This window comes from Melozone crissalis, unplaced genomic scaffold (assembly GCF_028551555.1).
Source record: "Melozone crissalis strain CALT ecotype California unplaced genomic scaffold, PUWL_Pcris_2 ptg000221l_1, whole genome shotgun sequence".
NCBI classification, from domain to species: Eukaryota; Metazoa; Chordata; class Aves; order Passeriformes; family Passerellidae; genus Melozone; species Melozone crissalis.
Window position 1 is genome coordinate 2,166 of NW_026535984.1, and position 143,603 is coordinate 145,768.

At 43.6% G+C, this 143,603-nt stretch overlaps 1 protein-coding gene across 1 annotated transcript; it reads left to right on the forward strand.

Moving 5' to 3' along the window:
- Window positions 1-25,975: 25,975 nt before the first annotated feature.
- Window positions 25,976-83,800, forward strand: LOC128949304 (inositol polyphosphate 4-phosphatase type II-like; the record flags this gene model as incomplete). Its single annotated transcript, XM_054294146.1, has 14 exons — window positions 25,976-26,040; window positions 41,256-41,386; window positions 44,424-44,528; window positions 47,760-47,868; window positions 53,398-53,575; window positions 58,282-58,494; window positions 63,169-63,313; window positions 71,389-71,560; window positions 72,431-72,555; window positions 73,471-73,588; window positions 75,276-75,416; window positions 77,967-78,064; window positions 81,713-81,825; window positions 83,651-83,800. Coding segments are annotated over exons 1-14 (1,806 nt in total), but the record flags the coding sequence as incomplete, so codon positions are not given.
- Window positions 83,801-143,603: the final 59,803 nt, after the last annotated feature.

Sequence of the window (143,603 nt, forward strand, 5' to 3'; positions counted from 1 at the left end):
TCATGATGCTGACATTTCCAGCTGCTGCTTCTTAATGTTGTCTTTGGAAGAACCAAGTTTCTGTGATTATATGTTATGGATAACTGGTATGGTATTTTTAAGTAGAAACTGAAGTTAGGAGTAAAATGGGTTCTGTCATTTGGAAGAACTTGGAAGAGACATGTGCCAAAAAGTAGTCCTTCAGCAGCTGTGTGCCTTTTCCCAAGGCTTCTACCAGCTATGTTCACAAATGAAACTTAAAAAGAGGGAATGGTAATTTTTTTAAATGAAGGCATTTATTTGCATGAGTTTCCTTTTTATGTCCATAAAATAAAAAAGAGTAACCAACTTAACTTTTGTTTCATATGCCAGTGGTAAAACGTCATAATGACTTACATGAAAAGGAAACTTCTGCAGCAAACTTTATTATCAAATTCTTGGTAGTGAAGAATGGAAAGGAGTAGAAGTTTGGCCTACCAGCAAATAGAAGTTTCTGATCATGGGAGTCCAGGAATCCTGGAAGGATGCTTATGACATGTGATCCATCCTGGTGCTGTCCAGGTTGAGGTGTTAAATACCAGCTTTCCTCAGCAGGGCTTTGTAGATCACTGTGTTCAGCTCACTGTTAGGCAGGAAAAGCAATTCTCTCTTCCAGGAGAGAAATATCTCAGGAGAAAATACGCCTGGGTTGGCACATGGCTTTTGAAGAAAAGAAGGGTCTGGGTGCTGAGTGCTGTGCAGTCTGACTTCCCTCTGACAGAGGCTGAAAATGTCATTCTTTGTCCTGTTGTGAGTCATGGTGAGGAATTAAGGGAAGTGCTGCCTCAGGAAGGACGTGTTTCACTGTGGCAGCATGGAAGGAATTGCTGTGTGCTAAGGACAAAGATGCCAGGTAGAAAATAAATTAACAGTTGAATTAAATTGGGGTAGGGGAAACAAAAACTACCATGACAGAAACGAGAGGACAGGTGGAGCAGAGAATTGATGTCCTGGCTCCAGCATCTTAGGTCCTCCATTCTGCAGGACAAAGGCATTTAGTTTTACATAGACATGGATGGCTTTTATGAGATGAATATTGACCAGAAAATGGCTTCCATAAATGTCTAGCTTTTGAGCTTGCTATTTCACACAATCAACCTTCCTGCAGAGGTCTGCAAGTCTGTCACTCTTGTGTTTGCAAAACGTTCTTCATGGGCTTCATTCAAGGGCTCTTGGTTTATTCTTACATGCACAAGGGAAAAGGGAAGTATTGTTAACTCAGACCAACCTTGAGAATTCTTGGCGTTTTTGAGGACCTTCACATGCCCTGAAACTGTCCCTCTCAAGGTATTTGCAATTGTGGATTGCTCAAAGGTTTGTGGTAGAGAGTGGTACATAAATCACTGCCTTTCTGTGCCATGAGATTTGTGTGGAAGGAGGAGAATTTTAAGCTGCAGTCTTTAAATCACACCTGTCATGCACACTTTGTTAATCCTAACATAATCTTGAGCTGAAGCCTCACATGAAATTTAGATCAGTGCTGGGCCTTCCTTTTAAAAGAATGCTCAGCTATTATTTTTAAATGTGTGCTTTCAAGTCCAAGCATGTTTTAGTTTTTGCAGGGAATGATTACTGAAGATCATTAATGTGGGTTTTATTCCACTCTGATCTTTTCAAAACCAAAAGATAGACTTCAATAAAGAGCATTTTATTAATGGCTCTCTGATGAGGTCTGTGCTGATAGCTTTGGAGTTAAGGTTCTTGCAGCAGTATTAAATTAGGTATTATTTCAAGATCTTTAGTGCTTAAAGCTGAGCAGAGTGACTTAATGAAATCACAGACTGCAACAAAAAGAAATTATTCTCGTTTAGGCCATGTCTATTGAAGGTGCATAAATAAACAATTGGTATACTTTGGTTTAACTGCCCATTTTCGTTCTTGTACATCTGAATAAAGATGGTTTTTAATGGTGCTAATATTTATGTGCAAATAGAGGAAATTGTAGCGAATTCTAGGAGATGTGTATGGAAATACTTATTGTGATTTTGCTGGTGTTTGGTTCTTTTTAAAGTTAAATTATTAGCTTCTTAGATTTTAAAAATATTTTTTTGATTTGCTAGCCAAAATATTGAAAAGCATTTTGAGCCTTTTTATTCTTTCCTTTGTGAAATAAGCTAGAAGTGACAAAATTAATTTTGGCCAACTTTATGGAAGTTTTAAAGATGGAGAGAAGACTCAGGATTAATTTCAAAATAATTCTGATGATACTGGTACTGTACAAAATAATGACTAAGTTGGGGCATATATGTGAGAATGGGATTTTTCTGTCTTCAGAAAGATGTGATAAACTTTTATATGGGGTGTTTCAAATGATGTGTGTGAAACAGACACTGTCTGTCTCCCTTTAAGGTTAGACTCTCTACTCATCTCCAGTGTTCATTGACCTCATTACATCCTCATGTTTTGTTTGTCATTTTTCAGTGTGGCTGTTGCTGTTGTGGATGAGGACTTGGACTCTTTATTTGTGGTATGACAAATAAAAGTCATAAATCTGTGTGTAGGAGGTGTTTTGGGTTGTGTTTTTGGGGTTGTATTTTTGGGGTTTGATTCTGAATTAACTTGGACAATTCAGCTGCTGGATATGGCTTTTTTAACATTGGAAATTGAATGGGTTTTATTAGAAAACTGGGCACGTGACCCTTGGCATTCATGCTAGCTTAGTTAATATCTTGAAATGTTTCCTGGAATTAATTAGATAAAAATGAATGCATTTTTATCTAATGGAGTTTTGTCTTGCTTTTGATTTTTGTCAGAAGGACCCATCTGTAAGATGGTTGAGTTGGAGGACTCCTTTTGGAGGGCTTTTCCAACACTGATGATTCTATGATTCCACCATAATAGTAATATTGGATGCAATGTGGGTCTGCAATAATTTACGGAGAATTTATGGCATGAGTTGTGCGATGTTCTGTGAATACAACATTATTTCACATATAAGCTCTTCCTTGTTGCATATATCTTTTTCCCTTTTAGTTGAGTTGTGGAAGGGGAAGCCTTTAAACATTAATTTTCCAGAACTACCATTATCCTGCCAGCACATGGGATGCTGTGCTATTGGGGATGCTATATCACCAGCTGTCCTCAGGCTGAGGAGGTTACCATATTTTCACATGTAAAGTTACTGTTCATATCATCCATCATGTGTTAAAATGGTTTTCTTTTACAAATAATGACTCCCTTTGTCAGGGAAGGAGGTTCTGCTCCATGTGGAAGGAGTGAAGCTGCTCTGTACTTGGCTGAATTATGATACCTACAACTTGTGGCCTGTGGCCTTATGATACATGAGGCCACCAACACATTTTTGGAAGCACAGACTATGTGGTTTATTAAACGGATAGAATCTCTCACTGTTTTTCAGAAGTCCCTCCTCAAGATGTTGCATTATCTGTAGTGACCCATTTCAAGTTATGTAAATTTAGATTTGTCTACGGCAAAATGTATCTGTTCCTTTCACTTTATTTAGAGAGAAATCAACTCTGTCATCTAATTTAGATTACATAAAATCCTTGCTGTGGAAATGTGCACGTGCTTTTTTCAACCCCTATTCTTGCGGTATGATGGAGAAAACACAGAAATTTTCAGAAGCACGAGCTTTCTTTAGTTCCTGAAGGAACCTTGGGCCAAGAAAAAAGTGCCTGTTTCCATCTTACATCAGCTTGTCTGATAACAGATCCTATCTTTCCCAGAAAACAATGTCATGCTGAATTTCCAAATAAGAAGATGCAATATAAAAAGGAAGAAAGAATCTGTAAGTAATTTCTAGAAATAGAAGTGTGGTGGTCAAATTTCAGACCTAAGCAGCTTTGCCAACAATATTGTTCCTAATAGATCCTTTTATTTGCAGAAAAAGCATCACTGAAACAGTTCCCCAAAAAAAGGCCACTTTTCAGGTTCTGAAAAAACTCTTATTTTGTTTTTTCTAAGCAGTGAAAATATTGAAATATATTTGGCTCTCTGAGCCTTAGCATCTTTCTGCATTAATTCTGAAAGAGGCAAAATGATTGCTTAAAAACATACACCTAATGTCTTTATTCACACCTTGTGCTTCGTAAGAATCAGAGTTTAATTACTTATCTCAGGCAGCTGTGACTATGAACTTTCCTGAGCCTGCTTATCAGTCTGAAAGTAGGGAGCTCATTTCTTACCTGGTTTTAAGTAACATCTCTGCAAGAGCTTGATCATGCTTGCAGAAGAGGATTACCATGTCTTGCAGATTGCAGTTGTGCTTTAAAAAAAGTAGAATTGACGCTGTAGAGGAGGGAAAGGGTTTATCTTTGTGTGGCAGTCAGGCACAATGACGCACACTCTGGTGAGGAAAGCTGCTCTTCCTGTGAAATGGTTTGGAGAGCAAAATCACGTGTGTTTAATGGGGATGTAGCCATGAATACAGTATCACTGATGGGAAAATGAACTTCTCTTCACACAAACCTGTGTCTGGTACAGGAGAGAGAAGGTGCTGTGTGAAAACTGCTTTTTACCTTCGCTTGTAGGCACAAAGTTTCTTTTGGGTTGCTGCATAGTGAAATAGTCCCACAGAGATACTTGTTCCCAGTGATACCTCCTCCTTCCTTTAAAACAGAAACTAATTTAGATTGTGGGACAGATGACACATTTGTCTGGAAACTTCTTCCAAAGCCAGCAGTGAATTTATTTGATAAATAAATAAATAAAACTCCTTTCAGTTTCTCATCTCAGAAGACAGGGAGCAAAGGGCAGAGCACTAGCAAAAACTATTTAAAGATAGCTGATCAGGAGGTTATGGGTTTTAGTGTTTGTGTACTTAAGAATTTAATTCTTGCTATGCAGGTTTAACTGTTTTAACCCAAGAAAAAATGCTTTCTCAAATGAAAAAAAAAAATTGTACATTTTTTCTTTTTAGATAGCTTTAGAAATGTTTATATTTGGGTAGTTGGGAGTGTTTATATTTGGATAGCTGGCAACATTTATTTTCCCAGGATCTTCTGGAGGCTCTTTAGAGAAAATTCCTTGCTCCCCTCGAGCGCGGATTGTTAGAAATGTGGACGGAGCATGTGGGAGCCCTGGACAGAGCAGTAATTCTCATGAATTCTCATGCTGCAGTTCCACAGGCTGGAAGGGACATTCACTATGGAAGTGCAGCTATAATCTTGCTAGAACAGACTTTTGTGAATAAATAGATCCTGTCTATGAAGGCAAAAAAAACCAGAGCTTGTAGGAAGCCCCGAATATTTTCCTACTCCCTCTCATCTGTCTAAAATACACCTTCTGCCACAGTAAATCTGATGAGCAATTTTACCCCTAATTCTGTAAAGGAGAAGTGAAATCCTATCCATTAGGTAATGCTAGCACCAGACCTCAGCCTCAGCTGTTTTTTAAACATTATCACAAACTGTCAGGAGAAGAAAAGAAAAATCCTTCTTGGCAAATATAATTTTCTTTGCTTTTGTGGATGTTTGTGCGAGAGTCCTTCAGCTTCTATGTGTTAGAGAAAAGTTTGGTGTGTGCAGAAATTTCCCTTAGTTCTCCTAAAAAAAAAGCGTTTGCCAGCTGGAACAATGCAAACAGGATGAAATAAAGTAGACTCTCAGTACATGCCTCTGTGCTTTTCTAATAACATGAAGTTTTTTGGGTGAACAAAGACTTAATACATCAGAAACAAATGGTGTGAAGGAAAAAAAAAGGTAAATTAGTTGTTCAAAGTGTGACATAGGACTGGAGCAGATGATGTGATTTGGGGAATGCAGAGCTTATGGTATGACAGTGTACTGGAAAAGATTGGCTTATTATCCTAACAAAATGAAGTACAAGAGGGCATATGATTCCTTTCTCATTGATTCATCAGGAGACCAGTATGAGGAACAGAAAAGAATTACTTATCTAAGACACCATGTTGGCAGAAGAGCAAAGGAGTATAAACTTGCCATGAATAATGATGGGCTGTAGATTAGGAAAGGACTCTGAGCTATCATTGCAATCCTGTGTTTTGAATGACCTTCCAGTCAGAAGAGAGGCAGAGGAAATAGGAAATTAAAATAATTTCAATGTGTAGTTAGAAAGTGTTCACTTTAGAATCTAAAAATTTATGTTAAAAAGTTACCATAAAACATGGAGTGGGGGATAAAATCTTCACTGTTTTTTGGGGGTGATCTTAAAACCACTGTTTGCTTCTATATTTGGTTAGTTTGGTACCTCACATGAAAATAACTCTTTCAAAATATTGAACTCAAGGCCCCCAGCTGGAAATGCACTTAGGTCTTCTTGGCAGAGGGATAATACAAGCTCCTCAAGGGAACTTTGGAGGTTCATGGACTGCTCCAGCAAGTTAAATTCTGAGTTCTTCATTTCAGCTTCTGCCATGAGTCAGAAGACAGGGGTATTTTGTGTGGAGTCTTGAAGGGTCTGGACTTGTTTAAGGCAGCAAGACTTTTTTTCTGTGTTTAATATGTGAATAATCTTTTGTCACTTGAGTAGATGTTGCAATCTGGTAAGGAACTGGAACACTTGGATATACCTCTAAAAAATGAATAAAATCAATCTTGTTTCTTGTAACTGGTTCGTCAGTGGAAATGGCATCATGCTTAATTTATACTAAGATTTCTTACTGCAGCTTCTATGGTAATAGATGCAAATTATGAAACGTGGACTTTAGCATATTCAAAAAAGGCTGTTTATTCAGTAAATCAAAATATAGGATTTCAGTTTATTTTGTCAGATATTCACAGTCAAATTTTAAATTTTGCTGAAGTTTTTAGGCAGAAGATCATGTTCTGGAAATTTTGTTATGCCATTGAGCTCATCTGATCACTCCAGTAATACTTGCTTTAATTCATGTTGTCTGCCATACACTGAAGCGAGGTGGAGCTGACCTGAGTGTTCATCAGACAACTGTAGGAGCTTTTTACCAGCTTGGGCTTGCATCCTCTCAAGTTTCCTATTTCCTTCATCGCACTAGAGTGAGTATTTTTTGGGATATAATTTGTCAGAACATCTGGATTTCTTTGGCTGCCATTAGCTGCTGCCTTGTTTGGACTGTGGAGTCTGTCTCGGGGATTTTTGAATAGTGCCATTGCAGTGACTAGGCTGAGGTGTTTGGATCTGGGAACACAGGTCCCCATTGCCTGCTCCATGTAAATGAAGAGCCAGAAGAGCTTAGGAATGCTCCAGCTTTAGCTTGCTGACAGAAGCCAGAATTTGCTTTTTGTGAATTTTATTTCACAGTGGAAGAAAGCTGGAAAGAGGAGGCACCACAAGCACTTTGAAGGGTATTTTTACTCTTCAAATTTTGCAGATTGTTCCCAGCATAAAACAGACTTCAACAGGTTCATTCCTGGGAATTATTATGGGGAGGAGGCAAGGCTAACTGGCTGATTGTAACAGCTACAGACTTAAATGTGATTTTCTGCTCTATTTCATTAAAATTATAACTGACCAAATGCTTAGAATATTCAGTACCTATTAAGACTTTAGAAGGCTACTTTGCATCATTGGGCTTTGTTCAAAAAAGCCTGAAAAATGGCAGAAAAAGCCTGTGGCTCATTAGCTTGCTACCAGTGGTCATGGATTGCAAAAATTCAACTGCTTAAAAAAACCCCAGTGGGTCTGTGCCAGTCAGCACTCATCACTGTGGGGCACTGGGATGCCTGAGTGTCCCTGTCACAGTTATACACGTTTTTCTTTGTCACTTTTTATCTGTGGCATAACCTTACGTGACAAAGCTTTCTCTGCAGAAAAAATGCTGTTTCAAATTGGTTAAAAAAATTGAATCCAGTCTCACGCTGTGTGCTGTGTTAAGAAGGTAAATAAACTCTTCCTTCCTTCCATTTTTTTCGTTGCATACACTAAAAACATATTAAAATTATTTAGATTTATGTTAAACTCAGTCTTTGCTTGGGGGATCTCGTGATTCTTCTCTCGTGCCATATCAGTTGCTATACAGCAAGTGATAGGGGCATACATATTTTCCCTACTATCTGTAGTAGGAAATATATATATATATATATATATACACACACAGGCACATATATATATATATATATATATATATATAAATATTTTGTAAGTTTAAACTAATTAATATATAATAAAAATCATGCAGTTATTATGCAATGTTGCAGTAATTTGATAAATCTTATATTCCCTTTATTAGTTTTCATCTTTAATGAAGTTTTAACATTTATTAGTTTCGCTGCCTATCAGGTTTTCCATTGGAACTGTAGAATCCCACAATACCACGTGCATGTCCATTTTGAAAAGATTTTCTCTTTTGTTTTATATGGACTGTAGGAAAAACTGATTGGTTTTGTGGCAGAACCCCATAACAGTTTTGGCATTTTAGGCTCACCCAGCACAAACACACGAAGCTGCAATTTGTTTGACTGGGAAATTCCAGGGAGTCATAACTCCTGGACTCTGATGTGTTTGGCATTGAAAACTAACTCTACTCTTGTGCATCTTTCACTTGCACGAACCTTCATCACACTGCCCTTTTCCCAGTGGGTTCACAGGCCTCCACTGTGGTGTAAAAAGGTAACTGTGTTGTTCTACACACAAAATTACAGGAATGGATAGATGCCAAAACCTTTGCTGCATTTAGTCCAGGTCACAAGCTGTGTTTCTTGTGTGCCTTTGTGATCTCTTTGTGTCACAAAGGTAAAGCAGTAGTGGTGCTATTCCCTGCAGGCATGGGCTTACCCCGGTTGTGAATGACCTCCCCACTCAGAGGTTTGCATTTTGCACAGGAAAACCTAGAGAGAGTAATGGGAAAACTGAAATTCTAACAGAGTAGTGGAGGTTTGGGAATAAAATCTGACTTTCTGTTTGCTTTTAGATTTTATAGTTGTTCTGGATGGGGCCAGAGGGGAAAAGTTGATTTATGACGTGGTTTTAAAAAGTGTGGCAGTTTGTTTAATCAAGAAATGCGCTGGGAGGATATTTGACCTGTCAAATCCTCTGTATTTATCTCCCATTTTTTCTCTTCCATTTTGTGGACTGGGACTAAAACTGACTCGTTTCTTATGTTTTATAAGTTTTTATGAGCTGACCTGATGTTTATAATGAGGCCTGTGTGAACACCCCATAATGATACCCCAGTAATTGCAGCATTCAGAGAGTTTGTTCGGGAACTCAACCAACAGACAGCCTGATAGTGTTCAGCCTGTACCACCCATGTATGTATTTACATACACATATGTGGCTTCTCTTTTGATAAATGTCAAATAGTAAAACTGCTTCCGAAATTGCAGATATTTGCACACACTTGGATCAAGGCACTAGATTTAATTTCAAACAAAATATACTTTGGGAAGAAGAGAGGTACGGTCTAATGTACAGTCTAATTTAAAGGGGTTAAAACCCAATGAAAACAAATAAACATAGCTGAACCAAAAAGTATTGCAAAATGCAGCAGAAGTTTTTTCTGTATTTTAAGTCCATTTGAAATTCAGGAATATGCTTTTATTATATGGAAGACTCTAGGTTAGTCAGGTGTTGACATCCCTTTCTGCTCCTGTGTTGGGTCAGAAAAGCTGAAATATGTTCTCCTGAATTGATATTTTATCCAGCAAAAGAAGGAATTAATATTCTTTGATTCTAAATTAATGTTGAATTTCCTTGATTTCAGTATGTGTAAAAGAAACATTAGCTTTCTCTTGCTGTGAAATACAACGTAGTCTCATATAAAAACGCATACACTGTTAAAAATATGAACTGCTGTTGGGTTACAAATACGTAAGTAAATTATGAAAAGGAGTGTTAATTCTTACATTATTAGTTTATTTCTCTTGAATAAATAGCCATAATAATAATTAGAAAATATAAATACCTCAGTTGTTGGGCCAGATGTCACTTCTTTGAGGCTGGCACATAGAGCAGCTTTTTAGCATCTTAAAATGACACAGCATTTTTGGTTTGGTGTTGATACTCCATCTTTCTTTTAAGAAACAGATTGCTCTAAGTTATTTCCTCAGCTTCAAAAGGGAAAGATGGGTATCACCAACAAGAAAATGCCAGTAATTTCATTTTCATTCAGGGCGTGAAGCATTTAAAGGTTAATTTTAGATAAAAATATCATGATTGAACATTTTATACTAGCTTTCTGTAGATTTCCAAATGCTTTGGAGTTGCTAATGTATTAGTGTGGAAAATTGAAATGTAAAATTGCATCCATATGAGGACTCCCACAGATTTCTAAAGTATGCTGTCCCTTAATAAATTAATTATAGCATTTTTTTTACTATCTCCAGGCTTTTGTGGAAAAATCAAAGTTCTCACTGTAGGAAATCAAGGGATAAGAGCTGGCTGAGAAAAGCTGTGGTTCTGCTTTGTCAAGTCTTTGTGGTAGCCTTTATATTGGTGCTTTATAACAACATGTATTTAGAATAACAAACAGACAATTAAATTATCTTTACATTAAAGGAGTGTTTCTTTTTGTGCACTAAGTTGCAGCTAGAATAGAAGAATTGAGGGTCACTTTTGAGGGCATGGGAAAAAAAATGAGTCTTTTGCAGAGAGATTTACAGAAGGAGTTTGATTATTTCTTGCCTTTTTTTCCCCTCCCTTCTCTCAGGTCCACACCAGTGTCCTACCTGACCACAAGGAACCAAGAGCAGATGTTGGGGTAAGAAATCATTTTCAGTAATTGATTTTTTTTTTTTCCATCTCATTGGAAGGCACTAACACTCAGTGCTCAACAGGAGCTGAAAAGCTTTTTTAATAGCGAAAGTTTTTGGTGGAATGAATAAAATAATCAAGGCAGGAGTGGCAGTCTCATGGATTGAAGTCATCCCATTCACATCTTTTTGAAAACCTCTTTCAACTGAAGCTATCCTGAGACCAGCATAACCCTGTAAAGTCCTTGCTAATATCAAGCAAGCAGTCTGGATGGGAAGTCATTTTCTGAGAGGGCTAAAACCTCATGGATAATATGGGCCCCTGGTGGGAGTGGGAAAGGTTGGTCCTGCTCGAGCTGAGTAGAAGAACAAAGTTCACCTGGTGCAGGTGTCAGATCTGTCTGCAAATATGGAAAATGCCTGGAGGCTTCAATTTTTTAGCCTAAGGGTTTGACTTTTCTGCCTTACAAGGGCTTCCTTGGCATGGTTTTCAAGACTTCAGCTAGTGTTTGAAAAACCTGTAGCTTGGCAGCAAGTTCAATCTTAGTGAAATAATCAGTGTGTTTTAGCTTTCCATATAGCTATTATAGAGACTTTTCTCTTTGGCTAGTTGAGATTATTCATCAAACTACTCAAGGCGAGTGTCTTTAGATTTGTGTCTGGAACACTAGCAAAATTCCGAAGGAGCATTACTCTGCGATTAGGATTACAGCACAAATTTTGTTCTAAAGCCTACTTTTCAAGCCTTTCCAAGTCATGTGGGCAAAGTTAAATTGGTTTGTAGACTGCCAGTTCAGGCTCCAGGGTGGACTATTGGTATCTGAATCAGTATAGAAAAAGTATTCTCCAGTTTGATATTAGACCCCTTGAACATTAGCATAACTCTCTTAATTTGGGTCATGGGATCATTTGAAATTTTATTTGATTTTGCACATAGCTCTGTGCTGTCAAGCAAAGAATTTCTTTTTTTCTAAATAAGCATATGAATATGAAACAGAGAACTAAGTAGAACATTTTAAGCCGATAAAATCATTCACCTTTAATTTCATGACACAGAAGAAGTAGATCTGATGCTCAGACATGTTTAGTGGGTACAATGACCAAAGCTCTTTGGCTTTATGAGAGAGCAGTGTAGTTGTCTCTTGGCCCTGGTCACTTGAGGATTCTGACTTAGGATTCTTAAATATATTTATGGTTCTATTTTGCTGCAGAAAGAAGCCCCAGGTGACCAAACCTTATATCAGTTTCATTCCAAATAGCCCTCTTCCCCTTTCCAAGCAGTCAGGTTTCAAATACAAACACTCAAATGTCATGAAATGCCAGAATAAAGGCTGCTGTGGAGAGACAGTGCTGTGGAATGCGTTCTTGCAGCATGGAGAAGGATATGCTCTTGGAAGAAGATGAATAATCTGGGCTAAGTGTGTGTGACCACAGAGTTTTAGTGTGGAAACACTCTCACACTGACTCATCCAAAGGAAGACAGAACCACCTGTGTGTTCACTCCAGCAAGGCTGTGCATCACCATGTGTTGCACCTGGATGTCTTTTTTTGTAGAAGTGCCTTTAATTTTGGCATTGAAAACTAACTGTGCTCTTTGCTTGTGTGGCTGTGTTATTTTTCTTCCTTTCTTCCTGTTCATCGCTTCCCAAATTCAATGTTTTTCCAGCCTGCCCTAGACACTCGTGTCCTTGTTCCATTGCTGCTTACATGCTGCTTAGGAAATCTAAGGCTGTGCCATTTATGGGAACAAGCCTTACCTCATGACTCAGTTTATTGAACTGCAGACATGCAGTTTGCAGTTTACTAACTGCACTGTGGGTGCTTGCCCAATTTCAGAGTTGGTGTTTGAACTGTACGTTGTGTATGGAAGAAAACTTATCTTAGTGTAAAGCTTTATTGTTTGCATTCAAGCACACAACATCCTGCTGGCTTTCCTGAAAGAAAGCAGGCTGAAGGTTTGTTTTTTTTTTTACCAGAGAAGTAACTCTTCTCAGCAGTGACAAATTCTTTTCTGTTTTCCTTGAAGAGAACATTGCTCTCTGTAGGCAGCCTCTGTTGACTCAGAGCAACTTGATTCTTCTTTCATTTGTATAGCCAAGAATGTATATAATTTAGCCTGGAATTCTAATTTGCCATTCCAACAGTAAACTTAGTGTTATGTAAGAAAAACCAAACTTTGTGCCCTTCTTATTTTTTTTTGCTAAAAATTAAACATAATGTCATGATCTTCTTACAATTTATTTAGAGCAAGTGATGTTGTGTTGTACATTTGAAAGATAAATTGGTAGAAGATGGCTGTTAGTTTCTTGCCCATTGTTCCCAAGGCAAGAATACTACTGCTGGCCAAATTGACAAAATGGGATCTCAGCAGGATATGAGCAGAGGTTAAAAAATAGCCCAAGTGCAAGAGAAGATTTAACCCTTTTTCCTCTTTGTACTTTGTTATGCGTGAAGAGTGATTTTTATAGAAGAAAAAGATACAGTGGTGTAGCCTAATTTAACTTTAGGCATTCTAGTTACATTACCACATTTCTCTGCAATTTTAATGCAGTAAATAAGTTCACCTTACAATGGAAATAGAGGAAAACACTACTTAAAACATTGCCAAGAACTAGAGAAATAAAACATTTCTATTAATAAACTTGTGCTGAACTCAATTTAAGAATGCCTTCCTAGCACATACATTCATATTTTGAATACGTGGATGGTAGTGCCAATGGCTTGAGGAAAAACCATAACAAGAACAACTTTGGTATAACACTGAAAACTTAGCACTTCTTGTAATCCAGAAATTAGAAAAATAGGAAGGAACAGATGCAAAATGCAAATACTGGTACTGAATGAAAATCTTCCTGTGGCTGTACATCTTACAACCTGTTATTTTGTCAGGTTGTTAGACTGTTCTTAATGGAAATGAGAAAGGTTCCTGCCCATAAAACCAAAGTTTTTAACAGTTTACTGATAATCATGCTGCACAAAAAAAATTCTAGAGGATTAAGTATCAAACTGTTATATTGAAATGCAATATTTTTCTTTGTAGCAAAGAAAGATTTTCAAGTGTGTGAGCAAAAGAAATAACAAAAATGAATGAATATGTTATCTTTTCTTTCTGCTTTGATTTGTAGCGAAGCTTCCTGGGCTGTGCAACTTTTAGAGTGGGTGATCTGGTAAAGTCAAAGGAGCAGCAGTTGACCCTCACCCTCAGGTAAGTGTTGTAAATCAGGGTTTTTCTAAGTACTAACCTTTGGCATTTCTCATCCAAAGAATGGCAGCAGAGATAGGGAAGGGTCTGCAGCACGAGTCGAACAAGGAATGGCTGAGGGAGCTGGCATGTTCATCCTGCAGAAAAGGAGGCTCAGCCAGACCCTGTCACCCTCCACAGTTAACTGAAAGGCCATGTTGAGAAATGCAGGTTGGTCTCTTCTCCCAAGAGGTAGCAAGTGAGCTTCCCATGTGCCAGATTAGAAAAGGTCATTTTATACCATGATAACCTATGGAAGAATTGTAGAGAACTTGGCATAGGGAATATTCATTCAAAGTTTCCTTTAGAAAGGAGCATAAAATTGTCAGTTTTGTTTGGTGTGTGTGGTTTAAAGAATTAGCAGTGTACAGGTTTTTTTAGGCACGTTTAAAGAAGGTGGTCCTAATTATTGAAGGTGTCTCCCACATGAAAATGCTTGTGGTCTCCTGAACTCGTTGTATGCAGCTACACTGAGACTGCAGGGGGTGTGATACAGAACTCTAATCAGTGACAGGGTACAGACCTAGGTTGATGAACTCCAGCTTAGTGATCGTAAGAATCTGTTCTTACAGGAATTCAAGTTGTCTTCAGCTCTTTGGGATAAATTTGGTTTCCGTAACTGACATATTGAAAATTTGATCTGGAAGATTGTCTCCAACAGGTGGCACAGTAATTGACAGAACGGAAAGCTTCGGTTTCAGAGTAAATATTTTGTATCTCAGCCATCCAATTTGTAAGCAAAAAGTTAAGATGGAAAACTCATAAGAAATAGATGAAAAAATTGGTTTTCATTAATATTTTTAGTCTTGGTTGCCCTCTTTGTTCAGCTAACACTAAAATACAAATGTACCAATGAAATTTAATTTGCAGACACATTAAATGGTAGGGTTTAGTCAGTTGGATATTTTTTAAGAAAAACATCCTAACCTTTCAAAAGTGGGTTTGTTTTCTGGTTATGACTATTGGGCAGCAGAATGTCAGTAGAAATGATCCACATTTCTTTGATGGCAATTTAACCAGAGCAGTCTACTTATTTAAGCTTGCTTTCCTCTAATTACCCTGCAATATTAGTACCTCTCAGGAGGATAGAGGATATATCAAGGGACTTGTCAGAGCAATAAATTCTATTTAATTCTTGTTGATATTCTTTGGATAGGAGTTTATCAGGGCATGCCTGTGATTGAGATACTCCTTTGTTAGATTTAAAGTAGAGATTTAAGGACCCAGAAATAGCTCTGTGGTGTGCCCTGTAAAGATTGGTGTAATTATAGAATCTGCTTAATTTTTAACTGAGTTTTGTTTTTCTTTTCCTTTTTTTTAGTTATGTTTTTCCTTTATCTTTCTGAGGTACAATGGAACAATATAAAAGTGTTTTCAAAGGAGCATTCTTGTGTTTTTCTGTTATTTTGTGGAGAGCTGGCTTGTGTCTACAAATTCTTACTGCTGACACACAGTGCTCTACTTCTCTGTTTTCCTACCATTGTGCCCTAATAGTGATTAGGGACACAAGTTACAAAACCTCTGCAAAAGAAGTTTTTATTTTGATTGTCCTTTCTTCTCCATAAAGGTGTCCTAAACTGGTGGCTGAGTGTTTCTGGTAGATCTATGCAGTAATCATCAAAACACAAAAAGATTGATTTGCAGAATTACTTCAGTGTACACAACAGGTGTTGGGAGAGGAATTTAGTTATTAGAGATTTGGGATTGCAGTTTTCAATATGGAATTTATAAGAAGAGAGAGGTTTTCTATAGACTTGCATGTTTCATTTTGCAGTGATAACGCAATGTCACTTGCTTCCAGCTTTCTCATACAGTTGTGATGATGAATGGCAAAAAATGGGCTGTTGAATGCAACAGAAGTATTTTTCAGTAGGAGAATGTTTCTTAATATTGAGTGTATGATACAGTGTGTCTGATGAAAAAAATAAAATCACACTTTTTTTTTTCCTTTCTAAATAAGAGCTAGGTATACTGGTTGCTAATTTAGCAATAAAAGCTGATTTTTTTTATTTTTTTTTTTTTAGAAGATTGGAGGCAAATGCCTGCTGTTCTCAGTCCATCTTGTTCACTTACTTTTCCATCACTAGCTTGTTACCTTTTTTCTCCCTGGATGCCTTGGTCAGCATTTTATGGCCAGAAGGAGTAAGGTGGGCACAGATTCCTGCTGCTCGTGGTGTTACTGGCTATCTCCTTCCCTCACATTTGGGGGAACTAATACTGACCTGGGGATCCTTAAGGACCTGGGATAGTAGAGAAATCTGTTTCAAATGCAGGTGCTCTGCTGACAGGTATCAGATGAGTGCTGATCCTTGTCCCAGGGTGCCAAAAAATATCAGCAATTTTCCATCTCCATAAGCCAGGTGGGTTTTGTCCCGTGTATGGGCTTCTTATGTTGATGCTGAGTTTATTCTCTTGGCCAGATTCCCCATCCCAACTCGCCCTAAGCAGGTTGTCAAGGTGCAGTCCTTTGTTTTGTGGGGATGTGTCTCCTCACTCATGACTGAAAGCAATTTGGTGCAGGGACCGTCTTCACTGCACCGTGTGAGTGCAGAGTGCCCTTCTCAGCTTTATTAAACTACAGCAAATAAGCTGATCTCATTCTAATGCATTGTGAAGTATCCTAAAACCAATTGATTCCTTATCTGGTGCTGTGTTGAACAGTGTGTCTGTGTGAGACTTTTTACATCTCTACAAGCAAAGGACATGAGGTGTATACATAATGTGTGTGTGTGCTCAATACTGTTAGTGCAAAGTAAAATTATGCAGGGTTTTATCCTACTAAGGTATGATCACTAAGCTTTTTTTTTTTTTTCCCACTCCGTCACTTCTGTTTCTCTTTTTAAATTTTCTTTCAAATGAAATTTTAATCTCATGGTATTGCTGGAAAGTTTGAAATGCGTGTTTTCAAGTAGCTGAAGACTCTCAAGCACTGCTGGTGTTTTAAAATCAGTCTGACAGTTTTACCCTGGGCATTTACAGAGCTCTTTGTTGATTTGTATGCCTGTAGCATTCAAAAGAAACTTTGGGTTTGGGATTTGTTGATTTTGTTGTTGTTGCCTTTTTCGTTAAAATGTGTCTTCGTATTTCTGTGTGGGAAGATAAGAACTGGAGAAAGGAGTGCAACTACAGTGCAACAAGTCCCACTGTTTAGTTTTATTGTGTTGCATTACCTTCTCTTACAGGTAACACCTGTAACAGATTGTAGTATTAAATATGTATTAGACCAGAACAGGAGTGATTTTGAGAAGAAAATAATAATAAAAAAATATATAAAAGTGGAATTATATCAATCACTGTTTTTAAACCCATACAAAATACATATTGCTCCTTGTGCAGGCAAACAGTGCAATGCTCGCTATCATACTGAGGCCAAACTTTTAATAATAGCACCAAGGGAAATATTTAGGATTCTAAAGAACAGGAGACAAGGATGAGAAAGTGTAGTTAGCATTTCCATTTTACTGGAGCAACAGGCCCTGTTGGTTTGGATCAGTTCATTTGCTTGGCACTTTGATCGGAACACCTTAAGCTCCTGAAAAATTGTCAGTCTCATAACCACACACTTTGGCTTCTAAAGATATGTGATTTGCTGACATCTGCTGTATTCCCTTTCTGCTGGGGATGCTGCAGTGCATTTGTTGACAGAGCCTAGTTTGGGTGCTGGTTTGACACAAGAAGGAGCAGTCAAGCCACACGGCTGTAGCAACTCCAGGGAAAGTTCTTCATTCAGAAGGCCCTTTCAATATTATTATGTATTTCTGCTCATAATTTGGGCACTGAACCCTTACTGCTTTTCTTCTGGATACTTCTTAAATTAATACAGGCTTCTTCAATTGCAAAAATATCTGGAACTGGTTCATTTTTAATAGTCTCTTTATTGTCAGTAATTAATTTGGCTTAGAGCAGATGAAGTTTTACACATGTAAAATATGAAGAATTATGTTTATTTTGCAAGGTTTTATAGAAGACCAGATTTGTGTAGTTGCAAGATGAGTGTATTCTACTGAGTGCATAGTAAAGCCTAATGGTTTTCAAGGAAGATAATTATTTAATTTGAAAGCTTGGGGGTAACTATTTTTTGAGACTTTACTGTACGAGCTGAACTTGTTTAATGGGTCCCTTCCAACTCAGCATATTCAATAATTCTGTGGTTTAATGATTTTATGACATTGAAGTTTTCTATGTATTCTTTTTTCTTGATTCATCACTCTTCATTTCCACTGCTCAGAAAAGACACAGTATTGCCCCACACGTATTTGTTTTGATTCTCCTTCCTCGCTGTGTTTTTGTAATTGTGCTGAACTTATTCTCGTCATTTCCTTTTTGCCTATTTTTGCTTGGTGCCTTTTGTTACCCTTTCCTCATTATTATGAAACTATCAGTTACTCTTCTTTCCTTCCTTTAAAAAAAAAAAATCTAGCTGTTCAGAAGAAGTCAGGGAGATAAACTTGGTGCTGTGCTGCCAGTGAAAGCTGAAAAAGCATTTGGTATCTTTCAGGAGTTTAAATCCTTGTTTCTTCCTAAAGGAAGTCAGCAATGCTCTTCCCTCGGTGATGTACATCTTAATTATTTGTTTTTGATTAATTGAAAGTAAACTATTTATGGGGATGATAATGAAGGAATTCACCTGTAACTATACTACCATTCCCATATAGTTCAAGAAATGGGATGGATTCTGAATAATTTCTCTGTGGAGGGATTACAAAGGGAAACGTGATATTCAGATTAGCTTCACTGTTTTGGTTTTGCAGGGATTCTGTTAATACACTCTGTCCTTTCTTTGCAGATTGTTAGGAAACAAAGCCATGTACTCTGCATTGGGATTGCAGATCCTAAGTGGAATATTGGTGCAGTGTTACAGCCCTTTATCCAATGGTCCACAAAGAGGATAAGGTCTAGAATGAGAACCTGGCAGTGTTCATGGATTCATGCACCATTCATAGCACTTACCTGTCCTCAGTGTTGTGATGAGAGCTTTCATTGTCCTGAAGAAGTTGCCTCATTGTTGTTAACATTTGGTTTGTGATGGTAAATAGCCAGCTCAGTAGCGGTGGCTGCACTTTACAGAATGGAGAGGGCACTAAATATTTACTGATGTTATTCTAATTGAAAGGATTTGATGCTGCAAGTGACCCGGTGTCATGGGTTGGTTTTTTTCCCAGGACATCTGATGGTGGAAAGACAGTTGGTACCATTGAAGTCAATCTTATGAAGATGGGAGAGCTGGATGAGGGGGAAACAGACCACATCACAGCAGATGCTCAGGATCAAAAGGTAGAAACTCAGTTTATTGCACAAAGTTAATTAGAATGATCTGTTGTACCAGATGTCTAAAATACTAATTACCAAATTGGGTTAAGAACTTAAAACAAAATTTGTGGCGCAAGTGCTGTGTAAACTTATCTCCCTCATCCAAAAAAACCAAATTCATGAAGATGTACAGAGTAATATCCTAACCTGAGTTTCCTAGGCCCTCTCCTTCTTGAAGAAAAAAATAGCTTATTTTTATCTCAACTGAATATATTTGATCACTTCTGATAAAAACTGTCCAGAGAGATGCCATAAATACAGCTTCTTTTTTCCTTGGACAGCTGGTCTGGTTTCTGCCCTTGAAGTCCTGTTTATGTTGATTTTTATGTGCAATCTGTGCCCACAATACTGAGAAGCTGGAAGAATGACAGACAGGCAAAGCAAAGAAGAGGTAAATTCCCTTGCAAAGGGGCAGGTTCATCTGCATTAAATGGGAGCACACAATTTTTGCAGCCAGAATACAACAGTTCACTGCTTAACACTGTGGTGTATCCTGTTCTTCCTGAATAAAAGGAAATATTGCTACAGGGAATGCAGGATTTTTTTGTTTGGAAGTTACATATAAAACTATTTTTTGAGCAGAGGACATTATTTTCAGTATCTTTTCTGCATAGCAAAATCAGTCTGAGGGTAAATTTCACACTTTTTTTTCACTGCTTATCTCAGAGAACTTCAATGCCTTAGATGAGTGTGACCAGTTCCAAAAAAGCAACAAATGCTGTGAAATCTTCCTGACTTTGACCCGTAAAACTTGCACAATATAGGCAACATGAGCTGTTTTTTTCAGCCTTCTCTTTTATTTGGCTTTTCTTCCACTGCAGAATGTGGAATGAGACTCCTTGCAGTTATTGGAGATGTAGTTACTGAGCTCTGTTGGGCCTGGGGGACACAGAAGGCTTTAATAGCAGCTTTCTAGGGGTTTCTAATACTTGTAAAGAGAGACCAGACTCATGACCAATGTATGGTCTTTAAAGGAGTCCTTGGTTTGTACAAATCAGTGGCAACACAGTCTTGGATTATATGTTGATAGTGAGGATGCAATTGTGAGAATGGTGAGTCATTGAATTAATAAAAAATAAATAAGTTTTGAACTGGTGAATCACAAAATCTGAGCACATTTTAAGGACTTTTTTGTGCTTCCTGCTTTTCCCTTGTTTAAAAATTAATGAAGGGTTTTCTTGCACTGTGCATGTGAAAACTGCTTTGTCTAAAGAAACCTCTTCGAAAGTATGGAACTTGTCAAAAATGGTTTTAAACTAAAGTGCCTTATTTTTATAGTAAAACGTATTAAGCTAAACTATTACTATCTCTCAACATTTCTGCCATAATACTGGTAGGAAACATTTCTGTTTTGTTATGGAACAGCTGATCATATTTTTTTCATTTTCTTGGCTATAATTCTGATTGTGTTTCAGTATCTTGGAACAGAAATATAAAGAAAAATGTAAATTCTAAGTAAGACTTTGGAAGTTTGTATTATTATCACTCATGGTTTTCAGCCTACCTTTTATAAACTGCCATGGATTTATCTCAGACCCCCTGAATGTGTCACATCTGTATTGTATTTTTTTGCAGTGTGCATTGGTTCGTGAGTGTACAGCCACTGAGGGCATAAGTGGGAAGGACAACCTGCCTTCCTTAAATGCAGGTAAGAATTCCAATATCTGTAAGAGACAGCTCTTGCAACTCCACCTCTGGTCCTGTAGAAATCACACAGATTCGTGGCAGAGCTCATCAATGTCTCTTCAAATGCTGCACAGATGTTCAAGTTCAATATTTTAGTGTTTTATACATGTTTGGCATTATCATTTCACGGAGAAGTTTGAATAAGTGTGTGTCAATTGCGCTTTCTGAAGCAGTGCTGAAATCTCCATCTCCTGCATCTTTACTGTTCAGTGATTTTCAGTGACTAAAAATCACTGTCAGTGACTTCCATGGGCATGGAATTACCATCATTAGTTTCTGTTGTGTCATTGCACGGCATTCTGTAAAATAATTCTGCATTATTTGTAAGTGAATACCCAGGACAATCAATCTCTCTCATTCATAACTGGTGAAGTGGCAGTTTCAGATTGATCTGGAAACTGTCTGTCCTAGAATGAAGGGAGCTGTTGGCAAGGCATTCTCAATTCTAGGCCAGCTTGGGCTTGAGTGCATGGTGTTAAACTAGATCTGTTTTTCTTTCATTATCTGAGGAGTATTACATGCTGATGTGCTGTGCCATAAAACCTTTATTAGCCCGAGTTTATGAATCTCCATTACTCGGCAATAACAATGTCACAAATAAGTTATATGGGTCATCTAAAACCACAGCACTGTCAAGAATTCTGTGTTTGCTACATACCGTTGAGGAGGAATGTTACCAAACTTTTACAACTTTTTAAAATCTTTCTTGAAACTTTTTAATCTGATTTCTCTGATAGGGCAGACTTTCTGAATCTGCTTTGCAGTCTGAAGGAAGCCCTAAAAACTGCCAAAAATTAAGTTCTTCCATATGTGTGTGAATATTGCATTTTTTTTCTGTGAGTTGTTGAGATTAGATCAGAATCAGAAAAAATATGTTCTAGAGAAATACCATTTATTTTCATCAATTCAAAGTGAGAAAGATGTTAATTGAGAATTTCTGAATGTGCCGGAGCTACATCCGGCTCCAGAAATTCCTGAACTGGAAATAGCTGGAGGCATGGAGGGTATCCTGTGTCTCCAGGTGTGTATTTATGGCTTTTCTTGGGCACAAGATACAGAGGCCAGGTGAAGGATTTCATCTAGCCCAGTGCAGTTCTTTGGTTGTGATTCTGTATGTCATCCAGATTAGTGAGACTTGAAGAAATGACATTTCTGCCAGAGAACGATGCTGATTCACAACAGATTGTTTTCTGTTTGTTGCCTCCCTTGTATAGGTCTGATTGGGGTTTTTTGTTGACTTCTTTTGTATAGGAAAATGCTGTAGGTTGTGAATATGTTTTGTTGGAACTTCCAAGGTAGATGTCAGTTTTAGGAATATTGAAGTCTCGATCAATTTGTCAAGAATATTTCCATGTGATTCTACAGTGTATCTAGGCAGCGTTTTCACATTTGTTATTGTCATATACAAACACAATATAAAACCAAAGCCCACCCAACACTACTCAGGTTTATAAAGTCAAACACACCTTGAAGAGCTTTTTTTTTTTTTTTTTTGTCATTTTTTGGGTTGTCAGGCTTTTTTTAAAGAATTGAGGGGAAAGAGGTGCATATGCAAGAAATGACAGCATGCAGGCTATTGGGAAGAGTTTGCACTCACAGGAAGTTTTTCTCAGATAAATAATTAGTCTTCAGTCTGTTTCCTGTATTTGTGACTTTCTCTTCTCGTGCAGCATCACCTCCACTTTCCTGCTGACATGCTGTGCTCATACAGAACTGCCCCCAGAACAGTATGTTTTCCATATACATTCATATTTAGTTCACGTGTATGCTGCTGTAAAGCTTTCTGGTATTTTCTTGTTGTTTATCAGGCCTTCAAAATGATGAAACTGAAAAAAAAAGCTGCCTCTGTGAATCCTTAAGCTTGTAGGCATAGAAGCATGCTGGCATTCTTGTGAAATTTAAATCCTAGGATAGGGAACTCTCAGCCCTCCAGTGAGTTATGAGATGCTTGTTGAGCGAGTGGGAATAAGCAGTGTGTTTCAGAGCCTTATCACTATTGCTTCTATACCTCCAGAGACTGAATTTACGTCTCAAAATTCAGTTACTTATTTATAATGCTGGAGAGTTTGCCAGTTGTTTACATGTAAACAAATTGCATTCTAAATTAAAAAAGAAAGATAAGAAAAGTAATTGAAATTAAGCAAAATTAGGAAAGCTTTAATTATTATTCCTGAGGTAATACACATCATATTCCTATGCTACAAAGAAAGATATAAATAGGAACACTGTTAGCAAATTAATATATGGCAAAGATATGCTTTGATCTGTGTTCAATAGGGAATGAAAATAAAACCAGAGTATTCAATCTTTTATTATTTTTATTGTACTTTCAGGGGAAGCAATGTGAAGGATATTGCATGGAATAAAAAGCACAGAGGTTCTTCATATTAAAAATGACAATGTCCAAAAATATTCATGGGTAAATATATGGCATTGGCTTTCAGGCTTGATGCTGTGGAGAAAAGCTTTTAAAACAGAGTTTTCTCTTTTTTAACCACTGCAGTTCATGTGGATTTTGGGTTTTCTTCAATGCCTCTCATGATCACTGTCTGAGTACAGCAAGGATTATCTTTATGAAACTTCCACTCATTTTAATCACTACTTTTTATGAAAACCAATTCTAGTCTCACCCTTCTTATTGTACATGCCCTCTAGAATTTGGTTCTAGACAACTTGTTACAGGTAGAAATTAATTATTGTTGCAGTTGGAGGGGAAGATACTTCTGAGATTTTTATGGAGTTGCATGCCTTCAGTAGTTCTGTTTATAAGGAAAAAACATCAAGTACTTATGCAGCTTTTATTGGCCTTAAATCTTAAGCTTTAGCAATACTGCATATTGGGATTATTTGGGAAAAATGCCCAGGCTTTTTTTGACTTTGTAAATGAAATTTTCTTCTTAAACCCATGGATTTGACCATTTAAAAAACTTACAACACACTTGAGATTATCCCCATCTGAAAATTCAGACCTGAATCAAAGACCTGAAGATGAAGCCAGTACCGGGAGAGGAGTTTAATAATTCTAGCCACAATAAAAGTCACAACTTTGAATCCATATTTTTAGTGTTCTTTGTCCCTTGGTGCAGTTGTGATGGGTTTTCTGGGCTTTGTTTTACTTTGTGATGGTGGCAACATTGGGGAGATGGGAGGAAAGAGATTTTTCAGATACATATTTGCATTAGGTTCTCACAGATTAATGTGCATTTTTCAGTGTAGTCGATTCTGAGTGTGAATTTAAGGGCTGCTCTTGGAAAAAATCCCTTGATAAACTCCTTAGGAAGTAGATATAAAAAGGTAAAATAAAGAATCTTTTGTGTCAGGGGCATCATCATTTAAAATGTCCAGGTAATATGCTGATCGGGGGGCACAACAGAAAAAACAGTACCAACTCAAAATTATCATCTGGTTTGGCAGTTTTCTGTTTAAGGCCAGACTTGAATTAGCCCTTGAATTAGCCCTTAGTTTCCTGAGGTTTGAACATTGAGATATTTTGGGTATTGATAGTAAAGAAAAATTGCTCTTTTTAATATGTCAGAGAAATTAAGCATCTCTTTCGCTTATTTCACAATACTGAGTGAAAATTTAGTTTTTGAAAGTAAAATCACTAAGAACTAAAGGCAAAATTACTCTAAAAAGGCTCATAAAATGACAATAAAATGGCAAGAAGTGCTTATAATGTACTGTAATTAAGAAATAGTTGGCTTCTGATTGTAAAGGCGTAAATTATAACATCTGTATTGTCTCACCCTTCCCAAGAGATTGAAAATAGAATAAAAGTTTTTTAAGACTCGGTTGCTCCATCTCTGGATCAGAAAAGGGCATAATCCAACAACAGTTTTTCATCCAAGATTGCTGATGAAAGACATCTCAGTGGAGTGATGGGAATATAGAGCAGTGCGACCACTTAAACATTGCTCCTTTCTTCGGGTTGCAAGCAGTGGGTTTATTATCAGTGTATTTAAATCTCTGGTCTTCTTTTAGGCCTTTCCTAAAGGATATTTGTTAAAAATCCTGATTGCTTAGATAGACAAGGCAGTTTGGGTACCTTTTATTTTTAATTCTCTATAAATCAGACTACATAAACATTAATGGTGTCTGTGAAATGTCTGTTAGTAGCTGTCACTGTTAGTAGCTGTCACTCATTCCAAGTCAAGATATTGTGGATGTGTGTGTTAAATGGCAATCATTTGTCTCCAAGTAAACTTACCAAACTAGTGAAACAGAACTTTTTCTTCCTCAGCTTTTCCCCTTTTTGATCTTTCTGGAAAATAAGAGCGGGGTAAAAAAAGAAAATAAAAAGATGGAAAGGAGAGAGTAGATTGTATGGCATCGTTTTAAGATCTGAATGGAAATGTAGCCAACACGTGAAAACTGTAAAATAAAAAATGTGATGGGTTTTAAGCATAATCTTCCAAAATACAAAGAAATGTGATTTTCTTATGTCACATTGCAATAGTGATCTGAAAACTGTGTGTGTAACATATCGACAGGGCTGTTATATTTATTTCTATGTAGTGGCAGTGTCTTGACCCCATCAAAGTTCCAGGTAACTCTAATATGTTCAAGTTTCCTTTAATGCAGAAGCACACCTCCAATTTGCATTAATGATTTGTGTGTGCATGTCCAGGGGAAGATGCAGCTGAACCCTGAGTCCTGTGCAATTTATTGGAATTGTGAGTGGTGCTGGCAAGCTGTGGTGGTGGCTGTACTGAGTTCATTGTTCATTTGTGCTCTCTGGTTTTCCTAACTTCAGCTGAAATGCAAGAAAAGAGAGTCTGATTGACATTCTCACTACTTTGAAGACCTAAATTCAAAAGTTAGCTACTCTGCTGGTAAAATGCGATTTATTGATGTACTAGTAATACTTTGCCCTCCACATGCTGGTATAAAAATGAAATAGATATTAAATGTTTTTAGTGGAATTTTAATGATACTAAAATTAATTTTGTAAGCTAGGGGGAAATAATATAATAATTATGCAGGTTATTGTCATAAATGTTTGGACTCATATAAGCACATGAAAGCAATGATATTATTTTTGCTCTTTGCAGTGTTGAGAAACCCTGTTTGTAAGTTGTATAGATTCCCTACTTCTGACAACAAGTGGATGCGGATCCGGGAGCAGATGGCTGAGACCACCCTCTCCTTCCACGTTCCTAAAGAACTAATAAATCTGCACATAAAGGAGGACATGAGAAGGTAAGGAAGAGGCAGCAATATAAATTATATTTTTCTGACTTTGAATCATGCAGACGAGGAGCTAAAATATATTTATTTGTAGTATGAAATGGGCACTTTTATAGCTGCTAAGAATTTACAGCTGTAACTGAACAGAATTGATTGCTCAATAGGACTCCAGTGACCTCATAAGTTCTGAGCAATGAACTGTGCTAAAGTGCAGTCATGGCTTTAAACCTGTTAGCACCACCGTTTGATTAACAATTTAAATATTCTGGAACATTAGCATTTTATAAAGGATCAGAAAATGACAGGGGGCTGAGCAACATTGTGCTGTGTTTGGCTATGTGTCTGGGTAGAGTTAATAACATAGACAAACATTATGCCATGAAAAATGACAAGTTTATAGTGAATAAAGGAGCAATGAGGATAAAATGGACATTCCTTTAGCTAATCTAAATTAGTTGGCATAAGAAAAGGATTCCAAAGTAATGTTTGTTTGAAACCCTAACGTTTGGCCTCATAACCCAGAGAGATATCTGAGAATCATAACAATGTGTATGGCCTGGAGAAAAAGGAGAATAGAGAACACAGGTGTCCCAAAAGCCTTTGAATGTCCAATTTGCCATTGCAGTGATTAAAATGGAGCCTGTCCTTGAACCCTTGTAAGCTGTGCTGATAAAATTTGGGGAAACATCTTTTTAAGTAACCCAGGGCTACCCTGAAGACAGTGCCTCCTTCTTCTTCCAGCGATAATGGATGATGTAGAAGATATTGCCTCCTTCCTCATGCAAGTTACTTAACACATAGATGGGCAGCTGGTCTCATGTGTAAGAGTGATGCTGGGACCCAGTGCTGCATTCCAAAGCCATCCTGTGCGCTTTGAGGCAATTCCTTCCTGTTGTGTCACATCCCAAAACAACCTGTTGTGGCTGTTTGTTCTGCAGTATCAAGCTTCTTTTCCTTTTTTTATTTACCCCATCTGTTGCTTCCCTGTGATGTTTATATGCCAATAGAACAGCATGTGGGAGGCTGGAATCTTGATTTTAATAAAGTCACTGGACTGATACATCCTTATGCATGGTGATGATGGGTTATAAAATTCCTATGAATTGTTATAATAGTTTATTTTATTCATTTAGTACTGTGTTTAGGCATTTATGGCCTCATTTTGTTTGAGAATACTTATGTGCAAGGTTTTTGCAGTAAGCAATAAAAATAGATTATACTGAGTCTCACAGTTCATGCACTTCCCATATTTTCATTTGCCTCATGGGTAAGTGCCTTTTAAATGTTAGAGGATTACTTGAACCACTTTTACTACTTCTGCATTATTCTCTCCAAAGGCATAATACAAGTAATAGCCCTTGTTGTTGTATCATATTATAGAATTCACCTCCCTGGACAAACTCCTAGTAAGAATTCACCATGGTGGGGTTTTCTCTTCACCAAAATAAAGATTTGAAAAAGAAACAGAAGTAACAGTGGCACAAAGATTGAGATAAGTGCCTCTGATTTTCCTGACTGCCGGTGTGGTTGAGCTGTTCAAGCCTAGTTGAAAGTGTGGGTGTGAAAGAAAGAGACCAAGTGATTGATGCAGTCTGGAGGAGGAGATAAGACTAACCAAAATGAGCAACACTATGTAGAATACCAGCAGATGGTGGGAACAGGAGCATCTGTGTCATCTACCATCATATAAGAGTGTGGGTTGGAGCTTCTGCTTTGTCTGGCCTTTCTTTTTCAAGAAAAGCAATTGTGGAGATGTGTGTTCTTGTGGAGTCCTTACACTTGTAGTCTAGTAGAACGTGTGAGGAGGATGCTGCTATATTCGGTGTGGGCTCAAGTATTCTTCTCTGTGTCTTTTCCCCTCTGTTAGTATAAAAGGATAAATATTTCTGTCTCAGAAGCCACTTATCATACTCAGCCTGTTTCATTTTTTTTATTGTGGCTTCAATATAGTCAGGCCTGAAGCAATTACCTATAAAAATGTGCCAGTAAGTGTTAATGCTATTCAGTATTCATTAAAAATTGTAGTTTAAATTCCCTTTTCTCGCCATCTTGAGATTGATTGTCTCTTGATAAAACTTCAGTGTTCATTGTTAACCAAACCCTTTCATTTATTGACATGATGCTTTGAAATTTGTAACTTCTAACAGTATTTGACTTTATTTTAACTTTAAGGGAAAGAATTTAAAGCAGGAATGGAAGCAAAATGATCTTAAAGTAGGAAGGGAGAAACAAGTTAAATTTAGCTTATAATTGTCTACACTTTTGTATAATAAAAAGTGTAGTGGATAGAAATTTAAAAGGAACTTAAAGTTTTCATCTCTTAGGAACCATATAAAATCGTATCATGGCTTTGCAAACCCCAGTCTATTCTCCTCACATGCATAGGAAAAGAGGCTTTAAAATAATTTTAAATGTATTTGTTGCCATTTTTGGGGTGGGTAGTTTGCTCATGGGGTTCTGGTGGGGTTTCTTTTGTCTCTTTTTTCTGCTTTGTTTTCTCTTTTTCTGTTTCTAAACAACTGTTCAGGGCATGCAAAGGTAAGCACAACTCACATTGAAGTTTTTAGTTGCCTGTCGGGTCAGGCTCACCAAAACTTGAAATAATTTTGGGAAATTCTGTAAGGAGAAAAAAATTGCAACTGTTTTCAAGAGAGTCTAAAATGAGATTATTAGTAGAGAAAGAAAAACATGCCTTTTTTTTTTCTTTTTTTTTTCTTTTTTTTTTCTTATTGACTCCTCCGTAATAATTATTTGCCTGGTTTGGAAACAACAGAGTGAAAAAGCTATGAGTATTTTATTTCTGGAGGGAATGTTATATTGTTTGTCTGGAGTTTATTGCCTATATATCACAGAAGCATATCTTGTAGCAAAGAAAAATGAGAGTAATTTTATCTGATTCTGTTCTTTAAAAAAAAAAAAAAAATTGAAGTGGTTATCCATACATTTTAAAGTGAACTTTGTTAGGAAGAATAATTCCTGTGCTCCTTTCCTTAGAAGCTTCTAAACTTCATTATGTATGAATGATTGAGTCATATCCCAAAGCTATAGTTTATATTTACTCCAAAGCTCCTGTTTGATAAATATTCAGAATTTTTAAGCTGTTACAATATTACAGAAGTTTTGCAAATATAATCTGCAGAAATGTCCCCTCTTGTTTTGAATCCTGCTAAGCTCTTTGCTTCTGATGTGTCGTAGTGTGTTTTTAAGTTTCTTGTTTTGTTCCCCCATTTTAGGTATTATTCTCCCCCTGTTCTTTGTAAGATGGTTCTTCCCCCTCCAGTTTTCCCGCCACAGAGTCTTTGGCAGTTATGTTACCACGGTTACCCCTGCCCCCCTTATTTGTCAATCTCCCAAGTTACATAACTGCTCCTCCCTTATCCCACCATATAAGTAAAGTTTTCCTCCTCCCTGGGCCCAGTCAATCACCCCCCACTCCTCCCTGCTTTCGAGAACATTCTTCTCTCTGGGGGTCATAGTTGGCTGGCGTCCCAGGGCCCCTCCTTTGTTCTATGTTTATTGGATAAGTTCTTGTGTCAGTTTTCTTATGTACCTCCCCACATGTTCCCCTATTGGTTAGCTGGGCTTCCCCTCCCGTCTCCACCCCTTCCCTGTAAAACTCTGTCTCCCCCCGTGTTCGGGGCCATTTTGCTGTGGGTTTTTCCACCTGTTGGTTTGCCCTGTGCTGCATGTGGGCTCTTCAATAAACCGACGTTTTACCCCCAGCAAGTGGTCGCCTCCTCTCTCGTCTCGTCCAGCGCGAACCCAAGTCCGCAATCCAGCCCAGCCCGAGGCCAGGACGCCAAGGGGGGCTGGCCTCAGATGCGCAGGGGCGTCGGCCGCTTTACCCCTTCAGCTAGCCGGACTTAGGGCCGTGTACGCCCTCGCGCAGTTTGCCGTCCAACGTGGGGGGCGACGAAGTGGACTTTTGACCACGGACTGGACCCTGCGGAGTTGGGATTTACTTACCCTCTGGACGCCAGACTACCCCGGGTAGTAGCAGGCTTCGTTTTAGAAGCAGCGCTCCCCGGCGGAAGGGAGTCGGGACTCCTCGCACCCTCAGAGGACGACTCCCCGAGACAAGTGACCTTCGCCTGGTTTTTTCTTTGTCGCCGCAGCAGGATTGGTGAGTTCGGGCCCCGTCCTGGGGACTCTCCGGCTTCCCCTCTGCCTTTTTAACTTTCCCTAGGGGTATATGCCCTGCGTTGGGGACCTACCCCCCCGCCTTCTCTCCTTGAGGTTTTTCCTCGCCCCCGCGCCGTTTTTGTTTTCTCTTCCCTTTGGGTGCCGGATTTCCCCAGACGTGGGGCCGCACCCATCACCCAATCTCTTTTTCCCTCCGGCTGTTTACCCAGACTTTGGGGCAGTGGGGGGGGCAGGGGCCGGCGGCAGGCGGCTCATTGTTTAAGTTCTCGTTGTTTCCCGGGCGTGCGGTTGCGTCATCAGAGGATTTTCCCCCTTTCTAGCGGTAGCAGTTTCTGCTCTAGAAAGGCGCAATGGGTGCCGGCTTGGGAAAATCCCAGAAGGAGGTTTATTATGTTGTGAAGGGTTTGTTGCTTGGGGGTGGTCAGAAAGCCCGCAAGCAGGAGTTAAAATGTTTAGTTAAGTGGGTATTTTCTAGGTTTCCCGAGGTCTCCCCGGAACGCGTAAAAGAGCCGCGGTTTTGGGCAGCCGTTGTGGCAAAATTAGAAGAGGCCATAAATTCCGGGGAGACAAAACTAGCCACCGTGGCGTATTGCGCGCGCAGAGTTCATGCGACACTCGGCGCGCCTGTGGAGCCTAAGAAATGTCCCGCGGTTTCTGGTTTGTCCCCTCGTTCTCCTCGTTCAGTTGCCCTTGTCCCCCAAACCTTTCCCTCGTCCCGTAGGCATGAGCCCTCGAGGGGGATTTTGAGGGCCGACCAGAGGCAGGGGGTCCATCCTGCCCCTGCTCCCCCTCGACCGGCTCGGCCTCCCCCTTCGAGGAGCCCTGGCCAGGCTCCTTCTCTTCCCTTACCCTCTACCCCGGTCCCCAAGTCCCCGGTTCCAAACCCCAAAGTTGTTCGGTTTTGCGACGACCCTCAAAAGGGGTCCCTTGGTGCCCGAGATGGCGGCGGTCACGCGGCCGCTCCCGCCAGGGCTCTTTCTTCTCCTCCTAACCCTTTCCTCCCTAATGCTAACCCTTTCCTTCCCCTGGACCGAACCTCTTTTTCGGTTGTCCCTCCCCCATCTCTTTCCTCTGCTCCTTCCATTTCTCCGCCCTCCGATCCTCCGTCGGCTCCTCCCCAGGTTCCTCCCCCAGTTCAGCCCCCTGTTTACTCCTCCCCTGCTCCACCTTCATACTCTGCTCCGCCTCCGAACTCCACCCAGGGGGCGGAGAGGGGCGGTGTGCCGCGCCCACTCCCTCGCCCTGCCCCATTGCCAGACTCCGCCTCAACCTCCTCCAACTCTGGTTCCCACGCTCCCCCTTCCGGTTCTCACGCCTTGTGTTCGGGGTGGGGGGGGATGGATGACTGGAAGCCGGGGCAGGCGCCTTTATTGGAAGCCGCTCCGGTTATGTACCACCTCAGCGGGGAGGGGAGCTCTCAGGCCCAGTGGGTGCCTTTAGCACAGGCCCGGATTAAGAAACTGTGCAAGGCGCAGAAGGACTACTCCCGCGGGTCTGAATACTTTCGGGGTATGCTCCGGAATGCCCTTGCACAGGGAGATCTGGTGCCGGCGGACCTGAGGGCCCTTTTCTCTAGTTTAACAAGACCCATGGAGTTTAGGGTCTGGGTGGGGGAATGGAGGAGGGAGATAGTGGAGGTTCTCCCGATTCTTTGGGGGAATCCTTCAGTGTCTCATGACGCGGACGGTTTGGCAATTTCCCAATAATATCTTTTAGGCGAGGGACAGTGGGCAAAGGGGATAGCTCAAGCAAAGGCCTTGTTCTCGTTTCAGCTTGTAGAGACCGCTAAGGCAGCAGAGCAGGCCTTTTATAAGCTAGAGGTGATGACCTCCCAATGGGAGGACGATGAAGTCCGGCAGGGGCCGCAAGAGCCTTACATGGTTTTTATCGAGCGCCTCTACAGATACGTGGAGGCGCAGGCGACCGGGGACGACGACAGGGAGAAGATGCTCTGGAGGATGGCGTATAGCAACGCCAACCTAGAGTGTCGGAAGGCCATCAGGAGGCTCCCTCGAAGTCCCCGGCCCATGGTGGAGGCTATGATAGAGGCCGTGGTAGGCCAGGTATCCTTACCATCGCGGCCTAAAAGAGCCTCAGTGGCTTTTGCGGAGGACCCCGAACCGGACTTCTTTGATATAGAAGCTGCCCCCGTTGCCGGGCCCCCAACACCCGGGTCCGGCAGAAGATCAACAGCCACCCACCCCTGCCACCTCTGTGGCAAGACAGGGCATTGGATGCCTCAATGCCAGATGCGATTAGATTATTTGGAGTATAGAAGGAAGCGGGAAAAGGAGGAGAGTAAGGGCACAAAAAACTAGGCCTGGAGCGCAGCCCCTCCCTGCGCGAAGACAAAAATGCGGCAGGCCACTTAACAACAAGCGGGGAGGGAGGAGACGACAGAGAGCTGCCGTACCCACTGCCGGATTTGTCTTACTTAGTACCAGACTTGACACATACCTGTGGTATTCAGCCTACACCTGCGCTTGACACCATGTCCTCTGTCCCTACAGGCTGCAGCTAACTAGGGACTTCTATCTCCCTAGTAGTGACATCCAGCTGGTGTCTGTCGACCTGCAACACCCGGGTCGCTGGAGGAAACTTGGACGTTGCAGGTGGACAGTCGTCGGGGACACAAAGCACACACTGCGAGACATTCACATCGTCCCTGGTCTAGTAACTACCGACCGGGACCGTTTCGCGGTAGGGCTGTACTGTGTCCGACCCCCACTCTTCCTCCCTAAGGGACAGATCATTGCCCAGGCTATTCCGGTTCCAGATAAAGATAATTGGAAGAACTCCGTGGAGAGGACATCGCCTCCGACAGTAGCCTGGGCACAGCTGGTGGGGAGGGAGAAGCCCCGCCTGACTTGTCAACTCTCGTTGGGAGGGGACAGAAAGATCGTGAGGGGTCTTTTGGACACAGGTGCGGATGTGACGATCATTCTCTCTCGGGAGTGGCCGTCACATTGGGACTTGCAAAGCGCTGCGGGCACAATCTCAGGTGTTGGGGGCCTTCAATTGGCCAATCAATCTAAGAGCATTGTGCAAATTAAGGGGCCCGACGGGCAATTGGCCTCTATACGCCCGTTCGTTTTAGATTACACCGAGCCTCTCTGGGGAAGGGACCTACTAGCCCAGTGGGGAGCCAGAATTGACCTCCCAAAGGCTCCCCAGGTTTTTCGGGCAGTGGCCACTGAGGAGCGCCAGACCTGGAAGCTGAATTGGCTGTCAGATAAACCAGTACAGGTCTTGCAGTGGCCACTCAACAAGCAAAAATTAAAAGCGCTCAATGAGCTCGTTCAGGAGCAGTTACTGAAAGGCCACCTGGTGGAGACAATGTCACCTTGGAACTCCCCAGTGTTTGTCATTAAGAAGCCTAATAAGGACAAGTGGCGGCTCCTGACCGACCTCCGCCAAATTAACGAACAAATAATGGACATGGGTCCTCTTCAGCCAGGGATGCCTTCCCCAGCAATGCTCCCCCAAAACTGGAATTTGGCAGTTATAGATATAAAAGATGGTTTTTTCCAGATTCCCCTGCACCCAGACGATGCCCCGCGCTTTGCGTTCACGGTTCCATCTATCAACCGTGAGTCCCCAGCCAAGCGCTATCATTGGCGAATGCTTCCGCAAGGCCTAAAGAACAGCCCTGTGATCTGCCAATGGTATGTCGCTTTGCTGCTGTCACCCATACGTACAGCCCTCGGGGATGCCGTCATCATTCACCATTACATGGACGACATCCTCGTGTGTGCACCCGACCACAGTCTGCTTGCCCATGCGCTTGACCTGACAACCAATGCGTTGGTTGCTGCAGGGTTCGAGCTCCAGCAGGACAAAATTCAGCGGATGCTGAATTGGAAACCTTGGAAATACCTGGGCCTCGAAATCACAAAGCGGACCATTGTTCCGCAGGAATTGGCTATTAGGACAAAAGTCCAGACCCTAGCGGATGTCCATCAGCTGTGTGGGTCTTTAAATTGGGTGAGACCCTGGCTAGGCATTTCAACTGAAGACCTAGCCCCCCTTTTCAATTTGTTGAAAGGGGGAGAGGGGCTGAGTTCCCCTAGGGCTCTCACCCCAGAGGCAAGGGTGGCTTTGGAGAAGATACAGAAAGTTATTTTGGCCAGGCAGGCCTACCGTTACCATCCGGGCCTGCCCTTCAAATTTATTATACTGAGAAAATTGCCACATCTCCATGGCATGATACAGCAGTGGGACACCAGTGTAAAGGACCAGGGGCTGGGTGACCCCCTCTTAATTATAGAGTGGGTGTTTCTCAGCCACCATCGGTCCAAAAGAATGACACGGCCACAGGAGTTGGTAGCCGAACTGATCCTCAAAGCAAGATCGAGGATCAGGGAGCTGGCGGGGTGTGATTTCGCATGCATGCATATCCCAATTAAATTAGAATCAGGACAACTCAAATTAAAGACCTTTGAAGAACTGCTGCAAACTAATGAATATCTTCAGTTTGCACTCGACAGCTACACCGGGCGCATCGCAGTAGATCGGCCGGCCCACAAATTATTCAATTCGGAGTTTAAATTATCACTGAAAAAGGTTCAGAGCAGGAAGCTGCTGGATGCCTTGACAGTTTTCACAGACGCGTCTGGAGCATCCCACAAGTCAGTAATGACTTGGAAAGATCCTCAGACTCAGCAGTGGGAGACTGATGTTGTTGTTGTGGAGGGCTCTCCACAAGTTGCTGAGTTGGACGCAGTCGTCAGGGCATTCCAGAGGTTCCCTGGGCCTTCTAATTTGGTTACAGATTCTGCATATGTCGCAGGTGTAGTGTCTCAAGCTGAGTCTGCGGTTCTTCAAGAGGTCACCAGCAAAAGATTATTTGAGTTGCTTAACAGGCTCGTCGAGCTAGTCTCCCACCGCGAGCACCCTTTTTATGTTATGCATGTGAGATCACATACTGATCTGCCCGGGTTTATTGCGGAAGGCAACCGTTGTGCCAACTCTCTGGCCGCGGCTGCTGTTACGCAGGCCCCTCTCCCAGACGTGTTCGGCCAGGCTAAGATCAGTCACCAACTTTTCCATCAGAATGCGCCTGGCCTGGTCCGGCAGTTCAATCTGACACAGGATCAGGCCAAGGCGATAGTGGCCACATGTCCCCAATGCCAACAAGATCAGATGCCTACTGTGGCCTCAGGGGCCAATCCCCGAGGTTTGGCGAGCTGCGAAGTGTGGCAGATGGACGTGACGCATGTCCCGTCTTTTGGTCGATTGTGTTACGTCCATGTCTCAGTTGATACTTTCTCTGGGGCTATCTATGCTTCTGCCCACACAGGTGAAAAGGCAGCGGATGTGCAGAAGCATCTGCTTCAGGCATTCGCTGTCTTGGGCATCCCTAGGGCCCTAAAAACAGATAATGGCCCTGCGTATACCTCCAAGGAGCTGCGGAGCTTCCTGCAGCAATGGGGAATAGTCCATAAGACTGGCATCCCCTATTCCCCAACAGGCCAAGCCATGGTGGAGAGGGCCCACCAGAGCTTTAAGAAGATCTTATCCTGGCAACAACCGGCGATGAAGGTGGAGACCCCCCACGTCCGGCTGTCAAGGGCATTGTACACGCTTAACTTTCTAAATTGCTCTTTTGACAGCCAAAATCCTCCAGTGGTCCGGCACTTTGGCAGTCACCAGCAGCTGCAGCCTAAAGCCAGGCCACCGGTTCTTGTAAAAGATCCGGAGACCTGGCGGACGGAGGGCCCCTTTGACCTGGTGACCTGGGGGAGGGGATATGCCTGCGTGTCCACTCCCTCAGGCCCCAGGTGGATTCCATCTAAGTGGGTCAGGCCCTTCGTCCCGAAACAGAGGACTAAGAAGGAGGCAGTACCACAAGTCTGGCAAGCTTGTTGGCGTTGGCGGAGGAAACCACACCATCAATCTTTGTCTTTCTTTCCGGATCTTCCCCCAGTTACAGAAGAGCCCTCTCCTCCAGCTTCTCCTCCACCCCTTGACCTCTTATGTCATGTTTCCTCCCATTCACCCCCTGCTCCAGCTCTTACCCCCTGTATGTTTTACTTAAACTGGTTGTTTGGAGAAGAACCATTTTTGTGAATTTGTCATACTTTTACTATCTTATCTCATTTCAGTTACATCTCCCCCATGGCCCCCGTTTCAACATCGCTGACTCCCAACCCTAGCCTGCTAATGGCGATCATGACGACCTGCGGACTCCTTTTGCCACCTTCGGAGCCGTGGGTCATCCCCCAGCGGAAAGTCAACGTCTGGCGTGCCTTGGCTCAATCGTTAGGACAGGACAGTGTATGCCTAGACACCGGCGCAGCAGAGGACCCGATGTCGCCTTGTGGGGATCCCTTTCTCTCCAGGCGAGTTTCTCCCTGCCTTCTAAAGTGCCTTTAATGCTATCCTAGCCCAGAGCCTCACTATCCTCCCCAGTTTTGATTCCTCCAATGCCTGGAGAGACGGAGTGAGCAGGCTAGATCCTGCACCCTCCGAGCCCACAGAGTTACATCTCCTCGGCTCGACCAATGCATCAATTTGCTTTCAGTTTGATTATACAATCACCCCCGTCGAGAGGGGTAGTGAGGTAGTGCTACAGTCCAAGTTAGAATACCAAGCTAAGCAGTGGTGTAAGGCTGTCCTAAAGATCCTCGGCCCCACCACTACCAGACGGACCCCTTACTCCCTTCCCCGAGGCGTGTTTTTAATTGTGGCGACCGGGCGTGGGCAGGCATCCCCTCTGGCCTGGTCGGAAGGGCCGTGCACTTTTGGCCGGCTGACACTGTTTACCCCCAACGTCACTCAAATTATCAATTGGAAGAAGACAAACATCACATCTAAATTGGCTAGACCTAAAAGAGATCTCAAGGATCTCACTGAGGATTGTGATGATGAAATTACTCATTGGTCACACTCAAAATCCGTCGCCTTTACCATCTTGTTGCCTTGGGTATCGGTGGCGAAGGCTCTAGGTGAATTGGGCTGTCTAGAGTGTTGGGTGGCTAAACAAGCAAATTTTACTTCGGCCGCGCTCTACGACCTCCTCACAGACGAGGAAATAACAAGGAAGGCGACACTCCAAAACAGAGCAGCAATAGATTTTCTATTGCTGCTCCATCATCATCACTGTGAGGAGTTTGAGGGCCTCTGCTGCCTGAACCTATCCTCTCGAGCCGAGGACGCCAGACATTCCATCAAGAGGCTGCAAGACCTTGTCCATCAGGTCAAGCAAGAAACCTCTGACTGGCTGGGGGACATTTTCAAGGGTTGGGGCCTCAGCGGGTGGGCCGGGTCCATAATAGAATCTGTTTGCAAGGTTGTTCTGAGTTAATTAGTACTTTTAGTTTTCATTATTTTGATCCGCGGTTTGGTCCAGAGACTAATGGTCAGAGATACCTCAGCATCTGTCAACCATGCCGCAGTCCCGTCGGACAAGCCCATCGAGCTGGAAGACCTCTCCTCGGAGGCCGAAGAAGCTACAGATGAGGAAGGGGCGACCGCACCGTCCGTCGACCACCCAGGGGCGGGCGGATTCCAGCTCGAAGAAAGCGAGGCCTGGCCGGACCAGCCGCGAGATCCTGAATTTTAAGTTTCTGTGGACTTCCCGTTCTTTTTATTTTATTTGTTAAGAAATGGGGAGATGTTGTAGTGTGTTTTTAAGTTTCTTGTTTTGTTCCCCCATTTTAGGTATTATTCTCTCCCTGTTCTTTGTAAGATGGTTCTTCCCCCTCCAGTTTTCCCGCCACAGAGTCTTTGGCAGTTATGTTACCACGGTTACCCCTGCCCCCCTTATTTGTCAATCTCTCAAGTTACATAACTGCTCCTCCCTTATCCCACCATATAAGTAAAGTTTTCCTCCTCCCTGGGCCCAGTCAATCACCCCCCACTCCTCCCTGCTTTCGAGAACATTCTTCTCTCTGGGGGTCATAGTTGGCTGGCGTCCCAGGGCCTTTGTTTTATGTTTATTGGATAAGTTCTTGTGTCAGTTTTCTTATGTACCTCCCCACATGTTCCCCTATTGGTTAGCTGGGCTTCCCCTCCCGTCTCCACCCCTTCCCTGTAAAACTCTGTCTCCCCCCGTGTTCGGGGCCATTTTTGCTGTGGGTTTTTCCACCTGTTGGTTTGCCCTGTGCTGCATGTGGGCTCTTCAATAAACCGACGTTTTACCCCCAGCAAGTGGTCGCCTCCTCTCTCGTCTCGTCCAGCGCGAACCCAAGTCCGCAATCCAGCCCAGCCCGAGGCCAGGACGCCAAGGGGGGCTGGCCTCAGATGCGCAGGGGCGTCGGCCGCTTTACCCCTTCAGCTAGCCGGACTTAGGGCCGTGTACGCCCTCGCGCACTGATGTTTTGCAAAAGTAGATTTCAGAAGCTCATTTTGCTTAGCGGAGGCCAAAATCACTTAGTCTTCTAGGTTTTGAATTTGTCATGTTTGCTTTACTAGGAAACACATCATTAGATTTTTGAAGCTGTATGTATAAAAAATTGCTACTTGGCCTTCATACAGCATTTTCAGCTTATGTGCTTTTTAATAGCACAATTGTTGTTTGACACAGTTACTGGTTGAAGTGGATTTTTAAAGTTATTCAATGAAATAAGTTAACATTAAAGTATTAAAATATTATTAAAAATTTCAACAATTGTATTAGTGTGAACTGTAAACTTTTTCAAAAATGGAAAATATTATGGTTTTTCCACTCTGTGTACTTTTAGAAAAGGCCTTTCATGTAATAATAATAAAGCTTGGTACTGTGGAGTATTGTTGATGGAGTTTAGATATAGAAAAGACAATTCTTTTTTCATTCAGAACTCAGAATTTTATGGAGTCAACAACAGCAGTGATAAACTGTAAAAAGACCACGAGACATAAATCCAATTTAAATGCTCTGTCTTCTATAATTTCATTAGAAAAAGAAATAGATATAAAGTGAGGCTATGAGACTGTTTTCTATGGAAGTGTCTGCCATATAATCCTGTTTTCTAATGGTTTTGATTTTGCTGGAGTTTAAAATGCAAATAAATTCAGAAATCGTAGTCTTTAAAATTTCCACGCTGTGTATGCTCTAGATTGCTATAGCGCTGTACTCTCACTTTAAGCATTGTTGATGTGTCTTTTTTTGCCACATATTGAAGACTGAATTTTTACTTCATTGATTTGTACATGTTTCTGAGGAGAAACAAATACCAACCTTGTCACCAGTAATGGGGACAGGATTTGATATTTCTTGAAGACCTATTAAAATTAATATTCCCATTGCTATTGATGTCAGTGGAGTTAACTCAAACTTCAGTTTGAGACCAGCAGCTCCAGGCATGAGCTTAGATGGAGGCAGGGATGTAGTTCTTGGATAGAATACTCTATTCCTATACAGAAGGAGTAGTAAAGTTTTGGAAGCCAGCCAGGTCCAAACATTGTTGCTAAAACTATTAAATCAGACACCATAAATATTAAGGGCCAAAACATTATCGCTGCACATAAACAAAATTGCATACCCTGACAAATTTTACACATTTTGCTGAGAAGGAAGCCCTAAGATTTTAATTGAAAGGGAACCTCATGTTATATTGCTAAAAACTGGCAAAGAAAATGGTCCCTGAGAATGTTTGGTTTATCCTCTCAAATCCCTTCGTGACAGATTGTTCTTATGCTACAGCATTACCAGTTTGTATTGCTGGAGGAAAGTTTAATTGGTTCAGCTTCAGGAGCAATTAAATGGCAGAAAGTAATAATATCGTTAACATAGACTGTCAGCAAGTCCACGTGTTGTGTCTTTGTTTCCATGTTGATATTTTCAAGAACATGTACAAATGCAATGCTTTAATTCCACTTCCAGTGCAGTCTCTCTGGTTTTGATTGTCACCTACACCAGGAGCAGAGGTCTGCCTACGGAGTTTGTTCTGACTGCACTGCTCACACTAATGCAAAGCTAATAATGATGGGGAAAGCACCACCAGTGTGTTGCTGTTCCATTTAAGAAGTCATTTTAAGGCTTTTTTGACTAATGGTCAGATCTGCTGCTCACATAAGTGAGCTCTGTGTTCCTGCGCTGCAAGCTCACTGGTCCTTTCCTCCCTCTTTCCACCTCTTCTACCCTATTTTTGCTTTTTCTTACATAATTTTTCTGTATGCAAGAACTGTCTTCTGGAAGACTTTTTGGAGACTTCCAAGAATTACAGTGGAACACTCTTCTTGATGCTCCAAGGAAAATAATGAAAACTGGTTGTGTTGCAAACATTTTCTCCTGTTAAATTCCAGATGTTTGAAGACTGACTGAAGATCTTTTATTTTCCTTAAAAGCAGGTCCCACAAAATGGCTTTGGGAGAGATACAGGAGAAACTTCCTCTGCAAGAGGAAAAACCAAACAGAAAGCCCAAAATACTAAGCTTGTTTGTGCAGGAAATTCAGATGATCTCTATTTCACTCAGGTCAGCTCTCAGGAGTGTACAGGAAAACTGATAATTTACTAAAGGATTTCCTTTTGGATTTCCAGTGACCTGTTTGGTTACCACAGCAGTACTTTTTTGACCTGATGAACACTGGACATGACATTTTAGGGAGCAGGTGTTGGGATTTTTTGTGTATATTTTGTTTTGAATCCTGAAGAAATGTGGTGAGAGCTGATGTGTTGATTAAACTGAATTTGTAGAAACACTGCTAGAAATATGTGTTTATGAAATGTTTATGAAAGTATACAAAGAGTAGTGCATCAAAACAACCATACTGAAAGTTTTGCAGGAAAAAGAAACTTTATATTCTTTCCAATGTTGTTTAATATCTCTTGACATAAAGTTACTTGCTCTGAGCACAACTCTCTGGAGCCTGGAAGCCTTCTTTCCTTCATGAAAGAAGTGGTATTTCATTTTGAAGGTTACTGCATTTATACCAGATGAGTTTTGAGCACAAAAGTTACTGCATTATCTACTGACATAATTTATTGTTTACTTGTAAAAGAGAGATGAAAAGCAGATCTCACAAGCAGTCCGAAAACGGATTTTATTTCAATTAGAAATCTTTCTGATGTTTTGTAGCAAACTTGTTTTAGATTAATTTGGATGAACCTTGATAGATTAATGAGTTAATTAGCGCCTTCCCTTTTTGCTTTTTGGTACAGGAATCAGGAGCTTAAAGACCTGGGAGAGCTTGCTCCTCACTGGGACAACATGCGCAAAAGTGTAATTGCTCACTGTGATCAGTTGCTGAGCATGTACCAGGACACTCTGGCAGAGCTTGGGAAGCATATAGGTGGGAATCTGATTTTATCTGGAACCTTTCAGAGCTTACTAGATTGTTAGCTATAAAATACTGGCATATTCAGTGGGAATAAAATACATAAAAATCTTAGAATCAAGGGATGGTTTGGATTGGAAGGGACCTTAAAGATTATCAAGTTCTAGCCCACCTGGACCAGGTTACTCAAACTCCCATCCAGCCTGGCCTTGAATACTTCCAGCAATGGGGCATCCCCAGCTCCTCTGGGCAGCCTGTTCCAGTGTCTCACCTCCCTCCACATTAAAGAATTTCTTCCTAATGTCTAATCCAGATCTCCTCATTTAAGTTTGAATCCCCTTGTCCTGTCATCACATGATCTTGTAGAAAGTCCCGCTCCAGCTTTTATTGTAAGCTCCCTCCAGGTACTGAGGCAGTAAGGTTGCAATTGCATCAGCCTGAAATCTCTTTCCCAAGCTGAACTGTTCCAATCAGCATCTCTGTGGCCTCCTCTGGACTCACTCCAGCAGGTCTGTGTCCCTCCTGCGCTGGGAGCCCAGAGCTGGATGCAGAGATCTTGGTCACAGAAAAGGAGAAATCCGATTTGAGTGTATTAAAAAAAACCAGTCTCTAACTGAAAGTCACCTTTTTGAAAGCAGTCGGTCAGCTGCTTAAATATTTGGTGGGGGAAAAAGCTCTTGTGTTGCACTAAATGTTGTATAATTATTTCCATTTTGTTGGCAGAAGTGACGTTTCTTGTATTTATGATTGTTTGCCATCATCAGAATATCCCAGTTCCAATTTTGGCATCTACTGTCTAGCCCAGTATGGCACTTCCTGATTCTGTTTTAAATAGTATCTATATGTATTTTCAATCTTTGCCTAATTAATCTTGAAAGCGCTCCATAAAGTGTCGTAAACAAGCCAATAAATACAGATAATGACAGATCCAATGTAATAATTATAACATTCAGGAAGATATTGAGGGGACATTTTGAGATTTTAAAAAACAGACAATATAATCTCTTAAACATAAACCCTGCAAGACCTGTGTTGTGCAAAGTGGCTTTCTAAAGGGTTTATAATGTTAAAGGACCCATCTTAATTGGGTCTTGAGAGAAATAATGTGGTCCTGGGAAACTGAGGTCATCCGGGAGGAGCAAATCAGCACATGTAAAAGAGAAAGGGACATTAATCAGAAAACAAAGCAGTCTAATACAAGATTGTATACAAGATCAGAAAAGCGAGCCAGACATAGATTTGATTTAATACTGTAGTTGAACAAATAGTTACGTTGGGAGCACGTTGAAATTCAAGTACTTATGAAGTAGAAATTGCTAAGATTAGGGATGTGAGTACAATTTTAATTCAGACTTTTCAGGTCAACATATTTCAAGGCATGCCAAAAACCATTTTGCTGTTCAGTGTAGCCAGTGCAGGTGTCTTTCTTCATCCTAAAACATCGCCTGAGTTTGTGTTGAATTGTTCAGAAGGGCAGATGGCACCTGCAAATAAAATTTCTCCAAAATATGCTCATGCTTCCCCAGCACAATAATCTCACGTTGGGCTTTTTGAGTGATACCCACTTGAACTCAACCAAACTATTTGGGAATTTAGTGGAGAAGGCTGTTAGGAGACCACCTAATTTCTTTTTGAAGTTGAGAGATTGCTGTGGAAGTATGAGGAAGCCACATTAGTGTTAGACAGCAATTTTGGTTTACCAGCATATTTATTGAAAATGGATGTTTAAGAAAGTTAAAACTATTTCAGATTTGAGTTGTTTTGGCAAACACTTCTATCCTCAGTTATGGGAGAATTTGAGAGAATGTAAAGCATTTTATTGTAAGGAAATATACCAGGAAGATATAAGTGTTAGGAAACAAAAAGCCCAGTAATTTCAGGTAACTCTAAAGCACAGATTTGGTGATATTGGGAGGGAGTGGAACTTTGAAAATTATTTGTTTGTTTCAATCTGCATCATGGGATTTCCTGTCTAATCTAAAATTTTGACTCCTGGCTGTGCTCTTCATCTGTATTAAATTATAATTTAAAGTTCCTAACTTAGGGAGCAGCCTGAGCATGCTTGGCTGGTCTGGAGCATCGTTGGTGCCCTCTGGCAGAGTGGTTTATATTGGGAGGCTCAGTGCTCAGTCCTGTGGCAGTTTCAACAGATAAACACTAGCAAGTCTTGATTGGGCAAGCAAAAAACAATTTAAAATATTTTCTTTATCTTTTTATGTGTTTGCTTCAAAAAAAGGCTGAACCTTGGCAAAACTTATTTAAAAATTCCATCTGAGTGAGAGGAATTTTAGTTCTAGTAATTAATAGTTGGCGAAATGATAGAATGTTGGAAAAGTGGCCTAGGTGAACGTTGGGCTGCCTGAGTTAGAAGACAAGGCCACCTCTCTTTCCTAATCTACACCCTTTTATTTTATACAGATTCTGTATTAAATGTGTTCAGGTAAATTATATTTTAATGCTGTCGGACTTTAATTATTTTTCTTTACGCTACCAAAAAACTACTCAAATTCTAATGTTTTGGAAATATACAGCCATATTAATTTGTTTTGTTTTGTTTTTCCAAGGCATCATGCCTCCTCTGAACAAATATATAGCTTTTCTTAAGACAGTTTGTGTTTCTTTATTTGACCTTTCTAGGAAGAACGCATAGCCTATTCAATACAATACTTTTCTTCAAAGAAAATAATCTTACTTGGAAAAATGCAGTGCCATCATAGCTCTGTAACCTCGCAGTTTTAGCACAGAATATACACAATGCACATTAACTGCTGCGTTGTCTCCAGCAGACTACAGACTGATTTCAGACAGCAGGGAAGAGTATCTGTCTCCCAGAATAAAACAGTTAGATTGCTCTGTGAATTAAATGCTGCTTTGCTGCTTCCAGTATGGATACATGCTGAGACTCAGTGAACATTTCATTTCCTAATATATAATTATCCATTGAAGGTAAATTAAAGACAACTCCTCACATACAAGTATTGTCTCCCTTTAAAAGGAATACAAAAACATCTGGGTAGTTAAGACAATGATTCTTTAAACTTTTGTTTTTCAGGTTCTTCCTTTAAATCAAGCTGTAGCAAAGGAGAAAAAACACTAGAATTCATCCCAATAAATCTTCATCTGCAAAGAATGCATGTGCATAGTCCTCGATTGAAAGGTAAAGAAATTCCCCAAGTATGACTAAGTGTGCTTTGAAACACAGTTTCACTGAAATCTAGAAATCACATCCAAAGTCAAAGCTCTGCAAGGAATTTCCCTGCCTCGTCTTCTGATGCCACAAGTTGTGGACAATTACTGCACATCTTGGAAAACTAGGGGCTGGTTAACTAAATTTCTTCCAAGTTCTTTTCTAAAAACAGATTCCAAGAATGTGCTCATGTTGTTCCTATGACACTTCAAGCAAATAAGTAAATGGAGAATATGTGCTATTTTGGCTCAGTGTTGAGTGAAAATACTGCAAGCTTCCAACATCTCCTGGAAAGGGGGATAACTTTCTCTAACATGGTCTGTGGTTCTTTTTAACACAGAATTCTGTTGTTGCCACTTGCATATGATTTTAGCAGCTTCCTTTACAGATCAAAGATCATATTGATACATATATATGACCAAATGGCACAGTGAATAATTTGTTGATCAATTGAGATCTGATAAATTTGCTGTAACTACAAACACAGAAATTACATTCTGATATGGTTTTTGCCTTATTAATACACTCTGCATCTAAGATTGTAAAACAGGAAATAAAAACAGTGGTAAATTTCCTGTTTTGTACTGTGTGAGTATACATCCACTTCTAAATTGGGACACAGGGGCTTCCAATTATCTGTTAGATACTTGTTGGTTCAATATTTTGTTATTTGTTTTACTAAAAAACTGTGCCTCCAAATATTTCAACAAGATGGGGATTTATAGTGACATAATGTGATAACACAGATTTTAATTTAATGTTTTCAAGTTAATTAATTAACTGAAAAGGATTTTTAGGTTTGTAATGGGGGCCAGAAGCTTAACGTTGTCTTTTCAACAAAACCTCTTTGTGAACAGGACACTGTTCTATTTGCTAAATAAAAAGAGAATTTGAGTGAAATCTGTGACTTACTTAAGCACCCACAACTTTTACAGTACTGGAGTTTTGTTTTGCTTTTTAATGAATTTTCTCCCTTCTTCTCCAAAACCATTTTGCTTTGCACACATCATTAATTGATAATCAAAAAGAGTACAGGAAGAGATAAATGTTAGAATTGTTCTAGTTGTCTTCCAAATTTGGATCTTCAAATTATAAAACTCTGCCTCTGTTAGTTAACTGATGTTCTTCCCTGTGTCTTGTATTAGATATATGCAGGCTAAGCAGTTTGCAGCAATTGCTAATTGATCTGGAATAGGCAGCACTTCGATATGAAGTTGGTCTTTCTCAGCTCATGCTTTGCTTGGCATATATCAAAGGACACCTGGAATATAACCAGGAGAATGATACTGGAAGGGGAAGAATAAAAATTCATGGAGGTGGCATTTAAACAAGCTAATGATCCATGGAGGTGTCATTAGCCCTTACACTATCAGATATCTTAATTTTGGGAATGCAAGATAGGTTTTTATCCCATCTATTGTATATACACATTGGTATGTGGGTTTTTTTGTGTTTGACATGTATAATAATAGGTTTGCTTTTCCTGAACTTTTGTTTGGGTTGTCATTGAGTACTGAAATGGAAGAGAAAGTGTGCTTAAGCTTTCAGTAGGAGTAGCTTTGAGGAAAAACACTGTTTTCCTATGGGTCAATGGTATCCTTATCCATTTGATAAACCCCACATTGTGCTCTGTTCATCATACTAGAGAACTTAAATCTGTATATTGACATAGCTTTGCTTTTGTTTCTGTTTGCAATATGTGCTTGTTTTAAATAGATTTGGTGAACTGAAGTGGTTTTTGTTTTGCATCTGGCCAGTTTAAGACACTGACTGCCTCCTCCTCCTCCTTATTGTCAAGTATCAGTGGAGTCCTAATAGCTGAAGAATATGTATTAGTGATAATCTGTATAAAGACCTAAAAGAATGGGCTATTTAAGAACCTTGAGGCTCACCTTAGGCAAATGAAATTATGTCACTTCTCCTTTTAAGTGGATATTGAAGAGTCACCAACTCATTAGAGCTCAAATCAATTTGAGCAAATGTGTTCTGAGATTCAGCTCAGGAAGTAAGGCATAGTTCATTAACTGTGAATCATTTGTACAGTGCTCATGCTTCTGGGCATATTTATCATCACAATGCAAGTTCTGTTTTAGGAGAGGTCTAGATTTTAATTTACATGGGAAACTTCTTTGAGGAATAAAACAGTTCTCAAAAAACATCCTGTAACGTTTCCTTTAGAAATGCATTTTAAAGATGAGGCATTTGGAACTGCACTTTTGTACCTCCAGTAAGTTCAGGTACAAAACAGGTACTTACTGTAAATGTAAATTTTTAAACTTAGAAAAAATAGTTATGTGGTGTGGGATGTAATTAAATCTTCATCTCCACCCTGAGAATCAATCAGGAGCTCTTTGAAAAATGATGTTTCACCTCCAGTTCTGTAAGCATATATCCACAAAAAGAATTCATCCCCTATGTCATAAGGCACCAGGTATATACAGAAAGAGACAACAGATTGTTTTCTCAGCAAGCATTTCATTAGTATGATTTATTTCCTATTCTGGTAGCTTCTCAACTGACTTTGTGTTTATAAACATATATAAGAAGTGTATATCCTAGAGCAGGGCTCACCAATTCAGCATTAAACACCATTATATCTGAAAGTACAGTAGCATTACATCCGAACAAATTCAAGCTAGAAAAGGAATAGGGATTTTTACTAGCCTAATTGACTTCTCTGGGAATGCAGTGAGTTTGTTGTCATTTGAAATCTTTTAATCAAGATTAGATGCCTAAACAAAGAGATGCCTTCACTCAACCAAGAGACAAGCTTGATGCAGGAATTATTAGCTGTGATTCAGTAGTCTCTATTATTCAGTCAGACTATTCCATCAAAATGGTCTCTTTTGACTCTAAAATGCTTGAACATGACTACAAGTTAAATAATGAAAGGGGCAATAGAGTGGAATACGCAATGGGCCAATTTACTTGTCAGCTTTGTAAACTGCAGAGCTGGAATATTCTTCTACTCAGTGGCACATAATTTACATATAGCCATAAATCAAATGAACTTTTTAAAGTGTGCAGTGGCTGTATAGAAAGATTGATTAGCTCTTGGGCCTTCTTGGGACATGGATTATCAATTATTCCCTGGAAATTATATAGACTTGTCCTTACTTTTTGTGGAATAGATGTCATAGTGTTTCCATGATTTAGGGATAGAAGCATTCAGATGTCTGTGTTCCTCTGTTCCCATTCCAGATGCTCTGTATGATGTTATCACTGTGGGAGCCCCAGCAGCACATTTCCAAGGATTTAAGAATGGTGGTCTCCGGAAACTGCTGAGTAAATTTGAGGCTGAAAGACGAAAGTAAGTATTCTTTCCAGCAGCTGGGAAAATACCATTAAGGTTGCATTAAAATGCTATAAGCTCACTGAATAACAAAACAGTTTATCCTGCTGAATGAATGGAAGATTAAAATCTGGTAGGATTGAACACTGCATTCATAAAACATTCCCCTTTTTTCCCCTGCTTTGATGAAAATTGAAACACGCTCTACTTCTTGTGTTAAGACCAATTTTGAGTAAACACAGGAAATTACCTCAAGCTGTGCTGCAGCGTGTTCAGGTTGGGAGGATTTCTTCATGTAAAGGGTTTTTGTGCATTGGGACTTGTAGTGGAGTCATTATCCCTGGAAGTGCTCAAGAAAAGGCAGGACTCGGCACTCGGTGCTGCGGTTTAGTTGATATGGGGGTTGTTCTGTCAAAGGTTGGACTCGATGATCTTGGAGGTCCTCTGCAACCTTAATGGTTCAAAATTATGATTTTTTTTCCTTGTATTTTAGGAAGCTGGAGGTATATCAGTACTTGAAAACCTGCTGTTCAGAATGAGCGATCTCTTTGGCAATTCTTGTGCTAAGAGGAATGTATCTGTAGACAATTTTTAAATACAGAAATTGTAACTTAAGGTAGCAGCTTTATTTCTGACAGGCCTGGGTGTATGCTAAGGTAGAAGTATTTTTAGTACGCTGTGAAAAAACAAACTACTCTTATTCTTCAGAAAGCCAAAATAAGACTAATCAAAAATAAAGGTTTCAGTTTATTGTGGAGCTCAAATGCTTTGTTCACTGTTGAACATGCGCCAAAGTGTTAGTCACATCTTTTCCTAAGAATTGGATGTATTTGTGTTTGTTGCTGTGGCTGTTCAGATTTTTTCAGTAGTTGTGACTGCTCAGTGCTCCAGCTGATGGTGCCAACTGCAGTGTTACAGCATTCCAAAGGGAAAGCAGGGAGGGAGTGCTCTGATCTAAATTACCATGACAGTCCACAGCAAATTAATTCCATTATAGTCAATGCTCAAAAAAGTTTCATGGATAAAATATCATAGAGAATAAAAGGGAAATTATTCAATTCTTCTGTTGACTTCTAGGTTGAATAGGAGCTGGCATTAATATTAACATCAAAAAAACCCAGCAGATCTAGTTGCTTTGAAAGCTGTATTATTGAGGGGGTCTTGCTTGCCCTACACAGTATAAAAACCCTGTTAAATCTTCAAAAAGCTTTCATTTCCCTGACCACCTCTGATGCTGAAACCTGCCAATGAAACGCGTACATCATGTTGATCACATAAGATGCATCGAGAAACTCGGTGTTAATATTCTGCTGTCAGCAAACTGGTATGGGCAGCCTCATCCCCATCATATGAGGGCCTACAAAGTACATGTTTTCTGTTGAAGAAAATGTCTGAAGACACTTCTTAAAGTATCTTCTCCTTTACTATCTGTTTAATGCAGTTGCAATAGTGATTTGTGGGTTTTTATCATAAAAATTTATAACTGAAGCCGCTAGATATAAATAATATAATAGACATAATCCTTTAAAGTTATATGATATAAAGTAGCATTACAGTTCTCACAGTGCTCACCTTTCAGAAAATGAACCATTTCTTACTACATTCTCAATCTTATAATGGACAAATTTATTTCACTCTGGCGACAACAGTGCTACTTTGCATGCACCTGTTTATTTTGCTGGATAAAGGTGTTTTGAGGACACCTTGTGTCCCCCGGGGCACCTTCTGCAATTTGAATTTCCTGTTTTATGATGGGGCTAGATTTTCTGAAGATTTTGTTGAAGGAAGAAGTGACACCTTGCGATATCAGTCAGAATACAGAACGAACAGGAAAAATGCAGATTCAGCAGCCGTTTTCTCTAGGCTAACTGAGCTGAAGACCTAATGCAGGACGTGGGAAGAGACTAGTTCTCAGCCAATCCTAGCAGCTGTCAAGATGTGACAGAATTGCCTTGCGTGTTTTTGACCTTCAGTCTGATTATTAGAGCAGTTTATCAAAATATTCAACAGTGTCAGCATATTGCAATATATTTCTTGCGCAGTCTTAGACTTGTGGAATTTGCAGACAAAGAGAAACAGTTATCTGGTAGCATTTGCAGTTGCAAAACAAAAACAAGACTGAGACATATGTTTTGTGAAAGTTTATCAAGCAGAAGAATGTGGAAAATGTGTATGTGAAGATAGTTCTGGCGTCTTTTCTATTACACAGAATATCAATCTGTGCAGACACAAAGGGAAAGTCCTGTATAATAATATTTACAAAAATGCAGTGGCTTTGCAATTCTTCTCTAATTTATTACCATCAGGAATGTCATATCCAATTTTTATAAAAGGCACATTATATAAAAAAAATAGGACCTGAAATGAGAGCAAGAAAGGCTTTTCTTTTAAGTGAAAAGTTTCTGGTATGTGATCTGAAGAATGTCCATAAAGCAAGTTTAGGACTGAAATGACCGCTGACAGTCATGTGGTTATGGTTAATGATGGCGCCAATATATGGAAATGGTCAAGTGTGGTTTTATATGCTTAGTGAAAGCTTTCAAACTTTTCCCAGAAAGCATTATAATACAGTTTTCAAAAGGTACCTGAGTCATAATTTACATATGAGAGGTATGTTTTCATTATGCTGCTGCTATTCTGCACTGGACCTACCCATGCGGCCTTTACCCTAATGCAGAAGTTTCATGCAGTTTGTGCCTTAGGACACCTGTGAAAAGTTTCTCTTCTGCCTAACAGTGCTTACATACCAGAGCTGCATGCAGCACTAAGCTTTAAAAGTAGCTGCAGAGGAGGGAATGTCGCTTACTTGTGAGTGGGAATATCTGTTTGTGAAGGCTAAGGCCAGAGAAAACCTCAGCTAGTCATACATGCAGCAGTGTGAACACAACAGTTAGAAACTTCAAACGTGTTTGTGGAGAATATTGTTAATAAATGGTTAAGTGAGAAAAATCATCCTGACATTATGCCGCTGGTTAAGCTTGATAGGGAGGACAGCAGGCTCTGATTCAGTGACTGCTGACAGGCAAGAATGCCGGATGGCCTTGCTGCAACATGAGGAGAGGGAGTTGAGATTAGTCCTGAATATCTGCAGAATGTATCAAAAGAATAAGCACAAGGATGTAGAAGTAGGTGTAGTTGCTGATATGTAACTAACCAATCCTGAGCTCAACTTTTGCAATATGTATGAAGCTTATTAAGAACTGTATTTAACCCGCCGTATGTGATCAATAAATCGGACTTGGATGAACCAATTGGTGTCTGGGTCTCCTTCCTCCGACACGTGTTGTTTCTGAAAAATAATTACACATTCTTCTAGGGGGATTGAGAAAGTTGCTCTCAAATTATGAGAGGAACTAAATATTTGAAGTTGTGTCGTGCTTTCTAGGGTTCTGAAAATGTTTAAATTGTCCAAATAATTACCAGTCTGGTAGTGCACTTCATTCTGAAGAGTCATTCTCTCTTCACTAATTCCTTTACTTAAAAGCTATTATTTACTTAATTGCAATGAGAACTGCCCACACCTTTGGTGTCACTGCCCTCTTTCTTACAAGTGGTGTCTGTAGCTTTTCTGCTGCAATATTCAGTGAAGCCTAGAGCTGTGGGAGATCAGTGAAAACTATCTAGGATTTAAAGACTGAGGGAAATCCCAGAAAGGAGTGAACTTGATAACAGCATTAGCCAGATTCAGCCTGCAAAAAGGACTTTTTGATAAAGGGAGGGAAAAGCCTGATGGGGAATTAGAGAAGTGTCAAGACTTTTAAGACTATGTCTTCACTGCAATTAACATAGACTATTGCTCTTTGTCCCTGCCCTATCCACTGAGCCTGCTGCTTGAGGGTTCCAGTGGATGTAGTGCCAGATCTGACTCTGGAAGTCATCTCACTAACAGGCTCTCCACCTCAAAGGCAGAACTGTGGCAGTTTCTTGATTACTCAGAGGGACAGAGGTTTGCTTGTTTTTCCTAATTCATTAGGAGGGACAGTTTATATTATTCACTTTGCTGAAATACTCAGAATTATGACTTCTACTAGACATGGGTCTAGTAGACATGAGTAGCTCATGTAAGTTGGAGATGCGTCGCAATTTAGATGTGGCTGGTAGTAATGGCAGCTATATGCCATTAATCCTGATTGCTTCTACAAAGAATTGTATCTAGGAATGAAGACATTGGTGAAAGACAGAAAAATAGAATGGATATTGGGGAATAGAAAATTAGAATTGGGTATTGAGAGTATACCTCAGCAAAATATGTAAGCAAGAGCCTTCATTTTAAAACTGCTTGAAGCTATCCTTATTTGCCAGAATCATAGAAAATGCTGAATTGGAAGGGACTGATCAAGATTTAGTTTCTAATTTGTAGAAAACTAAAGAGAAGGAACTAGAATTCACTCAATAAAAGGCACAAAGGGGAACTGGAGGTAGGGAAGAGATCTGGACAAAGACTGAAATGAAAGCGAATGCGTAAAGTTCAGAGGATTGAACAAGTGTCAGTATTTGGTCTTGGTATGCCAAATTAAGAAAGAAAGAAAGTGGTGAAATGGCTGAAGGGACTGAAATACTTCAGACAAAAAGGAGAGAAGGGAGATACAAACAGTACCAGCTGGGAGTAGCATGTACATTCCTCTGGCATTGGTGATGTGCCAGGAGGGGCTTGGGTTCTTTTTTTCCTGTTTTAATCTGAAGCTGCAGAAGATTTTGGTTAGTTTCTCTGAAAGACTAAACCAGGGCTTTATAAAAGGAAGGGTTACGTACCAGAGGTTCAGGTGAGGAGCTGTGGGCTGCAGGCAAGAGCCAGTGGGTGTGTGCATGCTGTCTGAAGTGGTGTTTGAGAACAGTGGTGTAAGAGGATATTGCATAATTTGTAGGGAGGAAAAGAAGAAAGAGGGATAGGAGAAGTCCTGCAAAATAATTGCAGTAGTTTGAACAGTGGACAGTAGGAAGTTTGCAGTGTGCATTTGTGTGGTTTTGAAGTAATTCACTTCCGCACCCATTGCTGGGTCTCTTCTTGCAAATCAGATGCCTGTTCTTTATTGGAGATAACTCTGTTTATCGTCTCTTCCTGGAAATCATTGAGGCCAATCAAAACACAGTGTGGGCCACTGATCAATTCAACATTAATGGCCCACTTGGAAAGACTTGGTGAGGCAGTCAATTCTCTTTTGGGGAGCTCAGTTGGAAGAATAAGGAGCCTTATGCTCTTTGATATTATTACCTGACTTTGTCAAATATTTTCTGTCTCTAGAATTACAGTGTTTAAAAGAAACACATAAAAACATGGGGGTTTATGTTCAGATCACCCACTCAAAGGAATTTTGCACTGTATTACTTGGAGCATGTGGTGGTGGGCTGTTTCATGTCGTTTATGCTTTTACTGTTCAAGGAAAGGTTTGTTTTTACCCTTAAATGCAGGATCAGTGGTGTCTGTGAAGTTCAGGCATCTGGCTTTTTTTTTTTTTTGCAAAAGTAGTGGTAAGATTTTTAGCACCATAAGCATTGCTGTTAATGGCAGAAATGAATTTGACATGATGTGACTCTCTGTTATCACAGCACTGGATACCAGTGTATTTACTATTCACCTGAAAACACAGCCAAGGCAAAAGAAGTTCTCAGCAACATCAGTCATCTGCAGCCTCTCATATCAAGCCATGCAGACCTGCTGCTCAGTTCTGCAAGCCAGCGTTCTCCAGACAGCTTGAAGAACTCTTTAAAGATGCTTTCAGAAAAAGTAAGATTCAAATCCTCACTGCAATGGAAAATGGAGTAACCAAGTCTCTCTAACTGCTGGGGAGGAAGGGGGGGGGGGGGGTTTCTGCATCATTTGACTTTCACAGCATCAGGAAATGTTAAATAAACTCAGCTAAAATAAGCATCAAAATGTTGTTATTAGAAAAATAATGTTATTTAGCATTTCTGTAGGCCTTCCGTATAGAAAATTAATGAAATCTATAAAGATTGCTTTATTAAAAAGTGTAATTAATTTAATTTCATGTAGCTTCTTCATCCTCTAGTGGCTACATACTGGAGTTTATGAAAATATCAACAATTATAAATAATTTTGTAGTATGAGAAGTCTTTTTTTTTCATTCTCTTTCTATTATATTTCAAGCTGCTGGTTATGGGAGGTAGTTCAAGCCAGGTTGGTGTATAAGGTTTAGAATAACAGCATGATCAGAAATGGTGATGCAGCCTGGAAGGAGAAGCTGGGAAATTTGCTCTAGGAGATCTCAAAGTTTATTTCTCTTTTTCCTATTATATCTGTCTGTAGCTGTAACCTCTTCCTCATTTTAGTTCCTTTGGTTCTAAATTAGAGAAGATAATGTTCGCCGCTGGTCTCACAGACTGATAATGGAGATTAGCTGAAGCCTGTAGTGCTTCCCAGCATATGTTACCCTATAAAAATATGAGCCCTTATATGAATAACAATATGAACCCTGTGACCCGAGAGCTTGTGAAGAGTTTCCCATTTCTCCACGGGCCATCCCTTCAGCAGTATGATCCCAGTATGGCTCAATAACACGATCAGTAACCATTTCCATGCATCTTCAGCTATTGGGAAGTGACAGCCCTGTTGGTCTGTTGAGCACCATTACCCCAGCAGCTCCTCGTGCCATAGGAGGGTTTCAAATATTGATATTGAGCTTGGCCACTTGCTGGGAAGGCATTCCAGAAGAGCACTAGGGAGAGGAACATCGCTCTCAGCGGCAGATGTGTGAATCCACACTCGCTCTGAGAATGTGGAGTCGCTCTGAGCGTCAGGGGTGATGGAAGAAGGCAGAATTCAGCCTGGAAATGAAACAGAGGAATTTAAGGAGGGGGACTGTAGTGATTATGGTGTACCTCTGGATGCAGGAGGGCATTTTTAGCTGTGCATAGAAGAGTGAAGCTGCTCTGTTAGAGGTTAGTTCAAAGAAATCTGTATGCACAGGCAAAGCCAATCAGGCAAAGAAGGGTTTGTTCTGAAGATCCAAGGGGTGGTTGCTGAGCAATGTGCATTTTCTCTGCCATTGGCCTCTGGACAGGAGGAGGGGATGATTTCAGAGGCAGGAGCCATGGTACTAAAGTACTGCTTGAACCATGGCTCGCTAGAGACTCTGGCTATAAAAAGGGGACAAAAAAGACAATTCATTCAGTTTGCTAAAGCCTTAGGTATTTTACATTTATAGCTGGTGGCTTAGTTGAGTGTGTTCATATCAGCTTTTCAGGACCAGGATTAAATTGCTGTTAGTGCATGAGCTCAGGTTCCCAGAAGAAGGAGTCTCACCCCATGTACTCCTTGGATGTCTGTCTAGCCTCCACCTTTTGCTTGGAAGAGACAAATCCAGTTGTCTGAACAACTGCAGCAGGAGTGGTTCAATACCTGCTTCCCTGTCTATTACCAAATGCACTCCTAGGAAAAGGTGGACAATAGAGAAATAGGGTGGATTGCTGAGGAAGCAAGTGTGCTGGGACAGCTGCTTGCAAAGAGGGGAGGAGAGATGGGGAAGAGAGACCAAGAAACAGCTTCAGGAAAGAGAAATACAATTTCAAAGCCCTAAACTCAGTGAACCCACACAATACTGAAATTAGATCCCTCATGGTTAATTCAAAGCCTTATATTGCTGTCTTGAAATATTCTGTCTGTATAGTCTGGTACAGTACTGGAGAACCAAGACTACCAGAGTGTTCCTGCTTGCATTTAACACAGAGTAGCACATGCTCTGCTGAGTATAATGACATGATATCTGCTTGTGCTCCTGAGGCATATGTAGTGCTTTGCTATTCCATCTTTCCTGCACTTTTTGTATGTAAAAAATAAATGCTCTGATGTTTTAACTGGATAGATATTTAGAAAGTAACATCTGTTTGAAGCCATAAAAATTATTTGCCTGGTGATTAAATTCTGCAAGTTTATTAAAAAACATATCACTTGGTATATATAAGAATTCTTTCTATAATTATTAGGTAGCAGTGAGTAAATCTGAATTATCAATAATGTGAATTACATTAAAGTGTTCATGTTGGAAATGGAAGGACTGGCTGCATGGATTGAAAGTGGAAAATTAAATCAAATAATTCCACTGCTGCTTCTTAAAAGGAGCTTATTTTCTCCTGTTAAGCATCTCCATATATAATTTACAGTTTCCTGTAGTGTTTTCCTGAGACTAACCTTTTATCATCCCTTTTTGTTAGTTGATTAAGGAAGCCTTTAGCTATCGACAAGTGTATCAGCATTTGCAGCTTGCAGCAGGCTTGATAAATTAACTTTCCAGCTATGCCTATCTTTGTTTGCAGAAATACTCTTTAGTAGAGTATCTGAAAGAATTTGCAGAGTTTTTATTTCTTTGTATAGACTGGTTTTGTGATTTCAGTGCAGTTTCATAAATAGTGATGTTCTGCAAATTTAGCTGTACTGAGCTGTTAGAAAGTGAAGTTAAAACATAGACTGCTGTAAAACCAATGGGATCTCTGAATGGAATTTAATTACAGAATTATTTGAGTTGCTGCATGAAAAATGGAGTCGCACTTCTGTACTGATTTTCTTTTAAAAACTAAATTTCCCTATAAAATATTTCTATTCAATTATATTACTTAAACTTTGCAGTCCTAGTGGGCATTATTTACATCAAGCTATCCAATTCTCCTAATTTTTTGAAATGTAAAGTTTTTTTGAGCGTTATTCTGAACCAGAAACGTGAAATTTTCTCAAACAGACATTGTGGGGAAGGTAGATATTAAACCTCAGCAAAACCATGATATTGCTGTTTTTAAGGGTAGACAAGTAATGGAGTTTCAACTCTCTTGCTATGGAACTGTAGAAGTGTTGAAGAGGAGCTTTGCTGTTACCACACAACCCCTCAAATCTCATTGTGCCATGGTAAGGCAAAGAATGGTGGGGTGTGATAGCACTATTGCCCAGAGACTAAGTCATTCTCCAGGCGTGCACCATCTGGGTTGGAAATGTAGAAAACTGCAATTGTCCTGCAGAGCAATTCAGGACAACGAGGAGACAGTCCTGAGAAAACTGTTAAAAAATGGCCTTTCCCTCAGGCACCAAGTTGGTAATAAGGAGAAGGAATGGGTCTGGTAATATCGCCAGGGAGATGAGTAGCGTTGCCAAGTCTAAAGAATCCCAAGTCAGGTCTGATTTTGGTTTTAAAAAATCAATAATTTTTCTTAGATGTGCCTGCAGTTCTTATTTTTAGAACTGTAGAGATTTATTTGGAGTAAAATTTTCAGCCCGTCCATGTGAAACAATTCAGAAAGCATTTTTTTGGTAAACATAATGAAAATGGGAAAGGCAGAAACTTCTCATTTAAGTACCTCACCTAGCAGCTGGAGCCTTAAGAAAACCATTAATTTTTTAGAGCCTTTCTGTCTTAAATATCTGTAAACTTTTGAGAGGGTCTTGAGACAGGAAGGCAAGAAAAAGAAGTTGAGTAGGAGTGGGTGCAAAAGAGGAACAGGTAGTATGAAGAAAGGGATAGGATAAGAAATGCAGAAACTGGGAGAAAAGACTTCCAGGAATCTTCTCAGGAGTTCCAGGGAGGTGCTGGCACTTGGCACTTGTTTGTTTTGGGGTTTTTTTGGCTACTTTTCCCTCCAGTTTTTGCATAAGCAGCACATAAGGGCTGAAGAGAGCTTGGCTGGGCAGCCCTCATTTTTGGCATTTCCTGCTGGTTGAGGCTGGATCCTCTGACTCTTATCTACATACCTTCCCACATCCCTGTTTAATTAAGATTGTCTGCACAAAGGCATACTTTCCTTGTTGAGGTGGAAGGGAGATGAATAATGCAGGGAGGTTGAAGGATTTAAAAAATACGGTAAAATGCCAGCTGTAACAGTCAACATAGAAAAATGATGCAGAGATTGAATAGCATCTTCAGAAGACCCGAGAAGACAACTTCAGAGTTTCCTTTCTTTAAAATATACAAAAAAATCAAGCTTGAAATCAGGTGTCACCTACCATGATATCTGGGTTGACACCTACCAGTAGTAAAATTTATCTGTGGAAATACTGCTTTTGCAGATACTGCTATTTCAGCATTGTAGAGTGGTGGGTTTTATTTAGAGAGATTATTGAACTGGTTAATTGTGTTTTATCTTACACTTATTCAGAAATCATTGTGCTGTGGTTGGTTACTCTTGGAAGTGGTTCTTGTTGAGGCTTGCCTCTGAGGTGAAATTTGGAATTCAAATAAAATGTGAAAAGATTGTGATCTCTGACAGATAATGTGCTCCTGTGTTAATGCTTAGAACACTGGGATTGTAGAATGTGATCTCTAAAACTCTTGAAATTTTCCTCATTATTTGTTGGCCTACTTTGTTTTCTGCCTCCCAGGCAGGCCTGAAACAAATAGCCGCTCTGCCTAAGGATAATTCAGTGTTACACAGCTTTGCTGCCATACCACATTCTTTGCTCTAACCTTTCCATTGGTTTGGTTTTTTCCCTAGACGGAGTTATTTGTGCACACGTTCAAGGACCAGCTGGTGAGAAGTGCCCTTCTAGCGCTGTACACGGCCCGGCCTGGCTGTGTGCTCAAGAAACCAGCTGTGCCCAGGAGCAGTGCAGAGGAAGGGGCTGATGCACAGCACCAGGACCATCCTGCTCACGTCAAAAGGCAGGACTCCATACCCCATCATTCTGAGTATGATGAGGAGGAGTGGGTAAGCGGACAGAAACCCTTGGCCAGTGAAACCCTACAAATTAGCATAAGCCACCTCAAGCCCTCAGTGTCCTTGTCACATGCTGTTGCAGGGGGCAAAGGGGTGCAAAACTGTAAAATTGTGCTTCTCAGATGCATCGCAGATATGCAGATTTTGAAGCTAAATTGCAAGGCTTTGCCTAAGTACAGTGTGCTGCTCTGAGACTGCCTAGTTGTGCATAGAACAGTGAAGGTGTTGAGTGTATTCTTGCCCAGACACAAGAATAGTCTTTGTTCTTACTTGGGTTGGTTTTGCTAGTTGGGCAGATTTAAGGACTGGAACAGTATATGCTGTTCACAGGGAAATGGTTTTTTTCTTCCCCACCCCCTGCAACACCCCTCTCCAGCCCTCAGGCTGTAATCATTTTAAATACACTGAATTAACCCTCAGCCCATTGCCCCTAGACTCTGTTCTTAGAAACTGTCTGAGGTTCTGTAAAAGAATTAAATACAGTGTTTGGATTTTAACATTCTTAGCATATCTTTCAAAGATATGTATTATTTATATGGCTGAAATGTTATAAATCAATTATTTTGGTGGATGTCTTCTTTAATAGGTCTGTTACTTTATTTCATACGTACTCAAGCTATTTTTATTCAGTCCAGGCTCATGCTTTGAGTTCATCACTGTATTCTCATAGACGTAAAGGATGTCAGCATATTCATCTCTATTGTAAATAATTAATAACTTGTGTGAGCTATGGTATTCCACCTAACCTGTAATTTTTTCCACACCAAAAATAAAGGAAGAAGAATATATTTCTTCTAGAAGAAAGGCAATTATTTCCAGCCCCATGCATTAAGTATTCGTGAGATTTAAACAATAAATAACTCATTATTTCATTTGTCCTCCAGTTTTAGAGCCTTTAATTCACTTTTTCTTGTTTTCTCAACAACCTGAGGGGCTGGAATGGTGCTCTTTGCTTGAACTAAAGCCAAAATGTTTGTTTTTAGCTGTTGAAACATTTAGAGATATAAATAACACAATAGTTTTTGTAAAAGAGATAAATTTTGCACTGGAAAAAGTGGCATTTGTGAAAGCTGCATTTTAATTTAGTACTGCAGTTCAGCATCTCTGAAGAGAAGATAGCTTTGCTGTAATTCATAACTAAAAGCCGCCAGGTGCTTGGTCCTCACCTATTAAACTGCATAAGTGGGTCATTTTAAACAGCATTCGTTTTTTTCTGCTGAATTAGTAATCTTGATTCAAATTAAATGTATCTTTCACTGTTTTCTGAATTGAGCTGAGTCAGAGTCATTGTCAAACTTGAGACAGTATAAATTTTGGAGAAATTTTGTGATTTTTTCTGGATTTGAATGGTTAAACTTTTCAGTTATTTCTGTCAGTAGAGGTGATATGAGTTTTAATAATCAAATTGTGATTAGCACGATGGAAAGAGAAAGAATAAAGGCATGTAAAATTTGAAAAAACACTTAATCCACTGTGAAACACAACTATAAAGGGAAAAACTTTAATATATGTTGCTTTGTATGCACAATGCTCTATCCTCCTTTGCTGTTGTAGGTTTTTTCCTCACTATTATCAGTACTAAGTGTTATAAGTACTATTATAAGTACTAGTGTTACATTTTGCAGTTGGAACTTTAGTTTTGCCTGAAATCTACATCCTTAAACAACTCTTTAAGCTGACCCTTGAAGCAGCCCACGAGGGTGTTAATCTCTGAGCAGAGCTCAAAAAGGCCTTAAGGAATTATCTGAATATCCACTGAAATGAAGGCGACACAGCATCTTCAGAGTGCTTGGAGGTGCAGATGCTGTGCCATACATGGCACAAGCAAAGCACACAGCTGAAGTGGTGTGTATGGAGGGACAAGAAGTGACTGAGGAGCTCTGTGGTGAATTCGGAAAGGCTGAGAATCCTTTAAAAACAGAAACAGCCTCTGGGACTCCACTGGCTGGCAGTGTTTAGAAGGAAGACATCCAGTCAGGTGCAGTGACAGAAAGGAGTGTCCATTCCTGCTCTCTGAAATGAGGAAGGTGTCTTAGTTTTTAATGATACTTTCTGATCAGATGGAACTTAATTACAATTTTTTCAGTTGGATGAATGAAAGAGAATTATTTTACAGGCTCATTTTTAATTGTCCTAGGAGAGGTGCCCAGCTTTCACTGATGCCAAGGCCTGCCTTTCCATCTTTTCATCTGCTTAAGAAGATGAAAGGTCAGTGCTAGGCTACAGGAAAATATTCTGGAAGTAGTAAAAGATGACAATAAGAAGTGACGAAGTGAAGGGAGACGGCCCATCTTAATTGATCAGCATCGAACTCCAATTTATTGATCCAACATGCACATTTTTATAACCGTGTTAATTAAGTTCATACATATTGCAAAACCCGAGCTCATCATTGGCTACAGATTACACAGCAACCCCTCCTCTTGTTTTCAATACCTGTGGTTTGTTATTGAGACCAAAACTTGTGTTTCTCATCCTGTTATTAACTGTTCTCAAGGCCTCCATGTTTGTCACTGCTTTCCCATCACTACCCAAGGACAAGGTATTTACTTGTTATTAAAAACAAGCCTGAGAACTTTGCTGTTTACAGCTGCCTTTTACTTTTCAATCAGCTGTATATTTTCATGGCCTTTTTTCCTTCAAGCCATGTCTGAGCAAAATTCTCCAACAAAGAAACGGATTAATTTCTTCTCATGGAGAATCATAGAAGCCACTTGATTTTCAGTGATGGGAAACTGCAGTTTTACTTGAAAATTGTTCCTGCCAAACTGCAGAATTTCAACAGCCTTCTTAGATAAATGTGACTGCCTTTGGTGCAGACAGAATAACATCTCAATGAATGATAAATAGATGCCTCTACATTTTCTATCTGCCCACAATCCCAGGAGCCTCCTGTGTGGAGAAAAGGGGCTGTGAAACAGGCCCTTGCTCCCTCTCAGTTGCTTGTATATAAAAAAGCCAGATACATGATAATAAGAGTGAGCTTTCTGTCAACAGATGTTTATGAATTTTGCTTCTAAACCCTCAGGGAACGTTTGTGGGAATATTGTATAGAAATCATCTCAATGCTGGGTTAATAGTTGGTTTGAAAAAAGTGCTCTTTCCAATGTGAAACAAGGGCTCATATTTGTGTTGCTTGTGCAATAACTCCAGATGCTCTTTAAGAGCTTAATGCTTTTTTTGTGCAGGAATTAAGTTCCCCCATCACACAAAAGAAAAGGGAAATTAGATTGCTCCAACTTCTCTGAGCAACCTCACTTGCATATTCCTCAGCAACTTCAGTGACTGAAAGCTCTGAAGCTCCCTTATACTCTGGAGGATTCTTCATAGAATCCTTCTCCCCAGAATTATGCTTGTGGGCGGTAAAAATCAGTAGTTTCACACATATTGTAAATGTTTTTTCAGGATTGCTTGAAGTGCATAGAGGAGGAAACTTTGGAAGGAATCTATACCTGCCCTCAGTCTTTTGTGTCCTCAGGAGGAGGGAGCAGGGCATAAGATAAGATCCCTCTAGTCAGGCTGAAGCGAGGCATATAGTTGAAAAGCGACATTAGATTTAAATGTTTGCCTTAGCAGTGGCTCTAGATTTGCCTCCACTCAAAATCCAAGGGTTGCCATTTAAATGGAACTATGCTATTTCTCTGAGTTCTCAGTTTTCTTTAACCTTCTCTCTTGGTATTTTTGCAACTTCATTTTTCTGCCTGAAGACCTGACAAATACATAATGCTTCTGGCTCTGTAAAATACAAAACAAAGCAGTGATGTTAAATTCCCATTTTTAACCCTCAAGCAAACTCTGGTTGCTCTGCAATACTTTCAGAATGACTCAGCATTGAAACATATACTTGGAGAGGGAAGGGTGGTTTCTGTGGGTTTGTTATGGTTTGGTTTTAGTCTGATTGCTTGTCTTGTGAACAGCCTCATTACTTGTATGGCTTGGTTTCTTCCTTCTTATTCAGTGCTGCAAAAGTAGGTGCAAAAGCTTTGATTTCTGCAGCATCCAGCACCTGAAGGACCCTCCCTATATCTCTGATCCATAACAGCTCTTTCTTATGCTCCACATGATTTCTTTTCCTCTCTGCTTGTACAGAACTTTTTGTACCTCTCTATTACTTCCCTAATTCTCCTATTGTAAACTCAGTTAAGTGTGACGGTTGCAGTTTGTGTGAGAGGTGAGGAACAAAACTGAAATTGTGTTAGCTAATAAATATGCCATGACAGCAAGTTTCTCATTTTAGTCCTTGAATTAACATTTTCTTCAGCAGAGTAACTGATGTGATAAAATACAGGATATGTTAAATTATCAAAAAGAGGTTATTAAACACTGTGACAAAACTGGCCCACACAAGGTTTCATTTGTCAAGCTTTGAGTGTGTCTGTACTCTTAAGGTATCATTTAAATAGACAAGCTGCTCAGTTCCTTGCTATTAGACCTGAAACTTTGTCTGCATTATGTCAAGTTTGAAGCGCTTGTGCACAGTGTCTAAAACCATAAAAGTTTGGGTTCATTTACGCTGCAAGAGAATCTCCATGAAAAAGGCTCAGGTTGGTAATAGGCTGAAGGATGAGAGGAGCAGTCGTATGCTAACATCATGAATAACTTACTATTGTCCCTTTTTGGTTTTTTTTCTGCAGTAACATGCAGTGATAATTCTGGTCTTTTCAGGACAGGGTCTGGGCCAACGTGGCAAAGAGTTTGAACTGCCTTATTGCCATAGTGGACAGGCTGCTTGAAAAGGACAACATCAGCAACATCAAAGAGGGTGAAAATGAGCCTTCAGCAGAAGATTGCAAGGTGTTGCATACAGGCGGTAAGCAACCTCCCCTAATTTTTTTTTTTTTAGTCATTGACAAGAGTAAAGAAAAATTTGCACAGCTACAGAAAAGTCATCTAGAGAAGACTCCATAGTATCTTTGATGAGAGTGCTAATGGCAAGGTTTACACATTTGTGGGAGGTTATTTATCAAAGTACAGCTTTAATGTGTGCTCAGACTGCTTGCCATGTGCAGTTGTTTGTGCTAGAGTGTAAACCTTTTGAAACTACAGTCTTTTCTTTTTGTAGGCTGATGTAATTTAATTTACTCTAGATTTTACTTGCGTGTAGTATTTTGAGGAAAAAAAAAATTGGACTGTGTCTTACCCCATAGAAAATTTGTAAGGAAAGGTGAACATTCTGAATCAGTGTCATTCTCCTGCAAATGCTTCTGCTTTTCTGAGGTGATATACTGATTTTTATTTTCTGATTTGATAAAATTCATGTTTACCTGGATATACCTGTCAGCCTGTGTCAAAAGGTCAAATGGAATAATTCAGTGGGATGATGTAAAGAAAATTTTGTGACAAGGGTCCTTGTCACCTTCTGATCTTCTCCTTCTCATCTTCTGATCTTCTTCTGATCTTCTCCTATGATTCATGTTTGCATTCTTGATGCATAGATTATATCTGCTTAATAAGTCTAATGGGATTTTCTAGTCTGAAAGTGTGTTGCAATAAATGAAACAGATCCTTAGTGATGGTGGTAGTAGTCCTAATGGAAGGACATCAGAGCCAACCTTTGTGCCACTCTTTGGCTAAATAAATCAACTCCCCATACAAAACAACAAACCAACACAACTGCTTTATTTTGTACAGTTTTGTATAGTTTCAATTTTCTTTTTTTTCATTGTGCATTTTATCCTGTGTCTTCCCTTACATGTTCTCCACGGAATTTAATTACATCATTTTATATAAAGACTTTTAAAGTTATCAGTACTCACTTGTAATTTATTTCTTACACAACAAGAATTAAAATCACTTTTAAAGTTTTATGTCATTTGTGTAGTACTGGTGAGATCTGTGAATTCTGGTTGTAGTATTGATTTTTAATGCAGCTGTAACATCTGCATTTTACCAGTGTGAGAGGTTTATGCTGGAGTCCTGGCATCCTTGTTTTCAGTGCAAGATGTGTTGGACTTGATTTTGTGTGATTTGTTCAGAGAGCAGCTTATTCCTTATCTGTTTGGTTCTCTAAGTTTCTGTCTACCAGGCATGTAATGTTAGACAGGAGGGTGATATAATCTCTGCTCTCTAGTGAAGGCTTGCAGGTGAAAAATATCAACACAGCTTTCTACACCTTTCCCGCCTTCCTCAGAGAAAGTACAAATATTCAACAGCTAGGTAGGTGTAGTTTTGAACTTGGGAGAATCCTTAGATGGTGGGCCTTTTACAGACTTTTACAGACTTTTCCCTAATTTCCTTCACTCTCTTCAACCCCCTGAGTATCTCCTCTGCTATACGCCGTGTTATGGATTTAACCAGCACAGGCAAATGAAATATTGGTTACAACTTTTAGGTCACAAGCCAAAAACAAAAAAGGAAAAAGCAAAGTTGCATCATTTAAAGTACTGTAATAAGGCAGCCATCAAGTCATCAAGTAGAATGAAAGGTAGCTCTTGCTTAGCAATAATGATAATAGTGATGGTTAGAAAATTTAGATGAGCTTCATCCAGCTGAGAGGTTGTCTTCTGGAGCTGGTGGGCCAAAGACACAAAAAATATCCAACTGCTATGATGCTGGAATAAATCCTTGCTTTTTTCTTCATTTCAGAGCCATCCCTATTTCTCTTGAATAAGTACAGGTGTCCTTCAGTGAGAGCAGTGCTTTTGTTGAGCTGTCCTGAAAGTTCTCTAACACTCCCTCGCATGAGAGCTGCAGAGATCTGTGGGGCAAACTGCTGTGTTTTCATGTCCTTTTTGAGTAAGACATCGTTTTAGGAATGCCTTGGACAGTTTATAGGACTTTCAAGGTCACATAGAGATGGAGACGTTTTAAAATTGCTTTCTTTTATAGGACTAACTTGAAAGATGGAGCTTTCCGAAGAGCTTTCCAGGTGTGTGCCAAAGTTGGTTCCCTAATGATTTTCAAAACTTTGGGGCCAGAATTTTTCATGCTTGACTTCTCTATGAGAGTGTGGGTGTAGATGTTTGTTTTTCTCTGCATCTCCCTCTCTGAAATTTAACGTGAAACCCTAAGGCTGCACTGTGAAGCAACTACACAGAGGTTGAGATTCCACGTTTACAGTTACAAATTTGGCTTTAATTCTGCTTCATTTTAAACTTGAAGCCTGATTATGAGTTCACAGCATTTTCCTAGATACAAAATCACACTGTGTACGCCCATAGATACATTTCTAAAATAACAGACTTTTGCACTACTTAAAATTCACAAACGTGACATAAATGAAAAGCTTGCCACATCTTGCTTATATATTATACATAATTTGAGCATATTTGAGCATAATGTATTTCATTAATACTGCAAATATATGGCACAGGTTGATCTTTAAGTCTGAAACTGCTTTAGTTGATACTCAGAGAAATTGGGCTGCTTTTGTAAGAAAAAGAATGCAGAGTTTTGAACAAAATAATAACAAATAAGCCTTGAAGTATGAGATTAAATTTTTGCTTATTTAGTGAACCTGACTGGTTTTTTGTAGCATATAGCAATGAAAGACCTTTCAAAAAATGCACATCTGTTCATTTTAGATGATAGAAAATATTATGACAATATTTTGATGCAATAGCATTTTCATATAAATTTAGATATTGTTGTAACATATATTCAGAGTTTCCTAAAGTAGGTTGATATTTGCAGTCTCAGTGACTATGGCATTGTGTGGTCTTACTCTCTTTTTTCAAACATGTTTATATTTGTTGTTTGGAATCTTTGTAATTGGAGATACTGGAGCACTTTTTTTTGCTGTACTCTGCCTTTCAATGTGAATTATACCTTCCTTAGCCTTAACTTTTCATGCAGTCTGACCTTTGAGTGTATTCTAAAGACTGAATTTGAGTTACAGTTACCAAGGTAACATGCTATGGTTTCATCAGTCGCAGGATTATGAATCCTCTGCAGGATAAATCAGGAAGAGTAGAAGGATTTTTAAGGAGAGGGCTTTTTTGTTGTTCTTCTGACTCTAGTCTGGTTTGCCTTGGAGAAATATGTGACAACATTAAATTCTTTTCACTTTTGCCTTTTCGTTTTCCGTGAGAGTTGTGATGTGAAAGCCTGTCCTGCAGCATTAGAGGTGCCAGTGGAACACAGCGTTGGCTCTGGTGCTGGCACAGCCCCGACAGATGTCTGTGCTTGGCTGCTGCATGTGGCTGCTGTTTCTGTCTGCTGCTCGTGCCTCCTGTCAGAGCTCCCACCCAGCCGTTCCCTCGCTGCCTCTGCGTGAGGACTCCCCCATTTGATACACACAGGATCCACCTAGCATCACAAACAATTTGAGTTGCCAGTGTGATTGCACCTGGATTTTGCCTTTAAGTGAATTATGGAATCATGAGCTCCGTGAACTGGCCCTTGATAACCTTCAGCATAGGTTTGCAAAGAGCACCTGGGGAACATTGCCACATTTCCTAGCTGGAATTACAGGAGACCTCTGTTCATACTCACATTGCTACAGACATATGTGGGTTTATTTTTCTTGTATTATCTCATACCTGTTGGGGACTATATAAGTTTAGATTCAAAATTTCGGACTTTCATTGCCCTGGGGATGGGGACTACATCTTTCGTTGCATCCCTTCCAATGCAGGCTGGTAGAAGTGGGAAATAAAGCTATGTTCTGTGGGAAATAAAGCCGTGCTCTAGTTTTATTGGAATCTTCAGAAAAGCTTTTATTATAAAATATTGTTTAGTCATGAAGATGAAAAATTTTTCTGTGGTCTGTGTCCTTGAGCAGCAGACATAATTTATTTAGAGCAGTCACATGTGAAAAGCTTTCTCTTTCCTTCCTCTTCCTCACATTTTTCCTTCCTTTTCTTTGAAGCTTGTATTTACAAAAGTTTTACTTATGCTTTTTTTTCCCCTTTTCCCCTCTCTTCTGTGTCATCCTTTTCTTTTTGATAGGATCCTTATCTGGGCTGAATGTAGCCCAGGAATACAAGACAATCCCCTTCAGCAGTACTTTCTCTAAGTACTTTGGCTAAAAACAGAAGCTGAAAAATATGTAAGGGAAAGACTGTTTAACTGAATCAACAAACTAAAACAAGATATAAGAATATTTAGTTGCACAGCATTCACAGAACCTTCCTATGCTTAAAGTGTATTAGATTTTCTTAGCTTTGTCTTTTATTACCTTTGTCCTCTCTTTCTGTTTTCACTCTGACTAAGCATGCTGAGATGCTCATGTAGGTATTATTGGATGGTTTTGGGTTTAGCTATTAATCCATGTGACAGTGGAGAAAATCTTGGATGGTTGCAGTGGAATAATAAATCCCAAGAATTCCAAATTTCTGGACACCCAAACTGTGCAAAGCAAACTGCTACCTTCAAGTGCAGGAACACCAGGAAATCTTATTCAGGTTTTTATTGTTCCTGCAAGAACTGCTGCAGCATTATGAGTACAAAGCCTCCTCCTTTTTCAAAGAGCTTAGCCCTCAGCTGCAGTTCAGCTGAGCTCCAAGAGCTGCGTGGCAAAATAAAGAAATAAGGCACTGACCTTTTTATGGTGCAAAGTTGAATATGTGCAATCTTCTGTCTTTTTAAACCTCCCTTTAAAAAAAAAAAACATTAATTCAAAGACTGTTCCTTTCCTAAGTCAGTAAAATCAAATTCTGGGTTAATTATTTCATGCTGATTTTAGGGATTTACTGCTGCTGTGTTGGTTGGTTGGTTTGATTTGCCTGCCTTTTTCATTAAAACAGAGTTTGTCTAATGATCACTTTGTGACATAAAGACAACTCATTTATGTTTTTTTACCTCTAATTATTTCAATTCTGTCATGGAATATTTTTATGATCAGGTAGCGAGTGATTAATTTAAGTGAAACGTTACCTCGTGGGTATCTGCTGTTACATTTATACGTCACATTTATATTTGTATTTCTTACATTTGTGTGGCTGTAGTGCCCCCCTTTGCTTTAAGGGCACAACATTATGCATTCTTCTGCTTTTTCTTTAAGGTTTGGTTTTTTAACTTCATACCATTCAAGTTTTGAAGTGACTTAAAGCAATTTATGGATTTTAGGTGGCACAAATAGCAGTGACAAAATTGGCTTTTTTAATCTGTTGCTAGGGCTAAAGGAGATAGGAGTACTATGCTGAAGCATCCTTTTTGGTTACCAGCATATTTTAATGAGCATTTCAGTGGGCCTGACTTTGAAAAGACCAGAAGCTTGCTTTTCTGCCAAAGTTTATAAAATTTAACATGTGGTTTGACATATTGCAACTTGGATATGAGCACGCAGAACTGACTAGCTGGGTGCTAAGCAGGTCATTTGCCTGCACAGCCTGTTGATTACAGGAACATGGGGCTGAAGGGCGTTTTCCAGTAACCAAAGGGCAAATCCTGTCACAGACTGAGCTGCCATCACTCTCTTGGCAATGAACATGGAATATTTACTCAGTGCTTTGTGGAACATGCACTTTTGTTTTAATCTCATTCTAACTGCATAGCGGTGGTACTGTCCTTTTAGTTTCATCCTTTAATTTTTTAATTTAATATGTTTGGTTTTCATGCCTTGTTTTAGTTTCCCGTGGCTGACTAGCTCTATTTTTGTGCTGAGTTTCTTTGCTTTATCCGGAGACTCTGACAGTTCTTCTGGATGCTAAGTGTTCCAAACTGACAGGCTGCCCATGTCATTTTAGCAACCTGCCAGTCATCCCGGAGTCTCCTTGTCGCTTCTGTTCTTGCTTCTAATCTCCTTTTTTTAGATGGTCACTCATTCAGTTAATTCTTCACCCCTTCTTCAAACAATTTTCCGCTGTGATTTTAATTTAAAAGAAAGTTGAGATCCGAAGGCTCAATGTGTGTGAGTCCATGAATGTGTTAAAAGCAATAATTTGTATTATTCCTTTCCTGAAGTGATTCTACAAAGGTATTCTGAAAAATATCTTATTCTAAAATGTATACAATATGATTTACTGAGTCACTCTAAGAGAACTCTTAGACTTTAGACTTTGAGCTTACTTTGCTGCTGATGCTTTTATTGGCATATGTATATTGCTTAAATTAATAAAGGATTGTAATTTGACTGAGACTTTAGATTGCCTGATCTGTCTACACTGGCTTCCAGTACATTACACTTTTTTGTCTACCTTATTTCTAAACTCGTCTGTGTTTTGCAGCAGCCTCTGGTTGTTCTTTTGCTTTTATTCCCTGGAATAAACACCACAGTTAGTTCTTGTTATTTTCTCCTCAGGAAGAGGGGAAATCAAGTTGCTGCTCAGTCTTTTTCATCAGCTTAAGGAGATTAAATCTTGGTAGCTCTGCGCTGCAAGCTCTCCATTTTTCCAGCAGCCTCTCTAAAACGTGTACACCAGCGTTTGGCACACAGCGTGTCATCACTCTGTTAGCCAATGACATGTATAAAATCACCTGGAGCTTGTGCCTGGGGGTGGCTCATGGTCTGTTTTGTCAGGATGACACTCGCTTCAGAACTGCTTTTTTCCAGGGAATGCTTCCTCAGTCTGTGTTACTCATGGTTAAATATGTATGACTGTGGTAAAACTCATGTTGTCTGACCACAAAGTTAACAAAGAGCTCATCCGATTCTCTGTGCATGCTCTGTCCTTGTTCCCCTTTCCTGCTCCTTGCTTTCTCTAATTTCTCCCAGCTTTCAAAGCTCTCTGCAGTCTTCTTGGCTGCAGTTTTATTAATTTGTGTGTTTTTCTGGAGCTCAGCCAAATTGACTGGCAACAGGCAGCTGTCTTCTGCCTCAAGAACTTCCTCAGTTCTAATGAGGTTTTACTGGCCTGACTCAGAATGTTACCTGAAACAACACGTTGCTGTCTTGCACCTAATTACAACAGATTTTAATTATCATTGATTCTTAATTACACTGACCTACAGAAAATATGAGCCAATTATAGACTGTTGCATTGTCAGTTGCATTCCCAACTTTTATATAGATTCTTCTAGAGTGTTGATTTCCCTCATTTCAAACTGTACAATCAAACTGAGATGTAGATTCTGAAGGAGGGGGATTTATTTATTTGTTTTTATTATTTGCTCAACTTAGGGGTAGGCAAAGCCATATGCAACTACAAGGCAGGTCTGATTTTATTAAATCATATAAAATTCAGGAGTAGCTGGGATTATTGGGCAAGTTTGTGTAAGGTGTTCCAATTCTCCTCCATTCCTAGTTATCACTGTTTCATTTGTAATGTATTAAGGAATCACATTTTTCAATCATTTCATGAGTGTTTTTTTTAATATGCCTAGCGTGTATTTTCATAGAGAAAAACATGTTTCAAAATACTCTGCATCTCTCTGATAGAAATAGCTAAAATGAGTTCAAAATCTCTAAATGTTTAAAGAGAACAACATAGAATCTAAAAAAAAAGGAATATGGTCTGAAGCTTTTTATATTTCCAGCCTGTAGATTAAGTAGGTGATACCCTTCCAGATACCTAATTGTTATTGTGTTTTACCCTCCAGCACCCACCTTTTCTTAAATATTTGGTTATTCTCTCTGGTTTTGCATTTTTGATGCTATTTCATTTCTTATATAGCCAGTTCTGAGTCCTGAAAGGAGACTCCATCGCCACTGTATTAATCTCTGTGTGCTAAATGAGGTTTTATGTGTTTCCCTGTGTACTCTGTTTGTGACACTTGAATACCAGTTTTACAGGGATGCTGGGACTGTTGGAAAAGGCCATTGTTTCAGAGTGCAGTTGGATTCAGGCCAGGGATTTAACCCCATTCCCAGTGGTAAGATGGAATCCTGCTTATAAGTATGTTCTCCAGTGGCATTTGTGGTCCCACAGTGGTCTGGGGAGAGCTGCAGGGGTTGTTTTAAAGGGAAGGGTGATGTGCACAGCTGCTCCTGCCATCCTTCCTAGTGAAGAAGGGTTTTTCACTGCGAGTTTTCCAGTCTGGAGCAGATGACCTGTCGTGTTGTAGGTGACTGGTACGAGCAGCTGTACCCGCAGGTGGTCACGCTGAAGGCCTGCATGGCAGAGGTGGTGACCAGGGCCAAGCAGTCCATGGCCTTTGTCCTGCTCCAGGAACTTGCCTGTGGCTTGCCCCAGTGCCTGATGCTGACCCTGAGGAGAGACATCGTCTTCAGCCAAGCAGTAGGTTGTCTTGTGTCGCTCACTTCCTTCTCTTGCTCTAATTATAAGCATACTCTTCATGCCAGTGTTTGTGGGTTTCTTTCTCATTGTTTTTTTTTTTTTTCCCTTACAATTTGATACAGCTTTTTCATTTATTTTCCATTATATTCACCTAAATAATTTATAATGTGGTAAGAAATTAAATAGGAAGTAGAAATCCATGGTACTGGCTAGGCAGCATCCAAGCCAGGGAGATTTTTTTCTCCTGGTCACCTTGGAAATAGGGAGAAGATAATTTGTTTTCAGTTTGTGGCAGTGTTTTAAGTGTTTAAATACTATTAGCATGTCTTTCCTTAGAACTGTCTTTTCTTGGCAAATAACTGAAGCTCTTTATGTCTTCTCCTGTATATCATGTTTTTTTCAGATAGATTTTTTTCTAAACATTTCACTTAATTTCTCTCTTAAGTTGGCAGCTGCCTAGGAGATTCAGTTACATTAGATGTTGAACCACTTTCAAATCCATCAGAATTCACATGTTTAATTCACAGTCTTGCATGTTTGAAGCCTGACAAGTGAGGTTCTGGTCTTATTTATGTCAGTGTAAATAACACACAATGATACAAAACAAATTAAGCTTATCTAATATACCTTAACAGAATATTTCACTACTTTATACACCCCCAAAAAACCCATCAAAATACATTATTATGAAATCATGTACTTAGTCACTAAACAGAAATACCTATGCTGATTTCTCAAATATGTAGGTGCTACCTCTGTTGTGTATAATGATGGCAAGCCTCATTTTAACTGTTTGTCTTGTAACAGTTGAAATGTCTTGTATCTGTTTGTCTTGTAACACTCTTGCACATCTTTTAATTATCTTTACAACTCGCTGGATTGGTCTGTGGTTTTGCAATCAAATTGCACACAGGTTTACATGATCAAGGATTTTTACAACAGCTTCACACTGTTGGATTGCTGGTGCAGTATGAAGGACTCCTTAGCACATACAGTAAGTATTGCTCTTGGACAAAGTTCCTTATGTTCCCTGCCCAGAAGTTACCCAGGAAGTTCTTATTTTAACCTCAGCAAGCCTCTTATTTGGCTTGCTGAATCAAATCTTGTCCTTACAAGACAGTAGACTTGCACATAATAGCACAGCTGAAGTCATTGACACTGTGTTGTTAATTCTGCAGCAAAAGTTATTAATCTGTTTCATTCTGAGTTCCTCAGAGAACACGGCCTGCTTATTGTTCCATGCAGACCTGACCCAAAATAGCAGGTTTATAAAACTAATGCAAACGGAAGATTTAAACACTTACTGCTTTTATCAGCCTCGGCCCTGATCCCCAGTGCTGATAATGTGAAGATAGCCTGAAAACAGTTTCATAGTTTGTTACACATGCCATTATTTGATATGCATTAAAAAGGAAATTTGGAGGGAGAAATTGCCTTATGTTTCAAACTTTGAACTAGATCTATTAGAATCATTCCCTGAATCAGAGATTTTGACTAAAGTAGAGGAATTTAGCATTTGTGCAGCTTTATTATGCAGTTGCTCATTTGGAGATAGCTGTCTTCTCCATTTTACATGATGCTTGTTTTTATTCTCAAAACCTTTGTCCTCCATCAGCAGGAAAGCCTTTTGAAAACTTTCAGAATAGACAAAAATGGCTTTTCTGAGGTTATTTTATGTCTATATAGAGCAGGCTGATTTTCAGAATTGCTTAATACTCATGGTTACCATTTAGGGCACAGAATTGTCAGCAGTTCAAGAAATGAGTCTGGTTTTATGTAGGTTACTGTAATGTGGATTTAGAACTGTGATTTTTAGATGCACAGACTGGAAAATATATTGCTTTGCCCTGACCTATACAGTGACTGATCTGCCAACTCTGTTAATAGTCTCTTTAATCTTTTCATGTAGGTGAAGAAGCAGGGATGCTCGAAGACATGGCTGTGGGCATTTCAGATTTGCAGAAAGTAATGTTTAGAGTAATTGAAGCCAAGTCAGAAGATTTTTTGCCTATTATAAGTGGAAGGCGGTAAGAACTTTGTTTCTTGGAGCCCAGGAAACTGAGCTGCAGTTTTAATCTGTAGCCCATGAAACCCGTCTAATGGTTTTCTTGTTGCTGAGTTCTGTTTTATTGAAAGTGCATTGTTTTACTTTTTAGAAGGTGAGTTAGTAGGGATTCTAAAAGCCAGTAGGCTCTGGGTTACTCTCCTGATAAAAAGCTGAAGTTCCAGTTACTAATACAGATTAATCTGAGCAGCGTCTGTGTTGTGCAGAGCTGCTGGTGCATTATTCACACATGGATACTGAACCCTGGACAAGTGACAAGGCCATTGTTTACAAATGTGGTCTCTAACTGAGAAACTTTGCTTTTGAATGTCCTGAATTTGTATTTCAGCATGAGAAATGAAACTGCAGTTCCAAGAGTTAGGCCTTGATTGTTTTTAAGATGGAAACCAAAAAACTCCGATGCCACTTAGTATTAAAAACTTAGTAGTCACTTTTAAAAATGGAAGCCTTTTTTAGCTGCTGAAAATCACACAGGACATAGGCAGTCTCAGAAATCCTTGCACAAAATCACTTATCCTTTATGAATCTCACGTGAGTACTGCTGAATGTCAGGACATAAACTGCAATACTCCGTTTATTTTGGCTATTTGAGGGTTAACAAGATTGGAATGGATTTTTCATCTTTATTATTATTCTAGTCTGAAGCTCCAAATAGTTTTATTTTGCAAAAATCACTTCCTTAATAGTATCATTGCTCTTAAGATGACTGTAAATTAAATTCAGCTAAAAGCAGGAACTTTTAGAAAATATATGTTTCCTCTGAAGGGGGCTTTCACCACTGATTTACTTAATTAATCTGGATGATTCACTCTCATCATATGGGCTTTCTGAGAAGGGATTGAATAAATAACAGGAAGGCTGGAATATGATAGGCAATACATTGGGAATAATTAAAATTAAAAAAATTTTAAAAATAAAATCTACAAGGTTTATGTGGAGGAGTGCCATTCCTCTTAGAGCTGTGATAAGACTGCTCCTATCAAACAGCATTGGAAGTGAACCGTAAAAAGAAAAGATGAAAAGGTGAAAATCTAGTTATTTTCTAATAATTTTTTTAGAAACCCTCCATTTTTATTTTGGTTGTTATATGGTATGGCTCAATAAATGAGAGTGAAAGACTGTAGAAATGCAAGACAGAAAAATCAAACTACAAATTCTTATCTTGAAGAGTCAGCATATTTACTTGTAATTGTTTTTTCTAGGAAAGTGCTTAAACCTGACATTCTGTGTGCACAAACAAATCAATCCAAAGTGTGTGGCACTGTCTAGCAGTGCACTGATCATCTGGTGTGGGTGGTAGACACCAGCCACCCAGGGGAGGTGAAATTCTGTTCAGGAGCTCACATGCTTTTATTAGAGGCCATTCTTTTATTAGAGGCGCTTTTGGAACATTCTTTACAGAATCACAGAATATTTTGAGTTAGAAGGGACCCATATGCATCATCAAGTGCAACTCCTGGCCTTGCACAGGGCTTCCCAAGAATCACACCCCGTGCCTGAGAGTTCAGATGCTTCTTGAACTCTGTGAGGCTTGGTGCTGTGACACTTCCCAGGGGAGCCAGTTCAACCTGCTCAACCATTCTCTGGCTGAAGAAACTTTTCCTGACATTCAAGAACCCCATCCTCACTCTTGTTTTCATTGTTCCTAGTGAACATTACATTATAGAGGTCCAGCTCCCAGCAAAGATGTTTGAGCTGCTGCCACAAGAGATTAAAGAGGGAAAGCTGCTTCGCATGTATCCAGTGCTCTTTAATGTTGGAATCAATGAGCAGCAAACACTGGCAGAGAGGTAAGGAAAAGTCACGTTGCATTTTCTGTCCAAGTACTCCATGCTGGTACAGGCTATCTCTCAGGATTAGAAACAAATCTTCTTTGTTATTTGCTCTTAGACAATCTCACATTGACTCAGTGTGTATTTTCAAAGGTATTAAAGGAAATAAACACAAGCTATGAAGCAATGTAGAACAGTGAAAAAGTCTAGATGAAGATAAGATCATATAAGCAGGGCTCCGTTTCACAGAGTTGGTGCCATGTTTCTCTTGGATACAGGTGCAAAATGGATTTCTATTTCAGATGCAGAATTTTGGTTGTATGCAGTACTCTAAAATTCTCACACAAGTTTGAAAATTCAAAATTCTTACATCTTGAAGATGGGTTTGAAGAGACCAAACAAGTGATAAGCTAGAGAAATTAGTACTCCTCTGCAACAGATTGCTGGAAACGAATTAATTAGTATAATAATAGTCATGGATTCACCAACGTATTAATTTTCTCTTCCAAGAGAAGGGTATCTGTCAGTCATGTTAAATTACCACATTTGTGCAGGGCTAAAACTGCAAAGTAGAAGTCAAGATGTCAATACAGACAGCTACTTTGTTAAAACTTCTTTTCTTTTAGCTGCTTTTATTAACAGAGCGTCCAAAATACCTAATGCTTATCTTGAGGTTGCATTTGCTCTAAGCCAAAAGCTTATAGCAAAGCTGTAGCTGGAGTAATGGAGGGAGACAGTGAAAATCCTTAACCTGGGTAATAGGCAAGAAGTTAAACACCACAGGATTTTATCTCCTGTTCACTGTAGACAGCCAAGTAAACCCAGTCTTTTAAAGAAGTCTACTAAAGAATGTCATCAGGTAGCTTTGTGAATGTTTATGGGACACTTCTCCAAGTTGAGTGGTGGTATGTGAGAAAATTTAGGCAGAAAGTTGAAATGGGAGACATAGACTGAATCTAAAGACAGTAAAATCTGGCATTTTACTGTGAAAGAGCTGGATAGCTGGTTAGAGAACTTGGAAACTTCTTGAAAATGAAAATAGGTTATTCTGATGACATAAAGAGAAAAGTGCTGAGAGGAGTGACGTGGCCAAACTCATAATGTGCAAAACCAACAAAATCAGTCATGACAGTTCTGAGTGGGACACTCAAAAAATAAGAGGTAAGACATGATGTGGTAAGCAAGAAGCAGGCTGGTGGGAGCTTACACGAGTGAGATAGGCAGGAAGGGCTGAGTTATGAATAGTCTGAGGAAAAATTTGACAACATTTAGAAATAGCCTGATTACCTGGGGGCTTGTAGAGGAGTTGGTATGAAAAGATGCCTGGCTTGCAAGTGAAGTGGCAGGAAGTGTTGTTCCCAGTGGTCATTTTACATTGTGTGCAAAGAAAGCCATAGGAGAAAACAAAATAACTGCATATTTATAAATATGGATATGTACTAATATCTGCCAAGAAAATAAGTTCAATGCAGAAGCAGCTTTAATGCATGCAGTTACAGTCTGCTTTTGTCTTAATTCAAAATGCTGCTTAACTCCTAAAGTTGTACATTTGTTTTTGAGACTGAAAACACCACACACGATTTATGGCTAAAAACATGGAGGGGTTTGTGGGATAAAGAACCTGAGAATATAAAAACACTTTCGTGGCAAATTTCTAGGAAATGTTACTGTATTAGAAAAAAAATCTTTTAATTTGTTTTTTGATAGAATACACTTGAGAATGTTTCCGATTTAAAAGAAATGTTCTCATGTGACAGTGCAGCAATGGCTACTAAGGAAGTAGTTACATCTTCTCCCTGTGGCCTGTTGAAATATTTGCTTCCCTTGTTCCCAATTTAGCAGCATATTTGGTATCTTCTGATCTGTGTCCCCTTCTCTCTGAGTTTCTCACTTATCTGCCCATGCCTCTCTTCCTGTACTCCTCCATTCCCGTTTCAAATCTATTCTGAAGATGAATTTCAAAACTTTGGCCCTAATTGTCATGGGGACATTCGTGTCTTTACAATCATATCTCCTGTAGTACCGTGAGATTTAGTTTCTTGGCATGTGAAATGTGGCTGTTGTAGAAATCTTGGTCTCAGAGAGAAAGATATTTGTTTTTATAGCTACAGTTATTTTGTAGATAAGCTTCTCTTCCATCTTGTGTCACTTCCATATTATCCAGCTCTTACAGAAATTGGTATGCTTAAGCAGTAGCAGCACTAAGAGATGGAGAGTTGGTGTTCTCTGCCTGTGGTACCCAATTTTTGGAATTGGAATTCCCCCAAAGTGCCTTTCCATTTATTCACGATTTGTGAGGGGAAAAGAATAAGTGCCTTATTGCATGTTTGTAAATAGATTGCTTTGTTAATAAACTTTTGGAAGAAGTATGCATCAGCGATGATCTCGTTTCCAAAAATTAATTCCAAAGCATACAAGAACTTAACTACTGCATGTTTGACAAAATCTAATGCATTTAGCACCAAAGTTATTTCTTTATGCAAAGAAATAACTATGAAGGATAATTTATCTTTTGTTGTTGTTTGTGGGTTTTGGGTTTTTTTCATAATTTATTGTGTATTTTCATAGGTTTGGAGATACCACTTTGCAGGAAAACATTAACCAGGAAAACTTAGAGCTTCTCAAAGAATATTACAAGTTATTTACAGAAAAAATGCCTCCTGATTGTGAGTACAAAATAATGCAATGTCCAAATCGGTTTGAAAAGCTTTGAGTAGGTAGAAGGTTATAAGACAGTAATATTAGCAGAATCCCATAACTTGTTCCATAAATTTAAACATTTTGTACCTGTACATGACCCTGCTGGTCTCAGGAGTGATTTCAGGCCTTGTGCCACAGCAGAAACTACAGAGAAAATGAAACAGAGGAATGATGAACTGAACAGCTATTTTAAGTTATTAAAATAATAAGTTTGTTAATATTTCATGTAGAGGACAGTCTGTACCTACTGTATTTTTACATAAATACTTGGTGGGAAATTTCATCAGCTTCAGTCATACCCTCTGTTCTTATTCTGAAAATATGTTGAGGTTTGGTGAACCATGGAGAAATCTGCAGATCAAATACAAGCAATGAGCCACATCATCATTATATGAACGACAAGGTTTCATTGGAATAGGCCCTGTATTCCACTTCTATAGAACTTCTGTATTATAAACATAAGCATTACTATGCTGTTACTCTGATTGCCAGAAGCAAGGACTGAAGAAAACATCTGCATCAATCGAATCCTGTTAGTTTTAATGCCCAAACTATAGTCCCAAATGTGGGAGATTTAACTGCCTGATGTTTAAATGCTATGTAAAACTTTAATACATCACATGCGTATGTATACATGTTTATCTCTTATATCAGGATGATTTTAATTTGTTAATCATTTTGACAGAAACAAAAGCCCTTCCTAAATGATGGGCAGGATGCCCATCCATCCCCCCCCAGACCTAGTATTTATTTCCAGGATGTCTACAGAGAAACTCATACAATAAGTTGGGTGATTAATTGAGGGGAATCTTGCTAAGAAAACATCCTCGAAAAACTAACCTCATGCAGGTTAGGACTAAGGTAGATCTGCTACCTCATAAATGGATTTTATTTTATAAAAGCAAAAATTTGCATGCAGACAGTGTTGGCTACTTTTCATTAACACAATTTAAACTTGTACTGCCTTCCTGAAGGATTATTAGTGAGCCACACAGTTCCTGGACTTCTTTCAGACTGTGAAGGCTTTTGAGAACTAATTGTGTCTAGTTCATCATGTATTTTCTGGTTATTATAACTTTCTTGCTTTTTTTCTTTACCTTTAAGAACTCAGTCTCTTCTTTATACAATTTTTTGTGGAACATAAAGCATCTTTTGGTTCCACTGCCCTTCCCAGTAGCTCCCTGCCAGTATACAGAGTCAGTCTTTTGCCTTGGAGAAATGTGCCTTTTAAACCAGCCCCCTGGGAAAAAAGGGAAGCTCTCAAACTTGTTCATTTGTGGCAGGACTTAATCCCACTCCTGTTCCCCCTCGTCTGGAAGACAAACCTCCATACAAGGCTGGCAGCAACCCTGGTGCTGGGGCCACGTGAGAGGCATTCAATATTGATGGCTTTTTGATGGTTTTGTCCCACCTATCCAGATAATTTCCTATAATGCCAAATCTGTGCTACAAAATCAATGCAGGACTGTGTTCCCAAAGCTGTCAGTTCCAAACAGTGCTCAAAAAGCCCAACAGAATTTGAGCATTTGCAGCCCTATTTGCCAGGCTGTTGGATCCACCCTTGGCAGCCTCCCTGGCCTGCTGCCTCATTCATATATTCCCTTTCAAAGAATTCAATTTCCCACTCCCTGAAAGGTATTGCCACCTTCGCTGTTAGTTTTCCTCTTGTGTCTGTATTTCTCCTTGGCAATAATAGTCTTGCTTGTAACTAAGCATCCACTGACTTTCTGTCTTTAGGATGAACATACACTTCGTCATTTACCCATTTGTTAACTTCTTAAATTCTTTTAGCAGAAACTGAAAATAAGAGCATGTTTCCAGCAAGGTTCCTACCAAAAATGCTGACCAAATATAGCTCAAAATGGTACTGCTTTTATAGAAATACTAAGACAGTAAGGGTCCAAAAACGTAAGATAGTTGTTTAGTAGTACGTAAGTACCTGAAAACAAAAAGGCTGTTTGGTATTTCCAGGCTTCTCCCCCTTATCAGCCTGATTTGGTGGTTTGGTACTGTGGGGGACCCAAGGAGTTTAGGCCATTGATCATTTCCAGTCAAGGTGCAACCCCTTTGGCAGTACTGTGAATTAGGAGACTCTTGCTGTACCTGTGCTGAAGTCATCCCTCTGAGATGTCACGTTTTCTGCTGTGACCCAAAGGAAAGCTACTGGGAGCAACAGAATGTTTAGTGATACATTTGCATCATCTCAAAGCATCTTTGCCATTTTGTGCTCTCTGTTTTAAAGAAACAGATGCACAAGTGTAATAGTCTAGCAGAGTGTGATGTGGTTTTATGTGCTCTACATTATCTAATGTACAATCAGAGCTTGTGATACAGAGGTAAAACAATCCACATTAAAATTATTGCAAAACAGATTCTGGATGTATGTTTTCCTCCCTTTTTCTTTTTTTCTTGTTTGTTTGTGAGTTTTTTTAGACAGCACAGTATGACTGGAGCAACTTAGTTCTTTTTGAATAGATTTAAAGTACTTCTTCCTATGAATCATGGATAAGGGAAACTACAGAATTTATTAGATGTAAAAGGTAAAAGCCTGTTGATGAGAGGGATCATTCCAACTTGGATCACGTTAGGAGAATGGATATTGACCTTCATTAATACTTCCCTCATTTTTTTTCTTCCAATTGAGTATAAGTTTTTGGGCTTGGGTTTGGGGCTTGGGTTGTGGGGTTTTTTCCCCTCACTGGATGGATAATTTACTTTCTCTGCTTGAAGAAATCCATTGATCAATTTAGTTTCACTTTGTTCCACTTGATTCTGGCCCCTTTATTTGGTGATAACTATGATTTAAATTCTTTTTACTTTGCCACCATGAGAAGAAATAATTTCAAAAAACAGATTCTGCATGTTTTTATTGATTTTCAGAACTAGCAAGGATAAATGCAACATTAGAAAAATCCCTCCTCTATATACATATGAAACAGAGGGGGAAATTAAATTGCCTACTCTTGAATTTTTGCTGGAGATGTAGGATAAATTAAACTTCAACTTAAATTCCATACCCAGAACAAGCAGGTAAATTTTTGGATTTTAAGCAAACTTGAAATTATTTTCTACTTCAAAATAAAGCCCCACTTAATTTCAGGAGAAATATACTTTGTTACTTTTTAAAGGGGATACTAAGTGCTGTTTAACCCTTATCTTACATTATAGAAAAATCTAAGGCATATTTTAAAACAAAAACTAGATGTTTCAATTTGAAAACAAAACCCTAATTTTTTACTTTAATTTTAAAAAATAATCATCCCATCAAAGCAGGTTGTAATACACTCAGTTTTTTTTTTATTTTTCTGATTTCTTTTGAATGTCTGTAATAGCTGATGAACAGAACTACAGCAGAGATTTGGTTTTGTTTTTCACCATCCATTTATAAGATAAAGGTTGAAGATACTTCAAATTTCCACGTGAAGATCTTAGGGAGGACAAGGCAATACTCAAAAGACATAAGGTTTGCTTATTTAGCTGGTAATTTCTATCCTGTGTTCCAAAACAAGGCTGTAAATAATAGACCTGTTCTTTACCATGAGCATTCTTTAGTCGGGACAATCATATCACCAACCTTATCAAAATGAGCAACTTTTTTCGTCCTTTTTTCCCAGGTTTACCACATTTTCAAGAACAAAATGATTTAAAGGGATTGCTAGAAAGTCTTCATCAAAATATCCAGGCCAAAAAGAGAAAGAATGTAGAAATCATGTGGCTGGCTGCAACGGTGAGCTCTCTTGTTTCAAAGAAATTGATGAACTAACCATAAACTCATTTTCATAAGCTTGCTGACTTTGTAACTGCAATGGATTTTAAGGAAATGACTGGAAAACTCACTGGTTAAAGGAGGCAGATGTGCTGTAATAGTTTTTTGCAGACAATTTCTTTTTCTCACTTTTTAAACTGGTAGAACCTGCTAGAATTTGAGTGATTTGTTTGATATCCATTCTTTGATAATATAAAATTACTCAAAATAATTTTTTAGTGTCCTTGAGGTATGATGTGGGACATGATTGCTTGGTTCCCTTACTTTAACTTTCTGAAATGTGTATTTCTGGTCCTAGTGATCTACACACTGTTATTCTATATTCCATTTATTTATTGAAAAAGATGTAAGAAGAAAACTTTGTCAGTGCAGTAGCTGTGCAATATCACTTTTTTATTGCAGTGGAAGTACAAGATTCCACATATGAGCCCATCACTCATCCAGAATAATTACCTGGGATTTTTTTACTTTATTTTATAAATGATTTTTTAATATTTTAAAATTTTTTTAGGACTCATTCACATCGAATAGCCCCAATGAATCGGGGGCTTCCAAAGATACTAGTGCAAAGAGAATTAATCTCTTCAATGAAACAGTTCTTTCACATAATTATTTAAGCAGATTATCATATAGTACTTGTTTTAAATCCCAGTGCAACTGTTCAAATTTTTAAACAGATTTAACTTTTAAAATTTTCAATTATATGATGGAAGAAACACTCATAGGTTCTCCTTCACTATCCTGTACCTCTTTGGATTCTAAGTAAGATTCCCTTAATTGGTTCCCTAAATTAAACTTTTGAGATTGTCCTCACCATGGTATCACAAAGAACTTAAAGGCTCTAAGTATTTTTTGATTTTTATAGAATTTAATAGTATTTATTGTTTAATAGAATTTCTAAGAATGCAATTAGCATTAGATGAAGAAACACTTATTTGCTGGACTGACACTGGTCATGTTTCAGTTCATGTTCCAGTTCATCCTGCGAGCTCTCCCATGATAGCCAATGCGGGAAGTTTCTTTTTGTGATTCCTGCTGTAGTTTATTGCCTTGCTGCATTCTCACAAACATTTTGAGGTTTTGTACCATTACACCTGTGATTCCCCAGGGATAGGTGTAAGCAAAGTATTACCTTTTCTCAGGACAGGTTATATCTGGGAAATGGTAGATTTGGGCACAGAAGCTCTCCTTCAATTTTTCTTTTTCTAGTAAAATATCATTTGAAACCATAGTATAAACTAATGGAATGATACAACCACAGATTGATTCCTAAGAGGAAGAATCATCCTCCAAAATGTCATGTTTCCTTTATGTGTTATAACTTTTTCAAAGTATAAGTGAAAGTAGACAATCCATGGCAGCAATTTGTTAAACTTTATTAATTGTGAGCCATACATTGAACAGTTCACCTGTTGAAAATAAAAACTATGTAAGTTAGATGTGTCTGACTCCATACCTTCACAAGAAGTTAGTCTGCTACATTCATGTTTGTGAGTTAAGACTCACCATATCTTCATTCATCAGATATTCAGACAATTTAGCTTTCATTGAACAGGGCAGCTGCTGCATTCAGTGAGGAAACGGTGAAGGAACTGTTTCTTTTATAGTTATGAAAGTCCCATGTCAAATTCAGGAATTCAGTGTACTGGTACTAACTTCCAGAAGGTGTTTTCTTCTTGAGAAGTGCTGTAGCTGTCTGGAAGCCCTCGCTGGGCTTGCAGAGCTGTAGGGCTGCGCAGCCTGGTAGGAAGGAAGGGCTGACCTGTGGGGCCTGCCCGTGTTTCAGATTTGCCGCAAGCTGAACGGAGTGCGCTTCACCTGCTGCAAGAGTGCCAAAGACAGGACATCCATGTCAGTGACGCTGGAGCAGTGCTCCATCCTGAGGGACGAGCACCAGCTGCACAAAGACTTCTTCATCCGGGCGCTGGATTGCATGAGGAGGTACGTGGGGCTCCATGGAACTCTGAGCCAGGCCAGGGCTGCCAGCGAACAGGGCCTGAGGCTGGTTCTGAGGGCCCAGCAGAGCCTGAGGCAGGTTCTGAGTGCCCAGCAGAGCCCAGGGCCACGGGCACACAGGGTCTGAGGCTGGTTCTGAGTGCCCAGCAGAGCCTGAGGCTGGTTCTGAGTGCCCAGCAGAGCCCAGGGCCACGGGCACACAGGGTCTGAGGCTGGTTCTGAGTGCCCAGCAGAGCCTGAGGCTGGTTCTGAGTGCCCAGCAGAGCCCAGGCTGGTTCTGAGTGCCCAGCAGAGCCCAGGGCCACGGGCACACAGGGTCTGAGGCTGGTTCTGAGGGCCCAGCAGAGCCCAGGCCTGCCTGCACAGGGTCTGAGGCTGGTTCTGAGTGCCCAGCAGAGCCCAGGCTGGTGCTGAGTGCCCAGCAGAGCCCAGGGCCATGGGCACACAGGGTCTGAGGCTGGTTCTGAGTGCCCAGCAGAGCCCAGGCTGGTGCTGAGTGCCCAGCAGAGCCCAGGCTGGTTCTGAGTGCCCAGGGCCACGGGCACACAGGGTCTGAGGCTGGTTCTGAGTGCCCAGCAGAGCCCAGACTGGTGCTGAGTGCCCAGCAGAGCCCAGGGCCACGGGCACACAGGGTCTGAGGCTGGTTCTGAGTGCCCAGCAGAGCCCAGGCTGGTGCTGAGTGCCCAGCAGAGCCCAGGCTGGTTCTGAGTGCCCAGGGCCACGGGCACACAGGGTCTGAGGCTGGTTCTGAGTGCCCAGCAGAGCCCAGGCTGGTGCTGAGTGCCCAGCAGAGCCCAGGGCCACGGGCACACAGGGTCTGAGGCTGGTTCTGAGGGCCCAGCAGAGCCCAGGCTGGTGCTGAGTGCCCAGCAGAGCCCAGGCTGGTTCTGAGTGCCCAGGGCCACGGGCACACAGGGTCTGAGGCTGGTTCTGAGGGCCCAGCAGAGCCCAGGCCTGCCTGCACAGGATCTGAGGCTGGTTCTGAGTGCCCAGCAGAGCCCAGGCCTGCCTGCACAGGGTCTGAGGCTGGTTCTGAGTGCCCAGCAGAGCCCAGGCTGGTTCTGAGTGCCCAGGAGAGCCCAGGCCTGCCTGCACAGGGTCTGAGGCTGGTTCTGAGTGCCCAGCAGAGCCCAGGCCTGCCTGCACAGGGTCTGAGGCTGGTTCTGAGTGCCCAGCAGAGCCCAGGCCTGCCTGCACAGGGTCTGAGGCTGGTTCTGAGTGCCCAGCAGAGCCCAGGCCTGCCTGAGCAGCAGCCTGACTGCTGCTGGGTCACCTCAGGGCAGGCTCTTTGCAGCGGTGTGTTTTATCTGTCATTAACAGTTTGTGAGACAGATATGTGAAATCTTGCAAGGGTCAGCTCACCGAGTGTAGAATATGAGCAGTAGTCTGAGCAGCAGTTGCTTTTAAAAAAAGTTATCTTTCAATTTTGAGGGTATTTTAAAAACCATTTGCGCAGTCATTAAATTTTTTGTTCGACATCTACACAAACACTGAGAAAGCAAAAGAAAAATTTGTTACGCATGGCAATTCTTACTAGTCACGTTATTGAAAAGAAACATCCAAGTAGGTTTGGACTGGTGGTGTTTGCCACTAATACCTGATGAAATCTTTACTGCGCTTTAGAAGAAGTGAATTAAAACATGTTTTATTCTAAATTGCAACTATGCAGAAATTGAGGCTGATATTATCAGGAATGTGTAATTAAAAGATGTAAAGATTTTTCATTACCTGAGTCTTTGATGAATAAAAAAACCTTCTTGAGCAAACAAATGTCAATCATAAAATTAATCCACATGCTAGATTATCTAAAGAAACTTTCATCATTGGTTTTAATGAGCTTAATCATATAGTTTTAATCATATAGTAACAGTTCTAATCACATTGTCAAGAGGAGTTTTAAAATGTGTATCCCCGACACTAGAATAACATATAACAAAGGTCACTGCAAAACTAATAGAAAATATTTTGGTCAGCCTGCAAAGAAGTAACTGAATCATATCTTGGACTTTTCTTAAACACAAATTGTTTGTATGGTGGCTTTATAAAGATCCTAATAAGTAAACAAGCATGTTTACGGTCTGTAATGGGTAATTCTGGACCTTCATATTTATTATTGCCAGAATAGGTGCTTAATGTGTAGATTAATACTGTAGGTTTGCCCACATAAACCCTTTGTCCTTTGGCAAAGATAGCTGCTCTGAAGAGAAAAGGTAATTTTATAAAGAGTAAATGAGCTGAGATGGCTTAGCTGTAGGTTTAGTTTACAAGTGCTACTAATGCAGTGAGATGTGGTGTGTTGAACTGAGCTGTATTGTTTTGGATGTATTGCACCTTGCATAAATCCCTCAGTCTCTGTAGTGATTCAGTGAGTGAATGAGTTTTGTGCAGTCTTTCATAACTACATATTTTATCATTAATGAATTCTGAGTTTTCTGTGTTAAATTTTGTTTGTTGGCATTTCAAATGCTTTTTTTTTTTTTTCTGGTATGTCTCCAATAAATACAAAAGTATGTAAACTACAGTAAGTTACCAGACAGGAAAATAATTTAATTACATAAAATCGCCATAATGTTAGAATAGCTTTGAGTAGAGTAGGAGATTGGAAAATTTTCACAGACATAAATATAATTTTAAAAAACCTGAACTTGTTAGTAAAAAAATGTAGTAGGTTTTTGTAGATCAAAATATAAATGGTTTTGAGTGGGTTTATGTCATGTGAGTGATTTGAAAGTTGAGAAGATTAACACATTAGTTATATTTGCAGGCAACAGTAATTTGAAGTCACAGAAGAATGTTGTAAAGGCAAAAAAATCAGAATAATACTTAAAAATTAAACAAGCAAATGGGTATATGAGGTTGAAGCACCATTACAAAAATGTAAAATCTATCAGTTATGCTGTACTTTCAAACAGACAAAAGCTTTATCCTGCTCTTGCCCTGTATATGAATTTCAGAACTGACTTAAAGTAGGTGAAAAATGAGTTACTTTGACTTGGGTAATAGGATTGTCTGAGGACTAAAGCAAAGGCTTTGCAGTAGTGGCAGTAGCATACAAAATAATTTGCACCATCAGGATAGTAAAGAAATAAATCTTCTAACTATGCTGGTTGCTATCAGTCTAACACAATACTAGAGGTTTAAAAATAAAATACAAAAAAAACCCAGCCAAATTCCTCTTTTTCCCTCCCGAATTCAAAATTTTCACGTCTAAGAAGAGAACCTATTTTCCTTCAAGGGCAGACAGAGAAAAACTATTTGCCATTTAATTTGCAATTTTAGCAGTTTTTTTCCCAATGAATCTTCTCTAGATCACTTTGTTAAAGTTTGTCAATCAAATCCCTTTGTGCTGATTGCCACAAATTGCTTTTAAGCCTTTCAGAAGAACAAGTAGACATGAAAAATTCAGTTTTACCATCTAGAATCCTAACAGTTTGGGTTGACCTTTGAAAGGCTTCTTTTAAGAGTTAACAGTGGGAGGTAGAGACTGCTGTGAAACTAAGTGAACTGTAGAAGTAAATGGTGATTCAAAAGCAGACTTTATTGGAAATGCCATAATTTTGAGATATGAAAATTATAAAGGTGCCTGCCTGTGTAGCCATTAGACTTTTTCTTTGTCTGCCAGTGGTGACAGAGCTTTTGCAGTGGAAAAGGGAAGCATGCGTTTACAGGTTCATGCTTCCTTGCCACCAGCAGCTTGGAGATGCTGCCCTCCTGTGTGCTGCTGCTTTTCAGCTTCTTCAGGGTGCCCAGAATTTTGAGCAATCCAGAAGTGATTCCCAAAGTTTCAGCGTATTTGCCTTGGTGTACATTGCATAACTCTGTTTTGGAAAATACTGCCTGTAGCTGTTCTTTTAATGACTTAGTTTGTAAGTGGAATTGTTGTCGTTTAGTGATAAACTCTACAATGTTTGTTGCTTCTTTATAAAAAAAGGCTGTACAAGAATGCTTCTATTAGTTCTTCCTTTCACTTATGAAAAATGTGGAAAATGAAGCAATGATGGCAATGCACACTTTCTCATTTACAATATGTAATAGATGGCTTTGTCCTCAGTCATAAGTCGGGCCATTATGATGCTGCAATTGATGTGTACCTGGAGCAGCCATTCTATAAATAATTCCACATATTATAATTTCCTTGATATAGGTTTGTGACTTCCATTGATCTTAGTGACAGGCATAGTTCAGAATGAGGAAAATCAATATATCATCCCCTCTGTATCAAGTGCTTGTAATTCACATCGTATTAAAACCCTGTTTATAATGTCTCTGCCACTTCCAAGTCTCTTTTTGCAGGCATCAATATTCTTATTTTTCCCTTCACCCATACCTGAATGTTTCCTATCATTCAGTGTTAAGTCTATTCCAAGAGACAGAGAGGCACAAAACTGGTTTACCTGAGTTCTGTGGAGGATTTTATTAAGAGTTGGTTAGCTGAGAAAGGCCATACTGACTTAATGCCGCTGGTTAAGCTTGAAAGGGAGGTCAGCAGTCTCCGATTCAGTGACTGCTGACAGGCAAGAATGCCGGATGGCCTTGCTGCAACATGAGGAAAGGGAGGTGAGATTAGTCCTGAATATCTGCAGAATGCAACAGAAGAATAAGCATAAGAATGTAGAAGTAGGTGTAGTTGCTGATATGTAACTAACCAATCCTGAGCTCAACTTTTGCAATATGTATGAAGCTTATTAAGAACCATATTTAACCCGCCGTATTCGATCAATAAATTGGACTTGGATGAACCAATTGGTGTCTGGGTCTCCTTCCTCCGACAAATGGTGGAGAATGCGGGCAAAGGCAGCATTCTGAACGTTCGCTCTTTTGGATTATAAATTCGCCACGGTCGAGGAAGTTGGGTGAGAGTCCTTGCAGCCGGGACGGTGCCGGATTTTAATAGCACCCTTGAGGATTACAATGGTATCTCAAGTCTCTACATGTCGCAGGAGCCTGGAAGAGCTGCAACAGCGCGCGCTGATATATAGGTATGGATAGGCAAGCGACATACGACCTATTCTCCTCATATTTAGAAAAGCGAGGAGTAAAAGGGGTAGATTTAAAAAAGGAGTTACCAGGGTTATTAGCTTATGGTCATTCTAAAGGGATTTTTGCTAACCCACATACAGTTCATGAGATAGCAGAGTGGAAAAAGTTTGGGGATATCCTGTGGGATGCAGTGTTAGATGATGATAAGTCAGCAAAGAAATTTGGCAAGTTATGGCGGGTGGTGTATAATACGTTGCTTCAGCAGGTTTCTGAGAGAAAGGCAGCAGAAAGGGCAACAGAAGCTTATAAGAAGAATATAGGGTATGGTAGTGAGGATGATCCCCTGGCACCTTCTGTAACTCAGATACTTATGCCTAAGAGTCCCCAGCAGAGTGGTGTGCAGGATTTTCCTATAAATAGTGTGGAACTGTCTGCACCTTTACTGTTGGGGGAGGAGGGCAGGCTGGATGGTGGAGGTAAGAGCTCGCCTCCGCCGCCAGCTTCAGGCAGGTTGGATGGTGGGGGTGGGAGCAAGCCAGCTTCACCTCCGTCTCCAGCTTTGCCTCCGCCACTTCCCCCGCGAGAGTCGGCTTCGGTGGGGGGGGGGCCGCTTCCCCCGCGCGAGCCAGCTCCGGCTTCACCCTCGGCTTCGGTGGGGGGGGGCCGCTTCCCCCGCGTGAGCCGGCTCCGGTTTCACCCTCGACTTCGGTGGGGGGGGGGCCGCTTCCCCCGCGCGAGCCAGCTCCGGTTTCACCGGCTTTGCCTCCGCCGCTTCCCCAGTATGAGTCAGCTCCGGCGGGGGGGCTGAATCCCCCGCCGGAAACCTCGGTCTCGGTACCGAAATGCCAGCAGCATAGCACCCTTAAAGAGTCAGATCCTATCCCGGGGGCACACAGTGACCTATGGGGGGAGATGGCTAAGCAGAGAAGGGAAGCTTGGGCTGCTGTGGCAAAAGAAGTAATGCAAATGGGGGATGGTGAGGCAATGGAAGTAGTCTCTAGTCTTGCATGTCCGGTTACATATACACCACAATATGATGCACAGGGGAACCTTACGCATAATATAGCAGCCTATGAGCCCTTAGACTGGAAGCTGCTAGCTCAGTTACGTTCTACAGTTAGTCAGTTTGGAGTAAAAAGTGAACCTGTTAGGCAAATGTTAGATTATCTTTTTAATACTCAGATTTTATGCCCAAATGATTTAAGAGGAATAGTTCGGTTGATATTTACTCAGCATCAGCAGTTACTGTTTAATGCACATTGGCACGCTTTGGTAAATGAGTCAGTTGCTGTACAGCGAGCTCAAGGAGATCCATTACATGGAGTGACAGTAGATGAGCTTATGGGCTTAGGGGCATTTTTGCGTACAGAGGCACAGATGATATCGGGAGCAGATAAGCTTAGAGAGTCTATGCGGTTAGTGCGTGCTGCAATAGATATGGTTAAAGAACCAGGAGGGTTACCGGCTTATATGGGCATTAAACAAGGTAGAGAAGAATCATTTGGGAATTTTATAGACAGGGCAGCTACTGCTATAGATCGGGCTGGTGTCGCAGACTACATGAAGGGGGCGCTATTGAAGCAGTGTGCTCTTCAAAATAGCAATCCAGCAACACAAAGAGTGTTAGCTACTTTGGGGGCAAATTGGACCATTGAGGAAGCATTAGAGCGAATGGCATTAATGCCAACAGCTTCACAGGCATTTATAGTAGATGCAATAAAGGAGCTAGGGTTAGGATTACAAAAGCAAGCAGAGTCTACTCAAAGTCAGGTGTTAGCTGCTCTTGCTCCTCTCCGAAATGGCTCACTGGCGGTCACGCAGAGCTCGAGACCATTCCTCAAGTGCTACAGATGCGGCAGTGAGGGACACACGCGACGAACATGTCAAGCAACCGGGATATGGTGTCACAACTGCCGATCCAGTTCCCACAACTCTAAAGCTTGTAGGCGCCGGTCGGGAAACTATCCCAGGAGCGCGCAGCAGGCGAGCCGCGCCCAGACACAAGTAGCCGCCGTGACATCGGAAACACCAGCTGCCGACGCAACATCGCTGCCACCCCCTGTCTGCAACCAGCCACAGAAGGCAGCCTCGGCTTGGACTTATCAGCAGCAGTAGACGTCACATTAATGACGAATCGGCCTGAGAGGATACCAACTGGAGTAAAGGATCCTCTCATTTTGAATGAACAAAAATGTGGAGCATTGTTATTAGGACGTTCTTCAATAACTATGCTGGGATTATTTGTATTGCCTGGTGTTATCGATGCGGATTATACAGGGGAAATACAAATTATGGTTTACACCCTTTATCCTCCTATTAAAATAACAAAAGGACAACGCATTGCACAATTAATACCACTATCTCAAATGACATCTGGTATACCATCATTTACTGGACAAACGCGGGATGAAAAGGGTTTTGGCTCTACTGGTGTTACACTTTTAACTGTGGATTTACAAAATAGACCAAAACAAAAGGTGGAAATTACCCATGGACATCAAAGCATAACCCTTTATGGATTATTGGATACAGGAGCAGATACCAGCATTATCTCTCCAGAAGCATGGCCACAACATTGGCCTCTGTTCCCATCATCAAATATGCTCACCGGAGTAGGAGGATTTACATTAGCAAGTAGATCACCACTTTTGTTAGTGTGTATTGATGATCAACAAGTATCTGCTGTGTTTTCAGTTGTTCAATTACCACCTACAGTTTCTTGTTTAATTGGAAGGGATATTTTAACACAATTGGGAGTGGTGTTAACTAATCATCACCCTTTGGGGTAATTGCCATTGCTTGGACTTTCCCCATTCCACTCACCTGGAAAACGGATACACCGGTGATGGTTAAGCAATGGCCATTAAAAGGGGAGAGTCTTATGCATGCCCATGAATTGGTAAAGGAACAATATTCACAGGGACACTTACGACTTTCTACGAGCCCTTGGAATACACCTATTTTTGTTATCAAGAAGAAATCAGGGAAATATCGTTTGATACATGATTTACGGGCTGTAAATGAACAGATGGAACCAATGGGGGCCTTACAGCCTGGTCTTCCAAATCCAGCTATGATCCCAGAACACTGGCCACTTTTAATTATTGATCTAAAGGATTGTTTTTTCACTATTGGGCTGCATCCTGATGATATGAAGAGATTTGCTTTTACTTTACCGGCAATAAATCGTGGAGAGCCAGATAAAAGATTTGAATGGACGACTCTTCCGCAAGGCATGCGTAATTCCCCGATGTTGTGTCAGCTTTATGTTGATGCTGCATTACAGCCACTAACTACCTCGTAAGTGGCCAGCAACTATAATATATCATTACATGGACGACATTTTGTTTGCCCAGCAACAACCATTCTCCTCTCTGCAGATTGACAGTATTAGAGATACTCTTTCAGCATATTTGCTTGTTATTGCTGCTGAGAAAATTCAGACCACCACACCATGGAAATATCTGGAATGGACTTTAACAGATCAAAAAGTAATACCTCAAAAATTGGAATTACAATTGGACATTAAAACTTTGCATGATGCACAGAAGTTGCTGGGAGATTTACAGTGGTTAAAACCTATTGTGGGAATACCAAATCATTTATTAGAAACCCTGTGGCCTTTGTTAAAGGGTATTGATCCTACTACTCCTGTACACCTGACAAAGGAGCACTATCTTGCCTTGCAACAAATTAGTAATTGTGTACAACAGGGATATGTGTCTCGTCGACAACTCGACTGCCCTATTGACCTTACTATTTGGAATAGTCCTTGCCATTTGCTTGGTGCTCTCTCTCAACAACAGGAGAAAACGGGGGAGATACGAGTTCTGGAATGGTTGTCACCATCACTACAACATAAGAGAACAATATTCTCAAAAATTGAACAATGGGCTGTGTTAGTCAAAAAAGGGCGTCTCAGAATTATTGAAGTGGATGGTCGAGAACCTGCTACCATTAGATTGCCTATGGAGAAAGAGACTTCAGACTGGTACTTGATTAATTCAAAGAACTTGCAGGAAGCATTATTAGCATCACCTGCTAAAGTAGAAACCAGCAAATTAGTGCCTAAAGTTTTGCAATGGATGACAGAATGGAACTGGATTACTCGACCATTGAGGGAAGAACGCCCTATAGAAGGAGCTATTACAGCTTTTACAGATGCGGGAAAGAAATCAAGGCGTGCTGCTGTCACCTGGCAAGAAAAAGGACAATGGAAGCATCAACTTCTTACAGCAGATCCTGCAGATAGTTTACAAACTTTGGAATTGTTGGCAGTAGTATGGGCAGTGTCTAATTTACAGGAGCCTTTAAATGTGGTCACAGACTCTATGTATGTTGCCGGAGTAGCCAGACGAATAGAGGAAGCAGCAATTAAGGAAGTGAATAATAAACGATTGTATGAACTATTGATACAATTAAGGAAAGCTTTACGAGAAAGAAGTGCAGTGTATTCTGTGATTCATATTAGGAGCCATAAATGGTCTGAAGGTTTAGGAGAAGGGAATGAACGTGCAGACAAATTGGTTACTTTACCCATTGATAACTCTTGTCCTATTGACAAGCATACATTGGCCAGAGAAGCACATAGCAGATATCATCAAAATGCAAGAGGGCTTGCAAAACATTTTGAGCTGAGTTTATCAGAAGCTAAAGCCATTGTTAGAGCATGTCCAATATGTAGTTATCATAATGAAGGAATAGGTTTAGGCGTGGGAGTTAATCCTCGAGGTTTGGAAATAAATGAAAAATGGCAAATGGATGTTACACAGGTACCTAGATTTGGTAAAGTTAAGTACGTGCATGTCACTGTAGATACATATAGTCACTACATATGGGCTACGGCTCAGGCAGGACAAAAAGCTACACATGTTATTAGGCACCTGTTAAGTTGCTTTGCTGTTATGGGAGTTCCAAGAAGCATCAAAACAGATAATGGTCGAGCTTATGTGTGTGCTAGGGTCCAGAAATTCTTAAATCGGTGGTCCATTAAGCATGTGACAGGTATTCCACACTCTTCTACTGGACAGGCAATAGTGGAAAGAGCAAACGGTACCCTTAAACGGTATATTGAGAAGCATCAAGACTTAACAGACCCACAATCATGTTTGGCCAAGGTTCTGTATGTGATCAATCATTTATGTATTTTTGGAGAAGATGATACCCCTCCTGCGATTAAACATCATCCAAGGTCAGGTCAGAAAAATACTGAGGAGACAGAGGTCTGGGTTAGGTATAAGAACCCGAGTACAGGATTATGGGAAAAACCTGCGAAAGTATTATATTGGGGTCGGGGGTATCTTTGTGTTTCTTCACCTACAGGACTTTTGTGGGTGCCTGCTAAGTGGACTAAACCTGTTTTTGATGCAGCCTCTAGTGGATCGCCTCACAGAGGAGGACAGGGAGCGACTGAGGGAGAAACTGCCTCTAGTCCTACAACCACTGCTGCTACAGCTGAAGGGACACTCGAAAGTGTTGGACAGAGCACTGACATGTCACTATCGGACGGCCCAGGAGTTGATTGGTTTTATTGACTCATTATCAACTTTTCGTTTAACAAATCCAGCAAAGGAACATTGCCTTGACTGTTATGATCCACATTTTGCTGCCTGGATAGCTCTACGTTGTGGGGGCTGTGATAATACTTTTTGGATAGAACAATCATTATTACGGGATTTATGGTGTCATACTTGCGAGCACAAGCACACGTGGGGTAAAAACTGGCAAGATGAATTAAGGAGACAAACGGGACTAAATGCGTATGTCGCTTTAAATCTTTATGAGTCTCCTGAACAAAAAATTCTTGCTTATTATCGTTGGGAAGTACAATGTGTTGTAAGTAGAATTAAGGTTCAAAGTAAATCACGTATAATCTCTGTAAGGTGTAGAAAATTAGTACCTTTAACACAACGTTCTATTGTAGGGCCCTTCAGGGGGAATCCTGAAAGAGCATTAGATCATTGCATTGAAAAATTACAAAAATTAAGTTTGAAAGTGACGGGACCAGTGAAATTAGGAGCAGCAAAACTGAAAACTGATAAGAAAAAGAAGGCTAGAAAGGGAGCAACCTCTTCTAAATAAGGCTAATTAGTTTTCTATGATTAGGACAATTTTACATTTGTGGGACCCTCGGGAGGATACAGTTATTGAAGAAGATAACGAGCAGGAACAACGATTACGAAATAAAATACGCCTTGCGCTAAAGAAAGAGCTTGAACTATTAGCCTTATATAGTAAGAAAGGTGAAGAGGCTTTGCAATCACCACCATTAAATTGGTTGCATTGGGTCGAAGAGACAGATTTTTATACTGGTCCCTACTTACATTCACTTCCTTGTTATGTTTGCAAAAGGGATGCTGATAAGTGCTATGCATGGATAGCTTTGCTTTGTGCAGGTTGTAATAAGATTTATTGGTACTCACAAAAGACAATAGCAAATTTATGGTGTGGACCTTGTTTCGGGAAGTGGATTCAAGATTTTGTCTGGGTTAGAGCTCTTGAACAAAATACTGGTCTGCCAGGAAGGGCAGGATTGGAGCTTTTTGAGAGTGCAGAACAAGTGGTTATAGCATATATTAGATGGAAGTTGCAGCAAGCACTTAGAGAGCTTGAAGTTACTAGTGCCTCACGCATTATAGCAGCTCGCTGTAAAGCTGATTTGCCTTTAAACTTGCCATATGCTATACCTGTGAGCAAGGATGCTGATGTGGGGTTAGATCAGTGTATTCAAAGACTGACTCAGGTCCATTTTAATCAGCCTAACAAGTCAAGTAAAAGACAGCAGAGGAAGAAAAAACAGGCAAAAAGGAAAGAAAAATGAAGTTTGTTTTTATTATACTGCTTAACGCTGTAGCAGTTAAAGCAGTAGGAATAACACACTTCAGTCAGCCAAGAGAAAATCTATGGGTAACACTTGCTAATCAAATTAATCAATCATCACTTTGTCTTAGTCTTGGAGGGGTTACTAATCCATTTCGAACATGCTTGGTAGGACTTCCAGTGTGGTCTCCTGGAGAATTTTGCAGTTTAATAAATAATCGAACCTTATGCATGCGTAACATGTCTAACATCACATTGCCAGCACAGCAAGGATATACTGCAGGTCAGAGTGATGGCTATCGCCAATGTTTACTAATCCAATCACTTAACACTTCCTTGCGTTCTCCTCCTGAAGAATTAGATCTTTTTGGAAGTGCAAATGCCAGTATGTCTAACACCACAGCTGGCGGATGGTTTAGTTTCAAACCCTTGGATGTCCAGAATTTAAATCAACCTAAAGACACATGGCCCACCTTGGATTCATCCCTGAATTTGAGTGAATTCTCTCCACAGCATTACAGTCAATGTAACGGCACAAACATTACGGCACCAATGAAATTACCTACAGGAATATTTCTAATTTGTGGAGACAGGGCGTGGAATGGTGTACCAGCTAAGCCACAGGGTGGACCCTGTTATTTGGGAAAATTGTCCTTGTTTCACCCTAATGTATCCTTGCTAATGCAGCTCAGTCAAACATCAAACAGGAAAAGGCGTAGTATACATGACTTGGACTGCAGCCAGATTGGAGATCCAAAGTTTTGGGGTACATTCAGACAAGTAGTAGTTTCAACTATCTTACCAGGAGGATCTGCCAATAAGGCTATGAATTTAGCAAAACAATTAGGGTGCTGGACAAGAAATGAGCTGAACCAGACATCCCAAATTCTGGACATGATGACTGCAGATGTGCAAAGTGTTAACCATGCTGTTTTACAAAATAGAGCTGCTGTAGATTTTTTGCTCTTAGCACAAGGGCATCGATGTGAAGAATTTGAGGGAATGTGTTGTATGAATTTGTCTGATCATTCGGTGTCCATTCATACTAAGATAAAAGAACTACAACAGGGACTTCACAATCTCAAAGAAGAAGAAGGTTTAGGAATTGACGAATGGCTTAAAGGCTTAGGGCTTGGACCATGGCTAAGGAACATTGTGACATATGCTATCGGCTTACTGGGTGTGATCTTAATGTTTTTGCTTATTTTGCCTTGTATTTTTACTTGTATTCAAAACATGGTTAGCCGTATGATAGCAAAAACCTGGCAAACTAATCTCCTTGCTCAAGAAGAAAGCGGGGGAAATGTGGAGGATTTTATTAAGAGTTGGTTAATTGAGAAAGGCCATACTGATTTAATGCCGCTGGTTAAGCTTGAAAGGGAGGTCAGCAGTCTCTGATTCAGTGACTGCTGACAGGCAAGAATGCCGGATGGCCTTGCTGCAACAGGAGGAAAGGGAGGTGAGATTAGTCCTGAATATCTGCAGAATGTAACAGAAGAATAAGCACAAGAATGTAGAAGTAGGTGTAGTTGCTGATATGTAACTAACCAATCCTGAGCTCAACTTTTGCAATATGTATGAAGCTTATTAAGAACCATATTTAACCCGCCGTATTCGATCAATAAATTGGACTTGGATGAACCAATTGGTGTCTGGGTCTCTTTCCTCCGACAGGCAGCCTTGCTGGAACTGGTCGATCGAGAACTGGAAAAGGGTCACATAGAACCCTCCACCAGCCCATGGAACATCCCGGTATTCGTGGTCCCCAAAAGGTCCGGACAAGGCTATCGTCTCGTCCACGACCTGAGAGAAGTGAACAAGATGATTCGACCCATGGGTCCAGTCCAGACACTGCTTCCCACGAACTCAGCCGTCCCCACAGGGCAGCCGTGTGCAGTACTGGACATCAAGGACTGCTTCTTTTCAATACCCCTGCACCCTGAGGACAGAGAACGATTCGCCTTTTCCGTGGCATTTCGGAACGGCGAGAGGCCCAACCTTCGCTTCCAATGGAGAGTACTTCCGCAAGGCCTGGTCGACAGTCCCACCATATGCCAAATCACCGTGGACAAAGCACTGACGCCAGTCCGACACTCATACCCCACCGCAACCATCATCCAGTACATGGACGACATCCTGGTCGCAGCACCATCGACAAGCCAAGTGGATCACCTGGTGTCCACAGTCACGGAAACCCTTCAAGCCAACGGCTTCGAGATCGCGAGCGCAAAGATCAAGAGAGGACCCTGCGTGACCTTCCTGGGAGTAGGCATCACAAGCTCCTACGTGACATCCCCCGAGATGAAGATCAACCGAGACATCGAGACGCTCCACGACGTGCAACGCCTGGTGGGATCGCTGCAGTGGCTTCGCAACATCGTCCTGATTCCTCCCGAGATCATGGACCCTCTGTACGACCTCATGAAAGGAAAGCACCCCTGGGAACCCAAGGAGCTGACACAGCAAGCAAAGAGCTCCCTCGACTTCATCGAAGTGTCAACATCAGCAGCAGCCCTAATGCTGGAAGAAGCACTCTCCTCGCGACAGGGCACCGTGTCAGTCATCCACATCAACAGCCATGACCCAGTCAAAGGTTACTTTCAGATCGGCAACGACAAAGCAGACGCCGCAGCGAAAGGCGTTTGGACCTTGCAAAGAGCTCGTCAACTGCACGAGTCGCTCCACATCGGAGTCAAAGCACTGGCGAAGAGATGCGGAATCTCGACGGCGGACGCCAAACATGTGGTAGCCACTTGCCCTCATTGCCAGAAGTCACCCCTTTGGTCCTACGGAGTCAACCCGAGAGGCCTCAAGCCCTCAGAAATCTGGCAGTCAGACTTCACCTGGTGCGAAATACTAAGGCCCCGAGCTTGGCTTGCAGTGACAGTAGACACTTATAGCGGAGCGATCGTAGCTACACAGCACCCCAAAACCAATTCCAAAGCCACAATTCAGCACTGGCTGACAGCCATGGCCTGGCTTGGCATCCCCAAGCAGATCAAAACGGACAACGGCTCCAACTTCAAATCCAAACAAGTACAGGAATTCGCCTCGAAATGGGGTATCACGCTAGTGCACGGCATCCCACATAACAGTACCGGACAGGCCATAGTACAGAGAGCAAACCAGACCCTGAAAACCAAGATAGAAGTGTTGGCAAAAGCAGAGGGCTTTGCCAACGCCATTCCCCCAGGAGATCAGGCACGTATGCTGGCAACCGCCTTGCTGGCACTGAATCAATTCCCTAGGGGAGATGAAACAAACAGTCCCGTTCAAAAACACTGGGTTACTCGAACGCTAGAAGAGGGCCCGCAGGTGGTAATCAGAAACGAGCTAGGCGAGTGGGAACAGGGTTGGAGGCTGGTGCTCACAGGGCGAGGGTACGCAGCGGTCAAAAAGGACGGCAAAATCAGGTGGTGTCCACTTAAGTCGATTAAACCGGACCTTCAGGGCGAGCAGAATGAGACTGACGAGAATTGCGAGTATCTGTTTACAGGACCTGCTCGTGGGACGTCCTCGTAACGCGTACTTTCCAGTTCCGGACGAAAGCGACAGACCACCAAGCCGCCAAGCAGCACCCGAGAGACCCGCACGGGTGAGACCCAAGCACCAAGGGTGTTTCTGTGCGATTTTGCTGTTGGGGCTTGTTGCCAGGGGGCAAGCCAGCCCAGACCACTACCCCCATCAGCCCTTCAGGTGGGTAATGCGACACCTTAGTAGGGGCAAAGCGCTCAGACAAATCACTACACCGAACACCCCATCCTTCGTGCTCCGCATCACCGACCTGTTTCCAGGACAGCCAAAGGTACACCCCTATTCCCCACACGTCACACACTCGTACCTATCCTACTGGTGCCCAGCTTCAAACCCTGGGAAAAGTTACTGCAATCACCCAGGGTGGGGATACTGTGGGCACTGGGGTTGCGAAACTATAGTTACAGATGCCAGGCCATCGGGGCCTGGGTGGGATCCACAAGAGCCAGACAAATTCCTACAGTTCACCTGGGCACCCATCGGTTGCAAAATACCCCTCTTCTTTCACGGGAACTTCCATCGAAACCAACATAAAATCCCTAGATTTCGGGCATGCACTGAGTACAACATGACGGTCTTGCAGCCAGATCACCCTAGCTGGGCCACAGGCAGAACGTGGACAGTAGTCCTTCAAGGGTCAAAAGAGAGGGCGAATGTGCAAATTATCAGGCTTCAACCGTCAGCACCCCGAGCAGTCGGACCCAACAAAGCGATTAAAAGCGTGCCGAAAGGGAGAAACGTAACCTACCCCAAAACCTTACCCACAGGGGTCAGCAAAGTCCCGACCAGTCAAGCGGAGACCTTTCAGATGAGCCGCTTAACCGAGTCAGACTCAGACCCAATCCTTCGCATGTTAGAAGCTACCTTTGTATCCCTGAACGAATCCAACCCTAACCTAACCGAATCCTGCTGGCTTTGTTACGATGTCAAACCCCCCTTTTTCGAAGGAGTCGCTCTAAACACTCCCTTTAGTTACTCCTCAGCCGACGCCCCGCACCAGTGCAGATGGGACACCCCTCACAAGGGAATCACCCTGAGTCAAGTCACAGGCCGAGGCAGATGCTTTGGCAATGCAACCCTAGCTAGGCGGAAAGGCAATGTCTGCACCAAAATCGTCAAGCCTAACAGGAAAAACAATAAATGGGCAGTCCCAGCCGCATCTGGGATGTGGGTTTGCCAGCGATCCGGAGTGAGTCCTTGTGTGTTCCTTCCCAAATTCAATGACTCTAACGACTTCTGTGTCCAAGTTCTGATTGTTCCTAGGATCCTGTACCACTCAGACGAAGAAATGTACCATCTTCTTGAGGGAACCGGCCAGATCCACAAAAGAGAAATATTGACAGGTAAAACTATCGCGATGCTGCTCGGCCTGGGAGCAGCCGGAACGGCCACAGGAGTCTCAGCCCTAGCGACCCAGCACCAAGGACTGTCACAGCTGCAAGCAACAATTGACGAGGACCTGCAAAGGATCGAGAAATCCATCTCCTTTCTAGAGAAGTCGGTCTCCTCACTCTCAGAAGTGGTCTTGCAGAACAGGCGAGGCCTAGACCTCCTGTTCATGCAGCAAGGGGGCCTGTGCGCCGCCTTGAAGGAGGAGTGCTGTTTCTACGCAGATCACACGGGAGTCGTGAGGGACTCCATGGCAGAACTCCGGAACCGACTGGCTCAGAGACAGAAAGACAGGGAGGCCCAACAGGGCTGGTACGAGTCCTGGTTCAATCAATCACCTTGGCTAACCACTCTGATTTCTGTCCTGATAGGTCCATTGGCCATGCTGTTTCTAACAGTCACCTTCGGACCATGCCTGCTGAACAAACTGGTCTCGTTCGTTCAGACCCGCCTGGAACGGACCAACATCCTGTTCTTACGCCGACGACAATTGCTGTGAAATCAACCAGAGAATTCAACCAGGGAATTCAACCAGGGAACACCGTCAGTCACAAGATCCTCCGAGCTTGTCTGACAAAAGCTTACTCAGGACTCCCAAGACCCTTTTCCCTTGTCAAGCTACGACCTTATACCTCACTTAAGTACCTATAGGCATGACTACCTCATCCATTTGTGAAAAGGGGGGGGGAGATGTGGTAGACAGGGAAAGGCGCTGCGGAAGATCTCGCGATGTCACGGAAAGCCAGGACCCTCAGATCCCCTTAGATAAGACCATCTGCATCCCATAGATAAGAAACTTACATAGGAATGTAACCCGCCTAACCAAATTCCAGTAACTTTCCATCCCCTACCCAGTAACAGTCCACCTCTTACTAACCATAGAAGGTAAAGACAGACCAATGCTGACGTAGAGACCCCTTAGACTATAAAAACCCAAGAGACGACAAAATAAACGCCTTTTGACCGTCCATCACATTGATGTCTGCGTGTGTCATTGGCCCGAGTGGCCCTAGTGAGAGGGCTACCGTGCTGTTCGTCTGAACCAGGTCGCCTGCCTTGCATCGGAAGGCAACACTCTCTTCTAGTCTACATGTTAGGAAAAAGCTTTTCCACTCTGTCTGGCAAGGAGAAACTGTGCCAGCACAGAAAACATCTCCCATCGTGTTCTAGAGGCTGCACGGAGGTCTGCCGAGTGTTTTGCAAGAAGAGAAAGAAAGTTGTCCAAAACAGCTTGCAATCGAATGTTCATGTGAATAGAAAAGGCAGGAGAGTGGTCAGGTACTGTTTTCTCTCAGTTGGCAAGCTGCGCTCACAATCGCAGTGTTGTGCAGCTTGTTTCATCACCTTTGCGAAGTTGCCGCTCTCTCCGGCTCCCGGAGACGAAGAAGCTGCTTCTTCGCGCAAAGACGATTCTGCCGCTCACAGTGCTCTGCGGTGTGCGGCTTCTGCCGAAAGAGGCCCGGGAGCGGTGCTTAGCTCTGCAGAGCACCGTACCTTCGTCTTTAGCCTCTCTTCTCGTCTACATCTTAGCAAAAAGCTTTTCCACTCTGTCTGGCAAGGAGAAACTGTGCCAGCACAGAAAACATCTCCCATCGTGTTCTAGAGGCTGCACGGAGGTCTGCCGAGTGTTTTGCAAGAAGAGAAAGAAAGTTGTCCAAAACAGCTTGCAATCGAATGTTCATGTGAATAGAAAAGGCAGGAGAGTGGTCAGGTACTGTTTTCTCTCAGTTGGCAAGCTGCGCACACAATCGCAGTGTTGTACAGCTTGTTTCATCACCTTTGCGAAGTTGCCGCTCTCTCCGGCTCCCGGAGACGAAGAAGCTGCTTCTTCGCGCAAAGACGATTCTGCCATTCACAGTGCTCTGCGGTGTGCGGCTTCTGCCGAAAGAGGCCCGGGAGCGGTGCTTAGCTCTGCAGAGCACCGTACCTTCGTCTTTAGCCTCTCTTCTCGTCTACATCTTAGCAAAAAGCTTTTCCACTCTGTCTGGCAAGGAGAAACTGTGCCGGCACAGAAAACATCTCCCATCGTGTTCTAGAGGCTGCACGGAGGTCTGCCGAGTGTTTTGCAAGAAGAGAAATAAAGTTGTCCAAAACAGCTTGCAATCGAATGTTCATGTGAATAGAAAAGGCAGGAGAGTGGTCAGGTACTGTTTTCTCTCACTTGGCAAGCTGCGCACACAATCGCAGTGTTGTACAGCTTGTTTCATCACCTTTGCGAAGTTGCCTCTCTCTCCGGCTCCCGGAGACGAAGAAGCTGCTTCTTCGCGCAAAGACGATTCTGCCGCTCACAGTGCTCTGCGGTGTGCGCCTTCTGCCGAAAGAGGTCCGGGAGCTGTGCTTAGCTCTGCAGAGCACCGTACCTTCGTCTTTAGCCTCTCTTCTCCTCTACATCTTAGCAAAAAGCTTTTCCACTCTGTCTGGCAAGGAGAAACTGTGCCAGCACAGAAAACATCTCCCATCGTGTTCTAGAGGCTGCACGGAGGTCTGCCGAGTGTTTTGCCAGAAGTGAAAGAAAGCTGTCCAAAACAGCTTGCAATCGAATGTTCATGTGAATAGAAAAGGCAGGAGAGTGGTCAGGTACTGTTTTCTCTCAGTTGGCAAGCTGCGCACACAATCGCAGTGTTGTACAGCTTGTTTCATCACCTTTGCGAAGTTGCCGCTCTCTCCGGCTCCCGGAGACGAAGAAGCTGCTTCTTCGCGCAAAGACGATTCTGCCGCTCACAGTGCTCTGCGGTGTGTGGCTTCTGCTGAAAGAGGTCCGGGAGCTGTGCTTAGCTCTGCAGAGCACCGGACCTTCGTCTTTAGCCTCTCTTCTCGTCTACATCTTAGCAAAAAGCTTTTCCACTCTGTCTGGCAAGGAGAAACTTTGCCAGCACAGAAAACATCTCCCATCGTGTTCTAGAGGCTGCACGGAGGTCTGCCGAGTGTTTTGCCAGAAGTGAAAGAAAGCTGTCCAAAACAGCTTGCAATCGAATGTTCATGTGAATAGAAAAGGCAGGAGAGTGGTCAGGTACTGTTTTCTCTCAGTTGGCAAGCTGCGCACACAATCGCAGTGTTGTACAGCTTGTTTCATCACCTTTGCGAAGTTGCCGCTCTCTCCGGCTCCCGGAGACGAAGAAGCTGCTTCTTCGCGCAAAGACGATTCTGCCGCTCACAGTGCTCTGCGGTGTGCGGCTTCTGCCGAAAGAGGTCCGGGAGCGGTGCTTAGCTCTGCAGAGCACCATACCTTCGTCTTTAGCCTCTCTTCTCGTCTACATCTTAGCAAAAAGCTTTTCCACTCTGTCTGGCAAGGAGAAACTGTGCCAGCACAAAAAACATCTCCCATTGTGTTCTAGAGGCTGCACGGAGGTCTGCCGAGTGTTTAGCAAGAAGAGAAAGAAAGTTGTCCAAAACAGCTTCCAATCGAATGTTCATGTGAATAGAAAAGGCAGGAGAGTGGTCAGGTACTGTTTTCTCTCAGTTGGCAAGCTGCGCACACAATCGCAGTGTTGTACAGCTTGTTTCATCACCTTTGCGAAGCTGCCGCTCTCTCCGGCTCCCGGAGACGAAGAAGCTGCTTCTTCGCGCAAAGACGATTCTGTCGCTCACAGTGCTCTGCGGTGTGCGGCTTCTGCCGAAAGAGATCCGGGAGCGGTGCTTAGCTCTGCAGAGCACCGTACCTTCGTCTTTAGCCTCTCTTCTCGTCTACATCTTAGCAAAAAGCTTTTCCACTCTGTCTGGCAAGGAGAAACTGTGCCAGCACAGAAAACATCTCCCATCGTGTTCTAGAGGCTGCACGGAGTTCTGCCCAGTGTTTTGCAAGAAGAGAAAGAAAGTTGTCCAAAACAGCTTGCAATCGAATGTTCATGTGAATAGAAAAGGCAGGAGAGTGGTCAGGTACTGTTTTCTCTCAGTTGGCAAGCTGCACACACAATCGCAGTGTTGTACAGCTTGTTTCATCACCTTTGCGAAGTTGCCGCTCACTCCAGCTCCCGGAGACGAAGAAGCTGCTTCTTCGCGCAAAGACGATTCTGCCGCTCACAGTGCTCTGCAGTGTGTGTCTTCTGCCGAAAGAGGCCCGGGAGCTGTGCTTAGCTCTGCAGAGCACCGTACCTTCGTCTTTAGCCTCTCTTCTCGTCTACATCTTAGCAAAAAGCTTTTCCACTCTGTCTGGCAAGGAGAAACTGTGCCAGCACAAAAAACATCTCCCATTGTGTTCTAGAGGCTGCACGGAGGTCTGCCGAGTGTTTAGCAAGAAGAGAAAGAAAGTTGTCCAAAACAGCTTGCAATCGAATGTTCATTTGAATAGAAAAGGCAGGAGAGTGGTCAGGTACTGTTTTCTCTCAGTTGGCAAGCTGCGCACACAATCGCAGTGTTGTACAGCTTGTTTCATCACCTTTGCGAAGCTGCCGCTCTCTCCGGCTCCCGGAGACGAAGAAGCTGCTTCTTCGCGCAAAGACGATTCTGCCGCTCACAGTGCTCTGCGGTGTGCGGCTTCTGCCGAAAGAGATCCGGGAGCGGTGCTTAGCTCTGCAGAGCACCGTACCTTCGTCTTTAGCCTCTCTTCTCGTCTACATCTTAGCAAAAAGCTTTTCCACTCTGTCTGGCAAGGAGAAACTGTGCCAGCACAGAAAACATCTCCCATCGTGTTCTAGAGGCTGCACGGAGTTCTGCCCAGTGTTTTGCAAGAAGAGAAAGAAAGTTGTCCAAAACAGCTTGCAATCGAATGTTCATGTGAATAGAAAAGGCAGGAGAGTGGTCAGGTACTGTTTTCTCTCAGTTGGCAAGCTGCGCACACAATCGCAGTGTTGTACAGCTTGTTTCATCACCTTTGCGAAGCTGCCGCTCACTCCGGCTCCCGGAGACGAAGAAGCTGCTTCTTCGCGCAAAGACGATTCTGCCGCTCACAGTGCTCTGCAGTGTGTGTCTTCTGCCGAAAGAGGCCCGGGAGCTGTGCTTAGCTCTGCAGAGCACTGTACCTTCGTCTTTAGCCTCTCTTCTCGTCTACATCTTAGCAAAAAGCTTTTCCACTCTGTCTGGCAAGGAGAAACTTCGCCAGCACAGAAAACATCTCCCATCGTGTTCTAGAGGCTGCACGGAGGTCTGCCGAGTGTTTTCCAAGAAGAGAAAGAAAGTTGTCCAAAACAGCTTGCAATCGAATGTTCATGTAAATAGAAAAGGCAGGAGATGGTCAGGTACTGTTTTCTCTCAGTTGGCAAGCTGCGCACACAATCGCAGTGTTGTACAGCTTGTTTCATCACCTTTGCGAAGTTGCCGCTCTCTCCGGCTCCCGGAGACGAAGAAGCTGCTTCTTCGCGCAAAGACGATTCTGCCGCTCACAGTGCTCTGCGGTGTGCGGCTTCTGCCGAAAGAGGTCCGGGAGCTGTGCTTAGCTCTGCAGAGCACCGTACCTTCGTCTTTAGCCTCTCTTCTCCTCTACATCTTAGCAAAAAGCTTTTCCACTCTGTCTGGCAAGGAGAAACTGTGCCAGCACAGAAAACATCTCCCATCGTGTTCTTGAGGCTGCACGGAGGTCTGCTGAGTGTTTTGCCAGAAGTGAAAGAAAGCTGTCCAAAACAGCTTGCAATCGAATGTTCATGTGAATAGAAAAGGCAGGAGAGTGGTCAGGTACTGTTTTCTCTAAGTTGGCAAGCTGCGCACACAATCGCAGTGTTGTACAGCTTGTTTCATCACCTTTGCGAAGTTGCCGCTCTCTCCGGCTCCCGGAGACGAAGAAGCTGCTTCTTCGCGCAAAGACGATTCTGCCGCTCACAGTGCTCTGCGGTGTGCGGCTTCTGCCGAAAGAGGCCCGGGAGCTGTGCTTAGCTCTGCAGAGCACCGTACCTTCGTCTTTAGCCTCTCTTCTCGTCTACATCTTAGCAAAAAGTTTTCCACTCTGTCTGGCAAGGAGAAACTGTGCCAGCACAGAAAACATCTCCCATCGTGTTCTAGAAGCTGCACGGAGGTCTGCCGAGTGTTTTGCAAGAAGAGAAAGAAAGTTGTCCAAAACAGCCTTCAATCGAATGTTCATGTGATTAGAAAAGGCAAGAGAGTTGTCAGGTACTGTTTTCTCTCAGTTGGCAAGCTGCGCACACAATCGCAGTGTTGTACAGCTTGTTTCATCACCTTTGCGAAGTTGCCGCTCTCTCCGGCTCCCGGAGACGAAGAAGCTGCTTCTTCGCGCAAAGACGATTCTGCCGCTCACAGTGCTCTGCAGTGTGTGTCTTCTGCCGAAAGAGGCCCGGGAGCTGTGCTTAGCTCTGCAGAGCACCATACCTGATTCTTTAGCTTCTCTTCTCGTCTACATCTTAGCAAAAGGCTTTTCCACTCTGTCTGGCAAGGAGAAACTTTGCCAGCACAAAAAACATCTCCCATCGTGTTCTGGAGGCTGCACGGAGGTCTGCCGAGTATTTTGCAAGAAGAGAAAGAAAGTTGTCCAAAACAGCTTGCAATCGAATGTTCATGTGAATAGAAAAGGCAGGAGATGATCAGGTACTGTTTTCTCTCAGTTGGCAAGCTGCGCACACAATCGCAGTGTTGTACAGCTTGTTTCATCACCTTTGCGAAGCTGCCGCTCTCTCCGGCTCCCGGAGACGAAGAAGCTGCTTCTTCGCGCAAAGACGATTCTGCCGCTCACAGTGCTCTGCAGTGTGTGTCTTCTGCCGAAAGAGGCCCGGGAGCTGTGCTTAGATCTGCAGAGCACCGTACCTTCGTCTTTAGCCTCTCTTCTCGTCTACATGTTAGCAAAAAGCTTTTCCACTCTGTCTGGCAAGGAGAAACTTTGCCAGCACAGAAAACATCTCCCATCGTGTTCTAGAGGCTGCACGGAGGTCTGCCGAGTGTTTTGCAAGAAGAGAAAGAAAGTTGTCCAAAACAGCTTGCAATCGAATGTTCATGTGAATAGAAAAGGCAGGAGAGTGGTCAGGTACTGTTTTCCCTCAGTTGGCAAGCTGCGCACACAATCGCAGTGTTGTACAGCTTGTTTCATCACCTTTGCGAAGCTGCCGCTCTCTCCGGCTCCCGGAGACGAAGAAGCTGCTTCTTCGCGCAAAGACGATTCTGCCGCTCACAGTGCTCTGCGGTGTGCGGCTTCTGCCGAAAGAGATCCGGGAGCGGTGCTTAGCTCTGCAGAGCACCGTACCTTCGTCTTTAGCCTCTCTTCTCGTCTACATCTTAGCAAAAAGCTTTTCCACTCTGTCTGGCAAGGAGAAACTGTGCCAGCACAGAAAACATCTCCCATCGTGTTCTAGAGGCTTCACGGAGTTCTGCCCAGTGTTTTGCAAGAAGAGAAAGAAAGTTGTCCAAAACAGCTTGCAATCGAATGTTCATGTGAATAGAAAAGGCAGGAGAGTGGTCAGGTACTGTTTTCTCTCAGTTGGCAAGCTGCGCACACAATCGCAGTGTTGTACAGCTTGTTTCATCACCTTTGCGAAGCTGCCGCTCACTCCGGCTCCCGGAGACGAAGAAGCTGCTTTTTCGCGCAAAGACGATTCTGCCGCTCACAGTGCTGTGCAGTGTGCGCCTTCTGCCGAAAGAGGCCCGGGAGCTGTGCTTAGCTCTGTAGAGCACCATACCTACTTCTTTAGCCTCTCTTCTCGTCTACATCTTAGCAAAAAGCTTTTCCACTCTGTCTGGCAAGGAGAAACTGTGCCAGCACAAAAAACATCTCCCATCGTGTTCTAGAGGCTGCACGGAGGTCTGCCCAGTGTTTTTCAAGAAGAGAAAGAAAGTTGTCCAAAACAGCTTGCAATCGAATGTTCATGTGAATAGAAAAGGCAGGAGAGTGGTCAGGTACTGTTTTCTCTCAGTTGGCAAGCTGCGCACACAATCGCAGTGTTGTACAGCTTGTTTCATCACCTTTGCGAAGCTTCCGCTCACTCCAGCTCCCGGAGACGAAGAAGCTGCTTCTTCGCGCAAAGACGATTCTGCCGCTCACAGTGCTCTGCAGTGTGTGTCTTCTGCCGAAAGAGGCCCGGGAGCTGTGCTTAGCTCTGCAGAGCACCGTACCTTCGTCTTTAGCCTCTCTTCTCGTCTACATCTTAGCAAAAAGTTTTCCACTCTGTCTGGCAAGGAGAAACTGTGCCAGCACAGAAAACATCTCCCATCGTGTTCTAGAAGCTGCACGGAGGTCTGCCGAGTGTTTTGCAAGAAGAGAAAGAAAGTTGTCCAAAACAGCCTTCAATCGAATGTTCATGTGATTAGAAAAGGCAAGAGAGTTGTCAGGTACTGTTTTCTCTCAGTTGGCAAGCTGCGCACACAATCGCAGTGTTGTACAGCTTGTTTCATCACCTTTGCGAAGTTGCCGCTCTCTCCGGCTCCCGGAGACGAAGAAGCTGCTTCTTCGCGCAAAGACGATTCTGCCGCTCACAGTGCTCTGCAGTGTGTGTCTTCTGCCGAAAGAGGCCCGGGAGCTGTGCTTAGCTCTGCAGAGCACCATACCTGATTCTTTAGCTTCTCTTCTCGTCTACATCTTAGCAAAAGGCTTTTCCACTCTGTCTGGCAAGGAGAAACTTTGCCAGCACAAAAAACATCTCCCATCGTGTTCTGGAGGCTGCACGGAGGTCTGCCGAGTATTTTGCAAGAAGAGAAAGAAAGTTGTCCAAAACAGCTTGCAATCGAATGTTCATGTGAATAGAAAAGGCAGGAGATGATCAGGTACTGTTTTCTCTCAGTTGGCAAGCTGCGCACACAATCGCAGTGTTGTACAGCTTGTTTCATCACCTTTGCGAAGCTGCCGCTCTCTCCGGCTCCCGGAGACGAAGAAGCTGCTTCTTCGCGCAAAGACGATTCTGCCGCTCACAGTGCTCTGCAGTGTGTGTCTTCTGCCGAAAGAGGCCCGGGAGCTGTGCTTAGATCTGCAGAGCACCGTACCTTCGTCTTTAGCCTCTCTTCTCGTCTACATGTTAGCAAAAAGCTTTTCCACTCTGTCTGGCAAGGAGAAACTTTGCCAGCACAGAAAACATCTCCCATCGTGTTCTAGAGGCTGCACGGAGGTCTGCCGAGTGTTTTACAAGAAGAGAAAGAAAGTTGTCCAAAACAGCTTGCAATCGAATGTTCATGTGAATAGAAAAGGCAGGAGAGTGGTCAGGTACTGTTTTCCCTCAGTTGGCAAGCTGCGCACACAATCGCAGTGTTGTACAGCTTGTTTCATCACCTTTGCGAAGTTGCCGCTCTCTCCGGCTCCCGGAGACGAAGAAGCTGCTTCTTCGCGCAAAGACGATTCTGCCGCTCACAGTGCTCTGCGGTGTGCGGCTTCTGCCGAAAGAGATCCGGGAGCGGTGCTTAGCTCTGCAGAGCACCGTACCTTCGTCTTTAGCCTCTCTTCTCGTCTACATCTTAGCAAAAAGCTTTTCCACTCTGTCTGGCAAGGAGAAACTGTGCCAGCACAGAAAACATCTCCCATCGTGTTCTAGAGGCTTCACGGAGTTCTGCCCAGTGTTTTGCAAGAAGAGAAAGAAAGTTGTCCAAAACAGCTTGCAATCGAATGTTCATGTGAATAGAAAAGGCAGGAGAGTGGTCAGGTACTGTTTTCTCTCAGTTGGCAAGCTGCGCACACAATCGCAGTGTTGTACAGCTTGTTTCATCACCTTTGCGAAGCTGCCGCTCACTCCGGCTCCCGGAGACGAAGAAGCTGCTTTTTCGCGCAAAGACGATTCTGCCGCTCACAGTGCTGTGCAGTGTGCGCCTTCTGCCGAAAGAGGCCCGGGAGCTGTGCTTAGCTCTGTAGAGCACCATACCTACTTCTTTAGCCTCTCTTCTCGTCTACATCTTAGCAAAAAGCTTTTCCACTCTGTCTGGCAAGGAGAAACTGTGCCAGCACAAAAAACATCTCCCATCGTGTTCTAGAGGCTGCACGGAGGTCTGCCCAGTGTTTTTCAAGAAGAGAAAGAAAGTTGTCCAAAACAGCTTGCAATCGAATGTTCATGTGAATAGAAAAGGCAGGAGAGTGGTCAGGTACTGTTTTCTCTCAGTTGGCAAGCTGCGCACACAATCGCAGTGTTGTACAGCTTGTTTCATCACCTTTGCGAAGCTTCCGCTCACTCCAGCTCCCGGAGACGAAGAAGCTGCTTCTTCGCGCAAAGACGATTCTGCCGCTCACAGTGCTCTGCAGTGTGTGTCTTCTGCCGAAAGAGGCCCGGGAGCTGTGCTTAGCTCTGCAGAGCACCGTACCTTCGTCTTTAGCCTCTCTTCTCGTCTACATCTTAGCAAAAAGCTTTTCCACTCTGTCTGGCAAGGAGAAACTTTGCCAGCACAGAAAACATCTCCCATCGTGTTCTAGAGGCTGCACGGAGGTCTGCCCAGTGTTTTGCAAGAAGAGAAAGAAAGTTGTCCAAAACAGCTTCCAATCGAATATTCATGTGAATAGAAAAGGCAGGAGATGGTCAGGTACTGTTTTCTCTCAGTTGGCAAGCTGCGCACACAATCGCAGTGTTGTACAGCTTGTTTCATCACCTTTGCGAAGTTGCCGCTCTCTCCGGCTCCCGGAGACGAAGAAGCTGCTTCTTCGCGCAAAGACGATTCTGCCGCTCACAGTGCTCTGCAGTGTGTGTCTTCTGCCGAAAGAGGCCCGGGAGCTGTGCTTAGCTCTGCAGAGCACCATACCTGCTTCTTTAGCTTCTCTTCGCGTCTACATCTTAGCAAAAAGCTTTTCCACTCTGTCTGGCAAGCAGAAACTGTGCCAGCACAAAAAACATCTCCCATCGTGTTCTGGAGGCTGCACGCAGGTCTGCCGAGTATTTTGCAAGAAGAGAAAGAAAGTTGTCCAAAACAGCTTGCAATCGAATGTTCAAGTGAATAGAAAAGGCAGAAGATGATCAGGTACTGTTTTCTCTCAGTTGGCAAGCTGCGCACACAATCGCAGTGTTGTACAGCTTGTTTCATCACCTTTGCGAAGCTGCCGCTCTCTCCGGCTCCCGGAGACGAAGAAGCTGCTTCTTCGCGCAAAGACGATTCTGCCGCTCACAGTGCTCTGCGGTGTGCGCCTTCTGCCGAAAGAGGTCCGGGAGCGGTGCTTAGCTCTGCAGAGCACCGTACCTTCGTCTTTAGCCTCTCTTCTCGTCTACATCTTAGCAAAAAGCTTTTCCACTCTGTCTGGCAAGGAGAAACTGTGCCAGCACAGAAAACATCTCCCATCGTGTTCTAGAGGCTGCACGGAGGTCTGCTGAGTGTTTTGCAAGAAGAGAAAGAAAATTGTCCAAAAGAGCTTGCAATCGAATATTCATGTGAATAGAAAAGGCAGGAGATGGTCAGGTACTGTTTTCTCTCAGTTGGCAAGCTGCGCACACAATCGCAGTGTTGTACAGATTGTTTCATCACCTTTGCCAAGTTGCCGCTCTCTCCGGCTCCCGGAGACGAAGAAGCTGCTTCTTCGCGCAAAGACGATTCTGCCGCTCACAGTGCTGTGCGGTGTGCGCCTTCTGCCGAAAGAGATCCGGGAGCGGTGCTTAGCTCTGCAGAGTACCATACCTGCTTCTTTAGCTTCTCTTCTCGTCTACATCTTAGCAAAAAGCTTTTCCACTCTGTCTGGCAAGGAGAAACTGTGCCAGCACAGAAAACATCTCCCATCGTGTTCTAGAAGCTTCACGGAGGTCTGCCGAGTGTTTTGCAAGAAGAGAAAGAAAGTTGTCCAAAACAGCTTGCAATCGAATGTTCATGTGAATAGAAAAGGCAGGAGAGTGGTCAGGTACTGTTTTCTCTCAGTTGGCAAGCTGCGCACACAATCGCAGTGTTGTACAGCTTGTTTCATCACCTTTGCGAAGCTGCCGCTCTCTCCGGCTCCCGGAGACGAAGAAGCTGCTTCTTCGTGCAAAGACGATTCTGCCGCTCACAGTGCTGTGCGGTGTGCGCCTTCTGCCGAAAGAGGCCCGGGAGCGGTGCTTAGCTCTGCAGAGCACCGTACCTTCGTCTTTAGCCTCTCTTCTCGTCTACATCTTAGCAAAAAGCTTTTCCACTCTGTCTGGCAAGGAGAAACTGTGCCAGCACAGAAAACATCTCCCATCGTGTTCTAGAGGCTGCACGGAGGTCTGCCGAGTGTTTTGCAAGAAGAGAAAGAAAGTTGTCCAAAACAGCTTGCAATCGAATGTTCATGTGAATAGAAAAGGCAGGAGAGTGGTCAGGTACTGTTTTCTCTCAGTTGGCAAGCTGCGCACACAATCGCAGTGTTGTACAGCTTGTTTCATCACCTTTGCCAAGTTGCCGCTCTCTCCGGCTCCCGGAGACGAAGAAGCTGCTTCTTCGCGCAAAGACGATTCTGCCGCTCACAGTGCTCTGCGGTGTGCGGCTTCTGCCGAAAGAGGTCCGGGAGCTGTGCTTAGCTCTGCAGAGCACCGTACCTTCGTCTTTAGCCTCTCTTCTCCTCTACATCTTAGCAAAAAGCTTTTCCACTCTGTCTGGCAAGGAGAAACTGTGCCAGCACAGAAAACATCTCCCATCGTGTTCTAGAGGCTGCACGGAGGTCTGCCGAGTGTTTTGCCAGAAGTGAAAGAAAGCTGTCCAAAACAGCTTGCAATCGAATGTTCATGTGAATAGAAAAGGCAGGAGAGTGGTCAGGTACTGTTTTCTCTCAGTTGGCAAGCTGCGCACACAATCGCAGTGTTGTACAGCTTGTTTCATCACCTTTGCGAAGTTGCCGCTCTCTCCGGCTCCCGGAGACGAAGAAGCTGCTTCTTCGCGCAAAGACGATTCTGCCGCTCACAGTGCTCTGCGGTGTGCGGCTTCTGCCGAAAGAGGTCCGGGAGCTGTGCTTAGCTCTGTAGAGCACCATACCTACTTCTTTAGCCTCTCTTCTCGTCTACATCTTAGCAAAAACCTTTTCCACTCTGTCTGGCAAAGAGAAACTGTGCCAGCACAAAAAACATCTCCCATCGTGTTCTAGAGGCTGCACGGATGTCTGCCGAGTGTTTTGCAAGAAGAGAAAGAAAGTTGTCCAAAACAGCTTGCAATCGAATGTTCATGTGAATAGAAAAGGCAGGAGAGTGGTCAGGTACTGTTTTCTCTCAGTTGGCAAGCTGCGCACACAATCGCAGTGTTGTACAGCTTGTTTCATCACCTTTGCGAAGCTGCGGCTCACTCCAGCTCCCGGAGACGAAGAAGCTGCTTCTTCGCGCAAAGACGATTCTGCCGCTCACAGTGCTCTGCAGTGTGTGTCTTCTGCCGAAAGAGGCCCGGGAGCGGTGCTTAGCTCTGCAGAGCACCGTACCTTCGTCTTTAGCCTCTCTTCTCGTCTACATCTTAGCAAAAAGCTTTTCCACTCTGTCTGGCAAGGAGAAACTGTGCCAGCACAGAAAACATCTCCCATCGTGTTCTAGAGGCTGCACGGAGGTCTGCCGAGTGTTTTGCAAGAAGAGAAAGAAAGTTGTCCAAAACAGCTTGCAATCGAATGTTCATGTGAATAGAAAAGGCAGGAGAGTGGTCAGGTACTGTTTTCTCTCAGTTGGCAAGCTGCGCACACAATCGCAGTGTTGTACAGCTTGTTTCGTCACTTTTGCGAAGCTGCCGCTCTCTCCGGCTCCCGGAGACGAAGAAGCTGCTTCTTCGCGCAAAGACGATTCTGCCGCCACAGTGCTCTGCGGTGTGCGCCTTCTGCCGAAAGAGGTCCGGGAGCTGTGCTTAGCTCTGCAGAGCACCGTACCTTCGTCTTTAGCCTCTCTTCTCGTCTACATCTTAGCAAAAAGCTTTTCCACTCTGTCTGGCAAGGAGAAACTGTGCCAGCACAGAAAACATCTCCCATCGTGTTCTAGAGGCTGCACGGAGGTCTGCCGAGTGTTTTGCAAGAAGAGAAAGAAAATTGTCCAAAAGAGCTTGCAATCGAATATTCATGTGAATAGAAAAGGCAGGAGATGGTCAGGTACTGTTTTCTCTCAGTTGGCAAGCTGCGCACACAATCGCAGTGTTGTACAGCTTGTTTCATCACCTTTGCGAAGTTGCCGCTCTCTCCGGCTCCCGGAGACGAAGAAGCTGCTTCTTCGCGCAAAGACGATTCTGCCGCTCACAGTGATCTGCAGTGTGTGTCTTCTGCCGAAAGAGGCCCGGGAGCTGTGCTTAGCTCTGCAGAGCACCATACCTGCTTCTTTAGCTTCTCTTCTCGTCTACATCTTAGCAAAAAGCTTTTCCACTCTGTCTGGCAAGGAGAAACTGTGCCAGCACAGAAAACATCTCCCATCGTGTTCTAGAAGCTTCACGGAGGTCTGCCGAGTGTTTTGCAAGAAGAGAAAGAAAGTTGTCCAAAACAGCTTGCAATCGAATGTTCATGTGAATAGAAAAGGCAGGAGAGTGGTCAGGTACTGTTTTCTCTCAGTTGGCAAGCTGCGCACACAATCGCAGTGTTGTACAGCTTGTTTCATCACCTTTGCGAAGCTGCCGCTCTCTCCGGCTCCCGGAGACGAAGAAGCTGCTTCTTCGCGCAAAGACGATTCTGCCGCTCACAGTGCTGTGCGGTGTACGCCTTCTGCCGAAAGAGGCCCGGGAGCGGTGCTTAGCTCTGCAGAGCACCGTACCTTCGTCTTTAGCCTCTCTTCTCGTCTACATCTTAGCAAAAAGCTTTTCGACTCTGTCTGGCAAGGAGAAACTGTGCCAGCACAGAAAACATCTCCCATCGTGTTCTAGAGGCTGCACGGAGGTCTGCCGAGTGTTTTGCAAGAAGAGAAAGAAAGTTGTCCAAAACAGCTTGCAATCGAATGTTCATGTGAATAGAAAAGGCAGGAGAGTGGTCAGGTACTGTTTTCTCTCAGTTGGCAAGCTGCGCACACAATCGCAGTGTTGTACAGCTTGTTTCATCACCTTTGCGAAGTTGCCGCTCTCTCCGGCTCCCGGAGACGAAGAAGCTGCTTCTTCGCGCAAAGACGATTCTGCCGCTCACAGTGCTCTGCGGTGTGCGGCTTCTGCCGAAAGAGGTCCGGGAGCTGTGCTTAGCTCTGCAGAGCACCGTACCTTCGTCTTTAGCCTCTCTTCTCCTCTACATCTTAGCAAAAAGCTTTTCCACTCTGTCTGGCAAGGAGAAACTGTGCCAGCACAGAAAACATCTCCCATCGTGTTCTAGAGGCTGCACGGAGGTCTGCCGAGTGTTTTGCCAGCAGTGAAAGAAAGCTGTCCAAAACAGCTTGCAATCGAATGTTCATGTGAATAGAAAAGGCAGGAGAGTGGTCAGGTACTGTTTTCTCTCAGTTGGCAAGCTGCGCACACAATCGCAGTGTTGTACAGCTTGTTTCATCACCTTTGCGAAGTTGCCGCTCTCTCCGGCTCCCGGAGACGAAGAAGCTGCTTCTTCGCGCAAAGACGATTCTGCCGCTCACAGTGCTCTGCGGTGTGCGGCTTCTGCCGAAAGAGGTCCGGGAGCTGTGCTTAGCTCTGTAGAGCACCATACCTACTTCTTTAGCCTCTCTTCTCGTCTACATCTTAGCAAAAACCTTTTCCACTCTGTCTGGCAAAGAGAAACTGTGCCAGCACAAAAAACATCTCCCATCGTGTTCTAGAGGCTGCACGGATGTCTGCCGAGTGTTTTGCAAGAAGAGAAAGAAAGTTGTCCAAAACAGCTTGCAATCGAATGTTCATGTGAATAGAAAAGGCAGGAGAGTGGTCAGGTACTGTTTTCTCTCAGTTGGCAAACTGCGCACACAATCGCAGTGTTGTACAGCTTGTTTCATCACCTTTGCGAAGCTGCGGCTCACTCCAGCTCCCGGAGACGAAGAAGCTGCTTCTTCGCGCAAAGACGATTCTGCCGCTCACAGTGCTCTGCAGTGTGTGTCTTCTGCCGAAAGAGGCCCGGGAGCGGTGCTTAGCTCTGCAGAGCACCGTACCTTCGTCTTTAGCCTCTCTTCTCGTCTACATCTTAGCAAAAAGCTTTTCCACTCTGTCTGGCAAGGAGAAACTGTGCCAGCACAGAAAACATCTCCCATCGTGTTCTAGAGGCTGCACGGAGGTCTGCCGAGTGTTTTGCAAGAAGAGAAAGAAAGTTGTCCAAAACAGCTTGCAATCGAATGTTCATGTGAATAGAAAAGGCAGGAGAGTGGTCAGGTACTGTTTTCTCTCAGTTGGCAAGCTGCGCACACAATCGCAGTGTTGTACAGCTTGTTTCATCACTTTTGCGAAGCTGCCGCTCTCTCCGGCTCCCGGAGACGAAGAAGCTGCTTCTTCGCGCAAAGACGATTCTGCCGCCACAGTGCTCTGCGGTGTGCGCCTTCTGCCGAAAGAGGTCCGGGAGCTGTGCTTAGCTCTGCAGAGCACCGTACCTTCGTCTTTAGCCTCTCTTCTCGTCTACATCTTAGCAAACAGCTTTTCCACTCTGTCTGGCAAGGAGAAACTGTGCCAGCACAAAAAACATCTCCCATCGTGTTCTAGAGGCTGCACAGAGGTCTGCCGAGTGTTTTGCAAGAAGAGAAAGAAAGTTGTCCAAAACAGCTTGCAATCGAATTTTCATGTGAATAGAAAAGGCAGGAGAGTGGTCAGGTACGGTTTTCTCTCAGTTGGCAAGCTGCGCACACAATCGCAGTGTTGTACAGCTTGTTTCATCACCTTTGCGAAGCTGCCGCTCTCTCCGGCTCCCGGAGACGAAGAAGCTGCTTCTTCGCGCAAAGACGATTCTGCCGCTCACAGTGCTCTGCAGTGTGTGTCTTCTGCCGAAAGAGGCCCGGGAGCTGTGCTTAGCTCTGCAGAGCACCGTACCTTCGTCTTTAGCCTCTCTTCTCGTCTACATCTTAGCAAAAAGCTTTTCCACTCTGTCTGGCAAGGAGAAACTTCGCCAGCACAGAAAACATCTCCCATCGTGTTCTAGAGGCTGCACGGAGGTCTGCCGAGTGTTTTGCAAGAAGAGAAAGAAAGTTGTCCAAAACAGCTTGCAATCGAATGTTCATGTGAATAGAAAAGGCAGGAGAGTGGTCAGGTACTGTTTTCTCTCAGTTGGCAAGCTGCGCACACAATCGCAGTGTTGTACAGCTTGTTTCATCACCTTTGCGAAGCTGCCGCTCTCTCCGGCTCCCGGAGACGAAGAAGCTGCTTCTTCGCGCAAAGATGATTCTGCCGCTCACAGTGCTGTGCGGTGTGCGCCTTCTGCCGAAAGAGGCCCGGGAGCGGTGCTTAGCTCTGCAGAGCACCGTACCTTCGTCTTTAGCCTCTCTTCTCGTCTACATCTTAGCAAAAAGCTTTTCCACTCTGTCTGGCAAGGAGAAACTGTGCCAGCACAGAAAACATCTCCCATTGTGTTCTAGAGGCTGCACGGAGGTCTGCCCAGTGTTTTGCAAGAAGAGAAAGAAAGTTGTCCAAAACAGCTTGCAATCGAATGTTCATGTGAATAGAAAAGGCAGGAGAGTGGTCAGGTACTGTTTTCTCTCAGTTGGCAAGCTGCGCACACAATCGCAGTGTTGTACAGCTTGTTTCATCACCTTTGCCAAGTTGCCGCTCTCTCCGGCTCCCGGAGACGAAGAAGCTGCTTCTTCGCGCAAAGACGATTCTGCCGCTCACAGTGCTCTGCAGTGTGTGTCTTCTGCCGAAAGAGGCACGGGAGCTGTACTTAGCTCTGCAGAGCACCGTACCTTCGTCTTTAGCCTCTCTTCTCGTCTACATCTTAGCAAAAAGCTTTTCCACTCTGTCTGGCAAGGAGAAAGTGTTCCAGCACTGAAAACATCTCCCATCGTGTTCTAGAGGCTGCACGGAGGTCTGCCGAGTGTTTTGCAAGAAGAGAAAGAAAGTTGTCCAAAACAGCTTGCAATCGAATGTTCACGTGAATAGAAAAGGCAGGAGAGTGGTCAGGTACTGTTTTCTCTCAGTTTGCAAGCTGCGCACACAATCGCAGTGTTGTACAGCTTGTTTCATCACCTTTGCGAAGTTGCCGCTCTCTCCGGCTCCCGGAGACGAAGAAGCTGCTTCTTCGCGCAAAGACGATTCTGCCGCTCACAGTGCTCTGCAGTGTGTGTCTTCTGCCGAAAGAGGTCCGGGAGCGGTGCTTAGCTCTGCAGAGCACCGTACCTTCCTCTTTAGCCTCTCTTCTCGTCTACATCTTAGCAAAAAGCTTTTCCACTCTGTCTGGAAAGGATAAACTGTGCCAGCACAAAAAACATCTCCCATCGTTTTCTAGAGGCTGCACGGAGGTCTGCCGAGTGTTTTGCAAGAAGAGAAAGAAAGTTGTCCAAAACAGCTTGCAATCGAATGTTCATGTGAATAGAAAAGGCAGGAGAGTGGTCAGGTACGGTTTTCTCTCAGTTGGCAAGCTGCGCACACAATCGCAGTGTTGTACAGCTTGTTTCATCACCTTTGCGAAGCTGCCGCTCTCTCCGGCTCCCGGAGACGAAGAAGCTGCTTCTTCGCGCAAAGACGATTCTGCCGCTCACAGTGCTCTGCAGTGTGTGTCTTCTGCCGAAAGAGGCCCGGGAGCTGTGCTTAGCTCTGCAGAGCACCGTACCTTCGTCTTTAGCCTCTCTTCTCGTCTACATCTTAGCAAAAAGCTTTTCCACTCTGTCTGGCAAGGAGAAACTGTGCCAGCACAGAAAACATCTCCCATCGTGTTCTAGAGGCTGCACGGAGGTCTGCCGAGTGTTTTGCAAGAAGAGAAAGAAAGTTGTCCAAAACAGCTTGCAATCGAATGTTCATGTGAATAGAAAAGGCAGGAGAGTGGTCAGGTACTGTTTTCTCTCAGTTGGCAAGCTGCGCACACAATCGCAGTGTTGTACAGCTTGTTTCATCACCTTTGCGAAGCTGCCGCTCTCTCCGGCTCCCGGAGACGAAGAAGCTGCTTCTTCGCGCAAAGACGATTCTGCCGCTCACAGTGCTCTGCGGTGTGCGCCTTCTGCCGAATGATGTCCGGGAGCTGTGCTTAGCTCTGCAGAGCAACGTACCTTCGTCTTTAGCCTCTCTTCTCGTCTACATCTTAGCAAAAACCTTTTCCACTCTGTCTGGCAAGGAGAAACTGTGCCAGCACAGAAAACATCTCCCATCGTGTTCTAGAGGCTGCACGGAGGTCTGCCGAGTGTTTTGCAAGAAGAGAAAGAAAGTTGTCCAAAACAGCTTGCAATCGAATGTTCATGTGAATAGAAAAGGCAGGAGAGTGGTCAGGTACTGTTTTCTCTCAGTTGGCAAGCTGCGCACACAATCGCAGTGTTGTACAGCTTGTTTCATCACCTTTGCGAAGTTGCCGCTCTCTCCGGCTCCCGGAGACGAAGAAGCTGCTTCTTCGCGCAAAGACGATTCTGCCGCTCACAGTGCTCTGCAGAGCCCCGTACCTTCGTCTTTAGCCTCTCTTCTCGTCTACATCTTAGCAAAAAGCTTTTCCACTCTGTCTGGCGAGGAGAAACTGTGCCAGCACAGAAAACATCTCCCATCGTGTTCTAGAGGCTGCACGGAGGTCTGCCGAGTGTTTTGCAAGAAGAGAAAGAAAGTTGTCCAAAACAGCTTGCAATCGAATGTTCAAGTGAATAGAAAAGGCAGGAGAGTGGTCAGGTACTGTTTTCTCTCAGTTGGCAAACTGCGCACACAATCGCAGTGTTGTACAGCTTGTTTCATCACCTTTGCGAAGTTGCCGCTCTCTCCGGCTCCCGGAGACGAAGAACCTGCTTCTTCGCCCAAAGACGATTCTGCCGCTCACAGTGCTCTGCAGTGTGTGTCTTCTGCCGAAAGAGGCCAGGGAGCTGTGCTTAGTTCTGCAGAGCACCATACCTTCGTCTTTAGCCTCTCTTCTCGTCTACATCTTAGCAAAAAGCTTTTCCACTCTGTCTGGCAAGGAGAAACTGTGCCAGCACAAAAAACATCTCCCATCGTGTTCTAGAGGCTGCACGGAGGTCTGCCGAGTGTTTTGCAAGAAGAGAATGAAAGTTGTCCAAAACAGCTTCCAATCGAATGTTCAAGTGAATAGAAAAGGCAGGAGAGTAGTCAGGTACTGTTTTCTCTCAGTTGCCAAGCTGCGCACACAATCGCAGTGTTGTACAGCTTGTTTCATCACCTTTGCGAAGTTGCCGCTCTCTCCGGCTCCCGGAGACGAAGAAGCTGCTTCTTCGCGCAAAGACGATTCTGCCGCTCACAGTGCTCTGCAGAGCTCCGTACCTTCGTCTTTAGCCTCTCTTCTCGTCTACATCTTAGCAAAAAGCTTTTCCACTCTGTCTGGCAAGGAGAAACTGTGCCAGCACAGAAAACATCTCCCATCGTGTTCTAGAGGCTGCACGGAGGTCTGCCGAGTGTTTTGCAAGAAGAGAAAGAAAGTTGTCCAAAACAGCTTGCAATCGAATGTTCACGTGAATAGAAAAGGCAGGAGAGTGGTCAGGTACTGTTTTCTCTTAGTTGGCAAACTGCGCACACAATCGCAGTGTTGTACAGCTTGTTTCATCACCTTTGCCAAGTTGCCGCTCTCTCCGGCTCCCGGAGACGAAGAAGCTGCTTCTTCGCGCAAAGACGATTCTGCCGCTCACAGTGCTCTGCGGTGTGTGTCTTCTGCCGAAAGAGGTCCGGGAGCTGTGCTTAGCTCTGCAGAGCACCGTACCTTCGTCTTTAGCCTCTCTTCTCGTCTACATCTTAGCAAAAAGCTTTTCCACTCTATCTGGCAAGGAGAAACTGTGCCAGCACAGAAAACATCTCCCATCGTGTTCTAGAGGCTGCACGGAGGTCTGCCGAGTGTTTTGCAAGAAGAGAAAGAAAGTTGTCCAAAACAGCTTGCAATCGAATGTTCATGTGAATAGAAAAGGCAGGAGAGTGGTCAGGTACTGTTTTCTCTCAGTTGGCAAGCTGCGCACACAATCGCAGTGTTGTACAGCTTGTTTCATCACCTTTGCGAAGCTGCCGCTCTCTCCGGCTCCCGGAGACGAAGAAGCTGCTTCTTCGCGCAAAGACGATTCTGCCGCTCACAGTGCTGTGCGGTGTACGCCTTCTGCCGAAAGAGGCCCGGGAGCGGTGCTTAGCTCTGCAGAGCACCGTACCTTCGTCTTTAGCCTCTCTTCTCGTCTACATCTTAGCAAAAAGCTTTTCGACTCTGTCTGGCAAGGAGAAACTGTGCCAGCACAGAAAACATCTCCCATCGTGTTCTAGAGGCTGCACGGAGGTCTGCCGAGTGTTTTGCAAGAAGAGAAAGAAAGTTGTCCAAAACAGCTTGCAATCGAATGTTCATGTGAATAGAAAAGGCAGGAGAGTGGTCAGGTACTGTTTTCTCTCAGTTGGCAAGCTGCGCACACAATCGCAGTGTTGTACAGCTTGTTTCATCACCTTTGCGAAGTTGCCGCTCTCTCCGGCTCCCGGAGACGAAGAAGCTGCTTCTTCGCGCAAAGACGATTCTGCCGCTCACAGTGCTCTGCGGTGTGCGGCTTCTGCCGAAAGAGGTCCGGGAGCTGTGCTTAGCTCTGCAGAGCACCGTACCTTCGTCTTTAGCCTCTCTTCTCCTCTACATCTTAGCAAAAAGCTTTTCCACTCTGTCTGGCAAGGAGAAACTGTGCCAGCACAGAAAACATCTCCCATCGTGTTCTAGAGGCTGCACGGAGGTCTGCCGAGTGTTTTGCCAGAAGTGAAAGAAAGCTGTCCAAAACAGCTTGCAATCGAATGTTCATGTGAATAGAAAAGGCAGGAGAGTGGTCAGGTACTGTTTTCTCTCAGTTGGCAAGCTGCGCACACAATCGCAGTGTTGTACAGCTTGTTTCATCACCTTTGCGAAGTTGCCGCTCTCTCCGGCTCCCGGAGACGAAGAAGCTGCTTCTTCGCGCAAAGACGATTCTGCCGCTCACAGTGCTCTGCGGTGTGCGGCTTCTGCCGAAAGAGGTCCGGGAGCTGTGCTTAGCTCTGTAGAGCACCATACCTACTTCTTTAGCCTCTCTTCTCGTCTACATCTTAGCAAAAACCTTTTCCACTCTGTCTGGCAAAGAGAAACTGTGCCAGCACAAAAAACATCTCCCATCGTGTTCTAGAGGCTGCACGGATGTCTGCCGAGTGTTTTGCAAGAAGAGAAAGAAAGTTGTCCAAAACAGCTTGCAATCGAATGTTCATGTGAATAGAAAAGGCAGGAGAGTGGTCAGGTACTGTTTTCTCTCAGTTGGCAAGCTGCGCACACAATCGCAGTGTTGTACAGCTTGTTTCATCACCTTTGCGAAGCTGCGGCTCACTCCAGCTCCCGGAGACGAAGAAGCTGCTTCTTCGCGCAAAGACGATTCTGCCGCTCACAGTGCTCTGCAGTGTGTGTCTTCTGCCGAAAGAGGCCCGGGAGCGGTGCTTAGCTCTGCAGAGCACCGTACCTTCGTCTTTAGCCTCTCTTCTCGTCTACATCTTAGCAAAAAGCTTTTCCACTCTGTCTGGCAAGGAGAAACTGTGCCAGCACAGAAAACATCTCCCATCGTGTTCTAGAGGCTGCACGGAGGTCTGCCGAGTGTTTTGCAAGAAGAGAAAGAAAGTTGTCCAAAACAGCTTGCAATCGAATGTTCATGTGAATAGAAAAGGCAGGAGAGTGGTCAGGTACTGTTTTCTCTCAGTTGGCAAGCTGCGCACACAATCGCAGTGTTGTACAGCTTGTTTCATCACTTTTGCGAAGCTGCCGCTCTCTCCGGCTCCCGGAGACGAAGAAGCTGCTTCTTCGCGCAAAGACGATTCTGCCGCCACAGTGCTGTGCGGTGTGCGCCTTCTGCCGAAAGAGGTCCGGGAGCTGTGCTTAGCTCTGCAGAGCACCGTACCTTCGTCTTTAGCCTCTCTTCTCGTCTACATCTTAGCAAACAGCTTTTCCACTCTGTGTGGCAAGGAGAAACTGTGCCAGCACAAAAAACATCTCCCATCGTGTTCTAGAGGCTGCACAGAGGTCTGCCGAGTGTTTTGCAAGAAGAGAAAGAAAGTTGTCCAAAACAGCTTGCAATCGAATTTTCATGTGAATAGAAAAGGCAGGAGAGTGGTCAGGTACGGTTTTCTCTCAGTTGGCAAGCTGCGCACACAATCGCAGTGTTGTACAGCTTGTTTCATCACCTTTGCGAAGCTGCCGCTCTCTCCGGCTCCCGGAGACGAAGAAGCTGCTTCTTCGCGCAAAGACGATTCTGCCGCTCACAGTGCTCTGCAGTGTGTGTCTTCTGCCGAAAGAGGCCCGGGAGCTGTGCTTAGCTCTGCAGAGCACCGTACCTTCGTCTTTAGCCTCTCTTCTCGTCTACATCTTAGCAAAAAGCTTTTCCACTCTGTCTGGCAAGGAGAAACTTCGCCAGCACAGAAAACATCTCCCATCGTGTTCTAGAGGCTGCACGGAGGTCTGCCGAGTGTTTTGCAAGAAGAGAAAGAAAGTTGTCCAAAACAGCTTGCAATCGAATGTTCATGTGAATAGAAAAGGCAGGAGAGTGGTCAGGTACTGTTTTCTCTCAGTTGGCAAGCTGCGCACACAATCGCAGTGTTGTACAGCTTGTTTCATCACCTTTGCGAAGCTGCCGCTCTCTCCGGCTCCCGGAGACGAAGAAGCTGCTTCTTCGCGCAAAGATGATTCTGCCGCTCACAGTGCTGTGCGGTGTGCGCCTTCTGCCGAAAGAGGCCCGGGAGCGGTGCTTAGCTCTGCAGAGCACCGTACCTTCGTCTTTAGCCTCTCTTCTCGTCTACATCTTAGCAAAAAGCTTTTCCACTCTGTCTGGCAAGGAGAAACTGTGCCAGCACAGAAAACATCTCCCATCGTGTTCTAGAGGCTGCACGGAGGTCTGCCCAGTGTTTTGCAAGAAGAGAAAGAAAGTTGTCCAAAACAGCTTGCAATCGAATGTTCATGTGAATAGAAAAGGCAGGAGAGTGGTCAGGTACTGTTTTCTCTCAGTTGGCAAGCTGCGCACACAATCGCAGTGTTGTACAGCTTGTTTCATCACCTTTGCCAAGTTGCCGCTCTCTCCGGCTCCCGGAGACGAAGAAGCTGCTTCTTCGCGCAAAGACGATTCTGCCGCTCACAGTGCTCTGCAGTGTGTGTCTTCTGCCGAAAGAGGCACGGGAGCTGTACTTAGCTCTGCAGAGCACCGTACCTTCGTCTTTAGCCTCTCTTCTCGTCTACATCTTAGCAAAAAGCTTTTCCACTCTGTCTGGCAAGGAGAAAGTGTTCCAGCACTGAAAACATCTCCCATCGTGTTCTAGAGGCTGCACGGAGGTCTGCCGAGTGTTTTGCAAGAAGAGAAAGAAAGTTGTCCAAAACAGCTTGCAATCGAATGTTCACGTGAATAGAAAAGGCAGGAGAGTGGTCAGGTACTGTTTTCTCTCAGTTGGCAAGCTGCGCACACAATCGCAGTGTTGTACAGCTTGTTTCATCACCTTTGCGAAGTTGCCGCTCTCTCCGGCTCCCGGAGACGAAGAAGCTGCTTCTTCGCGCAAAGACGATTCTGCCGCTCACAGTGCTCTGCAGTGTGTGTCTTCTGCCGAAAGAGGTCCGGGAGCGGTGCTTAGCTCTGCAGAGCACCGTACCTTCCTCTTTAGCCTCTCTTCTCGTCTACATCTTAGCAAAAAGCTTTTCCACTCTGTCTGGAAAGGATAAACTGTGCCAGCACAAAAAACATCTCCCATCGTGTTCTAGAGGCTGCACGGAGGTCTGCCGAGTGTTTTGCAAGAAGAGAAAGAAAGTTGTCCAAAACAGCTTGCAATCGAATGTTCATGTGAATAGAAAAGGCAGGAGAGTGGTCAGGTACGGTTTTCTCTCAGTTGGCAAGCTGCGCACACAATCGCAGTGTTGTACAGCTTGTTTCATCACCTTTGCGAAGCTGCCGCTCTCTCCGGCTCCCGGAGACGAAGAAGCTGCTTCTTCGCGCAAAGACGATTCTGCCGCTCACAGTGCTCTGCAGTGTGTGTCTTCTGCCGAAAGAGGCCCGGGAGCTGTGCTTAGCTCTGCAGAGCACCGTACCTTCGTCTTTAGCCTCTCTTCTCGTCTACATCTTAGCAAAAAGCTTTTCCACTCTGTCTGGCAAGGAGAAACTGTGCCAGCACAGAAAACATCTCCCATCGTGTTCTAGAGGCTGCACGGAGGTCTGCCGAGTGTTTTGCAAGAAGAGAAAGAAAGTTGTCCAAAACAGCTTGCAATCGAATGTTCATGTGAATTGAAAAGGCAGGAGAGTGGTCAGGTACTGTTTTCTCTCAGTTGGCAAGCTGCGCACACAATCGCAGTGTTGTACAGCTTGTTTCATCACCTTTGCGAAGCTGCCGCTCTCTCCGGCTCCCGGAGACGAAGAAGCTGCTTCTTCGCGCAAAGACGATTCTGCCGCTCACAGTGCTCTGCGGTGTGCGCCTTCTGCCGAATGATGTCCGGGAGCTGTGCTTAGCTCTGCAGAGCAACGTACCTTCGTCTTTAGCCTCTCTTCTCGTCTACATCTTAGCAAAAACCTTTTCCACTCTGTCTGGCAAGGAGAAACTGTGCCAGCACAGAAAACATCTCCCATCGTGTTCTAGAGGCTGCACGGAGGTCTGCCGAGTGTTTTGCAAGAAGAGAAAGAAAGTTGTCCAAAACAGCTTGCAATCGAATGTTCATGTGAATAGAAAAGGCAGGAGAGTGGTCAGGTACTGTTTTCTCTCAGTTGGCAAGCTGCGCACACAATCGCAGTGTTGTACAGCTTGTTTCATCACCTTTGCGAAGTTGCCGCTCTCTCCGGCTCCCGGAGACGAAGAAGCTGCTTCTTCGCGCAAAGACGATTCTGCCGCTCACAGTGCTCTGCAGAGCCCCGTACCTTCGTCTTTAGCCTCTCTTCTCGTCTACATCTTAGCAAAAAGCTTTTCCACTCTGTCTGGCGAGGAGAAACTGTGCCAGCACAGAAAACATCTCCCATCGTGTTCTAGAGGCTGCACGGAGGTCTGCCGAGTGTTTTGCAAGAAGAGAAAGAAAGTTGTCCAAAACAGCTTGCAATCGAATGTTCAAGTGAATAGAAAAGGCAGGAGAGTGGTCAGGTACTGTTTTCTCTCAGTTGGCAAACTGCGCACACAATCGCAGTGTTGTACAGCTTGTTTCATCACCTTTGCGAAGTTGCCGCTCTCTCCGGCTCCCGGAGACGAAGAACCTGCTTCTTCGCCCAAAGACGATTCTGCCGCTCACAGTGCTCTGCAGTGTGTGTCTTCTGCCGAAAGAGGCCAGGGAGCTGTGCTTAGTTCTGCAGAGCACCATACCTTCGTCTTTAGCCTCTCTTCTCGTCTACATCTTAGCAAAAAGCTTTTCCACTCTGTCTGGCAAGGAGAAACTGTGCCAGCACAAAAAACATCTCCCATCGTGTTCTAGAGGCTGCACGGAGGTCTGCCGAGTGTTTTGCAAGAAGAGAATGAAAGTTGTCCAAAACAGCTTCCAATCGAATGTTCAAGTGAATAGAAAAGGCAGGAGAGTAGTCAGGTACTGTTTTCTCTCAGTTGCCAAGCTGCGCACACAATCGCAGTGTTGTACAGCTTGTTTCATCACCTTTGCGAAGTTGCCGCTCTCTCCGGCTCCCGGAGACGAAGAAGCTGCTTCTTCGCGCAAAGACGATTCTGCCGCTCACAGTGCTCTGCAGAGCTCCGTACCTTCGTCTTTAGCCTCTCTTCTCGTCTACATCTTAGCAAAAAGCTTTTCCACTCTGTCTGGCAAGGAGAAACTGTGCCAGCACAGAAAACATCTCCCATCGTGTTCTAGAGGCTGCACGGAGGTCTGCCGAGTGTTTTGCAAGAAGAGAAAGAAAGTTGTCCAAAACAGCTTGCAATCGAATGTTCACGTGAATAGAAAAGGCAGGAGAGTGGTCAGGTACTGTTTTCTCTTAGTTGGCAAACTGCGCACACAATCGCAGTGTTGTACAGCTTGTTTCATCACCTTTGCCAAGTTGCCGCTCTCTCCGGCTCCCGGAGACGAAGAAGCTGCTTCTTCGCGCAAAGACGATTCTGCCGCTCACAGTGCTCTGCGGTGTGTGTCTTCTGCCGAAAGAGGTCCGGGAGCTGTGCTTAGCTCTGCAGAGCACCGTACCTTCGTCTTTAGCCTCTCTTCTCGTCTACATCTTAGCAAAAAGCTTTTCCACTCTGTCTGGCAAGGAGAAACTGTGCCAGCACAGAAAACATCTCCCATCGTGTTCTAGAGGCTGCACGGAGGTCTGCCGAGTGTTTTGCAAGAAGAGAAAGAAAGTTGTCCAAAACAGCTTGCAATCGAATGTTCATGTGAATAGAAAAGGCAGGAGAGTGGTCAGGTACTGTTTTCTCTGAGTTGGTAAGCTGCGCACACAATCGCAGTGTTGTACAGCTTGTTTCATCACCTTTGCCAAGTTGCCGCTCTCTCCGGCTCCCGGAGACGAAGAAGCTGCTTCTTCGCGCAAAGACGATTCTGCCGCTCACAGTGCTCTGCAGTGTGCGTCTTCTGCCGAAAGAGGCCCGGGAGCTGTGCTTAGCTCTGCAGAGCACCGTATCTTCGTCTTTAGCCTCTCTTCTCGTCTACATCTTAGCAAAAAGCTTTTCCACTCTGTCTGGCGAGGAGAAACTGTGCCAGCACAGAAAACATCTCCCATCGTGTTCTAGAGGCTGCACGGAGGTCTGCCGAGTGTTTTGCAAGAAGAGAAAGAAAGTTGTCCAAAACAGCTTCCAATCGAATGTTCATGTGAATAGATAAGGCAGGAGAGTGGTCAGGTACTGTTTTCTCTCAGTTGGCAAACTGCGCACACAATCGCAGTGTTGTACAGCTTGTTTCATCACCTTTGCGAAGTTGCCGCTCTCTCCGGCTCCCGGAGACGAAGAACCTGCTTCTTCGCCCAAAGACGATTCTGCCGCTCACAGTGCTCTGCAGTGTGTGTCTTCTGCCGAAAGAGGCCAGGGAGCTGTGCTTAGTTCTGCAGAGCACCATACCTTCGTCTTTAGCCTCTCTTCTCGTCTACATCTTAGCAAAAAGCTTTTCCACTCTCTCTGGCAAGGAGAAACTGTGCCAGCACAAAAAACATCTCCCATCGTGTTCTAGAGGCTGCACGGAGGTCTGCCGAGTGTTTTGCAAGAAGAGAAAGAAAGTTGTCCAAAACAGCTTCCAATCGAATGTTCAAGTGAATAGAAAAGGCAGGAGAGTAGTCAGGTACTGTTTTCTCTCAGTTGCCAAGCTGCGCACACAATCGCAGTGTTGTACAGCTTGTTTCATCACCTTTGCGAAGTTGCCGCTCTCTCCGGCTCCCGGAGACGAAGAAGCTGCTTCTTCGCGCAAAGACGATTCTGCCGCTCACAGTGCTCTGCAGAGCTCCGTACCTTCGTCTTTAGCCTCTCTTCTCGTCTACATCTTAGCAAAAAGCTTTTCCACTCTCTCTGGCAAGGAGAAACTGTGCCAGCACAGAAAACATCTCCCATCGTGTTCTAGAGGCTGCACGGAGGTCTGCCGAGTGTTTTGCAAGAAGAGAAAGAAAGTTGTCCAAAACAGCTTGCAATCGAATGTTCACGTGAATAGAAAAGGCAGGAGAGTGGTCAGGTACTGTTTTCTCTCAGTTGGCAAGCTGCGCACACAATCGCAGTGTTGTACATCTTGTTTCATCACTTTTGCGAAGCTGCCGCTCTCTCCGGCTCCCGGAGACGAAGAAGCTGCTTCTTCGCGCAAAGACGATTCTGCCGCCACAGTGCTCTGCGGTGTGCGCCTACTGCCGAAAGAGGTCCGGGAGCTGTGCTTAGCTCTGCAGAGCACCGTACCTTCGTCTTTAGCCTCTCTTCTCGTCTACATCTTAGCAAAAAGCTTTTCCACTCTGTCTGGCAAGGAGAAACTGTGCCAGCACAAAAAACATCTCCCATCGTGTTCTAGAGGCTGCACGGAGGTCTGCCGAGTGTTTTGCAAGAAGAGAAAGAAAGTTGTCCAAAACAGCTTGCAATCGAATGTTCATGTGAATAGAAAAGGCAGGAGAGTGGTCAGGTACTGTTTTCTCTCAGTTGGCAAGCTGCGCACACAATCGCAGTGTTGTACAGCTTGTTTCATCACCTTTGCGAAGTTGCCGCTCTCTCCGGCTCCCGGAGACGAAGAAGCTGCTTCTTCGCGCAAAGACGATTCTGCCGCTCACAGTGCTCTGCAGAGCCCCGTACCTTCGTCTTTAGCCTCTCTTCTCGTCTACATCTTAGCAAAAAGCTTTTCCACTCTGTCTGGCGAGGAGAAACTGTGCCAGCACAGAAAACATCTCCCATCGTGTTCTAGAGGCTGCACGGAGGTCTGCCGAGTGTTTTGCAAGAAGAGAAAGAAAGTTGTCCAAAACAGCTTGCAATCGAATGTTCAAGTGAATAGAAAAGGCAGGAGAGTGGTCAGGTACTGTTTTCTCTCAGTTGGCAAACTGCGCACACAATCGCAGTGTTGTACAGCTTGTTTCATCACCTTTGCGAAGTTGCCGCTCTCTCCGGCTCCCGGAGACGAAGAACCTGCTTCTTCGCCCAAAGACGATTCTGCCGCTCACAGTGCTCTGCAGTGTGTGTCTTCTGCCGAAAGAGGCCAGGGAGCTGTGCTTAGTTCTGCAGAGCACCATACCTTCGTCTTTAGCCTCTCTTCTCGTCTACATCTTAGCAAAAAGCTTTTCCACTCTGTCTGGCAAGGAGAAACTGTGCCAGCACAAAAAACATCTCCCATCGTGTTCTAGAGGCTGCACGGAGGTCTGCCGAGTGTTTTGCAAGAAGAGAATGAAAGTTGTCCAAAACAGCTTCCAATCGAATGTTCAAGTGAATAGAAAAGGCAGGAGAGTAGTCAGGTACTGTTTTCTCTCAGTTGCCAAGCTGCGCACACAATCGCAGTGTTGTACAGCTTGTTTCATCACCTTTGCGAAGTTGCCGCTCTCTCCGGCTCCCGGAGACGAAGAAGCTGCTTCTTCGCGCAAAGACGATTCTGCCGCTCACAGTGCTCTGCAGAGCTCCGTACCTTCGTCTTTAGCCTCTCTTCTCGTCTACATCTTAGCAAAAAGCTTTTCCACTCTGTCTGGCAAGGAGAAACTGTGCCAGCACAGAAAACATCTCCCATCGTGTTCTAGAGGCTGCACGGAGGTCTGCCGAGTGTTTTGCAAGAAGAGAAAGAAAGTTGTCCAAAACAGCTTGCAATCGAATGTTCACGTGAATAGAAAAGGCAGGAGAGTGGTCAGGTACTGTTTTCTCTTAGTTGGCAAACTGCGCACACAATCGCAGTGTTGTACAGCTTGTTTCATCACCTTTGCCAAGTTGCCGCTCTCTCCGGCTCCCGGAGACGAAGAAGCTGCTTCTTCGCGCAAAGACGATTCTGCCGCTCACAGTGCTCTGCGGTGTGTGTCTTCTGCCGAAAGAGGTCCGGGAGCTGTGCTTAGCTCTGCAGAGCACCGTACCTTCGTCTTTAGCCTCTCTTCTCGTCTACATCTTAGCAAAAAGCTTTTCCACTCTGTCTGGCAAGGAGAAACTGTGCCAGCACAGAAAACATCTCCCATCGTGTTCTAGAGGCTGCACGGAGGTCTGCCGAGTGTTTTGCAAGAAGAGAAAGAAAGTTGTCCAAAACAGCTTGCAATCGAATGTTCATGTGAATAGAAAAGGCAGGAGAGTGGTCAGGTACTGTTTTCTCTGAGTTGGTAAGCTGCGCACACAATCGCAGTGTTGTACAGCTTGTTTCATCACCTTTGCCAAGTTGCCGCTCTCTCCGGCTCCCGGAGACGAAGAAGCTGCTTCTTCGCGCAAAGACGATTCTGCCGCTCACAGTGCTCTGCAGTGTGCGTCTTCTGCCGAAAGAGGCCCGGGAGCTGTGCTTAGCTCTGCAGAGCACCGTATCTTCGTCTTTAGCCTCTCTTCTCGTCTACATCTTAGCAAAAAGCTTTTCCACTCTGTCTGGCGAGGAGAAACTGTGCCAGCACAGAAAACATCTCCCATCGTGTTCTAGAGGCTGCACGGAGGTCTGCCGAGTGTTTTGCAAGAAGAGAAAGAAAGTTGTCCAAAACAGCTTCCAATCGAATGTTCATGTGAATAGATAAGGCAGGAGAGTGGTCAGGTACTGTTTTCTCTCAGTTGGCAAGCTGCGCACACAATCGCAGTGTTGTACAGCTTGTTTCATCACCTTTGCGAAGTTGCCGCTCTCTCCGGCTCCCGGAGACGAAGAACCTGCTTCTTCGCCCAAAGACGATTCTGCCGCTCACAGTGCTCTGCAGTGTGTGTCTTCTGCCGAAAGAGGCCAGGGAGCTGTGCTTAGTTCTGCAGAGCACCATACCTTCGTCTTTAGCCTCTCTTCTCGTCTACATCTTAGCAAAAAGCTTTTCCACTCTCTCTGGCAAGGAGAAACTGTGCCAGCACAAAAAACATCTCCCATCGTGTTCTAGAGGCTGCACGGAGGTCTGCCGAGTGTTTTGCAAGAAGAGAAAGAAAGTTGTCCAAAACAGCTTCCAATCGAATGTTCAAGTGAATAGAAAAGGCAGGAGAGTAGTCAGGTACTGTTTTCTCTCAGTTGCCAAGCTGCGCACACAATCGCAGTGTTGTACAGCTTGTTTCATCACCTTTGCGAAGTTGCCGCTCTCTCCGGCTCCCGGAGACGAAGAAGCTGCTTCTTCGCGCAAAGACGATTCTGCCGCTCACAGTGCTCTGCAGAGCTCCGTACCTTCGTCTTTAGCCTCTCTTCTCGTCTACATCTTAGCAAAAAGCTTTTCCACTCTGTCTGGCAAGGAGAAACTGTGCCAGCACAGAAAACATCTCCCATCGTGTTCTAGAGGCTGCACGGAGGTCTGCCGAGTGTTTTGCAAGAAGAGAAAGAAAGTTGTCCAAAACAGCTTGCAATCGAATGTTCACGTGAATAGAAAAGGCAGGAGAGTGGTCAGGTACTGTTTTCTCTCAGTTGGCAAGCTGCGCACACAATCGCAGTGTTGTACATCTTGTTTCATCACTTTTGCGAAGCTGCCGCTCTCTCCGGCTCCCGGAGACGAAGAAGCTGCTTCTTCGCGCAAAGACGATTCTGCCGCCACAGTGCTCTGCGGTGTGCGCCTACTGCCGAAAGAGGTCCGGGAGCTGTGCTTAGCTCTGCAGAGCACCGTACCTTCGTCTTTAGCCTCTCTTCTCGTCTACATCTTAGCAAAAAGCTTTTCCACTCTGTCTGGCAAGGAGAAACTGTGCCAGCACAAAAAACATCTCCCATCGTGTTCTAGAGGCTGCACAGAGGTCTGCCGAGTGTTTTGCAAGAAGAGAAAGAAAGTTGTCCAAAACAGCTTGCAATCGAATTTTCATGTGAATAGAAAAGGCAGGAGAGTGGTCAGGTACTGTTTTCTCTCAGTTGGCAAGCTGCGCACACAATCGCAGTGTTGTACAGCTTGTTTCATCACCTTTGCGAAGTTGCCGCTCTCTCCGGCTCCCGGAGACGAAGAAGCTGCTTATTCGCGCAAAGACGATTCTGCCGGTCACAGTGCTCTGCAGAGCTCCGTACCTTCGTCTTTAGCCTCTCTTCTCGTCTACATCTTAGCAAAAAGCTTTTCCACTCTGTCTGGCAAGGAGAAACTGTGCCAGCACAGAAAACATCTCCCATCGTGTTCTAGAGGCTGCACGGAGGTCTGCCGAGTGTTTTGCAAGAAGAGAAAGAAAGTTGTCCAAAACAGCTTGCAATCGAATGTTCACGTGAATAGAAAAGGCAGGAGAGTGGTCAGGTACTGTTTTCTCTCAGTTGGCAAACTGCGCACACAATCGCAGTGTTGTACAGCTTGTTTCATCACCTTTGCCAAGTTGCCGCTCTCTCCGGCTCCCGGAGACGAAGAAGCTGCTTCTTCGCGCAAAGACGATTCTGCCGCTCACAGTGCTCTGCGGTGTGTGTCTTCTGCCGAAAGACGTCCGGGAGCTGTGCTTAGCTCTGCAGAGCACCGTACCTTCGTCTTTAGCCTCTCTTCTCGTCTACATCTTAGCAAAAAGCTTTTCCACTCTGTCTGGCAAGGAGAAAGTGTGCCAGCACAGAAAACATCTCCCATCGTGTTCTAGAGGCTGCACGGAGGTCTGCCGAGTGTTTTGCAAGAAGAGAAAGAAAGTTGTCCAAAACAGCTTGCAATCGAATGTTCATGTGAATAGAAAAGGCAGGAGAGTGGTCAGGTACTGTTTTCTCTGAGTTGGTAAGCTGCGCACACAATCGCAGTGTTGTACAGCTTGTTTCATCACCTTTGCCAAGTTGCCGCTCTCTCCGGCTCCCGGAGACGAAGAAGCTGCTTCTTCGCGCAAAGACGATTCTGCCGCTCACAGTGCTCTGCAGTGTGCGTCTTCTGCCGAAAGAGGCCCGGGAGCTGTGCTTAGCTCTGCAGAGCACCGTATCTTCGTCTTTAGCCTCTCTTCTCGTCTACATCTTAGCAAAAAGCTTTTCCACTCTGTCTGGCGAGGAGAAACTGTGCCAGCACAGAAAACATCTCCCATCGTGTTCTAGAGGCTGCACGGAGGTCTGCCGAGTGTTTTGCAAGAAGAGAAAGAAAGTTGTCCAAAACAGCTTGCAATCGAATGTTCATGTGAATAGATAAGGCAGGAGAGTGGTCAGGTACTGTTTTCTCTCAGTTGGCAAGCTGCGCACACAATCGCAGTGTTGTACAGCTTGTTTCATCACCTTTGCGAAGCTGCCGCTCTCTCCGGCTCCCGGAGACGAAGAAGCTGCTTCTTCGCGCAAAGACGATTCTGCCGCTCACAGTGCTCTGCGGTGTGCGTCTTCTGCCGAAAGAGGCACGGGAGCTGTACTTAGCTCTGCAGAGCACCGTACCTTCGTCTTTAGCCTCTCTTCTCGTCTACATCTTAGCAAAAAGCTTTTCCACTCTGTCTGGCAAGGAGAAACTGTGCCAGCACAGAAAACATCTCCCATCGTGTTCTAGAGGCTGCACGCAGGTCTGCCGAGTGTTTTGCAAGAAGAGAAAGAAAGTTGTCCAAAACAGCTTGCAATCGAATGTTCATGTGAATAGAAAAGGCAGGAGAGTGGTCAGGTACTGTTTTCTCTCAGTTGGCAAGCTGCGCACACAATCGCAGTGTTGTACAGCTTGTTTCATCACCTTTGCCAAGTTGCCGCTCTCTCCGGCTCCCGGAGACGAAGAAGCTGCTTCTTCGCGCAAAGACGATTCTGCCGCTCACAGTGCTGTGCGGTGTGCGCCTTCTGCCGAAAGAGGCCCGGGAGCGGTGCTTAGCTCTGCAGAGCACCGTACCTTCGTCTTTAGCCTCTCTTCTCGTCTACATCTTAGCAAAAAGCTTTTCCACTCTGTCTGGCAAGGAGAAACTGTGCCAGCACAGAAAACATCTCCCATCGTGTTCTAGAGGCTGCACGGAGGTCTGCCGAGTGTTTTGCAAGAAGAGAAAGAAAGTTGTCCAAAACAGCTTCCAATCGAATGTTCAAGTGAATAGAAAAGGCAGGAGAGTGGTCAGGTACTGTTTTCTCTCAGTTGGCAAGCTGCGCACACAATCGCAGTGTTGTACAGCTTGTTTCATCACCTTTGCGAAGTTGCCGCTCTCTCCGGCTCCCGGAGACGAAGAAGCGGCTTCTTCGCGCAAAGACGATTCTGCCGCTCACAGTGCCCTGCGGTGTGCGCCTTCTGCCGAAAGGCGCCCGGCACCGGTGCTTACCTCTGCAGAGCACCGTACCTTCGTCTTTAGCCTCTCTTCTCGTCTACATCTTAGCAAAAAGCTTTTCCACTCTGTCTGGCAAGGAGAAACTGTGCCAGCACAGAAAACATCTCCCATCGTGTTCTAGAGGCTGCACGGAGGTCTGCCGAGTGTTTTGCAAGAAGAGAAAGAAAGTTGTCCAAAACAGCTTGCAATCGAATGTTCATGTGAATAGATAAGGCAGGAGAGTGGTCAGGTACTGTTTTCTCTCAGTTGGCAAGCTGCGCACACAATCGCAGTGTTGTACAGCTTGTTTCATCACCTTTGCCAAGTTGCCGCTCTCTCCGGCTCCCGGAGACGAAGAAGCTGCTTCTTCGCGCAAAGACGATTCTGCCGCTCACAGTGCTCTGCGGTGTGCGCCTTCTGCCGAAAGACGCCCGGGAGCGGTGCTTAGCTCTGCAGAGCACCGTACCTTCGTCTTTAGCCTCTCTTCTCGTCTACATCTTAGCAAAAACCTTTTCCACTCTGTCTGGCAAGGAGAAACTGTGCCAGCACAGAAAACATCTCCCATCGTGTTCTAGAGGCTGCACGGAGGTCTGCCGAGTATTTTGCAAGAAGAGAAAGAAAGTTGTCCAAAACAGCTTGCAATCGAATGTTCATGTGAATAGAAAAGGCAGGAGAGTGGTCAGGTACTGTTTTCTCTCAGTTGGCAAACTGCGCACACAATCGCAGTGTTGTACAGCTTGTTTCATCACCTTTGCGAAGTTGCCGCTCTCTCCGGCTCCCGGAGACGAAGAAGCTGCTTCTTCGCGCAAAGACGATTCTGCCGCTCACAGTGCTCCTCGGTGTGCGCCTTCTGCCGAAAGAGGTCCGGGAGCGGTGCTTAGCTCTGCAGAGCACCGTACCTTCGTCTTTAGCCTCTCTTCTCGTCTACATCTTAGCAAAAAGCTTTTCCACTCCGTCTGGCAAGGAGAAACTGTGCCAGCACAAAAAACATCTCCCATCGTGTTCTAGAGGCTGCACGGAGGTCTGCCGAGTGTTTTGCAAGAAGAGAAAGAAAGTTGTCCAAAACAGCTTGCAATCGAATGTTCACGTGAATAGAAAAGGCAGGAGAGTGGTCAGGTACTGTTTTCTCTCACTTGGCAAGCTGCGCACACAATCGCAGTGTTGTACAGCTTGTTTCATCACCTTTGCGAAGCTGCCGCTCTCACTGGCTCCCGGAGACGAAGAAGCTGCTTCTTCGCGCAAAGACGATTCTGCCGCTCACAGTGCTCTGCGGTGTGCGCCTTCTGCCGAAAGAGGTCCGGGAGCGGTGCTTAGTTCTGCAGAGCACCGTACCTTCGTCTTTAGCCTCTCTTCTCGTCTACATCTTAGCAAAAAGCTTTTCCACTCTGTCTGGCAAGGAGAAACTGTGCCAGCACAAAAAACATCTCCCATCGTGTTCTAGAGGCTGCACGGAGGTCTGCCGAGTGTTTTGCAAGAAGAGAAAGAAAGTTGTCCAAAACAGCTTGCAATCGAATGTTTAAGTGAATAGAAAAGCAGGAGAGTGGTCAGGTACTGTTTTCTCTCAGTTGGCAAGCTGCGCACACAATCGCAGTGTTGTACAGCTTGTTTCATCACCTTTGCGAAGTTGCCGCTCTCTCCGGCTCCCGGAGACGAAGAAGCTGCTTCTTCGCGCAAAGACGATTCTGCCGCTCACAGTGCTCTGCGGTGTGCGCCTTCTGCCGAAAGAGGTCCGGGAGCGGTGCTTAGCTCTGCAGAGCACCGTACCTTCGTCTTTAGCCTCTCTTCTCGTCTACATCTTAGCAAAAACCTTTTCCACTCTGTCTGGCAAGGAGAAACTGTGCCAGCACAGAAAACATATCCCATCGTGTTCTAGAGGCTGCACGGAGGTCTGCCGAGTGTTTTGCAAGAAGAGATAGAAAGTTGTCCAAAACAGCTTGCAATCGAATGTTCATGTGAATAGAAAAGGCAGGAGAGTGGTCAGGTACTGTTTTCTCTCAGTTGGCAAGCTGCGCACACAATCGCAGTGTTGTACAGCTTGTTTCATCACATTTGCCAAGTTGCCGCTCTCTCCGGCTCCCGGAGACGAAGAAGCTGCTTCTTCGCGCAAAGACGATTCTGCCGCTCACAGTGCTCTGCAGAGCTCCGTACCTTCGTCTTTAGCCTCTCTTCTCGTCTACATCTTAGCAAAAAGCTTTTCCACTCTGTCTGGCGAGGAGAAACTGTGCCAGCACAGAAAACATCTCCCATCGTGTTCTAGAGGCTGCACGGAGGTCTGCTGAGTGTTTTGCAAGAAGAGAAAGAAAGTTGTCCAAAACAGCTTGCAATCGAATGTTCAAGTGAATAGAAAAGGCAGGAGAGTGGTCAGGTACTGTTTTCTCTCAGTTGGCAAACTGCGCACACAATCGCAGTGTTGTACAGCTTGTTTCATCACCTTTGCGAAGTTGCCGCTCTCTCCGGCTCCCGGAGACGAAGAACCTGCTTCTTCGCCCAAAGACGATTCTGCCGCTCACAGTGCTCTGCAGTGTGTGTCTTCTGCCGAAAGAGGCCAGGGAGCTGTGCTTAGTTCTGCAGAGCACCATACCTTCGTCTTTAGCCTCTCTTCTCGTCTACATCTTAGCAAAAAGCTTTTCCACTCTGTCTGGCAAGGAGAAACTGTGCCAGCACAGAAAACATCTCCCATCGTGTTCTAGAGGCTGCACGGAGGTCTGCCGAGTGTTTTGCAAGAAGAGAAAGAAAGTTGTCCAAAACAGCTTGCAATCGAATGTTCACGTGAATAGAAAAGGCAGGAGAGTGGTCAGGTACTGTTTTCTCTCAGTTGGCAAACTGCGCACACAATCGCAGTGTTGTACAGCTTGTTTCATCACCTTTGCGAAGTTGCCGCTCTCTCCGGCTCCCGGAGACGAAGAAGCTGCTTCTTCGCGCAAAGACGATTCTGCCGCTCACAGTGCTCTGCGGTGTGTGTCTTCTGCCGAAAGAGGTCCGGGAGCTGTGCTTAGCTCTGCAGAGCACCGTACCTTCGTCTTTAGCCTCTCTTCTCGTCTACATCTTAGCAAAAAGCTTTTCCACTCTGTCTGGCAAGGAGAAAGTGTGCCAGCACAGAAAACATCTCCCATCGTGTTCTAGAGGCTGCACGCTGGTCTGCCGAGTGTTTTGCAAGAAGAGAAAGAAAGTTGTCCAAAACAGCTTCCAATCGAATGTTCAAGTGAATAGAAAAGGCAGGAGAGTAGTCAGGTACTGTTTTCTCTCAGTTGCCAAGCTGCGCACACAATCGCAGTGTTGTACAGCTTGTTTCATCACCTTTGCGAAGTTGCCGCTCTCTCCGGCTCCCGGAGACGAAGAAGCTGCTTCTTCACGCAAAGACGATTCTGCCGCTCACAGTGCTCTGCAGAGCTCCGTACCTTCGTCTTTAGCCTCTCTTCTCGTCTACATCTTAGCAAAAAGCTTTTCCACTCTGTCTGGCAAGGAGAAACTGTGCCAGCACAGAAAACATCTCCCATCGTGTTCTAGAGGCTGCACGGAGGTCTGCCGAGTGTTTTGCAAGAAGAGAAAGAAAGTTGTCCAAAACAGCTTGCAATCGAATGTTCACGTGAATAGAAAAGGCAGGAGAGTGGTCAGGTACTGTTTTCTCTCAGTTGGCAAACTGCGCACACAATCGCAGTGTTGTACAGCTTGTTTCATCACCTTTGCCAAGTTGCCGCTCTCTCCGGCTCCCGGAGACGAAGAAGCGGCTTCTTCGCGCAAAGACGATTCTGCCGCTCACAGTGCTCTGCGGTGTGTGTCTTCTGCCGAAAGACGTCCGGGAGCTGTGCTTAGCTCTGCAGAGCACCGTACCTTCGTCTTTAGCCTCTCTTCTCGTCTACATCTTAGCAAAAAGCTTTTCCACTCTGTCTGGCAAGGAGAAACTGTGCCAGCACAGAAAACATCTCCCATCGTCTTCTAGAGGCTGCACGGAGGTCTGCCGAGTGTTTTGCAAGAAGAGAAAGAAAGTTGTCCAAAACAGCTTGCAATCGAATGTTCATGTGAATAGAAAAGGCAGGAGAGTGGTCAGGTACTGTTTTCTCTCACTTGGCAAGCTGCGCACACAATCGCAGTCTTGTACAGCTTGTTTCATCACCCTTGCGAAGTTGCCGCTCTCTCCGGCTCCCGGAGACGAAGAAGCTGCTTCGTCGCGCAAAGACGATTCTGCCGCTCACAGTGCTCTGCGGTGTGCGCCTTCTGCCGAAAGAGATCCGGGAGCGGTGATTAGCTCTGCAGAGCACCGTACCTTCGTCTTTAGCCTCTCTTCTCGTCTACATCTTAGCAAAAAGCTTTTCCACTCTGTCTGGCAAGGAGAAACTGTGCCAGCACAAAAAACATCTCCCATCGTGTTCTAGAGGCTGCACGGAGGTCTGCCGAGTGTTTTGCAAGAAGAGAAAGAAAGTTGTCCAAAACAGCTTGCAATCGAATGTTCAAGTGAATAGAAAAGGCAGGAGAGTGGTCAGGTACTGTTTTCTCTCAGTTGGCAAGCTGCGCACACAATCGCAGTGTTGTACAGCTTGTTTCATCACCTTTGCCAAGTTGCCGCTCTCTCCGGCTCCCGGAGACGAAGAAGCTGCTTCTTCGCGCAAAGACGATTCTGCCGCTCACAGTGCTCTGCAGTGTGTGTCTTCTGCCGAAAGAGGCCAGGGAGCTGTGCTTAGTTCTGCAGAGCACCATACCTGCTTCTTTAGCCTCTCTTCTCGTCTACATCTTAGCAAAAAGCTTTTCCACTCTGTCTGGCAAGGAGAAACTGTGCCAGCACAAAAAACATCTCCCATCGTGTTCTAGAGGCTGCACGGAGGTCTGCCAAGTGTTTTGCAAGAAGAGAAAGAAAGTTGTCCAAAACAGCTTGCAATCGAATGTTCATGTGAATAGATAAGGCAGGAGAGTGGTCAGGTACTGTTTTCTCTCAGTTGGCAAGCTGCGCACACAATCGCAGTGTTGTACAGCTTGTTTCATCACCTTTGCGAAGCTGCCGCTCTCTCCGGCTCCCGGAGACGAAGAAGCTGCTTCTTCGCGCAAAGACGATTCTGCCGCTCACAGTGCTCTGCGGTGTGCGTCTTCTGCCGAAAGAGGCCCAGGAGCTGTGCTTAGCTCTGCAGAGCACCGTACCTTCGTCTTTAGCCTCTCTTCTCGTCTACATCTTAGCAAAAAGCTTTTCCACTCTGTCTGGCAAGGAGAAACTGTGCCAGCACAGAAAACATCTCCCATCGTGTTCTAGAGGCTGCACGGAGTTCTGCCGAGTGTTTTGCAAGAAGAGAAAGAAAGTTCTCCAAAACAACTTGCAATCGAATGTTCAAGTGAATAGAAAGGGAAGGAGAGTGGTTAGGTGCTGTTTTCTCTCAGTTGGCAAACTGCGCACACAATCGCAGTGTTGTACAGCTTGTTTCATCACCTTTGCGAAGTTGCCGCTCTCTCCGGCTCCCGGAGACGAAGAAGCTGCTTCTTCACGCAAAGACGATTCTGCCGCTCACAGTGCTCTGCGGTGTGCGCCTTCTGCCGAAAGAGGTCCGGGAGCGGTGCTTAGCTCTGCAGAGCACCGTACCTTCGTCTTTAGCCTCTCTTCTCGTCTACATCTTAGCAAAAAGCTTTTCCACTCTGTCTGGCAAGGAGAAACTGTGCCAGCACAGAAAACATCTCCCATCGTGTTCTAGAGGCTGCACGGAGGTCTGCCGAGTGTTTTGCAAGAAGAGAAAGAAAGTTTTCCAAAACAGCTTGCAATCGAATGTTCATGTGAATAGAAAAGGCAGGAGAGTGGTCAGGTACTGTTTTCTCTCAGTTAGCAAGCTGCGCACACAATCGCAGTGTTGTACAGCTTGTTTCATCACCTTTGCGAAGTTGCCGCTCTCTCCGGCTCCCGGAGACGAAGAAGCTGCTTCTTCGCGCAAAGACGATTCTGCCGCTCACAGTGCTCTGCGGTGTGCGCCTTCTGCCGAAAGAGGCCCGGGAGCGGTGCTTAGATCTGCAGAGCACCGTACCTTCGTCTTTAGCCTCTCTTCTCGTCTACATCTTAGCAAAAAGCTTTTCCACTCTGTCTGGCAAGGAGAAACTGTGCCAGCACAGAAAACATCTCCCATCGTGTTCTAGAGGCTGCACGGAGGTCTGCCGAGTGTTTTGCAAGAAGAGAAAGAAAGTTGTCCAAAACAGCTTCCAATCGAATGCTCAAGTGAATAGAAAAGGCAGGAGAGTGGTCAGGTACTGTTTTCTCTCAGTTGGCAAGCTGCGCACACAATCGCAGTGTTGTACAGCTTGTTTCATCACCTTTGCGAAGTTGCCGCTCTCTCCGGCTCCCGGAGACGAAGAAGCGGCTTCTTCGCGCAAAGACGATTCTGCCGCTCACAGTGCCCTGCGGTGTGCGCCTTCTGCCGAAAGGCGCCCGGCACCGGTGCTTACCTCTGCAGAGCACCGTACCTTCGTCTTTAGCCTCTCTTCTCGTCTACATCTTAGCAAAAAGCTTTTCCACTCTGTCTGGCAAGGAGAAACTGTGCCAGCACAGAAAACATCTCCCATCGTGTTCTAGAGGCTGCACGGAGGTCTGCCGAGTGTTTTGCAAGAAGAGAAAGAAAGTTGTCCAAAACAGCTTGCAATCGAATGTTCATGTGAATAGATAAGGCAGGAGAGTGGTCAGGTACTGTTTTCTCTCAGTTGGCAAGCTGCGCACACAATCGCAGTGTTGTACAGCTTGTTTCATCACCTTTGCCAAGTTGCCGCTCTCTCCGGCTCCCGGAGACGAAGAAGCTGCTTCTTCGCGCAAAGACGATTCTGCCGCTCACAGTGCTCTGCGGTGTGCGCCTTCTGCCGAAAGACGCCCGGGAGCGGTGCTTAGCTCTGCAGAGCACCGTACCTTCGTCTTTAGCCTCTCTTCTCGTCTACATCTTAGCAAAAACCTTTTCCACTCTGTCTGGCAAGGAGAAACTGTGCCAGCACAGAAAACATCTCCCATTGTGTTCTAGAGGCTGCACGGAGGTCTGCCGAGTGTTTTGCAAGAAGAGAAAGAAAGTTGTCCAAAACAGCTTGCAATCGAATGTTCAAGTGAATAGAAAAGCAGGAGAGTGGTCAGGTACTGTTTTCTCTCAGTTGGCAAGCTGCGCACACAATCGCAGTGTTGTACAGCTTGTTTCATCACCTTTGCGAAGTTGCCGCTCTCTCCGGCTCCCGGAGACGAAGAAGCGGCTTCTTCGCGCAAAGACGATTCTGCCTCTCACAGTGCCCTGCGGTGTGCGCCTTCTGCCGAAAGGCGCCCGGCACCGGTGCTTAGCTCTGCAGAGCACCGTACCTTCGTCTTTAGCCTCTCTTCCCGTCTACATCTTAGCAAAAAGCTTTTCCACTCTGTCTGGCAAGGAGAAACTGTGCCAGCACAGAAAACATCTCCCATCGTGTTCTAGAGGCTGCACGGAGGTCTGCCGAGTATTTTGCAAGAAGAGAAAGAAAGTTGTCCAAAACAGCTTGCAATCGAATGTTCATGTGAATAGAAAAGGCAGGAGAGTGGTCAGGTACTGTTTTCTCTCAGTTGGCAAACTGCGCACACAATCGCAGTGTTGTACAGCTTGTTTCATCACCTTTGCCAAGTTGCCGCTCTCTCCGGCTCCCGGAGATGAAGAACATGCTTTTTCGCGCAAAGACGATTCTGCCGCTCACAGTGCTCTGCGGTGTGCGCCTTCTGCCGAAAGAGATCCGGGAGCTGTGCTTAGCTCTGCAGAGCACCGTACCTTCGTCTTTAGCCTCTCTTCTCGTCTACATCTTAGCAAAAAGCTTTTCCACTCTGTCTGGCAAGGAGAAACTGTGCCAGCACAAAAAACATCTCCCATCGTGTTCTAGAGGCTGCACGGAGGTCTGCCGAGTGTTTTGCAAGAAGAGAAAGAAAGTTGTCCAAAACAGCTTGCAATCGAATGTTCATGTGACTAGAAAAGGCAGGAGAGTGGTCAGGTACTGTTTTCTCTCAGTTGGCAAACTGCGCACACAATCGCAGTGTTGTACAGCTTGTTTCATCACCTTTGCGAAGCTGCCGCTCTCTCCGGCTCCCGGAGACGAAGAAGCGGCTTCTTCGCGCAAAGACGATTCTGCCGCTCACAGTGCTCCTCGGTGTGCGCCTTCTGCCGAAAGAGGTCCGGGAGCGGTGCTTAGCTCTGCAGAGCACCGTACCTTCGTCTTTAGCCTCTCTTCTCGTCTACATCTTAGCAAAAAGCTTTTCCACTCCGTCTGGCAAGGAGAAACTGTGCCAGCACAAAAAACATCTCCCATCGTGTTCTAGAGGCTGCACGGAGGTCTGCCGAGTGTTTTGCAAGAAGAGAAAGAAAGTTGTCCAAAACAGCTTGCAATCGAATGTTCACGTGAATAGAAAAGGCAGGAGAGTGGTCAGGTACTGTTTTCTCTCACTTGGCAAGCTGCGCACACAATCGCAGTGTTGTACAGCTTGTTTCATCACCTTTGCGAAGCTGCCGCTCTCACTGGCTCCCGGAGACGAAGAAGCTGCTTCTTCGCGCAAAGACGATTCTGCCGCTCACAGTGCTCTGCGGTGTGCGCCTTCTGCCGAAAGAGGTCCGGGAGCGGTGCTTAGCTCTGCAGAGCACCGTACCTTCGTCTTTAGCCTCTCTTCTCGTCTACATCTTAGCAAAAAGCTTTTCGACTCTGTCTGGCAAGGAGAAACTGTGCCAGCACAAAAAACATCTCCCATCGTGTTCTAGAGGCTGCACGGA